At 49.0% G+C, this 121367-nt stretch overlaps 5 protein-coding genes and 1 long non-coding RNA gene across 12 annotated transcripts in view; 3 read left to right on the top strand and 3 right to left on the bottom strand.

The window, feature by feature from the left end:
* Nucleotides 1-13573: 13573 nt before the first annotated feature.
* Nucleotides 13574-32076, bottom strand: SNX33 (sorting nexin 33). 2 transcript variants are annotated; one of them, XR_015797475.1, is made up of 3 exons: nucleotides 29621-32076; nucleotides 17659-19716; nucleotides 13574-16932 (listed from the first exon to the last, which is right to left on the bottom strand). XR_015797475.1 is itself a non-coding variant. In XM_007433155.3 (2 exons), exons 1-2 carry the CDS (start codon nucleotides 31056-31058, stop codon nucleotides 19463-19465), a joined length of 1692 nt encoding a protein of 563 aa, XP_007433217.2. In that variant the 5' UTR covers nucleotides 31059-32076; the 3' UTR covers nucleotides 13574-19462. The 2 variants fall into 2 exon arrangements, 1 of the variants encoding a protein (XP_007433217.2); XM_007433155.3 differs by having other exon boundaries at nucleotides 13574-19716.
* Nucleotides 32077-32196: 120 nt separating this feature from the next.
* SNUPN (snurportin 1) lies at nucleotides 32197-46889 on the top strand. Of its 3 annotated transcripts, none has more exons than XM_088148369.1 (9): nucleotides 32197-32330; nucleotides 35359-35533; nucleotides 36652-36807; nucleotides 38786-38890; nucleotides 39809-39905; nucleotides 40548-40645; nucleotides 41996-42073; nucleotides 42870-42950; nucleotides 45824-46889. In XM_088148369.1, exons 1-9 carry the CDS (start codon nucleotides 32299-32301, stop codon nucleotides 46142-46144), a joined length of 1143 nt encoding a protein of 380 aa, XP_088004495.1. In that variant the 5' UTR covers nucleotides 32197-32298; the 3' UTR covers nucleotides 46145-46889. The 3 variants fall into 3 exon arrangements, with proteins under 3 accessions (XP_088004495.1, XP_088004497.1, XP_088004496.1); XM_088148371.1 differs by having other exon boundaries at nucleotides 32203-32330; nucleotides 36648-36807; XM_088148370.1 differs by lacking the exon at nucleotides 32197-32330 and adding an exon at nucleotides 34265-34398 and having other exon boundaries at nucleotides 36648-36807.
* A 3616-nt stretch (nucleotides 46890-50505) lies between these two features.
* Nucleotides 50506-75905, top strand: PTPN9 (protein tyrosine phosphatase non-receptor type 9). The gene is made up of 13 exons (XM_088148368.1): nucleotides 50506-51486; nucleotides 60799-60942; nucleotides 61992-62081; nucleotides 63285-63409; nucleotides 63955-64060; nucleotides 67372-67482; nucleotides 68778-69106; nucleotides 70424-70517; nucleotides 71134-71203; nucleotides 72591-72669; nucleotides 72889-73039; nucleotides 73588-73795; nucleotides 74226-75905. The coding sequence occupies exons 1-13, from the start codon at nucleotides 51454-51456 to the stop codon at nucleotides 74438-74440; spliced, it is 1755 nt and encodes a 584-aa protein (XP_088004494.1). The 5' UTR covers nucleotides 50506-51453; the 3' UTR covers nucleotides 74441-75905.
* On the bottom strand, nucleotides 66941-77922 carry LOC112542850 (uncharacterized). Its single transcript, XR_003086428.2, has 3 exons — nucleotides 77835-77922; nucleotides 75930-76091; nucleotides 66941-67181 (listed from the first exon to the last, which is right to left on the bottom strand). It is a non-coding gene; the product is annotated as an uncharacterized LOC112542850 (long non-coding RNA).
* Nucleotides 77923-78000: 78 nt separating this feature from the next.
* On the top strand, nucleotides 78001-115992 carry SIN3A (SIN3 transcription regulator family member A). 4 transcript variants are annotated; one of them, XM_088148366.1, is made up of 21 exons: nucleotides 78001-78021; nucleotides 92069-92290; nucleotides 92747-92923; nucleotides 95952-96058; nucleotides 97325-97607; nucleotides 97928-98176; nucleotides 98629-98781; nucleotides 99497-99655; nucleotides 100479-100562; nucleotides 101466-101584; nucleotides 101957-102167; nucleotides 103220-103336; nucleotides 103660-103898; nucleotides 104812-104995; nucleotides 106226-106787; nucleotides 107905-108074; nucleotides 108815-108988; nucleotides 109894-109986; nucleotides 111102-111196; nucleotides 111469-111694; nucleotides 112887-115992. In XM_088148366.1, exons 2-21 carry the CDS (start codon nucleotides 92102-92104, stop codon nucleotides 113115-113117), a joined length of 3822 nt encoding a protein of 1273 aa, XP_088004492.1. In that variant the 5' UTR covers nucleotides 78001-78021; nucleotides 92069-92101; the 3' UTR covers nucleotides 113118-115992. The 4 variants fall into 4 exon arrangements, with proteins under 4 accessions (XP_088004492.1, XP_088004491.1, XP_088004493.1 ...); XM_088148365.1 differs by lacking the exon at nucleotides 78001-78021 and adding an exon at nucleotides 84087-84378; XM_088148367.1 differs by lacking the exon at nucleotides 78001-78021 and adding an exon at nucleotides 84087-84378 and having other exon boundaries at nucleotides 111487-111694; nucleotides 112887-115991.
* Nucleotides 115993-119917: 3925 nt separating this feature from the next.
* CRABP1 (cellular retinoic acid binding protein 1) overlaps nucleotides 119918-121367 on the bottom strand; it is a 5497-nt gene continuing 4047 nt past the window's right edge. Inside the window, exon 4 of the mRNA XM_088148363.1 lies at nucleotides 119918-120304. Coding sequence (XP_088004489.1) covers nucleotides 120254-120304 — 51 coding nt within the window. The 3' untranslated portion in view covers nucleotides 119918-120253. The remainder of the gene's footprint in view (nucleotides 120305-121367) is intronic.

Raw genomic sequence — 121367 nt, 5'->3', positions numbered from 1 at the left:
CAATCAGACATAACTTCAGCACCGTAAGAGATCTCATAGAACTACTCACCAACTATGCTGAGTTTGCAGAACATGCTAAGACTGAAAAAAAAAGTTAAGTTAAACCTAACCAAGATGCCAGAGCAGCCACTAATCCTTCACTCAACCTGAAATAAGGGCGTTGGGCAAATACAGCCATCTTTCATCTAGAGCAGTGTTTCTCAACCTCAGCAACTTTATGATGTCTGGACTTCAACTCCCAGAATTCCCCAGCCAACCAGGCTGGCTGGGCAATTCTGGGAGTTGAAGTCCAGACATCATAAAGTTGCTGAGGTTGAGAAACACTGCTCTAGAGAAGCAAGTTGTCCAAGCAAGACAGCTTCTGCTAAGCAAAAGTTTATAAGTTGGTGCTCATTGGACAGTGGATATCCCCTGGTTATCTTTTGCTCATCCCAGAAATTACACAACCCTTCCTTTTGTCAACCCTTCGAAATAGTTCAGGTCAAGAAACACACTGCAGGGAATCCAGGAATGGTCTTCATTGCTGTAGGACAGTGTTTCTCAACTTTGTCAATGTGAAGATGGGTGGACTTCAACTCCCAGAATTCTGGGAGTTGAAGTCCACATGTCTTAAAGTTGCCAAGGTTGAGAAACACATTGTAGGATATATTAATGGACTTTTGAAAGCCTGTCCAAGTTTCTCTCCATCTCGTCTTATACCAAATAAAATCAAGGCAGGGTTATTTTGAATTTATTTCTCAGACTTCCTTCTATCTCTGGACGGTGTAATCTCTTCTCTGTGTCCCTTGGAGACTGGTCGGAGACTGGTCAAGGTCAGGCCTAAATTCCTTTACCCCTTGGAATCGATGGAGCTGCCTAATGAATGATGTCCTTAATCGTCCAATTGGCCAGCATTAATGCAGACCCTGACTCCTACCCACCCAAGCATCTGAGAGGCACACAACTTTGGCACAGGGGCGAGGGATAATTTTGGGCTTGGACAAGTGGACTGTAAAGGCATGGTCCAAAGACTGGGTGAGAGCCCCACAAAGATTGGGTGGGGAAACAGGAAAAAAACATTTGATATTGGAAATGAGTTGATGAAGCACAATTGCAGGTTCAGTGACTCCCCAGGGGTTTAATCATCTCCCCTATTGGTTGCACTGAAAAATTGACAGTTTGGTGGAACCTGCTGGGTGACATGGCAGCTGGGCCCAAGGCTGTGGCCTTGTGGTGTCTGTGCCGCCCTGGTTTTGATAAGACTTTCGGGAAAGGTGGAGTCTTCTAAAGGAGCTGGTTGCCTCACTGGAACAGATATCCCCAGGGGAGAAATGCCGCCTTTGTCCTCAAAGCTCTACACACCTCACCTGATCTCCACACAATGACAGGTAGGAGAAGAAGCAGGAGGAATAAAAGGTACCAGATGGTGAGTGACGTAACTTGAGTGGAAACAGCATCTTAAATAACTGGGAATCTTATTCTCTCGCTATGGGAAAGGTGAAGGTAAACCACCTGTTGGTACCTCAGGGAGGAAGAGGTATCAAGTTTTAAGGTGTGTTCCATTTTCAAGAACTCAAGAGTGGGGCAGGCAACCGCCTGTATTTACAATTCAATTCAACATTTCAAAGGTGGTTCATTTCCTGCTTTTGCAAACCGATGATAACGTAACCCTGGGCTAAGTTTAGCTGCTTATCTGCTGACCCTGTTGGCCCTAGATATATCACTTTTGGACTTTGGGATTCAAAAGATGTGCCATTAACAATGGCCAAAGAGTAATCTTGGGCCAATTAGCAGCCCTACAGGAATAAGCTCACCTGGGTAACCGAAGCATTGGAAATGGCCCAAGGCAGTGTTGTCCAAACTTGACCACTTTAAGATGAGTGGACTTCAACCCCCAGAATTCCCCAGCCAGCATCTTAAATGATCTCATTTTTAAGATGAGAAGTCCACTCATCTTAAAGTGGCCAAGTGTGGACAACACTGGCCTAAGGAATAGCTGGAATTTGTGAAACGATCCGTTCTTATAGTCCTTTGGCCCATGGTTTTAGTGGAGATCTTTCGAGAAGACTGCTATTGTCATCGACTGCTAAACATGCAAAGTCTTGGTCAGCTATTAAAATTAGAGCATGCAAAACACATCCACGTTCCTACAAAACCCTAGGTGGGGTTCTCCAGTGATTCGTGCATGTATATGTCATTGTTCACACCTATACACCAACTTGCAAAGGGATTAGAAACTGCATCTGTATTATTTTGCATCGGCTATGTCATGTTAGCCAGAACAACCTCTTCTTTTCCAACTGGTGTCCTCCAGAAATGTTAGATTCCCATGGAGCTCCCATAGTCCCCAGCCAACGCGGCTGAAGGATAATGGGCATTAAAGCCCAACACGATACCAAGCTGGAAAAAGCAGAGTTAGCGAGAACCTGCAAAACACAAACCTGGTTTTGTTGTGGTGCCTTTTTGTGTGAATTTAAGAGTTTCCATCTGTGTTTATCTACTGGGTAGAAGGTTAAGAACTAAGCAAGAGCATTCTTGAGTTTTCCACTATAGACGGAGAATTGGGGACTTTTGCTTCCAGGAGACAGATGACCTCTGTTCAGACATGTAGCTTAAAAAGATGTTTTCCACTGTTATCTGAAATGGGACTCCAGTAAAAAATATTGAAGGTGAGATGGGGGGGCGGTTGGAGGGAAACAAGACAAACTGCATAGTTCTGTAAATCCAGTGGGTTTTTCCCCCCCAACAGTTGAGAAATTCTGTGATTTCATCTTTCATGGATTCTTGTTTTTCTGTCTGGCTTCGTCTTCACTTCCACTGCTAAGCATGTGGGTTGTATTTTTGTACAAATTCAGCTGGGAGAGAGAGAGGTCACATTCCTCAGATTCCAGGGAAGGAGGGGAGGGAAAAAAGCTGACATTTGGTGTGTATGCCACTCTGTGCCAGAATCCAAATTGCTGAAGGGGAGGTAGGATTTATCCAAGCTGGAGGGGAAAGTGTTACTGCTTTTGTCATCTCGGGCATCATGGAAAAGCATGATGGGCCGTGGAGTTCTGTTCCTAAACTTATACCCCTCGGAAGAGTGACGTTATAAAGTGGTATCTCCATGAGATGGTGTCAACTTCTAGCAGATCCCATTGGCTGGGGGGTGTTGAGTCACTTTTCGAATGGAATACAAACAACCCACACCCACACACGTGTTGCTTTCTGCCCAGGAATCAGAAACATCTCACCACCTTCAGCCTTCGCCTAGTTCAGTTTCAAAGCAAACCTTGCAGCTGGTCAACCCTACCATTGGTGAGGAACATCAGTTACAGATCTGGAGGGACTGGTTCTCCTGCCCTGAAAAGTTTCCTGTTTTAGTATTATTAGATATGAAAAATAGGTGTGATAATCTGGGGTGTTTGTAGTATTCCATTCTTTCCAGATCTTCCATTCTCCATTTCTGTCTTCCATGCTCACTTTCTTGTGCTATTTTGGTGGGTGGGTGGGATTTCCCTCTCCATTTTGGAATTGGTGGGCCAAATAGCCTCTAATTGCCCCTACATTAATCTTAGACTTTCTGCTCATGCTGTGGGTGCCTTCCATTCCTATCTCAGCTTAAGAATTGTGGATCAGGGTAAACTAGGATATTTTTAATCCAAGCGATGGGCGGGTTCTTTCTGTGTCATGGGACTTTTCCTCCAATAAATCTCTTCCAACCTTTCGATTCTTTTTCTGTCTCCATCCCCAATTTTCTTTCCTTGCATCAGTCAACATTCAGGGCTACTCCATGACTACCTGGCTGGTTTGGAGGACAGTAGAAAAGATTGTTTTGTATTCCTGTGCCCTTGGGGGGCAAAATGGGTGCAAGTAGAGAATACTGAAGCATATTTGTTTTTAATGCTTTGGGCTGAATGCTACCATCACAAGCTAGAATGTGAATAGATGGAATTGATTGTGGCCATTGAGAATACAACATCTCCCATTCCAGGCAAATTTGCCACAAGGGAGTTGGGCTACTCTAGGTGGGTTATGAAAATCTGGATGAACACAAGGGGTCCATAAATATATGCAGACACTTCAAAATCATTCCTGCCACTTAGGGATAATCGCTATTTTTATCTCCTTCATATGGAAGCCCTACCAAAGAGGAATCCAGAATCAAATCTGAAAATTAATCAAAAGCTTTTGGAAGGCCTGCCACAAAGCATGGGTGTGTGTGTGTGTGTGTGTGTGTGTGTGTGTATTTAAGCTGTGAACATATAAACCTTTTCAACACGTTCAGAAGTATTATCTCCTTATTTCTCTTGGTCACTTTCAAGCAGCAGGATTCTTCTGTGCTGAAAAACTGTGCCAAATGTTTATGTCTATCATAATAAAATTTGCCTTCCAGGATCTGAGACAAAGTCAGAACAGCAACGAGGTCCGGAGCCAAACTTGCAAATTCTGGTCCCGTTCTGAAAATCTGGCACTCGTTCAAGCCCTGATACCCAGGAAAAGAAAACGAAAAGGCATGTCAGCAAGTGTTTTAGTGATTATGCATTTTCCACTTGCGGTTACTGGCGTGGCCTGTTTTCAGATTCCAGGATGCTTCGAGAATCGGAATCTTCTTGTATGTCTGCAACAGAACAGCCTTAAGCTTCCTTTAGCATGAAGGGGGATAACTGCCACTGCATTTTAAGAGCAGGAACGGCAATTTTAAAGCACGATCGGTGCAAAATACACAAAGGACTTTTCTGTGCATGTCCCCAAGTGATCCTGGAAACAACGGGCTTTTCTGTAATGCACACGGAACCAGTCCAAATCTGCAAAACAGATGTTTCCAAGAGCATCACCTTACACAAATTGTAAAAAACTTATTTTCTTGATGTTGAGGAATGGATCAAGATAGGAGTCTGTTATCGGTTTTGGAGAAGACGTTGTATTCTAAAACCGAGAAGATGAAGCAATGTGTTTCTAGATTTACTGACAACCTTAAGGACTGCTTTAATCCCATACCAAATGGATATTATGTGGACTTTTTCAATTAGTTTTTTTTTCTTCTGTTATATTTAGTTTAAAATTGCATTTATGGGTTAGTTTCTCCAAGCACTTATTGACTAGGGCCTGTCATATCCCCAATCTACTTGCTGTCCCGGTAAACACCGTGAGGATGAATTATCAGGAGCAGAGCCTGTTAGTGCAAACAGTGTGGTTTTCTAGTTTTCCAAAAATACAGAGCACAACAGAATGTGCATGTTATGCATTTTCCAAACTGGAAGACATTGCTTCATCCCCATTAACGATGCACTTGAACAAGGAAGGATCCATTCAGAGGACCTAAAGGGCTTCCAAACGCATGGGGCCCCCATCAGCTGTTTTAACCCACAAGCCAAAAACAGCAGAGACACGTCTGCCTTGACTGCAAAGGACAGCCAGGAACACACTGGGCCACTCTGTGGCTCCTCGTGTCATTTTGCTTCTACCAAACCACAGCAAAAGAAAAGGAAAGGAAAGAAAAGCCTTGGTTGAAACAGCATTTGAAACCACTCAAAATATTTTTTCTAAAAAAAAATGGCCTTGCTGCATTAAATTAGCTCAAAATGTTTTTTCAGTTACCGCCTGGCATGACAACGTGGACATTAGAAGAACGGTAAGAGAAGAAAAACGCTTCTGGTGAACAGCAGCTAGATGTTGATTCAGAAGAAAGGCAACACTAGACAGGAGTCCTTCTCGCCTGGAGACAGACAGTGGGTATTAGGAACTTAAACTATTTCTACACTAGGGATTTATAGCATCTTGTAAAGACAGACAGCCATTACTGTAGAGGATATTAAAGTGTTGATTTACGACCTATGGGGTGGAGGGTGCTTGAAGGTGCTGTAAATGCCTAGGGTGGAACTGGCTAGAGAATGAAGGGTTTGGTGGCATTTGGAAAAAAGGAAAGTCTATAAAAGGAAAGATGGGGATGAATGTAGACATTATGATATTCCTTCTGATCATCTTTGGTGGGTGGATGGATGGATGGATGAAGACCAAGCATTGGATTAGGACTGGGGAGATCCAGGCTCAAATCCATCTTCAACCATGAAGTTCATAGGGTGCCTTTGGGGCAGTCTTTTCCAGCCCAACCTACCTCACATGGAAATCCTCATGTAAGACACCTTGAGCTCCTGAAGGAAAAGCAGGATATAAATCTAAGCAACAGGCATATAAAATCTCTATCCTGCCATGAAGCTCCCTACATAATATAGGGCTATCCAATAACCTACTTGACATCACCCACCGCCATGGGTTCCTTACCTAAAGTTTTAATAAACCATGATTGGTTGGGCCACATAATATTGATTATGTGCCATCAAGTCATTTTGGACTCCTAGCAACCACATAGATAGTCTTTCTCCATGACGAGCTATCCCTAACCTGTTCTTTCAGGTCTCCCAACGATGCACCCATCACCACTGTAACTGAGTCCATCCACCTTGCTGCTGGTCGTCCTCTTCTTCTCTTTCCTTCCACCTTTCCCAGCATCAGAGCTTTCTCCAGAGAGCTGGGTCTTCACATCATGTGTCTGAACCACATAACTTGCTAAGCTTTAAATGATGATCTACAAGCCACAGTAGTGGTCTTTCCCCTACGCATTAAATTAAGCCAAGAAAACCACAGTACAGATTGGCATGTTATAGGAACCCAGCTCCTTACAATCTTTGGGTGTAGAGCTATGATTGCTTAATCATGGTTTGCTGAATAACCCACGATTGGCTGGGTTTGTGCATCAAACACTCCTCACTCCATTTACTCTCCAGATCTTTTGCTACCGGAGAGGAAGTTGCAAGTGGAACCCTGCATCAGAAACCTTTATGGGTCAGGGCCTCTTCCTCAACATGATAAATGCAATAATAATAAGCAAAATAGTCCTTCAATGCCTCCCTTCTTTAAAAAGTGTGGAAATGGGCCCACCTCAAGATCATTTTTTTTCTCAAGGGTCTCACTTCAGAAAATTTCAGAGTGTTGAAAGAAACCATCATCCCTATATTTCATTTTCTGTTGCAGTTAAACTGAAATGCTCCCTACCACCTGGTATCCATTAAAGTACCACAGAGGCATATCAAACACCAGCTGCAGCCCTTGCTGATAGTTTCCAGCATGGATCCCATTTAATGAACCAGACCTGCAACCTGGCCATCTGCCTGGAAGTCCAGGCCCACTTCTATTCTCCTTGGAGAACGTCCGCTGGGCTTCAACGTCCCCTCCAACATCTAGCTGAAGCCTGCAGCTGAGAGAGCAGTCAATAAACTCAACATTGATGTGGAAACCTGGTGTTTCCAAATGCAGAGTCTGGGGTGTTGGGCCTTGGAGGAGATCAACCAAATTCCAACAGCACGCTCTCTTCCAGGCTTCCAATGCATCACGATGGCTTCCCTTCACGTGTGGCAAGGAGGAGTTCCATCAAGGGAATCTCTTTTTTCCTTCTATTGTGTGTTTTAAATTGAGGGATAGTAGCATTTTATGTCCCTGAGCAGTTGATCTCCGTGTTTTGAACTTCTTGAAATCGAGAGAAGAGATTTCCCTTCTGTGGACCATGAGTCAGAGCTGATCATTTTTAGACATGTCCTATGTCAGGGAATAGGGCAGATGAGGTTCTCAGGATCTCATTAGATCCAGTTTCAACCAGCCATAAGCAGCATGGCCAGTGATGAAGGAGGAAAAATGCAGTCAACGTTGGAAGAGTCTTGGGAATTGGAGTCTCATCCAGTGGAAGGCATCAGGCCAGAGAAGACCACTTCAAGGCTCTAGGGGGGCATTAGAGTAAGCAGGCCAACTGGGAAAAGCCAACTGGGAAAAGCCATATGTCAATGGGATAGAAGACAATGTCAAACCAGAGAAGGCATCCATTGAACGTCATCATGATGTCAAAATGGCAGCATGTTGCCTGACATCATTTGCATCGTGACATCATGCCATGCGTGTCATCTCTATCTCACACACACACACCTATGGGTATGGCGTCAGTTTCTATAGACAAACTGGGGAGAATCTACACGGTCGGGTTTCCTTTTCCTTTCTATGGCTTGGGCAGAGCCTCTCCCTTTTTCGCTTTTGTCCTTGAGATCTAAGGCCTTGTAGCTTGAGGTGCCTCAAAGTGTGGACTCCCTTCATGTAAACTAATAAGGGAAGCTGTGGTGAAGCTACCTAGCCTGGCATGTTAGCAGGAGAGCATAACCTAGATGTGAACGACAGTACCTGCAGAGCAGGTCTGTTCATCCTGTCCTGACTACCCCAAAGGCATGTCAAACATTGGAGATCTGGCTTTTGCTAAGCCACAGAGTCCTTACGACACGGTTGGTTACTATGGAGATGAGGTGAGAAGCAAAAATGTTGGGAGTAGACTCCAGCCTGTATTCTGAGCTTCCTACCATGTCATCCAGCCCTGTTGGAGGTCAGAGTCCGCTTGGTGCCACGTCTTTTCTTGGCTGCTCTGCCTTGAATCCCATCATTTATTTATTTCTTTCGCTGTGTTTCGTTTTCCTACTCATTTCTTTACCCTACTTGAGTAGATGTGGTGCCTCTCCAACTAGACCAACTCGCCAGACATCGTCAGTGCCATAGTTATGTCCTGAGCTATCATAAAGGATGCTATGCTCTCTTGCAGTGTTGTCCAAACTTGGCCACTTTAAGATGAGTGGACTTCAACTCCCAGAATTCCCCAGCCAGCATGGCTGGCTGGGGAATTCTGGGAGTTGAAGTCCACTCATCTTAAAGTGGCCAAGTTTGGACAACACTGCTCTCTTGGCACCCATGGGGTGGCCTGAATTCAGGAAATGAAAGGGGGACAGTCATTCTACAGCTTGGTTAGTAGCAGGTGGGGCTGACCAGCCAAACAGCCTCTAGTTCAGTGTTTCTCAAACTTGGCAACTTGGGTGGACTTCCACTCCCAGAATTCTGGCTGGGGAATTCTGGGAGTGGAAGTCCACTCATCTTAAAGCACGCTGGCTGGGGAATTCTGGGCGTTGAAGTCCACCCATCTTAAAGTGGCCAAGTTTGAGAAACACTGCTCTAGTTTTGGGGATATCAGCTCCTGTCACCCTGGCAAGGAATGGCGAAAAATTTACTTGAAAGGTTGATCAAGGAGGGTCCGAGGTTATTGATCCCTATTGATGAGTTTTAGGCCACCCTAACTTCTCTACATAATGCATCCTTCAACCATCTCTTCTGCACATTTCCACGCAGCTATCTTTCCACCGCTCCCCACTTTCTGCCAACCGAGGGCCAAACTCTGGCTGCCTCCCCAGAGCCAGCAGCGCTGCTTGACATGGGGCGTTCTCCTCCTCCGAAGGCTGAACCCTCACCCCGCTTGATGCTGCCTCTTAAAACCCAGGGTACGTGCAGATCTGCCTCTGCGTCCCATCTGCGTGCAAAGAAAGACGTTGTTTGTTTGAAGTTTCTGCAGAGACGGTCTTTGTCAGAGGCAAAGCCCACGAGGACACATGTACTGGCCTGTGGCTGGATTCCCGCTGGGCCGCATACCTTGTCTCTGAGGTCACCCACTTCGCTGCAATCTGGGCACGGAACGGCGTGCAGGGGGCAGATTGATTTGTTTCCATTGTTAATCACAAACCAAAGGGTGCCCAGGCTAAAGTTCTGCAGCCTGGACTTTTGCTTTTTGAAAGCCCTAGGCATATTTACTACGATGGAAGGTCAGGTAAGCCTCTGATAAGTTTGCACAACAAGCTTGACTCATTTACCTGCTTCTCCATTTTCAACTTGGAACCATAAACTAAGCAAACTGGTTTGAGCTGGCAGAACACACTAAGGCAGCGTTCCTCAAACTTGACAACTCGAAGATGGGTGGACTTCAGCTCCTGGAATTGCTGGCTGGGGAATCCTGGGAGTTAAAGTCCACCCATCTTCAAGTGGTCAAGTTTGAGGAACCCTGCACTAAGCCACAAGGACCAAACCAAGTTTACTCACCCAACTTAGAATGTTGGGTAATGCAGTGACTAGTTTGGGGCCTGATCTGGGTAAGTATGTTGTGTGAACACAGGAATAGGGCAATTCATCTTTAAAAAAAAAAAAAAAGCAGAAGCAAAACAGAAAATTATAAGCACATTTTTTTTAAAAAAAGTTACATTTATTTGGTTTGGGACACTACACTCCATTGGAATCTATCCATTTGTAAACCATGATTCATAGCTTGGAATTAGGTTTAGAGTGCCGAAAAAAAGCTTTAAGGTTCTAGCATCTAGAACCGATGGAGTGATGTTCCTACTGTCAATATTGCCCACATTGTTCAGAATGTGGCTTCTTTTGTTGAAGGAGCCCTTAATTTTACAAGCCAGCTACTGGATGGCCACGGGAAGCAGACATAAAGCGGATTCTCTTGCTTTAAGTGCTTCAAAAATAATTCAGAAGAAGTGCTTTGGCCTTTGTACAAGTACAGCCTCTCTTTCTTCTGGCTTCTGCACCAACCTGAGAAAAAGACACAGCTGCTTGAAGAGCCACGTTCACTTTAATGAGTCAGCTCCTTAAAGCAGCTACATCATTTTCCAGACTCATGCAGAACCCAGAAAAAAAGTGGGGCTACTTTTATGGACAGCAGAGAGATGCTGTACTCTATAACCTCCAAATCACCTCTTCCCAATCCTTTTCAAAAGCACGCTGCCCTAATGCTGAATACTCCATATGATTCTTAACAAATGTTGTTGGTAGAGTGTTGGTGTATTTTTTCTGGATGTTTGCAATTATAATCTTTCTATTATTCTATTTTTCATTATTTCATGTTGTACACTGCCCAGGATCCGGATGGAGTGGGGCAGCCTATACATTCAATCACTAAATTCAATAAATTCAACCCAGAAATAACCTGCCCCATATAAGCTTCTGTAATGACCTGTGACTTCCCCCTTGATCAACCTGGATTGCTTTAGCATTATGTGTGAGCCAAGCCACAGTTACAACAAACCAGGCTTTTTAGCATCATGCAGCACGGGGGAATTCCCATATTGTTTTCTTGCCAATACTGATTTGCAAGGAAGGTGAAAAGCTACCTCTTTTGTACCTGTCAGAATAACAGATTTGCCCAGTTGGAGGTCTCTTTCCTTCATCTTGTAACTCCTGATTAACTCAAAATGTGCTGAACTGCTTTCGTAAGGCTCCTAGAGCTGGATGAAGTGGCCCAGACAGCTACAGCAAGCTTTATAACTTAGAGCTAGATCCCACCGTCCTAATTTTAGCATTTCCCTTCTGGTGTGTCAAGTCAAAGTCCTGCCCTGAAGCACCACCAGACTTGCAGGCCCTTGTTGGGAGGGTACACGCAACATGTTTTCAATAACTGGAGCCAGAAGTCTGCTTCGGCACACTCTTCCGGTCCAAAGTTCATTGAACTTGCGCAAAAATCCTCACCAAGGAATTCTCCGGCAGAACAACATGCTCTGGAATCATGCGCGAGGAGACCCTGGGGAGGGTGCGGGTTGACAAGAAACAGGGGCCTCTGATGAGTGATGACACCCTTCCCCCAGTTCGTCTCAGACGGGTGTGCATCTGGGGCAAAATGCCTGGTGAAGCAAGGCTTTTCCTGTGGGCTTTGCACGGAGTTGCTGGGAGTCATTGAAATGCAGGTGGCAGAGAAGTATCTCCAGGGTTTGGGTTGGCTCTGATTCCACATCAGCCCAGGCTCGGCGCGTTCATGCACGCTCTTCTTAACCTGAACCCCAGGAGAATCCGATCCAGCTGCTGGAATATGCCCACCACAGCAGAACTGCTTAATGTCTTGCTTTACTTTTTGCCTTTCTTGGTGAGAATGCTCCTTCCCCCTTGTATAAAAATCACTTTTTAAAAAAAGCCTGTAACTTTTCCTTCTGGAAACTTCTCTCTCTCTCTCTCTCTCCCCCTCCCTCCCTCTCTCGCCATCGCAGGAAGCCAGAAGCCAGTTTCCTGGTTTGGCTGTTGCATGGCTGTCTGCATGTCGTGGGCACACAGCTGTCCACTCTCCCAGCTGCTCTTACTTTGGTAGAGAGACAGCTAACAAGGCAGAGACGATCCGATCATCGCCTTGCAGAACCACCAAAAGAGTTGAGTGGAACTCCTCACTGTGGTTGCCCCCGTGCCCATTTTGCAAAGGTCCAGCCAGGCTCTGGAACAGGAGACCAACCAGATCATGGGGAGGTTGCTAGTGAAGGCGAACGCTGCAATGGCATTTGATTTTGGCTCACTAGAGCAGACGCTGGACTGCTCAGAAGAAAACGTTTGAGGTTTGGGGGGGGGAGATTCTTGGTCCTCTCTCTCCAACCCCCAAAGCACAGATGTGGGTTTATAAGCTCAGATGGCACAGCCAAAGAAATACCTTCCATGGACCTCAAGAAACTTTAGATTGGCGGATTTTCTTTAAAAAATGCTGTTCAGTCTGCAAAAATCATGAGAAGAGCGGTCACAGGCAGGCAGACAAGAGACTGGGTCAAAGAAAGGGGGGGAAATTGTTTGGCCTCTTTCCCAAAGCTGCTTTAGACCCACTTTAGAGAAACATCACCAGGCAGAGAAATGAGGAGGAGGAGGAGGAGGAGGAGGAGGAGGAGGAGGAGGAGGAGGAGGAGGAGGAGGAGGAGGAGGAGGAGGAACAACTCTTTTTCCAGATCCTGGCCTTGAGATCTGGGAAATCCTATTTTTAAACTGAATGGGAGTGCAAGATGGAGGTGCAGCTGTTAATTCTGAGGTTCCTCCTACATATTCTCCTCCTGTGTCCCTTCCCAAGGACAACTCTCTGAACAGCTGTGGTTGCTGGAGGGAACAACACAAGCCGAAATCACATATTCTTTCATTATGGGATGCTTGGTGGGAACGGATCTTCAGGGTCTGTAATGGAGCCACCTGGTATCTCCTCCAGGGTGTGCCTGGACATGGCTCTCTTTGCTGGCAAGTGGAGAAGAGCTGTGGCTTAGAGGCAGAGCCCTTGTTGGCAGGCAAGTCCCAGCTTAATGCTTGGCATCTCAGGTAGGAGTGAGAAAACTCTTGCCTGCAGTGATGAGAACTACCACTGGTCAAAGGATGAGCTTACTCAACACACTAGCTCAGTCTTTGCACCCTAAGGAACTTCTAGGTGTCCGGATTTCAATCCCGGAATTCTCCAGCCAGCCAGCACGGTTGTTATTAAGAATTCTGGGAGCTGATATCCATGTATTTGGAGACAATCCACATTGGAATGACTTCACCAATTGTTTTGTGGTTGACTCAGTTAACCCAACGCATCAGGCTGGCTGGAGGATCCTGGGAGTTGAAGTCCACACATCTTAAAAGTTGAGGTTGAGAAACACTGCACCGCTTTGCATCTGCACAGCACACCTAACACATGGTTACTGGATTTAAACTCCAATATATTAAAACATACACTAACCACATGGGCTGGGTTCACACAGCTCAGGAAGCCCCCTCCCAAAATAATCAAGTTCAAGTTAACCAAGTCTGGGCTAAGGGTACTGTGTAAACCAAGCCAACCGTGTTTTCATTCATTCATAGTGTGAAGACAAGCAAAAAGGTTGATTCAGCTGGGGTTCCTTAGCATCTCCTCTTGCTGTTGAGAACTTGAGAACAAAAGCTATTGGTTGATCCTTGTCCGTGAAAAACTGTGGACAACAAGAACTCAATATTATGATTTTAATTACACATTACAGGCTTATCTCTTCTATGCTTGAAATGACAAGAAAGATGGCATCTTCCCCTTTCAACTTTGGCAACAGGGCAGCATCCTCCCCCACCATGTCTGAGAGTAACAGTTTTCCTCCACTCTTGTTAGGTCCAAGGAATTGGGAAGCTCAACCAACCCCATGATCAAATTGAGCAGCACCACGAGAAAACCCCAGCAAACATGTAAGTTCCTTTGAACTCTGGCTGAAGCAAAGCAATGGCCAACGCAGAGACCTTGGCACCTGAATTTTGCTGATAAAGAGCAAAAGGGGAAACAGTCCCAGTCATAAATGGAGAGGAAGGTCAATGCAGGGAGAACTGTCAGGGAAGCCATAACTTATTTCTGAAGAGCGGCTGATAACGTGTGGTCCATTCTGAAGACCTTGCTAAGTTGGGAGACTCATTTCCTATCCCCCCCACCCCCAGAACATTTTAGGCCTCTGTAGAAAGCTGAGTTTCCTCCAAAAGTCTGATGGACTTCCTCTTTCCAGAAGATGGCCTTCTAATTGGAAGTTTTCTCAAAAGGCGCTTCCGTTCGGAGGCATCACTCTCTCTTTGGAAGGGTTGTCCCTCCCAATCCAGTCAAAAGAGCAAGAATCACAAGAAGCTGCAAAACTGTAGTCGTTGGTTCATCAGCATCTCACTTGGGCAGCCAAGCTGCAGAACATCTGCTCCGTTTTCCCCCACCTGGAAGTGACCATCTTTTCTTGCTTGACCTTTTTTTTTTTTTTTTTGGACAAGCCAGGCAGAGTTTTTCTCCTACCTGCCTCTTCATGGTGAGAAATTGTGCACGGGGGGCGGGGGGGGAGGAAAATGGGACGGGATGGTTGCCTTCAACAGATGCAAGTGACCCAGCCTGCTGAGTCTTGGTGGAGAATGTCACGAGCCTTGCCCTCCAGAGGAGAGTTTGGGGCCAAGGTCACAGGCCTTCCTGAGCATCGTGCCAGGTAAAAAAGCAAAGTGCCAACACTCCCCACTCTTAGCCAGATAACTCCTGGAAGACCCCCAGTTGGAATTAAGGGCAATGTTATCTGGCAGCTTCAACACAAAATATTTGAGCGGGTTCCTTTATTAACTCACTTTGAGGGTTTGGGTAATACTTTGAACCACGAATGGGCTGGATCTGGCCCAGATGTGAAGCCCCAATGAAACCAAACACCCTAGCCAAAAGTAAAACTTAACCAAATTTTGCAGACATCCAGCTGCTGGCATTGCCCTGTGTCTAAGTCCCTCGCTTCCAGCAGCAGACAAAAGACAATATTTTTCGGCAAGAGTTGTTCTGCTGTAGCAAACCGACCGGTCCAGTTTTAGAAGACAACCAGATTAGCCATTAGCGGAGAAGGCTGTGATGGTCCATGCGTCGGTTGGAGATACTCTGCGCTGCAAGGCTAGAAAAGAAGAGGCTGTCTTTTCTACGGCAGACAAACCCCAAATAAGTAACCCCCCCACTCTGGCTTGTAGGCCAAAATTTTCCATCCTTATTTGGAGATGCTGAGAGGGAACCTTTCTGCCTGCAAGCCAGCTGCTCTGCAGTTGAGTTGCAGCCTTTCTCCTAAAGCCAACATAAGATTCTAGCCTTCGTGAGTCTGACTAAAGATCTGATTTAAACAGGAACGTCCAAGAGGCCCTTAGAAGTCAAGTTCTTTGGTCCAACCAGCCAGATATTTTTAATGCCGACCAGCAGCAGCAGCAGCGCCCCCCATTTCAGGCAGTTTTCCCCCATTTGACCTGAAGATACTGAGATCCGAAGCAGAGCACTGCCAGGGGTTAAGCACAGGCTTTTCCGCAGCGGCAAGTCTTGTACAGCGTCTAGAAAAACAAGTAGCAAAGTGCAAACTTCAAGTATGAAAAGGCCCAAGGTTACTGGCGGCGGCTTGCCTGCAGCCCTCTTAAATTTCATACTGCACGAAATTTAGTTTTGGGTCTGGGCCTGCCCACTTCTCAAAATGCACCCCAGCCCCCCAGCACGTCACTGGGGAGCCAGGCTCGGCCTTGCCCCTCCTCCAAACAGCGGCACACCCCTGCAGGAAACGGAACCAGCACCTAAGCGGGTGCTCTATATGCTAAACTCACTGCTTTCCGATAGCTAAGCAGGGTCAGAGCTGATTAGGACTTGGATGGGAGACCACCAGGAGATCCCAAGGTCACAGGCTGGATTGGGAAATTCAAAACACAGCCCAGAAAACAGCAGCGGCAATCCGTTCCCATTGGGTTGCCCAGGAAACAACCCACACATCGCCAGATTGAGTTCAAGTCAAGGAAAATGCGACCTGATCTTAGGTTCGTGGCTTACTCGAAACGAGATTGTGACAGCCTGAAGGTGATTCACACAAATACGGGGGGTGGGATGGCACAATGAAGAGCCCCTTTTAAGGCAATGGTTGCAACCAGATTGCACGGTCTCCGAAGCGGTCCCTCTACTTGCACGAATCCAGGGATTCAACGCCAGGCAAGACACCATCCGGGCCAGGAGTAAATAGATGACTGTCTTGGTTGCAGAGCCCCGTCTTTTCAAAGCCTGCATCCTATTTTCCGTGTGCCAGGAAGCCAGGCTACGGCCTCCGTCTGCGACGGCGGTGCCAGCTTATGAAACAGGCTGCTGACGCATCAAGAAGCCAACCTGTGGCTCGTCCGCGGGGTCACTGCGTGTTTCCCGACAGGGCCGATCGCTCTCCCCTGGCTCTGAGTGACCCTTGGGGGGCCATCCAAGTCAAGGCTGGTTTCCTTTCCCTGCTTTGATTTATCTGCAACACTTCCCAGCAGAAACAAAGCCCGCACATCCAGCCAACTGATCGTCCAGCTCCAGTGACGTTTGCAGCTTCCCCTGCCGCCAACCTCTACCTCCTGAGCGGGATCTGCCCTCAAGGGCTGGCTGTCCGGTTCCCTTCCTAGACTTCCCGGTCCCTGCAAGGAACGCTCCAAATAAAGATGGCTTTAAAACAAACAGGGAAGACTTCCACACTTACATCTGCAACTCCTGACCCGTGCCAAGCTCATTTTTCCAACGCCTTCAGACTGCGGGTGGAGTCTCCCCAAGACCCAAATCCAATTATAAAAATACAGAAGCGTAAACGGCTTTGCTGACGTATTGTAAACGTGTTTCGTGCCAGTCTCGCCACCCGAGCCTTGTGGCAATCGAGGACATCCCCTTTGGTTGCAAGGAGACAAGATCTGCTAAAAGCAAATTCGCTTGAGACTTGGAGACAGGGCTTCATAGTTTTGGTCATCCACATTTGTTTCAACGACATTTATTCCAGGGGAATTGAAGGCCGGACCACAGAAATGGATCCTGCACCTTTCTTCTTGCTAAGAAACCTGTATTTCAATATTGGAAAGATAAGAGTTCCAGTTATTCAAGGGTTGAAAATCTGATGTAACTCATGACTTATATTCAGATACGACAAGCTCTCGTATATTTAATCTGCTTTGCTTTTTTTCTTTCCATATCGTTTCCTTTCTTCCCTTTTTAGTTAACGAAATAACGGCAAAATTCACAGGAAGAAACACATCCGTTAAGGTTCATCTCCAAGAAATGCAGGTTCAAATCAGGTTGTGTGTATTCATCCTGAAAATGTTGTTCACGGACTTCTGAGAAATAATAATTCAGTAATGACTCCGGCTGTTCAAGCTTTGTCCCCCATACAATGGATAGTAAAAGAAAAGGCTCAAGTCCGTTTGAACCATATTTTAGGCACAAAGAATGACTGGGAAATCTTGCTACACCAGTATTTCTCAGAGCTCAGATCTTGGGCTTGGATAAGGTTTTATCCAACTGGTAATAAAACAATGCAATTTAAGTGAGACGTTACTGAACGGCAGGTACTTACTAAGGAAATGTCATTTTTGGACCGTAATTTTGTTTTGTTCTGAGCTAGGCATTTAACCTGATGGGGAAAATGTACCGAACCCCCGTTTCTAGTTTCAGGAAATGCCAAACAATGAAGTTATATAGATTTATAACCTTTTAGCCGTGCAAGATTTTTCACCAGGGGTTATATCAATATAGAAGCATAGGAACTGGACATTGGCTAGTTAACTTGCCTCTTTGGACTTTGAGTGGCCTCCCCGATTGGTATGTTGGACTCCATCTCCCAACAGGCCTTGAAAGCCTGGGCATGGGCCAGAAACGTTGGAAGTTGTAGTTCAGCTGTAGTTCGGAAGAGCCACATTTTATACTCCTGGATCTATGGACCTTGTGGTGGATGGGGCCTCCAAGGATGCTGTTCAGGTACAACGTCCTCTCCAGGTGTCAACTTGATCATGAACAGCCTTGCGTGCATGTCCTACTCTCCCATCTTCTTCCACTGGTGTTACTGGGAATTCCGGATCCAGGAGGAACATCAGTTGATCTTACAAGGGGGGACGTTGGGCCAATTCAGGCAGATAGATTCAGGGGAAACGCCAAGTCACCCCGTCATGGTGTCATCACACAAAGGTTGCAAAACACATCATTCACACCCGTGCAATGATGGCATGACATGTGGGACGTCATTGTGGCTTTTAGGAAGGCAGAGCCAAAGAACTGGGCGCCGCAAAGATGGGAACGCTCGCTTTATCTCCCAGATCCCAAATTTTATTAGCCAAAGATTTCAAATCGCAAATTCTTTGAAGACAAAGAGAAGGGAGGAAGAAATGGATAGCAGGTTGGAGGGGGGCAACATTTAGTCTAGTGTTTCTCAACCTTGGCAACCTGAAGATGCGTGGACTTCAATTCCCAGAATCCCCCAGCCAGCAAGCTGGCTGGGGAATTCTGAGAATTGAACTCCACGCATCTTCAGGTTGCCAAGGTTGAGAAACACTGATTTAGTCAAAAAGAACCATTTCTACCCAGTTTCTGTGGATTCAGACCATGTAAGACATCTGCATCTTAGAAACTGTCCCTTCCTGTGGTTAGTCCCATTTCACCATTGACAAAAACCTTTTTTAAAAAAGCAGATATTGGCCAGCCCGGAGCCCCTGAACCTCCATCTTGCAGAAACAAATCAACACACAATTGCAGTTTCCAAGGATTGTTTTGATTTCAAACAGAAAAAAATAACTCTGCAATTTACTCGGGAGGGTGACGGTAAATGCATGCATTTGCATCTCTACGTGACAGAGCCAAGGGGTGAGATCGTGTCGTTTGTGCGCCTTCCCCAAAAAAGAGTCCCTTGGGTGGACCAACCTTTGCTTTCCTTCCACCTCCCCCAATTTTTGCTTTCGGTTCTCTCGCTTCGCCTAACCACAATGTCTACCAACCAGCCCTGGACTGGATTCAACCCGATCTTTGATTCTGATTTCATTCCTTTTCTTGAGGGGAACGGGAAGGGCGGGTGGCTGGAAAGTATCCTCTCGCGGGATAAATAAAAGTATTTTTTCCAGAAAATCAAGCCTGAGAGGAAAAGGGAAGCGGGGTCGGGCCGAAAGTTCTACTTCCATTTGTGCTTGGAAAGCAAATTCCTTTGACTTCCTCTGTAAACAGCGATGCTAGGAAGGCCAGGAGCTCTTCTCTTCAGGAGGAAAAGAGACCCGTTCACCAAAACGTCTTTTGTGCGACGATTCTTGGCTGGGTCCCTGCAAATTGACTGGGATGGAAGGGGAACACCGTCACAAGCGTTGGTCACGAATGGGGCTGCGTGCTTCCCTTTTTTATGCTCAGAGTTTAGCGTTATGAACGTGAAGAGCACAAGCCAACGCAGAGACCTCCGATCCCCAGAGCCTTGCAAGGGGACCCACCATGAGCGCAAGACCTCCCTTTTCCAGGGGCAGAGAACAAAACACAGTCACTGCTGCTAATCCCAGCGGAGGGCATGAAAGCATTGGGGACCATCCTGAGTTCCAACATCTGGCGGGCCCCAGGAGTGTACTAGAGGTTGTCATACTTCCTCAGGGTGTCTTCCAGCTGCTGGCTGACTCTCTGGTAGAACGCTATCTGCTCCCTGATGTAGGACTGCATCATCTTCTTGAAGTCCAATATGCGCCTCTGGTGAAAGTGGTTCATTTCTGCCTGCAGGGCAAAGCCCACCACGCGGCAACGCTTCCGGATCCCGTCCGCCTCCTCCTGATCCATCTTCCCTTCGTCACTCATTCGCTGGCTCTCCTTCACTTTAGCAAAGGCACCTGTCGGAGGGAAGCAAAGGGACAGCCCGCCAAGGTTATTAAGCCCTCCAAAGATCAATCCGGCCAACGTTAAGTTGGGCAAGCAAGAGGAAAGAATACTCAAGAATGAGAACTCAGGGTCCGGTTAACCTTATGCACTTCTCTAGAAGGTGAGTTGCTTGCCCTGCATCAAGAAACCCACGCCATATCTGTTCAGCTTTGGAAGCAAACCAGCTTTCTTGGTTTGCGATCAGCACCTCTGCGAACAGAGGGCACTGCTTGAGTTTGGAAAGGAAGTAGCATTAGATGGTTAGATCTAAGGCTGCGAACACCCCAGCTGTCCCCAGCTTGATGTCTTTCAGAAGGATGGGGCTACCATCTCCATGATCTCCAACCGACCACCCCCCAACAGAGGAACCTGAACTTCAGCTCTATTTTCCATGAGTCCCAAGGCTGATGACTGCTCACGCCAAATGAGCCCAGATCCTAACCCCGGTGTACAGATAGAATGGATTTGATTCCTGAGGCCTTCCCTGTCAGCCAGGGTGGGAAGAAAAGCAATGCTTTCCAAAACAAGGAGTAAGTGTCAAAAACAACTGTCCAGACCAGTGTTTCTCAACTTTAGCAATTTGAAGATGGGTGGATTTCAACTCCCAGAATTCCCCAGCCAGCATGGCTGGCTGGGGAATTCTGGGAGTTGAAGTCCACCCATCTTCAAGTTGCCAAGGTTGAGAAACACTGGCTTAAACAGACAAGATTGGGCAAGATTCTGCCCCTTCCTAGAGTCCCCTCTTTGGACTGAAAACAGGCCGTGCAACCCACCTTAGTAAGCGTGGTCCTCTAGTTGAAAGTATTGCCTGCTTCAGGGTGGGAAACTGCCATTATTGCTGAACTACAACTCCCAGCAATCCCAGCCAAGAGTGAAGGTTGCTGGGAGTTGTAGTTCAACAGCACCTGTCATTCAGGTTCCCCAGCCAGTCCAAAGCTGGCTTAAAATTAAGTATATTAAGAAAACCGAGCAGGCGCCATAAATATATCAAGGGCAGCCAGCATCCAACAGGATATTCAGTTGCTGCATCGCCATTCCCAGGTCTTTTAAAATTATAGTAATTATTTCTAAAACTGTATGCACGCTGACCAACTTTCTCTTACTTGGGAATCCAACTGGTTTCTATTTCCTTCTGGCAAATCTGTTGCTTCTCAAAATGTCTGCATTATTACCTTAAGGCACTGGGGTTGAGTTACTAAAAACACAATGGAAATATATGCTTCCCGCTTTAGGAACTTGCAGAAGAACTTACAAGAACCAGCCATCATGACGTTCAAGCTAGAATAGGTCCTTGAACACAGCATTATAATATTGCCATGCAACAGAGGCTTTGCAGAAACATTTCTCTCCTGGCACACCCTGGCCTGTGTAAGTATGGGCCAAGTTCAAATATCACACTAAGCAATGGGTTGCGTAAATTGTGGATTGTTGATTAAGCTACAAATGACTCCATTTGCACAATACACTAAGCTATCAGCCTCCATTTACAAACCACGGGGGCTGTGTTCATGCAACATGACAAGCCACCATCAAACAGAGCACATCGGGACCTGGAAAAATGGGAAGCAACCGTAAACGAAGCCAACAGAAAACAAGGCAGCTAGACATGATCTCTGATGACCCAACACAAGCATGAGTTTTCAAGAACTCACAGCAGCAGTTACTAATGGATGGTCCTGTTGAAAGGAGCCCCGTTCGTTTCAAAGAACTAGGAGCAACCCAACAACCCAACAGCAACAAGGGTGATTTGTACTCAAGAACCAAATGAATCCTCTTTCTTTATTTACCTTGTTTTAATCCAGACTTCCCCGCCTGTTCTCCTCCAGAGACCCACCAGCACAGGAGTTATAACCTAATGCATCGGAAGAGCAGCAGCTTGGAGAAGGCAGAGAAAGACCAATAAGTTTCAAGCCTTAGTTGGCCAAGGAGGATAGACCACCAGAGGATGGAAAAGAGAGTAGCAGAAAAGTATTCGCTTTCTTTCTGGGCCTGCCAAAGTATCCCACTTTAAACAACCCATAAAGAACCATTTTCCCACTGGGTTTCGTCCTCCACTTAGCACTGGGTGCCTCTCAATGGGATCTCCGCTTCTCCAAGAGATGATCCTCTCTTGCTGTCAACCTGAAGATATAAGCCATCATGGAAGCCAAGTGGGTGTTACAATGCTTATTGACTTGGCTACCTTCACAGAGAGAAAGGGACAGGCTGGTGAAAGACATGCTAAAACAGAAAGGAAAGGAGAAGCTTCTTGGGCTCCAGAAGTGGATGGACAGATGGACCAGAGGAAGACTTGGCCAATCAGAGATGTGTGTGGACTACTGTAGGAGGACAGCTGTGTTAGTCTACAGTAGCCAAAAGCTAGGAGAAGTCTGGTAGCAGCTCTTCTGACTTGCATATTTGATTCAAAGGCATCAGCTTCCGTGAGCTCACTTCAGAAGCATGGAGTGAGTTCTTGCGATGAAGTGAGTTGTAGCTCACAAATTTGCTTGTTAGGAAAGGTGCTACCAGACTCCTCCTGCTTTGTGGTCTCCAGGGAAGACCTGAGGTTTATTCAAGGGTTAGAAGAATATCTACTTATAATTTATCATCATTATCATCACCAACATCCACCTTATTTTATTCTACTCATGCCGAGGAACTCAGGGAGGCAGGAAAGTTCTCCTGGTCCCCCGTTCCATCCCCTCAATCTCTTCCCATCTAGCATTCATTATTGCCTTACTTTCTGTAAAAGCCAACCATGGGGGTCCATAAACCCTACTTTGCCATTTAATTTCCTGCCTGGTGGTATGTCAAACATGCCTGCTAACATCTTGGGTGGCCCCAGCAAACCCTGGTTTGTTCCCTCAACCATGGCTTAGCATGATCAGCAAAGCCTGTCTTGGTGACACTCCCGCAGTTAAAGAGTTGAGCAAGAGGACCTTGTTGCTGGCTCCCCTTTTACGCAGAAACAACGCAGAGCTGGCCTCAGGGCCCAGAAACATTTTCCCTCCCCAGTGATTCAGACCTTTCTGAGAAAGGAATACACCAGACAATAACAACCTCACCTTGAATCCACAGGTGCGGCTTCAGTGTTGCATATGAATCACCATAGACAGAAACCACAGTAGCCAAACAGCTGTGTCCCCAGATCCCCTTATGGAATTTGCTGCCGAGAGACGGGTAGCAAATGCCCTCCCACCTCCCCAAATTTCAAGGACTTCTGACGCCCTTCCTAGATTCACGCCTCGGGGGATCTACTGCACGAACAATCGTTTTTCTGCATTTTTTTTCCCTTCCCTGCAGATGGCATTAAAATAAGCTATTCGAGCATCCTTAATTCATCCTTGGTCTTGAGAGATTTCAGGATGAAACTGTAACTTGTACCTTTGCTTTGGAAATTTGCAACGATGCACCACCGACAAAGGCCGATATGCCCACGTGCACCATTCGATTTGCAGAAAAATAGCAACATCCTTGGGGGCCACTAAGCTGCAATAAAATCTTCAAGGCTTTCTGCATGTGGAGAAAAAAGGAGGGGGCTCCAAGCCCGTTTCTCAACTTTGGCAACTTTAAGATTTGTGGACTTCAACTCCCAGAATTCCCCAGAGCTGGCCTTGAGCAATTACACTGTGCAACTTTACCAAGATTGACTCGCGCGGCTCTACAAAAGTCTGCCGAGGAGTGCCCCCTATGCCAACCGCACGCTTGGCAGCCATGCAGCCATTGAACCAACTGGAAAAACAAAACGAAAACTGAACCATGGACTCGTTGCAACGTTAACGGTGCTAACTGAGGGTAACTGTCAGCACAGCAACCGCCTGGGAAAATTTCTCCCCAAACTGAAAGCACAACCCCCCCCCCAAAAAAAACCCAGTAGCCAAATTTGCAAACAAGAAAAAGAAAAAAGATGCTTGGCATGCTCTGAGAAGGTGATGATCATTCTCTCTAGCAGGATGCGGCCAGAAGAGATCTCAGCATCGGCTGTGTGGGCGCCGTTGGGGAACTGTGATATCCCCGTGAACTGTGCCTCTGGGTTAATATTAGCCTTTCCCTGGTGTCTGGGCCGTGAGCCAGCGAGATAAGACACTTGCACAGCATGGCACAGAAAGGAACCGCACAGCTCTGTGCCGTGATCCTTTGCGTGTTTTGAACTAGGCTGCCTTTTAAATATTAAACCTGGGTGTGCTTTTCTCGGCCACGCTGCCAATGGGAAGAGCGGACGGCGGCCCCCAGACATTGAATGATGCACCCGGGAAAGTGCGTTCCCCAAATGTGCAGGGCAAGGATCAAAACTATTTCCCATTTCATTTCCATTCAAGGTAACCGAAACGGATTAAACGCAGCCCCTCCAGACGAAGTCCGTTCGTTCAGGACGTATTACAGCTTGGAAGGTTTGAAGCTTAGCTTCTCAGTGCCTGGGGGATCCTCCGCTCAGTTCACAGGCCTGCAGAAGGCAAGTCACGAAATGAACTGGGGGAGGGATTTGAGATGCAGACCCGGACCCAGAATCCTTGCCTCCAGGAGACCGAGCTGTGTTCGTCAAACAAAGAAGCCAGGAAAAAAGTCAAGTCTCTAGTCCTTATGGGTGCAACGGTAGGCAAATCGTCCTGGAATATCACAAGCTAGAGGGGAGGCATTTGGGGGGTAGCTTTGCTGCGAAAAGAAGAAAGCGCTCGCCTCGGTTAGGGGTTAGGGCTTTGGCGTGTGCAGCTTAGTCCGTCTTGCAAAAGCCCAGGCAGCGAATTCAGTTGGTCAAGTCGGACACGTGAACAGAGCCGTCCTCTTCTGCCTGCTTATTCATTTAACCCAGCTTGCTCGATGCTCATTTAAAACACATGTGCAACGAACCGCAGTTGTTTGCAATTTTTCAGCTAAAAAGACATTTAGGGAGAACCCTGAACTTCCTTGTTTTCTGGTCCCAATTCCTGATAAGCCTTCCCTTCATCCCTCTTTCCGCCTTTCAGGAATCCATTTGGAAAAGACTCCGGAGTCAAGGCAAGTTAAGAAAAGGCCGACGGGTTTGAATCATCGATTCTGGGAGTCGCGAATTGCTCGCTTCAGTTTTGAAAGCTCTGGGCCCGAGCTATGAAGTTGTAGGTCCAAAACTAATTCCCAAATTTCCTTGGGAATTAAGTCCTAATGAATCTAAGAGGAGAGGAAAGGAGTTGCTTATGCCTTGCAGAAAAATAGGAAAGCCATTTCCGTCTAAAAAGGACAGCAATCTGCATAAACCTTACAGATGTCTAGGTACGGAAACAGACTGAATCTTCATCTTAATTTCTCTCATTGCAACGGAACTAGAATTCAGCTTTGCTACCGTCCTCTAAAAAGGAAGGATAAACTTCCTCCGCCTTTCTTACTCCTGAGTAGTTCTGCAGAGATTATGCTGGGATAGAGAAGAGATGACCCGTCTTGTTTCTCATACACCTGTGTTATCAATACACATAACTGAAATTAAATTTTGCTTGATGGACCCGTTGAATGGACATCAGAAATGGGGGAACAGATCTAGGGTCAGATTTCGCCCCCCAAAAGAATGGATAAGTCCATCATTTTCAAAACCCATCCACGCAACGGCCCTAATTTAGGATTTTGGCATCGCTTTACATCGTTTGCATGACATATCCACTTTTTATTTTTTATTTGTTTGTTTTCAAATTTATATATGCCGCCCAGCTCACTGTCCAAGTGACTCTAGGCACTGTTACAAGTAAAAAACTATGAAATCTTAGGAAAAAATATACACGTCAAAAACTACAAAGGGTTCAAAATAAAACTAAAAAGTTAAAACTACAAACTGAACAGGCGGAGAGAGCATCGCCAAGCTACCAATTTTGCTTAATGCTTTCCTTTGGATTTCTGCACTGAGCAGCTCTGCCTGTCTGGGTTGACTAGCTAGTTTAAGGGTACCTTCCAGCCGAATAATTCTGTGAGTTCCCTAAGAAAAGATCCTACGAATTGTCTCAATATTGCATACTCCTTCTGGCAGCAATGTTAAAGAGTTCTTGGCAGGGGATATATGTATATGAATTCAGTCATTCAAAAACCCTCTTGGTTTCCACTCATGCCCTGTAATGACGTAATGGTGTGTGGGAACGACCTTGGGAGACAGGAGGAACAGCTGCAGACTAGGCAACGGTCAGATAAGAGGCAGCTGAGCCCACAGAAGGAATGGAGGTGTGGAAAACATCTCAGAAGCTCCCTAGTTTCTTGGACTGTGACAGCGAGCAGGGAGAGAGGTGCTTTCAGACTTGCAAGATTCTGTTAATGCAGTGTTGTCCAAACCTGGCCACTTTAAGATGAGTGGACTTCAACTCCCAGAATTCCCCAGCCAGCATGGGGAAGTCCACTCATCTTAAAGTGGCCAAGTTTGGACAACACTGTGTTAATGTAACCTTACAATGAAGGTAGAAGGTAGCTCTGAGTGTGCTTCTGGTCTGGGTTACCTCATAAGGCTGACATTCCTTTCCTGTATTAGCTGGTTGAGTGGTTCCTGCACTCTTATACGCAAACGACGTTGTAATCAGTTCTGTTTCTTGGATGGGAACGAGAAGGGCTCAGAAAAGAAAACCTAGTAATAAACCACCAGAAAGCTTAAGCCTTAGCCTTGGCAAGAAACGATGATAAACCCAAAACTGGCCAATTGTTGAGAATGCTACTGAACAGGTGGAGATTTATGCCTTCCTTGAAGGCCTGTTCCAACCCTTCTCTCTCCCGGAGAGAAAAACTCTGCAAAAATCTGGCAAGGGACGCTCAGCATGGCTGTCCAGCTACCCAGCATTTTTCCACTGGAAAGGAGCTCCCTTCATCCCTGCAACTTGCAAGGTTTTTGTAGCCAAGATAATCTCTCCGCTTCCCTACAGGGTCCAAGTCTGAACGTTTAGGAAATTGGACATCCTTGAAGCCCCCCAATCAAAGTTGATTAGCGCTATCCTCGCAGTTCCAAGATGTATTAAGAACACAGCCCAGTCTTTAGAGACATGCTTAATCCCCATGGGTGCTGGAGTGCACAACTCTTTTTAACCTCTGGCTAAAGTTAATTTTTTTCCCCAGCCGGTTCAACCTGGCGAAGACAGGTTATCCCACTTCCTAGGATACACGTTGGAGAACATCTGTCCGTGAGGCTTTCAAAATGCCAGAAGTATTCTTAAGCAGTATATTGAGAATGCTAACCTTGAAACTCATCTAAGTCTGGTTTCCAGCCTCAAAGCTCATGGGTTTTTCCACAAGGGGACGTGCCAACTTCTTACTTCTGCATCGTCCTTCTGAAATTTCAGCTGGCCTTCAGTTTGGCCAGGCTGGGGCCCTGCCCTCTGCCATTCTGCAGGGGCACTAGAGAAGTACCCCACACACACACACACCCCTCAGCACATATATCCTGTGGGGACAGCTCAGGAGAGTATCAGGGTATGGTCAAAAAAGCCACTATGATGCCATCAAAGCCCAACCTGCACGCCCATAAAAAAGGGGCAAAGCTTCCACTGCACTTTCATGGCCACCACTGTTATTTTTTTCATCATATCCTACAGATACCCCTGTGTATGTGGGTGGGTGTTATCTGCATTTGACTGCTGGCCTGAAGACTGTAATAAAGGTTTGTTTGGACATCAGCAAGTTTGGCACTTGAGCTTTAGGAAGAAGCCAGGAGGACTCTCCCCAGCAAAGCCACCGGACTAAGGATTGCTAATGATGGCTTCCTGATCTCAGGGAAGGCCACTAACCTTATCTTGTGTTCACCTGAGCTCTGAGTGGAGGGACGGTGCTTCTTGACCTTGTCCCTGCAGCTTATAGTGTTTGGTGGGTGCGTGGGCGTGCAATCTAAAAGAATGTTCTGTGCGTCTCGAAAACAGAGCCAAGGAGATGTTATGGGGCTACGATGCGCTTTTAGCGCCCGTCCGATGTCGCAAGAGCCTTTCTCTCTCTCACAGAGGCTGGAAACGGGTGTAAGAAAAAGCCGGCACTCGGTCTCCCTTGCAACCAGCCTCCTTTGTCTTTGGAGGGCACCATCGCAACCCTCCCAGCCCGCTTCCGGGTCATCAGAATTCCGGAGAGGGAATGCTGGATCCCAAGGAGAAGACGACTTAGCTCCAGCATGCCTGGCTCCCCAAGAACCTGGCAACCAGCATTTCTAGAAGCAGCACCAAACCCGTATTTTGACCCGGAATGCCCTTCTCGCTCAGTCTGTCTAGTTTCAGTGGCTACCAAACCATGGGCAGACGAGTTCAAATCCACCTGCACGATGGATCGCTTGTTCTTCCTCTCCTCCCCGTGTTTTTGCTTTCTCTTTGCACCTCTTTCCTCTCCTTGTCCTCCTCTCTCATCCTGTTCAGCTGTTCCCCGCTTACTCACAGCCCGTCCACCGCTTGTCCCTACTTGTCTTCCACCTTAGCTTCCTGAACACCTGGGATCTCTTTCCAGTTCTCCTCCTCCTTTGGGAACCAATTGCTTCTCCCCCCCACACACCCCCACATACATGCATGGAAACCAACACCAGCCCGATCACTTGGAATGCCTGCAAACATTCCGCGCCCTCCCAACAGGTGAGACAAGGCAGACAAAGCACCCGATTGTCCAAAGGCAAGATCACTCCTTGCCATCGCATCCTTTACAGCCCCCGACGCAGTGCGTTCTCCTGGTTTACCTGGATCTGCTTACCTTTGCAGCAGGCCAACTTCCTATTAACTTAAAAAAAACAAAAATGAAGAAACCAGTCAGGTAGATCAGGGCTGGGAGGTACGCAGAGAAGTTATTTGATCTTGGGCAACTGGTTTGTGCAAGCAGCCTGTTCTTTTCCTGTTTGGACTATCACTCCTTCTCCTCTGTTCAAACCAGGAAAAGCCAGCATTTGTTTTCGACAGATATTTTAAAGAAGGAATGCTTCAAATAGACTAGTCCTGGCTGTGTAAACAGGTGGTCTTATCTCCTTCCTTAATCACCGATGGATTTAGGAAGCTGGCCTCCCGCAAAAGTCAATTAGATAAACCCAGTGGTCTGCCAACTCTATTTGGGGGCTGGGCTGTGTTAAATAAAATAAATCAGGGCTAGTTATCCATACAATTCTTGAATCTCTAGGCTCTGTAAACCACCATTGTTCTAAATCTAAAGCCCATCAAATGCCTTGCACTGATACTCTCGTCATCTCCAGCCTGCATGGCCAACAGTCTTTGGGTGCTGCAGAATTATTCATATCAACTCAGTGGTCTGCTAAATTTCCTGGGGATAAATCAGTGGGGGTAGGGAGGCCTGTGTTAAAGAAAATAAATCAGTGCAAATTATTCACATCACTCCTGGGTTCCTGGTCTCTAATAGACTTCCTGAACCTCAAGACCTCCAAATGCATGACATTGAAACTCTCCATCCAGCATGGCCAACAGTCTATGGCAGTGTTTCTCAACCTTGGCCACTTTAAGATGAGTGGACTTCAACTCCCAGAATTCCCCAGCCAGCCATGCCATTCCCCAGCCACCCTAACCCTAACCCAGCCATGCTGGCTGGGGAATTCTGGGAGTTGAAGTCCACTCATCTTAAAGTGGCCAAGGTTGAGAAACACTGGTCTTTGGGCACCGCAACCCAAGACTTCAAGAAGGCTGTTGTCCTAGCTGCAAGCATGTGAATTTGAAATGGCAAAATGCAACTTGCTTCCACCTCCCTCCTTGCCTTCTCCTGCTTCTCTATCCTCTGGTATTTTGGGAACCATCATCCTGTGTAATACATCCTAACACTTCACATGGGATGAAATGCTAAGAGGCTACAACGTGAGCAGACAATCTTTGCTCGACCCTGCCTTACAAAAAAGGTAAGAAGCCTTACATCTTCTCTGCTCCCCAGAGGCGCTCAAGGTAAGACAGGTTCTGCTGCATTGATACTTCAGTCCTTGGGGCTGAAAAGAGGACGTACCTTTCTGAAGATGAATTATGTCTGGGAAGTTGGAAAGGAGTCCTTGGTACAAGGAAAGAGTATCCAACATGAGAAACAGGTCATTCTTGGGTTGCTCAGCAAACATTTCCCCCACTGTCTCATAGGTCTTGCCCGTGTGGGAGATGGCATTGTTGAGGGCATCAAAACTATAGGGTGGGTCCATCTGGAAGGCTTGGCTGATGGCTTGGAAGGCATTGCCCAGCTTTTGGAACTCTTTGCGAAAACCTCCCACGTGCTTCCTGGCCAGCTCAGAAGCTACACTGGTCAACTGCAGTACGCTGTCGTCCATCTTCTTGCTGAAGGCCTTGAAGGTGTCCACTCGGTCTTCCACGTCCTGCAGGTCTTGGTGTTCTGTTGGGATCTGGAGGGTCAGTAGAAAACTAGCACCCACCATCTCATCCTTCTCTGCCCGACGTTTCCCCATCTTCCATTGCTTGTTGTCGCCACAAGTGAGGAAGTGTTGGAAGCCCTCATACTGGGAAAGCGCCGGGTGGCTGGTCATGTGGTCCATCCACAAGATCAGCCTCCGCTTGCGCTTCTCTATGAAATCCTCCCCAAAGCGCCCCGTGGCTTGCTTCTCTGGCAGGTGGGGTACCGAGATGATGGTGAACTTGTGCAACAGGCGGTTGTACAGCCAGTCAAAGTGTTTGTACCGCCGGTAAACAGGTGAATTTCCATTGCTGGGTGTCAACCGGTAGGAGATGTAGCTCTTGATGCCTTTGAACTTGGTTTGTTTGGTGGGCTCTTCCACAGAACAGACCAAAGGGTGTGGGTTGGACCTCCACTGGGGACCTTTAGAGCCCATGTCTATGTAATAGGCCTCTGCAATCTTGGCCATCATGGGGACATCTCCCAAAATGAAGGCCTCAACCCCAGACCGGACAAAGCTGGAGAAGCGGTTGAGATTCCGTCCCACCACGCTTCCTCTCTTGGAGGACCCAATGCTGTCCTGCCTCTCCAAAGACGGCTTTGCTCGATAGCCAACGTTGTTGGGATGAGCACAGGGCCTGGGGCACGACAGGCTCGGTGACGGATGCCCATTAGTCCCTGCCCCACTCCGGGGTTCCTCCACCACCGTACACTCATCGTCCCAGTCATCCCAGTCATCCTCTTCATCTTCAAAGCTGCCCTGGTGGGAGATGCTTGTGCTGGAAGAGGGCACATAGAAGGAGGAGCCATTTCCAGGAGACCCAGCGGGGCTGTTAGAATAGTTTGTAAATGTTGAGGAGGATCTGGAGCGAAGGATCTGCACGTAGGAGGCAGGGAACAGTCCCGTCTCCCCTCGGGAGTTGGTTCCCTGCAGCCAGCCGTCCAACGACTTTTCGCTGAACAGGACCAGCTCCTCGTTCTCTCGAATACTGATCTCTTCCTTGTTTTCGCTCTGGAAATCGTAAAGTGCTCTAGCGGGGATTGCCATGGGGGTGTCTGGTCAGGCAGCCCGGTCTCTGCCACCAACCCCTGGGTTCTGTTCAAAAGGGACCTTCCCGGGAAAGCTGCAAAAGCTTGTGGCAGAATCTGCGACTGCTCGATGCAAAGGGAACAGGAGGGCTTTCTCCAGCCTTCCCTGAAAAGGGCAAAACCACCTAGTGGTTTTGTAGATGGAGGTTTCAGGCTGGCCGCTGCTTTCACAGTCAGCAGAGGGAGGTTACGAATGATTGGCTCGGGGCGAAGCAAAGAACATCGTCCTCCGGGTCGCAGACCTCAGCCAGGGATGAGGAAGACCGGAAAACCGTCACCACCCCTGTATCCATATCACGCGGCACATGGGTTATCCCTAAATCCCGGGTCTCGTTTTTTAATACCGAAATTATAGGTCAGAATGCGCCATCTTGATCTGATGAGAGGCAGCTAAGGCATTTGGTCTATAGGCTCTAAGCTTGTTGGGCCTAGATAAGGAAACTCGGGGCTCTTCCTGCACTGTGAAGAGAAATCCAGGGCAATTCAGAATTTCTAATGCTTCCCACCGAGGTCTCTCTGGAAGGAAAGAAAGGTTTTAACCAGGAAGAAAAGTCTCTGTCGTTACGAACCAGAAATGTTTTGCAAGTCTGAATAATACTCCCTTTTGGATTGGATTCTAAATCCACCAAGCTCCCAAGGGGTGGAGGAAAAATTTAAAAAGCTGCAAATCAATCCTCAATTGAATGGGTCACGCCTTAGTCCACACAACAAAGTCCACGTGAATTCTGTTTCTTTCTCTCCACCCCCCTTTTTTTTTTGTCCACACCAGAAAAAAAGGGGGGGGGAGAGAAACAGCCCTCGCCCCCCAAAAAAGTTTTACCTCTTTCCAGGATCTGAAACCTTTGGGGCAGGAAGAAGACCCCAAAAGCAACAAGAGAGTTCCCTCTCCCAACCCCCAAAACAGCTCTCTGCAAACTCAAATTCAGATCCACCAGCAGAGTGTAAAATCCCTCCGGGAGCCCAGAACTCTCTTCTGTTGTTCAGTCTCTCCCTAGTCGACTTCCAGCTGCTCAGAAACCAGGACAACGTAAAGCAGATCACCAGCAGGGTAGATTAAAAAAAGAAGAATATCGCTCCCCGGGAAACTGGCTTTCCGTGCGCCCGCTTCGGTTTACGGCAAAGCCACTGGCAATCCGATTGCGCGATGAGGAGGAGGAGGAGGAGGAGGATGAAGATGATGCAAGATCAGGATTGGCAGAATGGCTATTCACTCCAGAGCTTGGAGAAGTCGGTAAGAACGAAGTTTCCCCGGAGTTGCAGGGAGCCAAAAGGGGCGGCGGAGCCCCCGTTTGGGCAGCCGCGCAGGGCCGAGCCGTGGCCGGGCGAGGAATCCAACCGGTTCCACCGGAGGCGCTTCCGGGAGGGCGAGGGACAGCGCCAGGGACGAAGGACGGGGCGCGGGCAGCAGTCCCCGCCACTCGAGGCGCTGGGGGACGAGCCAACGCCGCCTCGGCCGCTCGCGACCCGGGCCACCTTGCGCGCAGCCGAAGGCGCCTCCTGGCCGCGCCTCGCCGCGGGAGGACGGGCTGCGCTGTTCCGGGACGAGCGCCGGCGCGGCGGGCGGGCAGGCGTCGCGAACTCGCTCCGGCTGATCCCCGTCCGCGTTTCCGCGCGGCTGGCCCGGTTCCTCCTCCGCGCGCCCGCGGGCGGCCGCCGGCTCTCTAGCCCTGCCGGCGGCGGCGGGGCGCAGCTGGCCTCGACGGGCGGGCGACCGCGGGGTCGCAGGGCCACCAGGCTCGGCGGGCTCCGCGCGCTCCTCGGAGTGGCTCACCCGCCGGGCCGCTCCGCGACGCGCGGGCGCAGCTGCTGCAGCGGCGAAGTTTTGCCAAAAGCTCCGGGCGCAAAGCGACCCGCGGACGCGGCGGGCGGGCGGGCCGGCCAGAGCGCCGGCCGCCCTCTATTGGCAGCCGCGGAGGGCGGGCGCCGCCTTGCCTCCGCGGCTCGCCCCTGGCACGGGAGCCAGCCCCCGCCTCTGCCCTCCGCGGGACCCGGGGCGGGACCCTGGAGCCGCGCGGCCAGGACGGGGAAGGGACCCTCCGCTGGCTCCCGCGCCCCGCCAGCGGAAGCTCCTTCTTTCCCCCAGATCAGACTTCACCGATCCTTTCGACGGGGGTTCAGCAGGACGCCCCCTCCCCGCGCTCTGCTGCAAGCCGAGGATGGCTCCGCATTTCGGAACGGCGTGGATGGGGGACGAGGACTCGGTCAGCGAGGAGTCCTGCGGCTCTCTCTGAGCCGGTCGGGAGGGGTGGCTGGAGACGTCTCCTGACCCCACGAGGTAGCAGCATCAGGGCTGGTGAGGACATCACCAGGGAGGCTACCTGGTGGGGGCATGAGACGTCTAGCAGCCAAACCCCAGCTCAAGAGCATCAAGGACTCCATGGAGACCTTCTCTTCTGTTAGCAAGCCAGCGGCACCAACATGGCCCCATCGAGGTGGCGGGTTCCAACGGCCTCCAGGGCTGCGAGAGGACACCCGCCCTCACCCTGGGCTGACCCAGGATGTCCAGCCTAGCAGGGGCCAGGTGCGGAAGGCCGCTTCTCGACGCCTCCTTTCCATTGGGGGTCCCCTGGCATCTTCCCTCCGCCAAGCTTAGCCTGCCATCACAACCCTTCCTTGGGGTCCACGCTTCCCATCACAACCCGCCCGGTTCCCCACGAAATCTGAGTGGCGAGCAAAAGGTCCATCTCTGAAAAACGGTGCCGGGTTTTGGTGCTCCATTATATATCACAAGCCGTCGAAGCACCTATATCAGTGTTTCTCAACCTTGGGCCCTTGCAGGGGGTGGACTTCAACTCCCAGAATTCCCCAGCCAGCCTGGCTGGCTGGGGAATTCTGGGAGTTGAAGTCCACCCCCTGCAAGGGCCCAAGGTTGAGAAACACTGAAAACATGGATTGCAAGCCACGCTTCGAGGTCGCCAGGCGCCCCCCACCCACCGAAGAGGGCGAGTACAGTGCTTTCGGAGCGGAGGGCCAGCTCCTCTTTTTAAGCTCCGCCTCCAAATAAGCCCGCCTCCGCGTCCACGCACGCCTCCCCACGTTGCTTCTAGCGAAGGCAGCTGGACCTTCCACCTTGAAGCAGCGCGCATGCGCCGCTTCCAGGTCGGCCCAGTGGGCGGGTGGCGGGGGAGGGAGAAGGCGAAGCGGAGGGGGAGGGGCTTCCGGAGGCCCCGCCTCTCACGCTCCGAGTGACGCGCGGAGAAGAGGAAGGGGCGGGGCGCGCTTCCGTTGGCCGCGGGCGCCGGAAGGCGAGTGCGCGGGTTCGAATCCCGCGTGGCGGCGAGCAGGCCGGGCCGGGCCGGGTAAGCGGCGCGGGGCGACCTGGGAGCGGGGCCTTTCCCCAGCCGGCACCCTCTTTCCTCCCTCGTTCTCGGGCTGTGGGAATGCAGCCGATGAGCCAAACAAAACAAAAACACCCAGCTCTCTGGGCATGTGCAAAGTGCATTCAAGCCGGTCTCTGGAATGGGAGTGGGTGGCGGTCTCCCTTCCCCTCTTCCCCCCCCCCCGCAGTTAGGATCCTGCCTGTTCTCCCTGCCCCTGCAAGGAGAGGCCGCGCTACGGGGCCTACCCCGGCTGGGGATGATGGGGGCTGCAGCACCAGCCCTCTCGCGGGGGGCGGGGGGGCGTCCGGCCGCTGCAGGGCCCGGAGCGCCTTAGCCGGGATAGCCTGGCGTGGCCCACAGCCGCAGGCCCCGAAGCCTGGCCGGGGTGGGGCGGGGCGGGCCGCGCGGGGAACCCCGGTTAACGCGGGCGGGGGCGGCCTCGGTGCCCGCTTGGAAGGGGCTCTCCTTGCACGGGGGCTGCTCGGGCAACCCAGCGGACCTCAGTTTATGCTGGGGGGGCTGCATTTAGCGCATGCAGCTGGTGGGGGAGCGGGTGGCTGCCTCAGTGTGCCAGCCCAGAAAACGGGCCGATTCAGCCCCCCTCCTTGCATTTGGGGGGGCTGCTCAGGCAACACAACACACCTCGGTTAACGTGGGGGGGGGTTAAGTGCATGGCGTGCCTGCAGCTGTTGGGGGAGCGGGTGCAGGCGTCAGTGTGCCACCCTAGAAAATTGGCTACTTCCCTTGGCATGCTCACCGGCCCGCCTGCCCAGAGCAGGGCTCCTCAACCTTAGCCGCTTGAAGATGGGTGGGCTTCAACTCCCAGCAAGGCTGGCTGGGGCATTCTGGGGGTTGAAGTCCACCCACCTCCGAGTGGCCGAGGTTGCGAAGCAGTGGCCCGGAGGAAATGTGCCACTCTCCTTCCCTCTTGCCCCGCAGGCCGCCCCGGGGGAAGGATGGAGGAGCTGAGCCGGGCTCTGGCCTGCAACTTTGCCGTCTCGCAGGACCTGAACAGCCCCGCGGCGCCCCACCCGCGCCTGGCCCAGTACAAGTCCAAGTACAGCTCCCTGGAGCAGGGCGAGCGGAGGCGGCGGCTGCTGGAGCTGCAGAGGACGTAAGTGCGCGGCGGGCGCCTCCCCCGGGGCGTCTCGAGATCCGTCCTGCGCGGTCTGGAACAGAGAACGGGCCGTCCCGGCTTGCTTTTTCCTCCTCCGAGCAGCCTGTATTCCTCTTCCTTTCTTTCCTTTTACTGTTGACTTCCTTTTCTAAAGCATCCTTATTTTTATCGCATTTATTACAGCTGCCCATAATGAGACTCGGGACAGCTAACAGTGTCCAGATATGAAATCATAAACAGCTTTTTAAGCACAAACTTAAACAGATGTGCTCGCCCATGGCCGACGCTTGCTGCGGGGGGGGCATATTTTCAGTCGATCTGTTTTTCGAGGGTTGACACCGATGAAAACTCCTGGGTTTAAAAAACGATAATCTCCTGGCAACAACATGATTGGAAAGTAGGGACCAGGGTTCCTTCTGCAGAGAAACCAGGGTGAATTGCCGTTCCCGACCAATAAGGTGTTGCCGAGCTATCTGTTGCCAAACGTTGAGGAGCTGAGGTTGCTGAGTGTGAGAAACGGCCTGATGGCCTGATTCATCCTACTCGGCCCCTTCTCCACCTCTGAGAAAACCCATTGCTGCGTTCAGAGATTATTTCCTACCATTCTCTGCAGCTGATAAAATGCAAAGCCTCACTGCATTCTTCAAAGACCGAGAATTCGTCAGCTGCCCGTTTGAAAAGGGCTCCTTCCCCAGCTAATAAGGCGGCCTTGGATACTAAATACAGAACATGATAGTTTGTTCATTCATTCAGGCTTTCCAAGGTCGGGGTTCAAAATCGCTAATCTACTTTTTATTCCGTTTTCTTTTTTTCCCCTATTTACAGCCGTGCTTCAAGACAGGAGGGAGGGCGGGTGGGAGCTTGGCTTGATCTAGTAGGACCCTCCATTTTTAAAGCCTTGAGACAGAACGGTTTCCAAAACGCCCATCTATTGCTCATCCGAGAGCAGTAATTATTCAAGCAAGGTAGAGAATTAAGGCAATTAAAGTTGCCTTTGCAGGTAACTTCTAAATCGCAAGCTCGTCTTCCTATTGTCCCTTTGAGGTGTGTCTTCCTACGTAGGGTTAAATTTTATTATTTTGTGTGTGTGTGTGTGTGTGTGTGTGTCAAGGAAGCGACTGGATTATATAAACCATGCTAGAAGGCTGGCAGAGGATGACTGGAAGTACACGGAGGAGGAGGAGGTGGGAGAGAAAGCCGATGCTGATGGAAATCAGGAAGACATGGAGGTGGAGATGGTGAAGAAGCTGCCCAGACAATATGCCAACCAGGTGAGCAACAGACATAATCCAGAGCAAAAAATAGGGGTTGGTTCTCCTACTTTTCTATCATTTTATTCATTAATGGTTTGGGCCTCCAAATGAGGCCTCAAATTACAGGTTTTAATTAACAGGCTGATGCAATAGATAGGTATGTTAAATATTTCTCTTGTGGATGGATGCTCGTCAAACCCACGGATGAGTTTGTGTGCGTGATGTATCCAAAAGCTCAGCTTCCCTGGAAAACTTAGGAAATGCAAGCTGCGTTTCACAGCATCACCCCAGTCGCTAAAGCCCGAACCCATCAAAAGGACTCGAGTCTCAAAAGGCGAAGTATGAAACCGTGGGCAGGATGTCCCATACAAAAGTTTCCGAAAAGTTCAAAAGGAGCTTTTTTTTTTAATTTAGAGGCTAAATAGCATCATTTAGCAATTAAATGGCACGAATGCAACTTTAGCCAGTTCATGAAAAAAATCATTAATCTTGTTTTTGACAAAGGTATAAGGAAATTGTCTTAAGTTCATTTGGTTTTTTTCTATTTATTCAATTTATATAGCCGCCCATTTCGCGTACATAACTCTGGGCAGTTCACACACTTAAAAACAGAAAACACTAATTAGTTACAAATAAACAACTGAAGTGAAAGCCGTTAAAAACCAATTAAAACAGCTAAAACTTAACTGTTATTGTTTTTAGTTGTTATACTTTTCCAGGCTGTTTTTCTTCTCCTTTCACTCGTGCATCCAATCTTTTTTTAAAAAAACAACTAAAAAGCAAAATCAAAGAAAAGGGAAAGGATTACATCTACATACATAAAATAAACTTTACACTAGAGCAAAGGTTGAAGGTCTCGGTTTTTTTATATAACCATATTTTCGCATCCCATTTCTTACATTTGTTGGCTACAATAAAATTGTTATTTTTTAAAAAAAGTCCTTCAGTATCCTCCAACTCTCTTCTTCCTATAATCTATCCTGTCTAATCACCAAAACCGTAAATCACTAGTTCATTTTTTTTTCTTTTTTAAGCACAAAGTCTGTTGGGGGTTTCCATTCACCGATAAATGTAGATATTGTCTTTTCGCTAGTCAAACAAGTCAATTTAGGCATTTCAGCAAATCCTGTCATCTTCACTGTTGAGAATTATTTTTACGGCTGAGTCACTCGGCAAGGCCGGCCTTATCGTTTCCCTGAAAAATTATCATCCGAGGCCACCAGCTCCCTTCATTAGGGCCAAGGCCTCTCGGGTTGCACCTGCAGCTTCACTGTTCTTACCGAGACTGCGCAGGGCTGAGTTTTTCTGCTGCTTGTTCCTTTCTTCTCACTCACTCACTCACTAGGCTTTATAAACTGCTCCGGGGGGGACACTGCGTGGTGTCCCTTCCACTCTTTCAGCCAAGTGAAAAACACAAAGCCAGGTCAGAAAAAGGCATCTAGCAATCACTAATAGAATTACCAAGAAAAGGATGGTCGCCAAGAAATGGTGAACATCCCACGGGGTTCTAACTTACCTTAGGATCCGTTGAAAAGCTAAGCTTTGGCGGCTTTTGGAAAACTCAGGGAGTAGGAGCTAGTTTGATCTTGGGAAGAAGAGAGGGGTAGGTGGGCAGGTTCACCTCCTTGGGCCCTGTTGGATAGCAGTCCAAGAAGGCACCTGGAGCAAGTCTGCCCTGCTGAGACCCCCTCCGATATCCAGCTTCTGAGTCATCCTAGGTTCTCTGGATTGGCTGGATCCTGTGATTTGGTGACCTGGGAAATGAGAACCTAAGGAGCCATGCTCAGGTGCCCTGTTGGTTCATCTGGACAGGGGATTTCAGAGTTTCCTCTTGGAGACATCAGGGATCGAACCTCAGATCTTGGACATTCTCAGCAGGCGCTCAGAAGCTGACCTACAAACTTTCCGTTTCTTCAGTGAGGTCAGATAGTTTTCCTTCTCGTTCTGGAACTTTCAGGACAATCAATGGGTCCATTTTCTTTCCCCTTCTCTGCAGCTGATGCTCTCGGAGTGGCTGATCGATGTCCCCCCGGATTTAGATCAGGAATGGCTCTTCGTGGTGTGCCCTACAGGGAAGAGAGCTCTAGTGGTGGCGTCCAAGGTACGAAACCAGGCGGAGAGCCAACGTGTTGAGGGTTGGAGTGGCAACAGGAAACTCGGGTTCAAGTTCACTCTTGGCCATGGAAACTTCGTGGGTGACTTTGGGCCAGTCCCTCTCACTCAGCCTAACCTACTTCTCCAGACTGTTGTGGGGAAGAAGGTGAGAGCCGTGTGTATATCGCCTCGTGCTCCTGGATGAAGAGGCAGGAGGTACATAAATACGTGGCTGTTGGTTTTCCTGCTAGCCAGGCGAGAAAACAGCTAACAGACCCTCTTCCTGCCACGTTTTCAGAACGGGGCACGCTGAAGGAGAGCAGTGCTGCTTCTCAAGAAACAGGCGCCGTTTTGGCCCCAGCATCCCAGTCTTAAGGCCTCAGCCTTGCCTGGCCTGACGAAAATGGCACAGCCCGTGCTGCAAAGTCTTTCCCTTTGCTTCCCTGTGGTGAAGCTGTGTTTTCATAACCAGGCAGGCCTGAAGCGTCTACCTTCAGCCTTCTTTTAAACCTTTCAGGCCTTCTCTGTGGGTGTTGTGTTTTTCTGAATACTCCCGTGTCCCTCCTCTGGTGGTTAAAATGCTCTCTTCGTTCTTTGCTTTTGTTTCATATGTTGGTAAACACTCCAGGAATCTTTGAACAGTGAGATAGTCACAGAAGAGGAGCAGAAAGGGGTGGGCTGCCTCTTTCCTCCTCCTCCACCACCTCCTTCTCCACCTTCTTCTTCTCTTTCTCCATCTCCTCCTCCTTCTCCACCACCTTCTTCTCTTTCTCCATCTCCTCCTCCTTCACCTTCTTCTCCTCCTCCTCCTCCTCCTCTTCTTCTTCTTCCTTCCCAAGTCCAAGCCGAGGTGCCCAGGTCAAGTGGACCCTTTGCCCTGAAAACCACACTCTCATTTCTTTTTTCTTGCTTTGCACCCCTTTAGGGCACCACAGCAGCATACACCAAAAGCGGTTACTGCGTCAATCGGTTCCCTTCTCTTTTGCCCGGTGGGAACCGACATAACTCAGCAACAGGGAAAGGTGAATTTCCAACTTTTTATCCTCATAATCCTCATTACTGTTGTTGTTACTCTTATTGGCAAGGACAAAATCAAGTCAGCTTCTCCAGGCCTTCCTTTTGCAGCACTACGTGATCAAAGTCTTTCTAACTCCCCTGGTTTTTTGGAGGGGCTGTCTTCCTTCTCACCTTAGCAGAATAATAAGAAGTGCTAACAGTCCCCACTGGGGATAAATCAGCAATTTGCACATGGAGCACTGCAGCCTAGAACCCCTAGTGCTTCCCTCCATCTTGATATATCCTAATATCTAGGAGAACTTCTTTTCTATCTCCCATTATCTGATCCTCGTAAATGGAAATGCTGCAGATTCATTTTCTCATGTTACAGAATGATGGCTCTTCTCCTGATAATAATCCTTCGTGAATATGTGTAAGTGCAACACATTTCTGGAATGCATCGTTCCAGGGAACTCCAAAATGTTTCATTTCATCTCTGGATTTTGCTGATCTAGCCATTCCTGAAGGTGGCCACTTTTCTAGAATCTTCCTTCCAGAGGAGAAAAGAATATTCTGGAGTTCTCCGAAACAGAAACCTTTGCACATCCTGGTTAATGCTGCAGTCGGAACTTAACGTAAAGACTAATCTCTGTTGGTGATGCTTTCAGAGTACACCATCTTGGATTGCATCTACAATGAGATTCAGCAGACGTACTACATCCTTGACGTGATGTGTTGGCGGGGACACCCTGTCTATGATTGTCAGGTAATGATGGCTGAGCTCACACAACTAGGTCAAATAGGAAGTGCCTCCTAAGCTTGGTTAGTGTTAACCTCAATTTGGCATTTTGTGGCTTCGGATGTTGGGTGAGCCTAGGATTCAAGGGCTTGGGTGAACCCAGAAACTAGGTTAAATCAGCTGTACTGCATGAACCTGGCCTGCCCATCCTTGTGGATGTTTTCTCCTCTGTTTTCCTTCAAACCCACTCACGCTGCCCTCAAAGTTGCTTACTTAAAGGTAAATACCCTCCCCCCAGAGGTGAGGCAGGCCCCTACTCTCTCGACCTCCAGAAAGGGGTGAAGACCTGGTGTGGGGCGAGAAGAGGGACAACCAGCCCTGGGGGTGGCTAGCACCTTGAAGATGCTCCTGTAGGTCAATACCCTTAGCCAGATTGGGAAATAGCTTTGTCCCCCAGGCTATTAGATGTCTGAATGTTTAATATCAAATGTATAGAATGTATATTTTATAGTAACTCAGGTATCTCAATTGTATTTAAGTGTATGATTTTAAGCCAATTGCAACGGAATTTCATTTTATTATGTACTTGGTGTATAGTGTATACTGGAATGACAGTAAAGTTGTTATTCTATTATTCCATTCTATTCTATTATCTACCAGCAGTACCTTGGAAGATAGTATTATTTACGTATGAATATGGTTTTTATTGTAGTCTAATTCATATTTATTCTTGTTTTTACTGTAAACCGCCCAGAGTCGCTTCCTAGCGAGATGGGCGGTGACCAGATTTGAAATATAAATCAATAAATAAATCCCACAAGAGGGGCTGGGTTAGAGAACTGCAGAGATGACCTTGGGGAAGAGATGTGGTCATTAGCCAAACAGGATTGAAGCCGGGGACCGGAAGAGAACCTTAGCAAGACCCTGAAAACTGACTCTGCCTTAACTCTTTGAGATAAGAGGGAGGGGAAACCCAGCCGGGCTTTCGAGATCCTGAGGCTATCCTCTATATCCATAAATTCCAGTATTTCTCGCGGAGTTCATTTCCTGATCTGCTAAGTCGCAGGAAACAAACTCTGCAGTTTGCTGCCTTTGGGTGTGTAAAGCCCCGAGGACCTCGTGCTCCGTCGATGAGGCTTCCTGGACGCTCGAGCAACCGTCGTTCCAAAATCCAGAACCTCAGCCCCCCGCTGGGCTTCGGAAAGAGACGGGCACCGTCCCGCGAAGGCTGTTCCGTGCGACCTCCGCAACGCGGCGGTTGAGGCGGTCCTGGGAAACGTTTTGGGCTCTGCTTGCGCTTGCAGACGCGGCGTGGAGCTCTCAGTCGTTGGGGGCAGCCAGCCTTTCACACGTCTTGCCCCCTTTTCCCTTCTCCAGACAGATTTCAGATTCTACTGGCTGCATTCCAAAATGCAAGAGGAGAGCGGCTTGGCGGAGAAGAGCCGGCTTAACCCAGTGAGTCACTTCTTCCTTTTGACCAGATCATGCAAGCGGGTTAGATTTTAATTCACGGGAATCTCGAAGCTGGTCAATTTAGGGTCGCGGGCATGTGAGTCGGGCATTACGCAATGAAGCATTCGTCTTGTATTGATTCTGCCACACGGACTGCGGTGAAGTTAATTTCCAATCCGCGGCGGAGTTAATTTCAGCGTAAATTTGCTTCACGCCGCCCCCTCCCAGCCGTTCTCAGTCGTGGATGTGTTCTCTCGAGGAAAATGCCACCTCCCGGATGTCACCTTCTGGAAAATTAAATTGGGCCTTGCTTTTTCTTTCCCAGCAGGCTGTGTTGGAAAGAGATGGCCCTGTTGCTTTGAACAAATGCAGATAGAAATTTGCCAGCTTCTTCTCCAGATAAAAGTTTATTCCTGATGCATATTCTCTTCTCCTAAGGGGGCAGGGGAAGCTGGGAGAATCTAACTGTTTTTAAATAATGGAGAGGCTTTCACAAAGCTATACTTTCATTTGATTTGATTTGATTTCATTTTACTTTATTTTTTACTCACATTAGAGAAGGAGAGCCACGTTATTGATTTGGCGTGGCTTGATTGATTGATTGATTGATTGATTGATTGATTAGCACATTTATATGGCCGCCCAACTTGCACACGGTGACTCCCACCCCATATCCCTGAGCTGTTTGGTGGTAGACTGCCTCTAAACCTGGAGGCTTCGCTTCACCTTCACCCAGCAAATAAAGCACCAGGCCTGTTTATGCTTGTTGTGACTCCGACTTCTTTGTCCTCTTTACCAGTTTAGGTTCGTGGGCCTGAAGAGCTATTCCTGCAACCCGGCCAGCCTGTGTGAGGTCCTGGCGATGACGTTCTCCTTCGAGGTAAGCCATCCCCTGCCGGCCTCCAAGTTTGGGGTTCACTGGTAGAAACGGCCACTCTTCCTGGGGTGGAATCGAACAGTGTTCCAGCTGGCAGCGCTGCTTCTCTCTCCCGGCCTGGCAGAGCATCCCCAAATGTTGAGAACGGATGCCAGAAGCTCCTTGCCCCGGTCTTTCTTTTTACGGCCCTTTCCCAGATTTTTTCTTCTCTCTCTCCATTCTCTGCCCTCCTCTTGGGCCTTTCCCCACGACCCAAGAAAGGGTCCTTGCTTCATCCCTTTCTTTGTAGCCTGCCTCCTCCTCCCCACAAGCTGTTTGCACAGGCTTAGAAGGTGGGGGGGTCTCTCCAAGCCATCCTTGCCCCCCTCCCCCCCATTTCAGACTTACTTTGTTAGCATGCAGGCATCTCCATTACATCTTCCTTTCGTTGCTTGCATGTGAGACTGGGTCTGCAGGGGTTCTCCAACGAAAAGGGCCCCGAGGGAGCACCCTCCAGATGCCAGCACCCAGCCCAGCTCAGCTCTCTGGGTGCTGAAGCAAACTCACCCTCCCACCTTGATGGGTTCCCAAAGCAGGGAGCTCCCCCTGCTGGGCTTTCAGTGGAAGCACAGCGTCCGTGGCCAGAAAGTCTGGCCCCCCACAAGATTGCTGGAGGTCCCCCGTTCGAGGCATGCGCCCCCTAAGGGAAACCCTCCTTCGACTTTGGTGAGCTCCTGGACATACCCAGGCAGTTTTCGTGGCAACAGTAAGGAAGTGGCTTCCACGGTGCTTTCTTGACATCGCAGTCTACCCACGATCTTTGGATTCCTGGTGGTCTCCCGTCCAGCCGGTAGCTTCCGACTTTAGACAAAACCAGGGGCTGAGACTCAGCTGCCTCCACCCAGCAATTTATGTGGTTGGGTTCTGAGCTCTTGGAATAACTCTCCCGCTTTCTCCAACCTGGTGCCCCACTAGGAGTGTTGGACTACAACTCCCAGAATTGCCCTGTCTAGCTGGCACCTTTCAGGGAGCCTGGCACTAAAGTGATCCATCCCTTATTGGTATTGATCAACGTTTTTGCAAAAAGGTTTCCTGCTTGCCTGCTGAGAGTTTTGCAAAAGGGGGGGATTTGGAGTGGCTGGAAGCAGGCCACCCCCTTAGCTACGAGACCGTGATATTCCCAGGTTCCCGATGGCTCCGACCAGCCCTTCCGCGCCTCGGCCATCCCTCTCTCATCGGCGTCCCAGTTTCCACTCCTCCCCTCGGGGTCCTCATTCTTTGCAGCCCAGTGGTTGAACTGGAAGCTGCTGGAACCCTGGGAAACCTCGCAGCGGGCCTTTCGGTCAGCCTCTGCGTCTTGCTGTTTCCCAAAGAAATAGAAAACTCTGTTTTTCTGGCAGGGGGCAGGGGGAGAGGCAACGGGGAAGCGAAGAACTGGCGGGGGGGATGGAGAGAGCGCGACCCACTGCACCAAGAGGTGGGCCCTGGGACAGATTTCAGGGTGGTGTGTTTTTCCTCCCCTGGCTCGTGCAAGGAAGATCTTAAAACAGCCCAGAACACGTCACTTTCTCTTCCACTCCCCCTTGGGAATGTAGGGGGAGGCCTCCATAGCTCTTGCGTTGGTCACCAGTTTGCACGTCAGCAAAAGCTAAAAGCATTTCTGGGAAAGGTCCCGTTTTCCTAACATGACTGGGATCGGAGGGGTTTTTCATTAGCTGAAAAAGTACTTGATTTAGAAGCGGTGGGGTGGGAGAAAACCAGCATCCTGTGTGGATGGCTTTAAACGTCGCTTTCAGCCCAATACCTAGTTAGACTTGGATTTTATTTTTTTTAAATTGGAATGCTTGTAAGCATTTGAAAATAGAACATACCTGACAAGCGCTTTCTGTATATTGCTAAACTTTCATGCAGCAAGGGGGTTTGGTTGAGGACCGTGAAAATCGGCCCCCTGGCAAATTGAACGCGTTCCGAATGACGTGTTTAGGATGTCTAGGTATTTCTTAGGTATAGGCACCAGGCTGTAACAATTGCAGTCTTGAAACTGCTAAGTTTCCAACATTATGAAATTGGCCAATATCGTACCCATTTGTTACGGGATTGTTAATTGTGGCTTAAAACAAAACATTTTCACCGATGGGATTTGTTTTTCCTCTGTGGGTTTGTTTGTTTTTTTAGATTTTTAATTTTATTTCATTTCAAGCAATATCAGGTAACTCCGTTAACGTGCATCCGAGACAGATGTATAGAAAAAATAGAGAGAGAAAATACAAAAAAGATCTACGACAATGTGGATCAAGAGACGGGTATGATGCATGTGAGAATTTGCCATATATAAAGAGTATGCCAAATCATCATCTATTACTGTTAAGGTAAACCATAACATCCTGCCAAATTTGATAAAAATTTGGTTCCTGCTTCTGAAGTCTCATTACGCCAGTGTTGTCCAAACTTGGCCACTTTAAGATGAGTGGACTTCAACTCCCAGAATTCCCCAGCCAGCATGGCTGGCTGGGGAATTCTGTGAGTTGAAGTCCACTCATCTTAAAGTGGCCAGGTTTGGACAACACTGCTCTCTTGGCACCCGTGGGGTGGCCTGAATTCAGGAAATGAAAGGGGGACAGTCATTCTACAGCTTGGTTAGTAGCAGGTGGGGCTGACCAGCCAAACAGCCTCTAGTTCAGTGTTTCTCAAACTTGGCAACTTGGGTGGACTTCCACTCCCAGAATTTGGACAATACTGCATTATGCTAACTTGATCTGTGATTTTTTCTTCATATAAAAGATTTTTTCTAAAAGAAAAAAAAAATCACACAGTTGCTGTCGCCATCTTGACTTTTCTGCCCGCCCGCGCCCTATCCTACCCCGGACCCACCTTTTTTCCACCTGTGTCTGTTGCAGGTAGACGGCCTCCTTTTCTATCACAAAGAAGCTCATTACAACCCTGGCAGCACGCCGTTGGTGGGCTGGCTGCGCCCGTACATGGTGTCCGACATCTTGGGCATTGTCGTGCCCGCCTGCCCGCTCACCTCCAAACCTGGCTACGCGGGAGAGCAGCTGCAGCAAATAATTGCGCACAAGAGGAGTAAAAGCAAGCAGGAGGGCCCCGCGGACGATCCCGCCTTGCAAGACGGCTGTTACGAACTGGAGCATTTGTCCACCCCTCGAGCGGAGGCGTCGCGCCCCGTCCTGGAGGATGGCACGTGCCAGATGGACAACTGACTAAAGACCAGCAGGTGACCAGGATCTGTCGATAGGAGCCTCCCTCCACCCAGATAGGAACCCCATATATATATATATATATTTTGGGGGGACGGAGGGAACAAGCATTTAGCGGGGATGAGAAGCCTTTTCAAAGTATTTCCCTTCGGAGGGTCTCGGCTTCTGTCCCACTGAAACGATGCCGCGGTTTCTTCGGCTCATCCTTTGAGAGTAGAGTCTGTCCATGCCAACGGTTGAGCTTCTGAACGGATTGGGGAGGAGTCGGGGCCAGCCTGGGGTTCCCGTTCTCATGGGTCAGTCGACCCCCTTGGGTGGCTCGCTGCGCTGCAAAGGCGCTTTGCCATGTGCTTCGAGGCGGGTTCGTTTCACCGGTGTCGGATTCCAGGTTTTGAGAGAGGGGTGAAGTTTCAAAAAAGGCACAAATTCAACAACACCTACGGGGCATGGTTGAAAAAGTCAGGAGGGCGGCCAGGGGGTGCCACCGAGTGGGCGGAGCTTCGGTGGCACCCCCTGGCCACCCTCCTGACTTTTTCGACCATGCCCTGGGGTCATCCCTGCACAGATTTGACATTAGGAGCCACACTGTGCGCTCTTCACATAAAAGAAAACAGAATAGATAAAAACAGGGTGCACGTGTGTAAACTTTCTGGCTTCCATCTAGTTCTGCCACGTTTCTGGGGTCTGGAATTTTGGTGTCACACGCTTTAGACTCACCAAATAAAGAACTTTTGCAAGTCGGAAACAACTTTGGAATATTGTTAATTGTCTTTCTCCCCCCCCACACACACCCTTCGTGTCACCCTTGACTTCAGATGACTGCGTGGGAATGAGAGAGAATGGCTGATTCCAAGTCACTAAGAGCCACTGACTATTTCGAATATTTTCTGATTCTTTCTTCCTCTTTTTTGGGGGGTTCCCCCTAATCTCAGAATTACAACCTTCCTGGGTTGTTCCTCCTTGTTTTTTTTTCCCTAGCTACGGGTTGGAAAAGCCATGGAAAATCCATTGATTCCTTTTTGTTTTTGCAGAAATGAGGTTTTCACCTTGCATTAGCACAGTTTCACCCTGCTTGATGGGCCAGGCCGCAGGCAGTTGCCGTGTGAACACCAGCTAAGCCGTAAACCATGGTTTATAAGCTTCGGTGGGTTCAAGACAACACACTTAGCCTAAACCAAGTAAGCCATGTTAGAGCTGGGCTTCGCACTGTGGGCTAACCTTGATTTTTTTTTAAAAAAAGGCGGCTCTTTGGGAAGGTAAAGATTTAGGTGCTGATTTCCTCACAGCTTCAGGTTGCTCGGAATTCAGGATCCCGGGTGCCTGAGTCAGAAAGCTAACCGTGTTTCGAGCCTGGGAAATTGACTTCGCTCTCGGCATCCAGACAGGAAACGCTCTTCATTCTGGAGCACATCGTTCTAGACGAGAAAGGAACCCCCACTTGGATTCTCGCCATTTTAATCCAAATCATCTCCCAAGTGTCACCTTTGGGGGGGCGGAGTTGCCAAGTAGGAAAACTCCCACCCTCTATCATTCATGCCCTGGCCTTGTTCCTGCACAACACACAGCAGTGGATCACGGCTTGCTGTTTTTGCGGCGTTCTTTGCAGGCAGAAACATTTTGAGAGGGCTGTTAGAAATCGAGATTTGCGCTGGGTTCCTTCGGATTCTGGAAAAAGAGGGGCCACGTTCTGTAGTTGGGTCATTCTGCAGGTTGGTGCTTCTGTGTCCTGTCAGTCATCTGGGTTTCAGTAGGTACCCCTTTTAACTTCCCCTAGACATTTCCCTTTTTCAGGTGAATGAAATGTACACAAACTCTTGGTAGTTTCTTTATTTTTTTAATACCAGCGCGCCAGCAGGCCTAAACCCCCAGTGGCTCGACAAAAGAAATGCAAAATCGAATTTGCGCCCCGATAGGTTTGAAGCTGGTTCCATCGCGCTCTCGAGAAGCCCGTGGCTCTCAAAGTCCTGGGTTTGAGCGAGAGAGGCCAGGAAGCCAACGGAGAGTTAAAAAGGAGCCGAGATGCAAGCTTTTTTTTTGCTATAAATACTGCTGCATCCTGCCTGCAATTCTCTGAATAGCCCCGGGGTGGTTTTGAAGAGAAATGACATCATGTCCATGGGGCGATGGGTTTCTCTACAAACTCGGAGTGGCTCTCCAGCAGCAGACAGTGGGCCTTTTTAAATCCACCCTGCCCCCCGCCCCGCTGTTCTCAGAAAGCCACGTTTTGCTTGCCAAGAATGTAGGCGGCTTGCAAACCATTCGATGGCTGATACAGCGAGAAAGCGACCTGGCGGGGGGGTGGGGAGGGAGAGAGAATTCAGCACCACTTTGCGAGCTAGAGAAAGCTGCAAAGTTTTTAAAAAGAAGGGTGAGAATGCAGTCCGTGGACCCCTTTCGCGTAGCAAGGGCTTCTTCGAGTTGGCCCTCCGCCTGGGCTTTGCAGCAGGCAGCCCCACCCCTCTTGGACCAGGGGTCTGGATTCTAGAAGCGCGGACTCCGCACGCACGGTTCCACCTGGGTTCAAGGTGAGGTTCTGCAGACCTCCAAATGTTACCGAGCAGGTAACTCCCAGCTGCACCGTCCTGAGAACCAAGCTTTTGGTTCCCCCCACCTCCCCCCCGCTTTGGGGACTGAAGCAGGTGGGGAATTGGGGGGAGCGAGCCAGGAAAAGGCAGCATGTGGTTTGCGGGGTCAAGCGGTCAGCCCGGCAAGGTAGACCAGACCAGGGACTCAACCACACAAGATGGCGAAGATGAACTTTATCGAGAGGGGCTCAAATCTTGCAAGCCTAGTTATGCCGGGCCTCCTCCCCGCTTCTTATGCCCCAGTGAGGTAGGGAGGTGTCCGATTCAGCCGCTTCCAAATGTTATCTGGTGGTTCTGGGCCTAAAAAACATTTCAGCCCCTTTCACGGTTCTTGTGTGTTGCCATCAAGGTCATCTTCCTCACTCTACGCTAGCTGCCTGACCATCTTGATACTCACCCATGCATTTTTTTACCCCCGATGCTAGCCCTTTAACGCATTCTGGTAACCACACGGGCGATGCGTTCGCCCCGAAGGCTGTTAAATTTGCTTGAGGCGCATAACATGGCAATTTGTGGAACTTCCATACTGGGTGACTCCATGCCATCACATTGGTGTCGACCCTTAGCAACCTTATACATCAGGGTTTCTCCACCGTGGCGACTTGAAGATGGGGGGACTCCAACTCCCAGAATGCCCCAGCCAGGGCTGGCTGGGGCATTCTGGGAGTTGGAGTCCCCCCATCTTCAAGTCGCCACGGTGGAGAAACACTCTCACAGATAGATTTTTGTACTTTTACTCCTCCGAATGAATGTCCACTGTTAGCCCCCTTCCTGAATTTACCCCCTCTGTACGGCTGCCCATTGCCACATCCAGTGGTGGTAAATTCCACCCAGCGTTTTCAAGAAAAAAAAGGGAGAGGGTCTTTCTTTCATTGGCATTTGCCTCGCCTTGGATGGCAAGCTCGGCCTCCCCTCTCGAAAACGGCTGTGCTTTAAAACAGAAAGGGCACTGCGGAGGAACCTCGTGCCTATTCCAAACCTGGGAGAAGTCCAGTTTTGGAAGCCCAGAGAGATGCCCCTTCCGTGCCTCAGGCTGGGGGAAGAAGCCCTGGGGCCGAGGGCAACCCCTGGCCAGGGTGGGAAAGTCTCGCCGAGCGCATCCAGAGGGCAGGGCCGGATGAAGGCCCACGGATGCCCTGAGCGCAGCCCAGCAGTGGTGCCCCACCTCGCCCTTGCATGGCTTGGCATGAAAACTGAAGCCAAGTGGCAGGGAAAGAGTGGAGGGCAGGATGGTTGGGGGGAAAGCTCCGTGGGGTTCTCTTTCCCTCGGGGCCCTAAGCTCGAGTTTATGGTGTTTAATGGTTAATCCAGAGCTGCTGCTGAATGCTGGGCCTGGCGTCTGCTTCTCCGTGGTGGAGTTTTTATTTTCTTTTAGCCCCTGGATGGTTTGCTCCCCTGCCTTTCTGTCCATCCTCCCATCGCCCTCTCGGCTTTCTTCCTCCTCCTCCTCCTCTTCCTTTTTCCTTCTCCTTCCTCCTTCCTCTTCTTATCCGCCCATACTCCTCCTCCCCCCTCTTCCCCTTCCTCCCTTTTCCCCCTCCCCTGTCCTCCCCCCGCCAGCCTTCCTCTTCCTCCTTCCTCCTCGCTGCCCTTCCTCCGCATTCTTCTCTCCTCCTCCCGCCTGCCTTCGCAGAGCATCCCCGCCCCGCGGGCCCGCGAATGGGATTCCGATTCCGAGCGGAGCCCAGGAGGGGGAGCAGCCTCGGCGCCGGGGAGGGCTGGCCTGAGCTCGGGCGCCCCTCCCCCCCCCCCCCCCCCGCTCTGCTTTTGAGGAATCCGGGCGGCGAGCGAGGCCGGGCCGCAGATCCGCGGGCGCGCTCCGCCTGGGCTGGAGGAGGGGGCGGAAAAGCCGACGGGAGCGGATCCATCCATTTCCTAAGCCTTCCCCCCCAACACACACACACACACTCACACACTCACACTCACACACAGACACCCTCCTCCTCCCAGAAAGCAACAGTTCGAAGGAGAGCCCCCCCCCTCCACTTCCTCCCGCTCCGGGAAACGAGACTATCCGAATCTGGGGAGATTTTCGCTGTTGGAAAGCCGAGAAACTTCCTCCCCCGCCCCACTTTTTCCCCCCGCAAGCGGGAAGGCTTCTCCCCTCCGCGTTTCTCGCGCCCCCTCCCCCTCGCCTGGCGTGCTCGGCGGCTTGAGGAGCAGGAGAGCCTCCCCGCAGCGATTTTTGCTTTTAGATCGGAACGGTCAGAGAGAGAGGGGGGTCCCCCCGCCCCGCAATGCCCCGCTGGTCCGGGCTGGCGCCGGCGAGCGGCCCAGCGAGGTCTCCGCGTCTCTTCGCCGCCGCTCGTCGCCTTTCGCAGCCGCCGCCAGACTCGGCTTCGCCTCGGACAGCGGCGCTCCGACCATCTTAATTCGGATCCTCGGATCCTCGCTCCTTCCCCCCCGCCCTTTTTTTGGCAAGCACGATCCTTCGCCCCCCCCCCGCCCTTCTTTTTCCCTTCTTCTTCCCTTCTTCTTCTTCTTTTTCATCGCTGTTTTTCACGCGCTCCTCCGAAAAGCGGGCGACTTGGAGAGATGCCCGGCCCGAGGCTGGCGCGGAGGCCGGCTCTCTGCCGCTGACGACCCGCTTCCTCGGCCCCCGCGGGAGAAGAAGGCGGGGGGCAGAGCGAGGCCGGGAGAAGATTAACGTGGGGAGGGGGCGAGGCTGGCGACTTCGGAGAACTTGCGCGTCCTCTCCGGCCGCCGCCGCCGCGGGCTTCCAGGAGCATGGCTGCGCAGCTCACTCCCGAGGAGGAGCAGGTAAGAGGCGGGGGCGCCCCCAAATCTTGGGGGGTGGAAGGGGAAGGCTGGGGCCGCCCGGTCCCTCTCCCGGCTCCGCTGGGTCCTTTCTCTGCATGGCAGTTCCTCGCTGCAGTTGGCAATGACGTTGCTTTATGTCGGATTGTTTTGCTTGCCGAACGGGGGGGGGGGGCGGGGACGGCGTCTTGCTCGAGATGCAGAGGCCGAGCCCGCCCGGGCCTGCGTTTTCTCCCCCCCCCCCCGCTGCGTGCCGGCCGATGCCTCGGTTCTTGCCCCCTGAACGAAGGTGATGGACGGAAGCGCGAAGCGCGAGCGATGCCCGGCGCTGGGCAGGGCTCGGGGTTCCAGAAGGGAACGGCTGCGGAGCTTGGGGGGGCGCCTGCCTTCCTGTCCTCCTCGGAAGCCCCGGAAGCCCCCCTTTCTCCCCCCCCAATGCACCGTCTCCTTACAGTGTAGCCCCGCATGTCCTCGCCTTGGGAGGGACGAAGTCCAGAATCCGGGGTCTCCTCCTCTTTGCTGGGGGGGGGCGGGGGCAGTCTTGGCCCTGAGGAGTACAGTTGCCCTCCCAGCCTCTGATGGACCCCCCTTCCACCAGATCAGCGACCGCCTTTGGAGGGGGGGTACAGAGGTATCCCCTGGTGATGTTTCCATGGTGATCAGAGAGTGGGGGGGGGGAGCTGAGATGCAGACGAGTCAGGGCCAGAGAGGGGGCCTCTTCCACTTGCAAAGGGGGCAGCCCCCACCCCCGTGCTAGCATCTCATTTTGCACACCCAACTTATGACCCACCCCCCAAAAAACAAGGATAGAAACTCCCCCCCCCCGCCCCTGCTCCCTCCTCTCATTCCAAAAACAAGGAAATTTGTGGGTGGGGGGATCATAAAAGGGAACACCCCCCTTTCTGCATAAAGAAAGCTTCTGGGGGGGAGAAGTCTCACTCTCCCGTTTAGAGTTGGGGGACAAGAGATCACACTTCCCCCCCCTTCCCCTTTCCTCAAGAGAGCCCCTGAAATCTTGGACTCTCTTGAATGAATTCCTTTTTTCTCTCTTCCCCTCTTCATGGGTTGGTATGTTGGGGGGGGGGGGCGGGTACTTGACTCCATTTTTTTCCCATGTTAAAAAAAAAGGAATAGGGAGAGGATGTGAAACACAAACATGTAGTAACCCGCTGGCTTCCCGTCTTCTAATATTTGAGGAAGTGAGGCGGGAGGGTGGAGAAGTTGAAAGATACACAGCCAACCTAGATGCCCCTTAACTACAGTTCAGCTCGATCCTCTTTTAATTTCTCCACAACCCCTTTTTTTCCCCTTCCTTTTTCCAGTCATGAAACTGGAGACAGAAGAAAGGAAGGGTATATTTGTCATGGAAAGGAACTGGTTTTTCCAGACAATCTTCTACTTGGTGTCATAAGAAAAACATCTGGCAGAGCCTTCAGCATCCTCGCTTTCATTTCGGAGTCTGCTCATGGGGTGGGGATGGGGGTGGGGGCCACCCTTCCTTAATTTAAACAAAAATGCAATGATCGAGTAGCTTTCTTGGCAAAGGGTGGTGTGGCTGTGAGGCAAAATGTAAATGGGGACATTTTCTCCCATTTTTTGTCTCCTCCGTGAAGAGTTCCCAGCCTTGCTGCTTCCACCCGCCAGATACATTTCAGTGAGTGGTGGGATGGAGAATAAGGCCTCCAAAGGCGGCCAGCAGAAATGGTCCTTTACGGAGGATGGCCCCGAGGAGTTTTTAAAAGCTGGCCCAGGAAAGAGAACAAAAGGGAAGTTGAGCATATTCCGGTTTTCCGGCTGCTCTTCCATCCAGATTCTAACACGGAGCTTCTGGAGGTCTTCAGTCTCTCAGTGGTTTGGACAGAGGGGCACACCAGAAGCCAAAATCAAATATCTTCCCTATCATTCTTTAATATACACGCGGCATTCATTCCAGCCCTCTTCTCAATCACTCTTGACCAACCCTATCTAGAAGTACTCAGCTACGCGATCGGTGTTTTCCTCTTAAAAAAACGTTGCCACGGCTTGCAAAAGAGAAATGTCTGAATTTAGGCCGTTTGGGAGAAGGGATCCGCCTGAGCAGCTGCGCCTGTGACATTCCTGTCTTTCCTAGTGCGTGCCTGTTTTTCCCTGCCCGCTTCCCAGTTGACTGTAAACAGCAAACTCGTGCGTTGCAAAGTTTGCGGCTTTTGTAATTTTCCACTTCTGCGTCTCCAAGGCGCTGACAGTGGTTAAGGAACCAGGAAGGTGTCGAAAACTGAGCTCTCTTTGTGGGGGATGGGGAAAAGAAGGTTTCGGCTTTTCCAGGAAGGATTTAATTCAGACTTTCCCTGAGATCTGGTTGTATAGGTTGGTCATAACTTCGAGTTTTCTCGGCATGATGATGACACTCCCCGAGCTGTTCGCCAATGTTATCATTTTATCATCCCTTGGGATTTATTTATTCATTATTTAAGATGGTTTTATATTGTATTTTAATTGATGTTCTCTCTTCCGTAAACTGCCCGGGGTCGCTCTTTAACGAGATGGGCGGTGACAAATTCGATAGATAAATAAAATAAAATAAAATAAATAAATGAGTGCCCTTGCATCTGCATGAGGTCAGGGAAGGAAGATCTGCATGAGACCCGCACAAAGATCCGTGGTGGTAACTGAGAAGAGGCAGCAAAGCTGTTGCAGAAGCTGAAAAGAGCCTAAACGGGTTGAGAACAGCAGGCTATAGAAATTGCAGAAATCAGTAAATGAAAATTCTAGAGCTGATCCTGGAAGATGAAGTGTGATGCTGAGTCAGTGGGCCCAGCAAAGTTGGTAGGTGTCCTACAGCGAAGGTCTCTCCAGTGAAGGACTCCATCCTGCATAAGGGAGGCTCTGAGCTGCTCCTCAGAAGAGGCCTTTATAGGTAAATACAGAGATCCCAAACATTTGGGACTTCATGCCAGGTCAGCATAGTATCAACCCTGGGCAGTAGTAACTATAAAAACCAACGTTGAGTAAATCATAGTTCTCTTGTGTGGTGTAACTAGCCCTTATGAACGTTCCAAGAACTCTCTAGTCTCTAAGACAGTGCTTCTCCACCTTGGCCACTTTAAGGCAGGTGGACTTCAACTCCAAGAATTCCCCATGCTGGCTGGGGAATTCTGGGAGTTGTCCACTTGTCTTAAAGTGGCCAAGGTGGAGAAACACTGCTCTAAGTCTTTATTGGACTTCCTGATTTAAGCTCAAAGGGAAGGTGTGGTGCTATTCCCTACTTATAGAATCCCACTTCCTGGAAGCTGCGATACAACAGACAAGTGGAAAAGGCCAGGATATTCTCTCTGAGATCATATTAGAGCTGAGTAACCCTCCAAATCAAATTGGGTCCTGGTATCCCCTAGATGGCTTGAGCAGACCACCCCAAGCTCATAAGCCTATGTAGCTCCACGTAGGCTCCACTTTGCCCCGGGGTCTCTGAATTCTGGAGATCAGTGTTCTTCAACCTTGACCACTTGAAGATGTGTGGACTTCAATTTCCATAATTCCCCAGCCAGCCATGCTGGCTGGGGAATTATGGGAGTTGAAGTCCACACATCTTCAAGTGGCCAAGGTTGAGGAACCCTGCTGGAGATGATGCTGTGGACCCATCTGTGTTCCAAAGACTCTGTACGTATTAAAGCCACGTTGCAAAACGAGTGTTTTGAAAGTGCCCAAACTCTTCCAGATACAGAAACTCTGCAAATATTCCCCAACAGTAACTTAGAGCAATGTTGCTGAAACGTTTGTCTCTCAGGACCCCTTCCCCCTTTTAAAAATTATAGAGGGTCGCAAAAGAGCTTTTGTTGGTATAGGTGATATTTATCGATACTGACCCTGTGAAAAATTAAAAAGGGCACATTGGTAGAATATTTATTTAACCGAATCAGGTAAAAATAACAGACTCAGACCCCTGAGATATGAATAAAATATTTTCTCATGAAAAGAACTATATTTCTTAACAAATAAGAAACAATCATGAGAAGAGGGACATTGTTTTAACGTTTTGCAAATATCTTCAACATCTGGCAAATAAGCTTGATTTCGCGGACCCCTGAGAGGGTCTTGGGGGACCCCCGGGGATCTTCGGACCACACCTTAAGAAACAGTGACTGTTTCAGCACTGATAGGCTGGTGAGCTTTCTTGCAGCAGATGACCTGGGATACTCCATGGTCTCAAGGGGGCCCTTCTCAACCCTTCAAGATAGTCCAGACCAGAAGCACACCCAGAGCTACTAGCTCTAACTTTATTGTAAGGTTACATTAACAGAATCTTGCAAGTCTGAAAGTACCTCTTTCCCCACTCGCCTTTACAGTCCAAGAAACTAGGGAGCTTCTGAGATGTTTTCCACACTCCCATTCCTTCTGTAGGCTCAGCTGCCTCTGATCTGACCATTGTCCAGTCTGTGGCTCTTCCTCTTGTCTCCCAAGGTCATTCCCACATAATATTACCCTTCCTTCCTTCCTTCCTTCCTTCCTTCCTTCCTTCCTTCCTTCCTTCCTTCCTTCCTTCCTTCCTTCCTTCTCCTCCTCCTCTCTCTCTCTCTCTCTCACATACACACACACTCCTTCCTTCCTTCCTTCCTTCCTTCCTTCCATCCATCCTTCCATCCTTCTCCTCCTCCTCTCTCTCTCTCTCACATACACACACACTCCTTCCTTCCTTCCTTCCTTCCTTCCTTCCTTCCTTCCTTCCTTCCTTCCTTCCTTCCTTCTCCTCCTCCTCTCTCTCTCTCTCTCTCTCACATACACACACACTCCTTCCTTCCTTCCTTCCTTGTAGGAGCACAGCTGGATCACCCAACCCACAGACCTCCTACTTTAAATCAGTTGTGTCCCTTAGCATTAGAATGTGACTCTTGATCCCACTTCCAGAATTTAAATCTAGGAGCAGAAAAGGGGGCTGGGAAAAAGAAAGGGATGGGGACATGGGGAGAGATCCAGGAAGGCGTGTTTCTGCCAGGTGAATGGTTGCCACAATTTGGCGACTCTTCTGTTATTTTGTCCTTTCTGCCACCAACCCCTTTTCTCCAAAGAGGTGAGAGCAGCCATGGCTGGCTGGGGAATTCTGGGAGCTGAAGTCCACGCGTCTTCGAGTGGCCAAGGTTGAGAAACACTGGTATAGATTCCCACAGAGAATGGGTTTCAGCTCCTCCTCATGTTAAATATTATTTGAACGTCCTAATCTTAGGAATGCCCTCCCCAAGCAACTGTACAGTATCCCTTTCATTCATCAAGCTACAAATGTCTCATCTGATTTCCTTGAAACTTGCTCAAGGACATCTTCATTTTGATTTGTGATGGAAGAGCACCACTTGAAATAGAAAGATTATATTCGGACCCATGGGGTTGGCCACACTGTACTGCCCCCCCCTCCTCCTCCTCCTCTTCTTCTTCTATACATTTTTCAAAAAGATTCACAATTGCACCGTTTTCTCCCTTTTTATTCTCTTTCTGGTTGTACTGAACTCCACGGCATGGATAGAAGCATCTAAACTGAAATAGAAAGTGCTCAAATTCAATGGCTGGTCTTTGCTGCCTTGGAAAAATCCTTATATTTTTGAAGCCATTTCCTGTTGTCTGCCCCAGAGGAGTGACATCATTCCCTTCTTTTTTTCTCTTCCGCTGGGGACTGGGAAGGAAGTCTGAGTAAGGATGCAAGGAATGTAGCAGCTTGTTACCCTGAAAAGGGAGATTGCAAGCCAGCCAGGTAGCATGCAGGCCGTGTTTAAAATCAAAAATAAAAAGCTCAGGAGGGCTCAAGAAATAGCGCTTTCCTGTGTCCCTCTCAACAATTAAAGGGAGAGTCTATTGTATTTCCTTGCTGGCTGGGGAATTCTGGGAGTTGAAGTCCATGCGTCTTCAAGTGGCCAAGGTTGAGAAACACTGCTATAGATTCACACCGAGAATGGGTTTCAGCTCCTCCTTGTGTTAAATATTATTTGAACGTGGAAGGCAGGGGGGCAAATCATCTTCCAATGAAACCTCTCGATAAAGATAAACGTAAATGACTAGTTAATCATTGCTCGAAACACAAAGGCACCCTTTCTTCTGAATATTCCCTTTTTTTTTTTTTTCCGGCTGCTTCCTTCCCTTCTCAGGAGATAGGAATAATATAAGTGCCAAAGGTACATTATCAAAATTACTTGCTTGACTTTCGGGTTGGCTGTGTGAAATGGTAAGTGTCAGGGTGTGTTAAATAATGCATCACACACGCATGCACACCCCCCACGGCTTTGTGACTAGGCACTAGCAAATTTTGGAGGCGGCCAACAGTGCCAAAAAGCCGGTGTTTGGAGCACCTTCCCCAAGGGTGGCCCTTGATGCTTGTGGCAAATGCGATGGTTTTCTCTTAAGTAAAAGCATTTTAAAATCCTTGCCTAAACCCTCTTTAAAGTAGGAGGAGAGGACGAAGCAGGATCGACAGTCGATACGGAGCGTTTCCGCGTCGTGCTTTCTCTTCGCCTCTATCTGGGCACGTTTGGCTCGCTTCCCGCTGACCTTGTCCTTGCTCGTCCTGGCGGCTGCTTCCTCGTAAGGTTTAATATTTGTATAGCACGTGAAGTGGCTTGTCAGTGGCACAGATAGGTCCCCGTTGGCGCTGATAAGGCTCCCACAAAACGGTCACATTCTTCGAATCCGCACCGTTTCTATGGAATTTCTATGGTGTTTCCATATTCTTTATTTCTCCATTCGTCAAATTCACACTATTTCTATGGAATTTCTATGGTGTTTCTATATTCTGTATTTCTACCTTCTTCGAATTTGCACTATTTCTATGGTACTTCTGTGGAAAACAGGGTAACTGGTTCCCGCTCGACAGAAATCAGCAATGAAAATGTTTAAACGTAAATTTTGTATATGCTGGTTAATGAAGCATAACAGTAAAAGATTAAAAGAATACGCTTACAACTTAGATTTATTTTTAACAAAGTCACAGAGTAGTTACACTGTAGAAAGCAAAATAAAAACCAAGAAAAGTCTACATATCATTCCTGTCTATCTTCTCGATAAATAGATCGCATAAACATTTGAAATAAACAGATCAAGTGTACAAAGGACAAGATCCCTGCTCTCTGTCATCTTCTGCTGTCATTTTTCAACACGGGTGCCTTCTTTTTTGAGCTTTCCTCGAACGGATCTTTTCCTTTCTCCATTTTGCACCAATGACAATTAGTGTCTAAAACCGCCACCACAACGGTGCATGCACTAGCCTCAACTGTGTGCACGCTAGCCTCGCCTTAACTGAATTTTGGCTCACGTTACACGTGGCCTGGTATCAATTTACAATTCGCACTCCATATCTGAATATCGCCCCATTCGGATTTGCGCTAATCGCTGGGGAATTCTGGGAGTTGAAGTCCACCCATCATAAAGTCGCCACGGTTGAGAATCGCTGCTGTCAAGGCTTCGCTTGAGCCTGGAAAGGCTGGACAGAAAAAGTGTTAACCGTGGCAGAACAGGAGCCTCCTGTTTTCCATGAGTCACTTCTTCAAGACGTTTCTCCTGCAAATGAGGGAGCGCAGAAGCTGTTTAAAAATGAATGGAAATACAGTTCTCCCCAAGGCCTGGAGCAAGGAACTGACTCGAGGTTTCCACTCCTGAAATGGGCCCGTTGGGAGCGCTGAGTGGCTCTCTAGGAGTCGCGGAAAAGCTTCGGATCGAATCCACTTCAGGATGGAGTCGCTCGGCCAGCTCTGTGCCTAATGACTTCCAGCTCGCAAAAGGCTGTGATCAATTTTATCTCTGCTTGGGCCAGACTGGGAAGAGAGTCATCCCGAGACTTAGCCGAGGAGCGGATGGTCTTCCTCGGATACCAAGAGGGATGCTGAATTGGGGGTGCTGCCGCCTGGGGAACTGAAAACCTCTTCCTTGTCTCGCCCTCCCCTGTCAAGGTTGGGAAGAATAAGAGGGCAGGCCTACCTTACTGGGTTGTTGCTGAACCTTTGGGATAAGCTGCTAAAACCTGCTAGAAATAATCTTCTCCACCCTTTCACTGGATCCTGTGCTGTTCTCTGGTGGGGTTTCTTTATTGAGAAACTTGCCACAGCAGGTGAGACCAGAAGCAGCAGAAAAATGCCCCCATAGGAACCCTTCTGGGGCTCTGTTGCAGGCAGGTTTAATCTGGCAATTGGCCGCCCTGACTTGGAAACTGAACAGAGCTGGAGGACCCCCCCTTTTCCCTCCCCACTTGGTGCTTCAGAGGCACAGAAGGTTTTATGTCACCACTGTGCCTTGCATTAGGACTGGCAGTGCTTCAGATCTTACAGGTAGTCCTTGCTTAACAACCATTAGTGACCGTTCAAAGTTACAACTGTGCTAAAAAAGTGACTTACGACTGGTCCTCACACTTATGACCATCACAGCATCCCTGTGGTCACATGATCAAAATTCGGGCACTTGGGAACCAGCTCGCACTTACAATGGTTGCAGGGTCCTGGGGCCACCTATCGCCATTTGCAACCTTCCCAGGGGGTTTCCAACAAGCAAAGTCAATGGGGGAAGCTGGATTTGCTCAGTGACCATGTGCTTTGCTTAATGGCCATGGTGATTCGCTTAATGACCACCCCAAAAAAGGTCATAAAATCTGGTCCGATTTGCTTAACAACCAATTTTCCGGTCCCTATTGTCATTAAGCGAGGACTACCTGTATTTGGAAATGTTTCTTCAGAGTGCCCCCTAAAGCCATTCTTTGGAAGTGAATCGGAAGCAGTGCCCAGCCCTAATGTTGAGGCTTCGTCCACCGCTGATCACGCAACCACAGAACTGTAGAGTTAGAAGAGACCGCAAAGATCAATTAATCCACCTCTTACGGTTTTAGGCAGATCTCTGCTTTTTTTCTCCCCTTCGCAGCATCCTTCTCCGCTTTCCTGCCTCCACATCTCACAAACAACTCCCTCCCCGTGACTCATCTCATCTGACGTTTCATCTGCCCCTCGCTTGCAGCCTCTTTCAGTAAAGGGCGTGACGGCTCGAAAATTGGGCATTTGGAACGACTGAACTTTTTCCTAGGAACTTCTAAGCCTGGATTGCATCTCAGAGGGGGGAGGACAAGGTGGCTGGAAGCGGTTCGGGGTCTTTAACCCCATAACCATTCATGGCCCCCCAACTAGTCCCCAAGAGGTTGAACTGCTCCTGAAACGGAGGAACCCTGCTGCTTCCTTCCCATCGCATGTAGCCTCCAGACTCAGGCAGAGTTTGGAAACATTGCAACCACAGCTCTTTACACAACATCTTGGGGTCTAGAAAAAAAAAATAACCTTTTTTTTCTTTACTTCCTCTCTCCTGCTTTGCTACATTGGGATGAAGGCCACCAAGCAGTTCCTTGAGGAGATCAACAAGTGGACGGTCCAGTACAATGTCTCGCCTCTCTCCTGGAACGTCGCCGTCAAATTCCTCATGGCCAGGAAATTCGATGTCCTCCGGGCAATTGAACTCTTCCATTCGTACAGGGTTAGTGCTTGTGTAATGCCAGGGTTGGAGCGGAGTGGGGCCTGGGGACTTCCGTGCACGGATTCCCACAGGCTGAAGCTGGACCAATGAACTGACTCTTTCCAAGACGGCTTAAAATAGTTCGCTGACCTGTAACCGTTTCCCACGCTCGCCTCTGGAGCTGAGAAAACGGCCGTGGATTTGGGGGGGCAGGCTCCTCCCTTTCCCAAATATCCATGAGGGTTAGAACCTTGATCCCGTCCCAAACATTGCCCCCAGCAGATTTCAAGATCCTGGCCAGCTCTTGGCTTCTCGGTTAAAGATTTCTCCTCCGAAAGGCGTTGCTGATGCGTAGATGCCTGAATGGGGTTCTATCTGCATCTACTTCCTTTCCACCCACCATCCCGTCCAGTTTGGGATGCAGAACTCCCTTGGGGTGGGTTTGGGTTTGTTAAAAACAGTGAAAAAAGTAAGACGTCTATTTTACCCATAAGCGAGGCGGATCTCAGACCATCTCGCCCGAATGCGGTCAACTTCGTAAGGGACTTTTCAGAGGTTCGGGCTCAGCACCACCCCAAACCTCCTGGGGGTGCAGGAACTGAACAGGAAGCACCTGGTGGTCTCTCTCTAGGGAGGGGAGAGCCACTCTTGGGGGCCCTTTCTGTCCAAACCCATCCGACGAAGTTGGCTGAGGGGCTCGTCCCGGGGAGGTTTGGGTGTGGCAGTCAAGCGCGGATCACTCCTTGCTCATTCTAGGCTGAACCTGGCAGACACGGAAAGGCAACGTTGGGACTTCCTTTTTTAAAAAATCCTTATTTCAAAGCAAACCTGGTTTCAAACAGTCTAAGAACCCAGCAAGGTTCCAACACTTTTGGGGTCTGTCGGGGTAAACCGAAGAATCTGGCCTCTTGCGTTTTGCAGAAAGGGTTCCTTTCCCCCCGGTTGAACCAAGGGAAGCCTTTCCGACGTATAAGAGGGGAGGGGTTGGGATATACCAGGAAAGCTGTGGAATTTCCTTCACTTTGTTTGGGTGGGTGCCTGATGCCGCTGTCTTCTCCCCCCCTCTTTAGGAAACGAGATTGAAGGAAGGAATCGTGAAGCTGAAACCCCACGAGGAACCGTTGCGGTCAGAACTCCTGAGTGGAAAATTCACCATCCTGGTAAGCCTTTGCTCCCGGTCTGTCCTCAAGGTGTGCAGCCAGAAAATGTGAGAAGGGGGGGAATTCCCCAAGGCCTCGAGGCGGGGGGGGGGCTCCACATAAGGATGGAGATCGTCTGAACAAGCTACTCCTCACCCAGATGGGTTTCCTTTCAGATCGCCCCATATTACAGAAACTTTGCATTTGGGGAAGATGCAAAAATGAGCCTCAGGCCGTGACGATGCTACCTTTGGGTAGACGGTTAAAAACCATCTCCTCTTCATTGCTGCTGTTGTTATATTATATAGATGTTATTAGGGAGGGAGGGGCCCACAAAAGACTTAATGCAGCCCTGCCTACAGTTACTTCATGAGAAATGTCTGGAAAGTCAACAGGTCTAGGGGTTATGGAAGGAAATAACTCACCTGTCAATGCATTCTTGGCGACTGGTGTTCAGGGGTACACTGCTCCTGCAGCTAGAGGCTCCATAACAGCAGAGTCAATAGCAAATAATAAATCTCTCCTCCTCCTCATCCAGGAATTGTTATTCTCTTCTAAGGCCACTTAAACCAGCTCCCTTCAGCGTATCTTGCCACCCCGTGATGTACAACTCATTTACTCTGTCTCCTCCATCTATTGTTAATTTATCACAGTTGGAGACCCCGGGTTCTAGGCGTCCATCTTCCAAATCAGAACCAACTCAACTAATTCCATTTCGAGCCTGGTTAATGTGATGCACCCGATCCTCTACCTTCCCCTAGCCCTTTCACAACAACCCTGTAAGGTAGCCCATCAACAGAGATGGGCCCAAAGCCCATAACTGCCCGTCGAGAGCTATGGGTAACAGGGATTTGAACCTGAATTTTCCCTGATCCTTGAGTTGAATCTAGGATACAGGGGGATCAAAGCCTAGGGCTGTTAAGAGCTTTGATTCCAAATTATCTGTGCTGCTGAATAACCCAGTCTCTATGCCACTGTGTCTCATCCTCCGGAAGTTTAAGATGCGTGGACTCCAACTCCCAGAATTCCCCAGCCAGCATGGCTGGCGTCCACGCATCTTAAACTTCTGGAGGTTGAGACACACCGCGAACAGGATCACCCTTAGCCACGGACAACCCGTTTCTAGACGGCTTGCAAATCGTGAGGATCTCCCCAGGTTCTGCCAGGGCCCATCCGCCCCGCTTTTACTACCTCGCTAATATTCCTCTTCTGCTTCCTTCGCAGAGTGTGCGAGACCCCTCGGGAGCGTCCATCGCCCTCTTCACTGCTAAGCTGCACCACCCCAACAAAAGCGTCCAGCACGTGGTGCTTCAGGCGCTCTTCTACTTGCTGGACAGGGCGGTGGAAAGGTGAGAAGGGCTGTTCGCCGTCCAGCAGCGCGCCTGCTTTTTGCTTTTCCTCAACAGCCTGGAGAGAACTATCATAGTTCCGTGTTTCTCCCCGTGCAAAAAATCTCAAGATTCGGCTCGCCCGTTTTCCATTAACTAAAAGCATTGCAAGCGATGCTGATTTCCAGAGCTGCTGGCTCTGTTAAGAAACATACACTCTGGACTTGTCCATGCCACTGTTTGAAAGTTCAGAAGTTTGGGCTTATCCAATACAAAGGCGTACCCGAGTTAAACGTCGCCTCTTACCTATCTCCAAACTCGCGTTTCGTCCAAATCCCTCCGTATCTTTAAACCCAAGGATTCTGGCTTGTAAGGTCGTGGAGCAGATTTGGGGGAAAAGTAGATCGTGATTTGCCAAGCCTTGGGTGAACCTTCAGATTGGGCTGGGCTGGGTTTTTGTGGGCATGCGTCAGCTCCCTGCCTGAATCCTCGTAGAAGTGCTGTGTGACCACAGCAACGTGGCGTGGTACTTCCACTGTAATAATTATTTTCCTTCCAACAACCAGCTTTGAAACTCAGCGGAATGGCCTGGTATTTATATACGACATGGCGGACTCCCATTACTCCAACTTTGAGCTGGACCTCAGCAAGAAGATCTTAAACCTGCTGAAGGTAATGAGAAAGTATCATCGTAACTCAAACGGACATTGCCCAGACACCTTGGGACTACAATCCCAAATTGAGGCCCTGCAGAGAAAACTTCAGATTTTTGGCTAATTTCGTCAAGGTCACAAGCTCAATTGCTTTGATCTTTTTTTTTTTTTTTTTTTGAACCAGTCTTGTGCTCTGGGGCATTGAGGATAGCCGCCTGTAAGCTGAGCCATCTGCTTTTTATAAAGGGCAAACAATCCCTGTCCAAAATGATGTTTCCCAAAAAGTTCCCAGATGGAAATGTTTGATCTCTTGCTGTTCATGGAAACTGTGTTTGGTCATACTTAGGAATTTGATGAGAAGTATGGTGTGGTAGCCAGAACATACATAATGGGTGCTGGATCCTTTGTAGCTAGCTTTGCTGCTGTTTATGTACTTATGGAGAGCAGTCCTGAAGGCCATCTAGGTCTAGAAGGAAACCACAAATGGTTGCCCATCTTCTCCTTGAAGGCCTTCCAACAAGGAGAAGCCACACTCCTTTAGAACTCCTTGGTTCTGATTTTCTCTCTCTCAAGAAGCTAGATGGTTTAATCTCAACATTTGACCCATATCCACCCTCCGGTAATTTCAACCTGTTCAGACTACTCAACAGATGATCTTTAGGCTTCAGTGCAACCACTTTTGAAGGTATCTGAAAGGTTCTGCTGTCACCTTGGAAGTGAATGCCCTGCTTCTCATATTCCTAAAGCAGGGACAGGTACCTGGAAAACACCAGGTTGTGTGCTTCCAAAGTTCACTGACTTTGCTCCACTTATTTGCAGTAATTGTTTAGGTCACACTGCTTTGAAGATGGTAATAATCTGGCAGAGCTTTCCACCCATACAGGAATCGCAAGATGTTATCCCAGCGCTATTGTCTCTGACCCCAGGGCTTCCATGGAAGTGAGAATTTATCTTTAGCAAGTTTATCCAGTGTAGCCAAAAGCCCTAATTGCCCAGTGCAAGGCAGTTTAATTAATGAATCACAGATATAAAATGTTGGCTTTTAATCCAACCGGCTATGACCTCTGACGTGTTGACCGCTGGTGACAATTTTCTTGTAAACAGCCTGTTGTCTCCTGATGCTGCAGATGAAGAACTCAGGGCCATTTCTCAGAAAAGCCAAAAACAACTATTTCCTGTATTAACGTGCCCTTTTCAAAAAAGCCAGCCAAACACAAATATTTGGGATCCTCAAATATATTCATCGGATTAAAGTCCTAAATCAGCAGATTGACCCAAAGCAGTTGAGGGCTTCTGTGAAGTAGCAACGCAGGTAAATTAACTCTCCTAGTAACTGAACCAAGGTTAGAAGAGTAGATCTGCCCTTATTCTGTCCCCAGCTAATCTCAACCGTGGTTATCTGTTGGGTTAGTATACAGGCCACCCATTGTCCAGAATTATTTTTGACCTCCAGTTCTTTTTTTTTCTTTTTAATTTTATTTAAAACAATGGTGTATTTCCAAAAAAGATAATATCCAGAAATGGGCAGATAATTACTGAAGTTATACAATTAAAGCTCAGGATAACAGAATAGATAGAGCTGTTCTCATGATCTAAAAAGTATACATTTTGAACTTGATGCCAAAATCTACTTGTGGCCATGAAAAGTAACTATTGCATGTTCATCCCACTGTATTCCAAGTAGAATTTTTTCAGCTTAATGCCTAATTTCCACTATGTTGTTATTGGCGGCCATGAAAAGTAACCTATTCTATTCCACTGTTAGCCAGAATTTACTCAGGTCTGCATTTTGAAACCAGATAGACCGTTACAGATAAATGCTTTGCTTCTCATAGCGCTGTGGTTCTCAGTTCTTCTTCTTTCTTGATCCCTATCGGGATATGCTGGAGTTGGAAAAGGATTCGGTTTCCATGGGAGCAAAATGCCCAGATTTTCCAAAGTATATTCCATGAAAGCCTATGGGAGTAGCAATGAATGGAGTCCATCGACATTCCAAAATTGCACACAAGAAGTGTCTAAGTTGGGGAGGGGGGTAGAAAAAACTTAGGGAAGATGGATGGATGGATGGATGGATGGATGGATGGATGGATGGATGGATGGATGGATAGATAGATATAAAAATCTGGCAGAAAATAATGCAGTGCAATTGAGTGGTTGTTTTCGAACACAGACATGACATCTCCTGTGCTCATCGGTAGGATCTGCAGTCGTTAGCGGCCCATAATCCAGACTTCCTCTGAAATCTCTGATCATACCCACGGATACGTTCCACGGGCACGACCAGCTGCCAAGGCTGAGCTGGTCTCTTGGGTGGTGCAGGCTTCATCAACAAACGTCAGCTCCTAGGAGAAGTTAGGGATTTGCTGCTGTTCCAGCTTGTTGGGGTTCACTGGCTGAGAGGGGCTGCAAGCTGTCTTAACCATCCTGGTTTACTTGCCTGGCAACAAAAGCCTGCAAGCCCCTGCTCTAAATGTTATTTATTTATTTTATGTATATGTCAAATTTGTCACCGACCATCTCGTTAAAAAGCGACTCTTTTTGCTTTTCCAACTTTTTAGTTTCTCAATTTCTGCTCTCTTTGCAACATGCGTGGGTCTCCCCCTATTGGCCGCAGGGAGGAAATGCAGGAAGGTCCAGGTAAAATCCCCTCTGAGTTAAGATCAGCTCCCGGGATCCTAGGATCCCCTGGTGGCCTCTCATCCATGTACTAACCAGGTCCAACCCTGCTTAGCCAGGTGCTGCTACCTGCCCAGGTAAAGAATGGGGTACTTGGCTGCGTTGACGGGGATGTAGTCCTGTAATTCAGTGCAGACCACAGTCCACCTGTTAACTCTTCAGTGATGCGCACAGGATACAAGAACAGCAAAAGTGGGGGGAGAAAGGGGGGAAAAGGCAAGGAATATGAAAAGAAAGTCCCTTCCCCCATTGACCTCTGACCCACTGATCAATAGATAACAAATCTCTCTTGTTCCACATTCAAAATCTGGGTTTCGCACACATTTTTAATATTCTCACCTTCAATGATCTGTTTGATGAGGATTGATCTTCTCCCACTCAGACAGAAATCCCTGCAATTCCTCCTACCATTTACATTGTGCTGATTGCCGCTGTTGCCATCTAGGCTGAACGTTAACCACGATCTGTAGTTTTTAAAACAATACAGTATTTATAAGTAACGATGGAAGGAAAACGTTAACCTAATTCTAGGAGGCCTGAAAATTCCCTGTGCTTTGTTTTGCTCGCCCTTTTTCCTCGTCTGCTGCTGCTTCCTTTTTTCAAAAACGCTTAGTAAAAAAATAAGAATAATTTTTAAATCTCCTCGGTTTGCAGGGGGCCTTTCCGGCGCGCCTGAAAAAGGTGTTCATTGTGGGAGCCCCCATGTGGTTCCGGGTTCCTTACTCCATCATCAGCTTGTTGCTCAAAGAGAAACTGCGAGAAAGGGTGAGTTGGGGCGGGTGGGATCTGGGGAGGCTTCAGCGTGCTAAGAGGGAGACCCTGCCCCGCTCACCTGCCGTGTCGAGTAATTAAGGCCGAGCGCGGTGAAAACAGACAACGTGCCACAAGTTGGGGAAACTGGGGTTAAAATGGCAATCAGGAATTCAGTGCAAGCCGACATAAACGGATGCACTTTGAGGACAGGAGAATCTTCACAACTGGAAGGATTTAAGGGAACAGCAAGTAGGGAAAGTCTGAGGGTGTGTTGCCTAGCACTATAATCATCTCAGCCCAGCATGCGCTCCTTTTGGGGGTCATTAGGAAAGAGACCATCGACTTCTTATGGCTTTTCTACAATTCTGGTGGTGTGGGGGGCAACATTTTCTGGGGGGAGTCATTTTTCCACCTCCTTCTCCCCCCAAAAAAGCAAACTGAAATTTTTCCAGTGTAATTAACCTATGTAAATTACTTGAATTAATTAAAGTTTGCATAGGAATTTTTTTTCCCCAGAAAAGCCACATCACCGAAACTCACATCATGGTGTAGTCAAATTTGCAAAACTCTTAAGTGTTTTATTATCGCCATGTTGTCTGTCTGTCTAACCATCCATCCATCTATAGTATCTATCCATTCTGTCTCTATCCGTCCATCTGTCCATCCATCCACCCACCCATTCATCGTATCTATCCATCCTATCTTTCTGTCTGTCTGTCTATCCGTTCATCCACCCATCCAATGGATCTGGAAATGTTGCAGAAACAGGTCGCCCAAATGAACATGGGAACTGAGCCATGCCCTACCAAGTCAAGTTTTTTTTGGGGGGGGGAATAAAGAGAGTGTGTATTAATATGTGCATGGTGTAAGGAAGGTGAATAGCCCCCGCCCCACAAAATACAAACAGGGTCAAGCATGAATGGTTACCAGACGATTAAAAAGCCTTCTGAACTGTGCTGAGATACAAAGGGGTTTCTCTCCCTGTCAGTTGCAGAAGCCCATTTGGTCGTGCAAGGGTGTTCCTGCAAGCAACATGGCCGTGGTGGGGTGCGGGGTGGGTGGGTGGAGAAGCAAAGGTGGGGAGAGGGCCAGCCATTTCCCTAAGGCAAGATTCCCCCCTCCGTCAAAAAAGGGCCAAAATCACACTGGGGAAATTTACAGGGTGAGTTCAGGGGGGCTGAGAGACTGCCAAGGGGACTCTGGGAGCGCATGCAGGCTGCCATTCACCCACCCCAGCCTGCCTGTTCTCCCCCACGCATGTACACCAATTCCTGCACGTTCCAATACGCGCTCCTTCCTCCTTTTAGGTCCAGATGGTGAAGATGTCGGAGCTGAGGCAACACCTGCCCCACGAATGCCTCCCCGAGTACCTGGGGGGGTCTCTCAAACTGGACCCCCTCAGCTGGAATTGCAGGTTCCTCCCGCAGCAGAACGGTCACCCGGACCCCCTGGATGAGCTGATCCTGGTGCCTCTGGCTCCCCCCCGGGACAACGGCTCCGTGCATGTCCCGGGCCCCAAGGCTCTGACTCTCCAGGAGCTGCTGGAGCACGTGAGCCAGAAGCAGAAGCGAGGAATCTACGAAGAGTACGAAGGCATCCGGCACCGCAGCCCTTCGGGGACTTTTGGCTGTTCTTTGTAAGCAGTCCACAGGGCAGGCCACCGGGCAGGAGGGTCTGGGGTTGGAGGGCAGGAGGAACCTCGGCTGGAGCCCCTCCTAAGGAGAACCAGTCTTGGGAGAAGGCGACTGTCTCACCCCATGGAGTCTTCATTGTTCTCCATTTCTTCTGAGTCATTTGTAAGGTCTAGAGCAGTGTTTCTCAACCTGGGCAACTTTAAGATGGGTGGACTTCAACTCCCAGAATTCCCCAGCCAGCATGGCTAGCTGGGGAATTCTGGGAGTTGAAGTCCACCCATCTTAAAGCTGCCCAGGTTGAGAAACACTGACCTAATTCTTAATCCACCAACAGTATCTGTTTTCTAGGACGAGATGACAACTTGGTGGCTTCCAAATTCTAGCCTACAACTCCTGTTATCCCTTGCCATTGGTGACGTTCACTATATCCACATGTGCTGGCTGGGGAATTCTGGGAGCTGTAGTCCACCCATCTTAAAGTTGCCCAGGTTGAGAAACACTGACCTACCTGATCCTTAATCCACAAATAGTATCGGCTTTCTGGGACAGAATAAATCGGGGTAACAGCTTGAAGATGATGATTTAGGGGCAGGGCCCTAAATTTACTGGAGACAGTTCAATGACACCAAGGCAGGATTTGTCATTTTGGAAGAGGAGGAGGAGGCTGGCTGGGGACCCCCGTTTTTAAACAATATTTATTAGAATTTTTCAATACAACAAAAGTATACAAATCAAAAGAAAAGAAAGTAAAGAAAGAAAAACAGAATTATGACTTCCGCCCTTCTTTCTATCATGTAACTGACCTCTTACTTTTCCCCTTCCCTCTTTTAACCCTTTCTAATCCCCAAATCCATAAATATTCAAGTTTTTTTTCTTTCGGCATTAAGGCTCTTTTCTTTTAAAAAAGGCTTTATCATTTCTTTCCTGACCCGACTGGTCAGCTTCACCATTTTCCGCCAGCTCCATCAATTTTATAATCCAATCTTCTACAATCTTCTTCTTCTACAATCTTCTACAATCTTCTACAATCTTATTATCCTTCCATTTTTGTGCAATAATCTCGCCGCAGTTGTCATGCACCATGTTTAGTTTCCCATATTTCTTTTCTAGTTCAGCATCCACAAGACCCAACAGAAATAATTCTGGTTTCATCACCATTTTAATCTGTGGTATCTTTTGCATCCGTGCTAGTGACCCCCATTTTTTACTGTTCTTTCTTACAGAAAATTTTGCTTCTGTGCTACCCGGCCCCCAATTGCAGGGTGCCATCCTGGCCCCCCTTATTCACTGTGCCTGCCTTTCTCTGCCCTTCTTTCCAGAGCACCTTTGAACCAGGAGAAGAACCGATACGGGGACGTGCCCTGCCTTGATCAAACCAGGGTGAAGTTAACCAAACAGTTCAACTGCCAGGAGGTAAGTGAGCCAGGCAGCACTGGGGGGCATCAAACCCCCAAATCATAATGAATAATTCAGCTTCTGGCTGCAGAATTGAGGCAGGTTTTGAACAGAACCTTCACGGTGATCACACTACCTCCCAGGGGTGTTGTGGGGAAAAATTGGAGGAGGGGGCATTATATACACCCTCCAGAGGAAAGGTGAGCTATAGTTCAGCTGAATAAATACATAAAAGAACAATTTGGTTGCAGAGCGTGGGTTGTGCAGATAAAACGTTTAAAGTTCTGTTTCAAAGTTTTCCTGGCTTTCTACCTCTTTGGGCCTTGTCCTACTTTGCAGAATAGAAAGTGGAAAGCAACAGGTGGTAGGAATAGTTAAGTTCTCTATTTGCCTAAGAATTGAGGAAAGGTGCTCTCAGTTGCAAGAGAGAATATCCGATTAATGCAGAAAGTTAGACCTAAACTAAGATTTCGTGGGCCTTTTGTTTAAGAGTAGGGAGTAAAATCAGATCTTCTTTAGTTCGGGAAAGCGACACAGAAGAATAGTCTCCTTCCATACCTAACTTTGCCCGCTCCTCAAATGTAGCTTCGGTAGCTGGTTTGTAGGGTTGACAAACGCAATTGTGTCTCCATAGCTTACCGACTACATCAACGCCAGCTTCATGGACGGTTACAAGCAAAGGAACGCTTACATCGGCACTCAAGGTACGTACGATCCCAGCTCTTGAAGGCATCATCTGGCTCCTTAGAAGCCGTTGAAAGAGGCAACATCTGCATTTAGGGTCTGGAGTCTGTCAACCCACAGCTCCTCCTTCTTGCCTTGCTCAACAAATGCGCCTTGCACGTCTGGTGCTCCAGAAGAACCCAAACTTCTTTCTACCAGGTTAGTCTCAGACTCCATCATCCTGTCTTCCAGCTATAAGCAACCAGATTTGCTAAATTTTTGTTCTGCCCAGGAATGAACATCTGCTGCTGCTCTCAGATGTAGTCTGTAATTCTCAGAACCTACCGGGCTGGAGGGAGGTTCCCTTGGAAAGTTAAAACATCTGTTCCAAAGTTTTCTTGGCTGAAGAAGACAAGTCCATCTATCTCTTTGGGTCTTGCCCTACTTTGCAAAGGCTGCAGTTGCCATGTTGTCACCCCCACAATTTACCAAGGAAGGGTTGAGGAAACCCTGGAGCTCTGGTGTCAGCAAAAGACACATAATACTGAGTCTAATAATCTTTCTCAATATAAGGTAGCGTCTTATGTCAGTCAGCTCTTTCTTTAGAACCATGAAGATGGGATGTTAGCTTATTGGTTAGTCCAAGTGATCACTTAATAGCAAAACAACTCTTGTTGGGTACTCCTGGTGTCCCTCCCAATCTCTGTACATCAGGAATGAGGTATGCTGTGTCCCACTAATTGCTGCTGAAATACAATTCCCAGCTTCTCTCATTCTTGGCCATGCTGATTGAGACTCCTAGTTAAGAAACATGGGCAGAGCTCAAAGTTCCCAACCTCTGGCACACACAGAACTAGCTGCACAGGTAGTCCTCGCTTAGCAACCACAATTGGGACCAGCAACTCCATCGCTAAGTGAAGTGGTCACTAAATGGGAAATCACGCAACTAGGCTTTTCTATTCTCCACTCTCTGTTTGGAATGCTCACCCTGCAGCTGGGATAATTAGCAAGAAGGGAATTCATGTTTGTATTTACATTCATCGGAGAGGAAGGGATTACAAGAGAGTAAGCAGGCGTACATAATGGGGAATACACATTGAAAGCAATGCACCAGGAGCCCTGAGTACTACGCAAGCGGTCTGATGTATTCCCCATTGTGTGGCTGCTTGCTCTCTTGTAATCCTTTCCTCTCCAATCTCTCTGCTCTGCAAGGGAGAGGGGAAATGGGTCAGGCATAGGACAACGCATAATGGCGCTCACGTGACTGAGGGACACTGTGAAGGTCATAAACACGGGCATTGGTGGTAAAGTTATTTTTTCAGCATCGTCTTAACTTTGAACGGTCGCTGAAGGAAGCGGTCGGTAAGCAAGGACTACCTGTAGTATGTAGCTTCCAGCATTGTCTTAACATTCCGTGTTTCATTCTAGGACCATTAGAAAACACATACAATGACTTCTGGCGCATGGTGTGGGAACAGAACGTGCTGGTGATCGTGATGACCACACGGTAACGTATCTCTGTGCATCGCAGGACCAGCGAGCATGGCCTTGATGTGTTTCAGCAGAGGGGGTGGTTTGCCCATGTGCCATGATCTTCTTATGAAGATGGTTTTGGCTCAAAGTGGTTCACTCGAAAGCTGTCCTTTCACGCTTTCATTGGGCTCCAAGCGGACACCTTCCAGGTATGCACACCTTCCATATTCCCCCATTCTTCTTTCCATTGCAGGATTGAAGAAGGAGGCAAAAGGAAGTGTGGTCAATACTGGCCACTGGAGAAGGACTTTCAGATCTCCTACGGAGCCCTAACGGTCACCAACCTTGGGACGGAGAACCTCAGCCATTACAAAAAAACACTCCTGGAGATGTACAACTGTGAGGTAAGTGCACAAACTCTTTCATCAGTGTGCCAAGGGGTGTCACACTTGTCTTCCCTTTCACAGCAGTTCCACTCCACTAGAGCTCACAACCTAAAGTCCTCCTCCTTTCAGCTCTTCAACCTTCTTTAGCTGGTACTTCCTAAATGGAGAATTGGGCTATGCAAGGTGATCGTGGCCTGCTTCTACAACAGAGCCTTCCCCAACCCAGATGTCTGGTCTTCAACTCAGTTTGAACTCAGTTCAACTTAGTTTGGTTACTGTTGAGAATCCTAGGGGTTGAAGGCTTTCCATCCAGAGCAGTGTTTTTCAACCTTGGTGGCTTTAAGGGGGGGTGGACTTCAACTCCCAGAATTCCCCAGCCAGCATGCTGGCTAGGGAATTCTGGGAGTTGAAGTCCACCCATCTTAAAGTTGCCAAGGTTGAAAAACACCGATCTAAACAGTGCCATATGAGCTCTGAGCAGAAGAGGACCCATCCTTGCAAAGGAGGCATAAAAGTGGTGAGCTGAAATGTGGAATCCAGTCTCTGCCCTTTTCACCTCCCTGCAGACCCGAGAGAGACGCCTCGTGACCCATTTCCAGTACGTGAGCTGGCCTGACTACGGTGTCCCTTCCTCCGCGGCAACGCTCATTGACTTCCTGGGAGCCGTCAAGCAGCAGCAGAGGGTGGCCGTCAGTGCCTTGGGACCACGCTACAAAGGCCACCCGGGCGGGCCGCCCATTGTGGTACATTGCAGTGCTGGTATCGGGAGGACAGGTAACTGGATTGTACGGGGATCCTGCGTGGCGGGTTAGATTTCCAAGAACTACAGAAGCTTTCTCCCATGGGCCCACCCTCTGACTCCCAGCATGCCCCAAGCAGCAAAGCCAGGACTCAGAAATCTGGGAGTTGAAGTTCACACATCTGCTGGAGGCCCAAGTGGGAGAAGACTCCCCACCTGTAAAGCAGGAGTCGTCGAGGTCATTTTCTCTTTCTGTTAATTCTCTGGAATGCCGAAAAGCAACCTTCCCTAACCTGTCACCCTGCAAAGGTGTTGAACTTCAACTCCCCTAAGGCCCTGCTGTCTGGGGATTATGGGACCCAGAAGCCTAATAATTTTACCAAGAAGCCCATGCAGAACATGGAACGGGCTGTTTCAGCGGGTGGCTGATGGTTGATCCTTCCCTTCCCTCTACCCTTTCCCCAGGTACTTTCTGCGCACTGGATATCTGCCTGTCACAGATACAAGACGTGGGTACCCTCAACGTTTATCAGACGGTGGTGCGGATGAGGACACAGCGCGCCTTTAGCATCCAGACCCCCGAGCAGTATTATTTCTGCTACTTGGCCATCATCGAGCACGCACAGAGAGAAAACTTGCTCCCCCACTCCCATCCCAGGATGGGTCTGGAGAAGAGCTAATAACGTCAGAAGGTCTGGAAGCTCACCAAGGTCCAAGCCACAGCAGGAACTATTACGCTGTCAGATCCCTCCCTCCCTCCCTCCCTCCCTCCCTCCCTCCCTCCCTCCCCTTCTTCTGCCCCTCACCCTGCTCAACCCCTGGGCTTTGCTGGAGCTTCCAGGTGGACCCAGCCCATTCTCTGCCAGCAAGGTTGGAGGGCATTTTTCTCGGACTAGCTGGCTACGATGAGCCATGATCAGTAGCCACAGACCAGGGAGCCCTTGCAACCACTGCCTTGACTGACCTGTGCCTTATCGAAACAAAGCAAGCCGAGAACGACACAAACCTATGGGCCTGCCTTGCCCTCGAGGTCAGTGGGCTGAAGACCTGACTCTTCCCCGTGGGGGTCTGCCCTACAAGAGGCTGGGATGGAAGAACCACGCAACGCTTCAGTCTTAGCGGCCGCTAAGCCAGCCCGTGTGTTGTCTGTACGTCCGTGCAACGTCCTTCCCTTGCCTGGGGTGTAACCGGGATTCCCATTTATATAGTTGTAGCTGCTTCTAGCCAAGATTCAGTAGCGCCTCGTTCTGAGGGGCCACGTCCAGTGTGACTGCCAAAGTTAGTGGCTCTGTCTGTCTCCCCCCACCCCTTTGCCCAGATCTGCCCCCTCCGTGGTTGGCTGCCGAATTCAAACACGCACACTCACAAGGAGCTTTCACCCAAATGCCTTGAAGGGGGGGCACTCCCTAACAGGATGGCGTTGCCGCAGAAGGGGGCGGCCAAACGGGGGTGGAGAGGGACGGTTAGGGTTAATCAACCTCCTTTGATGGCCCTTTGAGAGGCGACGGAAAAGGGGGTTCGCCCAAGGGCGTCCCTGGACCCCGCAGCGCCGGGGAGGGAGGCGGGAACGGCCAGTGTGTTTGTCCCTAGCCAGGAATGTTAAGCGGCTGGTACGAATATGGCGCCAGAAAAAGGGTCCAAATGAGAGGGGCAGAAGCCCCGCAGGATTGGCGTGCGAGAGGCAGGGGGTTAAGCTGGAACAATTCTCTTCCATGGAGCCTCTTCTTCCAGATGAAGCTGGGGAAGGGAGGAACACTTTGAGGCACCGAGAGACAGAGAAGGCTGTGTGAACGCGGGGCCCCCAACCACCTCCTTTCCTGTTTGTAGCATGTGGGGCCCCCGAGCAGCCGGACGGCAAGGGCCTCCCATCCAGGGGGGCTTGTGGTCTCCTCTCTCTCTCTCTGCTTGCAGAGACGTGACCATGTTTGAGCCAACCTCAGTAACTTTATACTGGAATCAGATCTTTGGAACATGTACATTTCTTATTTTATTTTTTACAACCCCTTCTCTTCTTCTCCCTTTTTGTTTTGTATTTAATCTTAACTTGCTCAAGCCCAAGTTGGAAATAATGGTAAAGGTCCCTGATCGCTGTTCCACAGTGAATTATGGTCTCTTTTCTTTTCTTTCCTTTTTTTTTTTTTTTTTGTATTCACAAATAAATATACCTACAACCCACGAGCTCAGTGCTGTTCCTTTTGTGGCGTCTGCAAATGAGCACTCCAGGGCAGAGGTCAGCAACTTGTAGCTTTTCTCCTCTAGGCAGCCCTTGGCCCAGTTTCAAAACCTTTCTGCAAACAAATGATTCAGATCTGTGGCAAAGCTCCAGTCTAGCTGCATACAAAGAGAGAGGGAAAACACGCGAAACGTGATGAAACATTCATCACACACATTAAAGGTAAAGCCATCCTCAGGGTTCACACAAGATACTGAGTCATAAACTAACCACACAAGCTCAGTTCATACAACTGGGTCACTGTTTTTCAATCTTAGCAGCTCGAAGATGGGTGGACTTCAACTCCCAGAATTCCCCAGCCAGCGTGTGTGGACTTCAACCCCCAGAATTCGTGCATGCTGGCTGGGGAATTCTGGGAGTTGAAGTCCACCCATCTTCAAGTTGCCAGAGTTGAAAAACACTCTTTTAGGATGTTGCTTTTCAGGCACGTAGCAAAACAGAATCGATGGATGTTAAAAGAATAGAAACAAACTTGCAGGATACTTCAAGTACGGCCGCCGTCTAGGCTGGCCTCCTTTGGAGAAAAACGACTCCACAGCCGAGCATCCTGGGGGACTGATGAGGAACGTGGGGTTCAAGGACCACGGGGCTGATCCGGCAGGACGTGCGGATTTAGGCTAAAAGCCTTGAAATGCCCCAGTGAATTAACGCAGCCGGGTCTGACTTCTGCATAAACGTGCACGCACTTCACCCAGTCTCTCACCCGGCCCAGAGGCTCTCAACTGGGCCCCCCAGGTTTACAGTTAATCCAATTTGTACAGATGCCCACCTCATCTACGCAACTCTGGGAGGCTCGCAGCTGCTAAAAACCATCCAATAAAAACAAGGGAAAAACCAACAGACCAATGTATAAAAACTATCCACAAGCAGCTTTAAAAAAGCAGAGAATCGTGATCAGCAGCAGAATTCGTCCTGCATCAGCTGCACACGGCTACGGTAAGAGCTGCCCACTCTCGCCACCTCCCCGGGCATGGCGGCAGAGCCACGTGTTCAGGGCCTTCCTAAAGCCGGGAGGGTCGGGGCCATCTAAGGTCCCCCCATAGGGCAGGCACCATGGCAGAAAAGGCCCTCTTCCTGGGTCCCCCCAGATGACACGCTTTCGTAGATGGGACCCATAACATGCCTCTCCTGCCAGTCCTGAAGGGATGGGTGGATGCAACCGGGGGTGGGGGGTGTAGGATGTTTCAAGGGGGCTATTGGTGAAAAACATAAGGGAGGCCACAGTACACGCTGAGGGGGCCACAGGAAAGCAGAGCGTATTGTTTTATATATTTTATGTATTTATATTTATATATCAAATTTGTCACCACCCATCTCGTTAAAGAAACGACTCTGGGTGGTGTGCAGAGAAGCCAGAATCAATTAAAAATATAATTATACTGCAAATGCTGCCCGGCTGACGCCAGAGAACGCCCCAGTTCCTCTCTCACGCCCCTATCTTGTCATGGCACCCGGACGGGGGGCCGGGGCCAGGAGGAAAACCAGATCGGCAGGGGGCCACGGGCGAAACGACGTTGAGAAACCCTGCTCTAGCCCACCTCGCAGGGTTATCGTGCAAATAACAGGGAAGGGGGGCAGATCCCGGATAACGGCGAACCCGGAGTATGCCCATCAGAGGGAGCCGCATCTCAAGATCTCTTGGAGCGGCAACTTTTTCCAAACCGAGCGTGGGTGCCCGGAGGGTTTGGACACCCCCTCGGCGGTGCCAGCCCAGGGTTTGAATTCTCGCAACACGGCTCTCTCCCAAGCGGAAAACACGGGCCGGGAACGACATCCCCACGTTCTCCAGTCTCCCTTCCCGGAGCCCCCACCGCGCGCATCGCCAGGCTGCGAATACTTACAGGCGCGGACCGTCCAGCCAAGCCCTTTCATACGCAGCCCGGCCGGGGGGCACTTCCGGGGGGGAGAAGGTGTGGCCTAAATTGTAGCCTTAATCCCCGCCCCGACCACAACGGTCCCTCCGCCTCGGCCAATCGGCGCCGGGGGGCGTGCCCCTCCATTCAGGATTCCTCGCTTGGGGCTTTAAGGGTATGTAACAGCTGCTTTCAATTGACTCCCCCAAATGCCGTATCTTCTCCTTTTTTCCGGGGGGAGGCGCGGGACTTCGGAGGCTTTTTGCCCGGGGCCCCTCGGCCCCCGCGAAAGCAGAGGAGCCCCTCAACCGGGAAAGTCGGGACCCCGGCGGGAGACGGAGAGGCAGGGTCCGGTTTCACCAGGGCGGGAAAGGAGCCGGGGAGTTGGAGTCCGGAGGGGGAGTTGGAGGAGGGGGCGGGGGAGGGGGCGAGGGCGCGGGCGCCCCCCCTTCCGAGGGGAGGGGGCCGGGAGCCTGTTCCGCAGGGCGCCGGGTTGGTGGCGCGGCGCGGCGCGGCGCGGCGCGGGTTGTTTTTTTCGCTCCGGATTCCGAAAGGAGCCGCGGGGGGGGAGGGGAGGGAGGAGCGGGCGGAGGAGGGGCGGGAAGGCTGCAGCCCCCGCCTCCCCCGGCGAAACAAAGCTCTCCGGGGAGGGGAGCTGGAGGCGGCGGTCCCCGCGCTGCGCTCGGCGAAGGCGGCGGGCAGGAGTTGAGACGCCCCGCCAAGCAGTCGGCCCCCTCCCCGCCGTGAAACTTAGCTGCGCGTCGCCTCTCCCGATGCGCGAGCGCCGTGGGATTTCGCGGGGCGGGCGCGGGGAGCCCCGGGCTGCGTGTGTCGCCGAGCGCGGGGGAGGAGCGAGGCGCTCCCCCGCCCCGCGCGCACCTGGAAGCCCGGATTTCCGCCGGGGTCGGCGCTCTCGCCGAAAGCGGGGCGGCGGCGGCTGCCGAGCTGGCCGGCGCTGCGCGGCTCCGGCGCGTTCTCTTGCGGACCGCCCGGGCGGCCCTTCGCGGCCAGCCCGGGGCTCCCCGCGGGGGCTGCGGCGCCGGAGTCTCTCGCCCTGGTTGCCACTTGGCCGCCTCTGGAACGGGCGGGGGTCCGCGCGGCCGCCGGGGCTTTGCAAGCGCCGGGCCGAGCGGATGCGCGCGCGGCGGGCCTCGGGCCGGGGAAGGGGCCGCTGCCGTCCTACAACGAAGCCTTTGCTGCGAAGCCGGGCCGCACGTGTGAACGGAGATGGGGGAAGAAGGGCCGCGCGGGCGGCGGCGGCTTTCCTGCGGGTCAAAAGCCGGGCGCGGGAGGGAACGACGCGGTGCCGGGGCCCGGCGAGTCGAGGGAAGGGTGGGTTGCCAGCCTTTAACCCGCCATTGTTCGGGCGTCCAAAACAGCACATGCGGTTCTCCCCCGCCCCAAGGTTTTTGTTTCACTCTCCCCCTGCGAGGTAGGCTCGGCTGGGCGAGCGTCACGCTGAAGGGAGGCTCCAAAAGCTAGAAGCGGCGTTCGCACGTTAAGCTTAGTTTCAAAATCGGGCTTGGGGAAGCGGGCGACTCCGGGGCGCTGCGTGCAGCGGGGTCCCGTGCATCAGCCTGGCGCTCAGCGCCGCCCCCGGGAAGCGCTTCCAGCGGCTCTCCCGGCGCGGAGGCTTAGCTCAGGGCCAGCGGCTGACGCGGCCCGACCCGACCCGACCCGACCCCGCGGCTTGGCGACGGGCGGGAGTCCCGGGCCGGCGCGCGCAGTGGGAAGGGGCCGGCTTCGTTGGCCGGGGGGGCTGGTCCGTCACGGGGGCAGTTCGCCGCCTGCGCCCAGCCTCGCTCCGGTCGAGCCCCTCCCTCTCCAGCCCGCGGCCGGGGGGCTGGCGCCGCTGGCCCCTCCCAGCGAGGCGGTCTCGAAGCAACGCCATCCTGGAAGTCGAGCCCTGTAAACCCGGGTGGGGGGCGCCCCCCATCTGGCGGGGCCGTCTACCAGTAGAGGGGGGCGTTTCCGGTCTGGAAGGGAGGCGCGAAGACCCTTTGCGTGTCGCGGCGGGCGAAGAAATGGAGCTGCTCTGTGTAGGGGAAGTGTACCCATAAATGGTCATCGGATTATCGCTCGCTTGGTTCCTTGCACTCGCTGCCCATTCATTCTAGTAAACGTTGCTGTTTCTGCTCAAAAGAATTTTCCAACTATATGTCAGAGAGAGAGTGTGTGTGTGTGTGTGTGTGTAAATTATATATAGTTCTTTGAATAGTAGTGTATAAATATTAGGCAGTGTTTCTCAACTTCAGCAACTTTAAGATGGGTGGACTTCAACTCCCAGCATGCTGGCTGGGGAATTCTGGGAGTTGAAGTCCACCCATCTTAAAACAGCTAATGAAGTTCCAGAAGTCAGTTTTGTTCTTAGCTCTTTTACTGGCATCTCCTGCTTTTTTAGAACTGCCCAAGTCGTCTGGGGTGGTGTGCAGAAGCAGTGTACGTGCAGGGTAGCAAACGCTGGTGTGCTTTGGACAAAGGCAGGTGGGTCCCCCTCTTGCTTGGTGAGGGATCTTGGCTTAGATGGAGTTTTGGGCTTAACGAAGAGGTGTAATCCTTCCATCTTCCCCCGAAGGTCAGCACATGGGCCAGCACAGGGATGACAGGAATTGGAATTCACCAATCACACTTGGCCTGCGTGCCTGATGCAACTGTGCCCCACTGTACCTCCCCCTCTTCTCCTGCTTGAGAAATGACCTTACCGGCCTTAGTGCAACAGAAATGCAGGTTGCTCCCTCTGCACAATCCTCTCCCATACGTCTTTGCAACATGAAAGGCATGGAATCGAATCATACCATCCAAGGTGGTAGAAGAGAAAAACGTGGCTCGTGTTACGTTAAAGCCATGGGTTTATTTAATCCTGATTTATAGAATAAATCAGATGGCTTGACTCGTAACTTGCCGAGCTATAAACTGGGCTTGGCAGACCGCAGGGGGATCGGTTCCCACAATTTGCTAAGCAAAAACAAAACACAACAAAACCGCATGATGGTGCGGCGTGGTGCACATATGCATCCATTTTGCATAGTATCTTAGTTGGAAGAAATAATACAGTAGGGAGGGCACAAGAAAGATTTCTAAAGCTTCCTGTAGGGAAGACATAAGGAGAACCTTAATTAAATGGAAACAAATTTTGCAAAATGGACTTGGGGGAATTCCCTGCCGCAAGATGTTGGGTGACTTTAAAAGGAGATTTGACCAACTCATCCTTGGTTCTTGTTCATCGCAGCTAGAGGCTTCCTTCAGAATTAGAGGTAAAGGTTAGGCCCGCGCATTATGCAAGGCTGAGGTTTCTTTAACCATGCTTACCTGAGTCGAGCGCCCTGGTGGGATGTATATTGCACAACACGACAGGCCCTAAGTCAAGGATGGCAGACCACAGCTTGCCAATGTCGGGTCCAGCAGAACTGCTCAGTTTTCAACGGTGGCTTTGAAATGCAGCCCTTGCTGTTCAGCCAGAAAATCAGAGTATCGTTCCAGGAAGGGTGAAATCCAGACAGCCTTGAGTTTGGCATGTCTGTAGATAAAGATCTGTTTATCTATGGCCCTGGATTCCTATATACAAGATAGGAAAGGATTTCCATTGAGGGTAGTCTTGCCCCAGGCAGTGATAACGCTCTTCTGTGCCTGGCCAAGCCGAAGGTGGGGTGGGGGGTGGTTGGGGAATCTGAGTATCTTTCTTCAAAGATTTGGGGTGAGGTCAAGTACAGAAAACACTGGGGGGAGAAAGGGGTTAACTGCTCAAGTGACTAAGATCAAACCTAACTGACCATCTTTCCCCCCCTTTTGAAGGCAAAGACAGGCATGTCTCCATCAGTCCGGCCTTGTGAGGTAGATCGGGCTGAAAGATGGCCTCGGATTAAGATCGCCCAGGGAATTCTGGGGACTCCTCAGTGCTACTCTGAATAATCTGATTTTCTGGGCCACCCTTAGGTTGCGATTGTAGGACAGCTCATCCTTCCTAAACCAGCCCTCCAGCTATGTTCGCAAGATCACGGCCAGCACTGGCCACAATGGAGAATGGAGATGGGGCCTTGTCGCCCCACGCAACGGAAAAGGCTGGTTTACCGGTGCTCCTGAATGTCTGCGCTTCTCACGTTACTGACTTGGCCGCGCCTTTCCTGATGCGGCCGGGGGCCTGACTGTGGGCGTGCCTGGCAAGGGACACAACTTAACTGCGGTGCGCCAGCAGCTTTAGCCACGTGGAAAGACGGAGACGCGTAAGAACGAGGAGGGCCTTGGCGTGTGAAGTTGTGAGGGAGGAGGACCGCGGCTGCTGATTCGGCTTCCTGCGGGATGCGGGGCAATTTCGGAGTGAATTGGCCGGGTGCTGCCCGTTTCCAGAGCAGCAGCCGAGAGTTGCCTGCTCCTGACGTCCGAGGCACATCCTGCTTTCTCACTCTGTCCTGTAATTAACTTGGTTATACAGGAAGTTGGTGTCCCTTGATTTCTGAGACATCCAGGATATGGGGCTGGAGGGGACAGATGTTTAATGCGTGATTGGGCTGAGAGGGGATAGCAAACAGCTGTGTAGCTCAGGCTGCGTTCGCACGGACACGCTGCCCCGAGGTTTCCCCCGCCAGCACAGGACACGCTGGATTAAAATATACCTGGCTGACTTGGGGCTCTGTAGATCACGCGAACACGGACCAAGCGTGGCCTTGTAAAATGCAGCTCTTCAGTGGGCCGCAGGCAGCTTTCGGACAGGCTACTCCACTTCTTACTCTGTCTCCCTCCACTTTTCTGTCCTGCCCACTCGACCGCTCTCCGGGAACTCTTAAGCCTGTTCCGCCTTCCTCAGGAGCGGCTCTTCCTCTCCCTTAACTTAAAGGCACTTGTGAGTTGATGGTTGAGTAAATACCACACGGGAAGATGAGTTTACTGCAAATATGGCATAGGCGCCGCTTGCCTGCTGCGCCATTTGTGCCCGGCGCAAGCGACGGAATCTGCCGCCTGCCCGCTGCGTGCAGGCCTCCGGCTTAAGTCCCCGCGGTAAAGACGGGCGCGTAGAAGTAAACGGTCACCCGGACCCACGAGCTCATCCAAGTTGTTGTGGGCCGCGTGGAAAGGAAGGGCCCCTTTGGCGAGGCTGCTTCCCTCACACCGTCCTCCCTTGTGTTTTGAAAGGAAGTTCTCGCGTGCATTTGCATAATGCCGACTTCGGGCTAGGAACACCCCGTTCTCGGGCGTCCGAGCAAACCGTCTGTGCAGGAGCGCGGGGGGCGGATCGGGCTCTCCGCGGCCCAATCCAAGTGCCACGTTTCGGGCTCCGCCGCAGCGCGAGCGGCTCCTCGAAGGGCAGAGCCACTTTCAAACCGGCGCCCCGCTCACTCGGCAGCGCGAACGCCTTTTGCGGGGGCTGGCCGGGGCCGGGCTTGTGACTGGGGAGGGGGCTCGGGGCGGGCGCCCGGCAGCTGCAAGGCGCGCACGGAGACCTGTTGCCTCAGCCCCGAAGAGCGGGCGGGCGGCCCGGATTCCCTTTGATCGGACTTCCGGGAAGGGGAGAGGTCGGGCTGCGTGGGCTTCCCGAGTCGGGCTTAAGCTGGCGGCGGCGGCGGCGGCGAGCGGGGGGGGGGGGGCTGCAGTTGCAGCAGCGACAGCGAAGGTGTGTTTTTTGCTTTGCAACCGCCGTGAAAGAGCGGCCGGGGGCGCCTGGCATTGCAAGCCTGGCTGGGAGCTGTGGTCCCGGTGCTTGGTTCCTCCCCCCGCCCCATAGCGTGGTTGCGCGGGCGGGCGGGCTGGCTGCCTGGGTTCCTGCGCTTGCACGCGAGCCACGCCGCCCGGGCGCTGCGCGGGTTTGCAAGGGCAGCGCCGATGTAAACATTCCACAATGGGGCTCCCCGGAGAAGGGGCGGGGCCTCCCGCCAGCCAGGGGGGCGGGGACAGGCCAAGAGCGTAGATGGGCGGAGCCGGCTCTTTCCTCGCCCGCTCTCTGTAAATCCCACCCTTCGCCTGACTGGCAGCCGCTCTCGTCCAAGAGGGAGCGGCGCCTGCGGCGCTCCGGCCAATGGGCGCGGGGCAGGGCGGGTCCTCCGCGTCCCATACGGACATTTTCTAGGCTTCTCTCCTCCCCTTTTTTTACACTCCCCCTCCCTCTCCCAACCCGCCTTTGGCATCCCCTTCCTGGGAGCTGACAGCCAATCGGGGCCGCGGAAGGGAGGCTGCGCTGCGCGGCCATTGGCGGAGGCGCCGGAGCGGCAGCCGGGCCGCCCTGTAGCCGCGCGGGAGGCCTCCCCGGAGCAGGGGAGGGGCGGGATTTCTCAGGGAACAGAGAAGCGGGCAGCGCTCGGCGGCGGCCGTCCTGAGACGGTTGGTCTGTGGCCGCGGTCCCTCTTCCCTCGCCCCCGATCCCCTCACGGGAGCCCGAGGCCTGCCTCGCCCCCGACGCGCCCGCGGAGGCCGAGCCCGGCCTTCTGCTCCTTCCTCAGCGCAGGGATCCGGCGCCCGGAGGAGAAAGACGGGAGCCGGGGACGAGGCTTCGCCGCGCCGGCTCTGAGGCGAGGCGCGCACCGGCGGCCGCGGCGGCACGCAGGTGAGGCGAGGCGAGCGAAGGCGGGCGGGCGGGCGGGCGCGCGCGCGGGGCGAGTAGGGAGGGGGCAGCGCGCGCGGCGTGACGAGAGCCGAGTCTGCGGGGGGGCGCGCGGGGCGAGGGCGGGGCCTGGAGGCGTGTGGCGCGCGCGCTCGAGCGTGCAGGGGGCGGGGCGGCCGCCGCGCCGCCAATCGCGGCTCCGCAGGTTCCTCGGCTCCGCCCCTTCGCTCCCGACCGGCCGCCGCGGGCAGCCGTGCCGCCCCCGCTCTCCCCGCACGCTCCTCCCCCTTCCCTCTGGCCGCCGCGGGGGCGGGGCGCCGCGGGGCTCCTCCCCCTCCCGTCATGCCTCCCCCCTCCGGTGGCTTCCGCCTCGGCCAGGAGGAGACTCCTCCCCCGCGTCGTCGCGGAGGGGCGGGGAGGGGCCGAGCCGGTCTCCGGGCTGCGGTGGGCCCCATAATCCCCAGCCCAGCGCGGGTCTCGGCTGCTTCTCCCTACGGGGTCGGCCAGCCGCGCTGGAGTGCTGCAGCCCCCCCTCCGTGGCCTCTGGGGCGGGGGCTGCAGCTCCAGATGTGGAGCATCCGTTCTTCGCTGGGGGTGTCCTCTGCCCCCCCCCCGCCAACATCGCCCTTCCTCTTTTTCTCCTGTTTTCCCCATCCGAGAAGCCAAGGGGCGGGGGGCAGCCGGAGTCCTCAACATCTGGAGAGCAACAGCTGGGAGAAGGCGGCGGGGGGCCTGCGGCCTGGGGTCCACCCCGTCGCCCTTTGGGGAGGGCGAGCGCCGCTTGCAGCTCCGGGGGCTGCCCGTGGAGGAGGGGAGCGCCCCGCAAGCCCCACGAGGGCTTCCCTCCATCCCCCCCCCCCGTACTTCGGAGCCAGGCAACGCACACCTGGCGGAGAACCGAGTCCTGCTGAAGGGAAGGGGCTTCTCAGGAAATGGGGGGCTTCCTTAACGGTGGTAGCAGCAAAGGGGAAAGGCCGTGGGGGGCTTGGGCAGTTGGCCGACGGGGTTCTCTTGGCACTCTTGAGGCTCGCTTCGAATTCACAAGGGGAAGGGATCTCAGAGATGCTCTAATCCAGCGTTTCTCCAACTTGGCCGCTTTAAGACAGGTGGCTGGCTGGGGAATTCTGGGTGTTGAAGTCCACCTGTCTTAAAGCAGCCAAGTCAGAAACGCTGCAGTCTAATCCCACCTTCACCAGTAGAGGAATCCCCACCTCCTGCACGCCTGATAGACGGCCGTCCAACCTCTGGATAGGCTCCGTGGTCTCCTAACGTTCTTCCTTCGCTTATTTCTTTAAATATGTGCTTCGGAAGCTCCATTTTATATGCTGCCCTCCAGTTCAGGTCTCCCGTGCAGGGTGGGGTGGGGGGCACATCACTGGGGGAGGAAGGGAGGGAGGATGAATGTCCCATTTTCTAACACATCTGCAGGTGGGAAACGTAGCGTCCCTGTGCCTGCTGGAGAAATCTATTGAGGATCTGGTGGCAACCCAGACGCTCCGGGTTAGTTGAGGGTATCGGGGACACCCTTGTGAGACCTTAGCGGACCTTTGCATATCCGCTCCTTGCTGTTCAGCCAGTTGCTTTGAATCTTTTTTCAGTCACTTGCCTCTTTGCTGAGTTTTCTGTCCTCAGATGCTCCATATCTCAGCACCAACAGGCAGTCCTCGGCCAGACACCGGGGTGTGCTAAAATGGGATTTACTCCTATTAAGTCTCCTCTTGAGTGTGCTTTGAATGGAATGATTCAGTGTGCAGTCTTTGAGAGAGGCTGTTTAAATATAATAGCGTTAGTGGTATGAAATCTTGTGGGCAGGCTGCTGGCAGACCTTTTCCTCTTGTTTATTTCCTATTTTAGGAATGTAAAGCTTAATTAATCCCATGGTCAGAAATAGATAGGTAGCTTAGCATGGATGAGTGAGCACCTAATATTTCTCTCGGTTACGAGAGTGTTTCTTAACTGAGCTAATTTTTTATCTGAAAAATCTGAGATTTCTTCAACTTTTATTCTGTATTACTAGATAAATGTGCAGGAACTATTTCCAGAGTCCTTCATAATGTTGTGATTTCTTTATACATGGTTTGCTGTCACGATGCAAACTCTATCAAAAATGCGGTAGTATAAATCGTTCATTTGGGCTAAAGTTTCATCTTATTTTTTTGCTGCTTGGATACCAAGCTAAAATGGCTTTGAGCATGTGACATATGTCAGGTTCACGTAAGTATGATGCTAAGCAGTGATTTGTTAAGTAATCTACATCTTCACATCTTGAACTAAAACATGAACTAGGTTTTATAAACCACGTAGTTGTGTTTGCATAACACACTTAAGCTGAACATAAGCCATGTTTTGGTTTAGCGCAAAATGCTTAGATGCAAGTCTGCATCGATTCAGAGGCATACAGATAGAATAAATAAATAAAATGTGGCTAGCATCTTAAGGGCTATTCAGCTTTGAACTCAAAACTCATGGAGCCAGACTTAAATGTAACTCACTTTCCAATCAGTGGGACACACTTCCTGGCAAGCCTATTTAAGATTACAGATGATGAGATGTTGGATGGAAGCTTCTTATATCTTGAAGGAAAAGTTATACACATCTGAATTTCCAATATTTATTGGACTTTCTTTTTTTTGCCCATTCCGATGCATTATAGAATGTAAAAGTCCGGTATCAGATCCACTATTGCTTCAGTGAGCTTTCCAACAAGTCTAATGCAGCAGCAATAAAATTAGTCCATGTGCTGATTAATAATATACATTTTAGGGATTGATGTCATAAGCCATCCTGTTACATCCCAGATGTGTTGGATGAATTGATATATTGAACTAATGTTCAATATGTCTAGGTCAGTGTTTTTCAAACTTGGCAACTTTAAGATGTGTGGACTTCAACTCCCATGCTGGCTGGGAATTCTGGGAGTTGAAGTAGACACATCTTAAAGGTGCCAAGTTTGAAAAACACTGACCTAGTTGATGTCAAAGTGAGGAAAACTCTCATAGTCACATAAGGTTGTGGAATGTATGAAAACTACTAAAGGCCCTGATACAATCACATTTTTAAAATTTGTAATAGATATGTCTTAATTAATTGCTTTATATATGCTGTATGGTATTATAGGAAAAATAAATATTCTTCTTGTACGGGGATGTTCTGAACTGACAGACCACAGCCTCTTGATATTTGTTGATGAAATCTAGATTAGCTTGTTATTGTGAGCAGAATCAGCGGTTGAAATAATATCTGTACAAAAAATAGCTGTAGAAAGTGAAGAAGCATACAGAGATATTTGCTATAGGTTCTGTATCTATTGCTGGTTCTGTAACTATAGGTGTGAATACGTACAGTTGCTGTTGTTATGTAGAAAGTTTACACCCTCTGTGCTTAGTAAGTCCGACTTGTCTTAAAACAAAAAATTCTTACCGAAACGCTGTATTCCCTGACGGCAGTGGTTGGAGGGTCTTCCGTAAAATGTTGGGACTCTCTTTACGTGGCCATATTCAGATTAAATGCAACAGGTAAAGTAACCTATGATGAATAAGCAGTTTTCAGCTCTGCTCCTGAACTGAGAGTAAATATTGATTGAGAACGTTCAGTTTACAGACAGGTATTCTCTATGTGTTAATTTTATCTAAGCGCTCCCTCAGTATTTAATTAAGAACATCTCTCCAGAATGCCAAGCCCCTGTACTCACTCAGTGTTATCTGTGTTTACTCAGCAGTAGATCAAATGCTGCACGTGAGGACTACTGTTCCTAGGTCAACGTGGGTTAGTTGGCATCTTTTCTTGAAACGCTACTGTAGCCTTTGGGAGGAAAATTGCATTCACGATTCCACGATGGGAAGGTCACAAAGAATTTTCCAGTGCTTGCACGCCTTGCTCTTTTCCAGGGATTTTCAGGTGACAATATGATCCTTTTTCATCGGTTTCGTGAGGTAGTTTGGGAAGAGAAGGTGCTGAACGTGTAAATCTTGCATTCAAGATTCAGTGTTGATGGTAGGGCCCCGCTCAGCAACCCACAGATATTTTCTGCTCTCTCCTGCCCCCCAGGTCTTGCCTGTCTCTATCATGGGGTTCCCATGTTCCAAAAGCCTCTCTCTTCCCACATCCTGCGGAGTAATATCGTCACAATGTTATTCTGAATATTGTAGAGAAAGTGATTCTTTTTTTAAAAAAAAAAAAATGGCGTTCGGTGCCAGCCATTCATGATACATAAAAAGGATACAGAGTAGTTGTCTTTGCGTGGGGCTTCAAGGATGGTCAAAGGCCAGAAATCAATTTTGCTGTTCTTGCCTGTCTACAAAACCCATTGCAAAGCGAGGGAGCAACCTGCTGTTTCCACCTCTGTGGCTCCTGGCGAAGTAGGCTCGCTGCCACTCCTTGGGAAGAGAAAATAATTTGGAGACCGTCGCAGCCAGGAAAAAGGCTCATTTCCCTCCTGCTGCTGAATCTGCTACGTGCACCAGAGCATTTGAGAGAGAGGAGTTGTTTGCTAGCGGAGACCCTTCCTCCAAGGAGCACGGATCACCTACCACCAGTTTAGAGTTGTAGCAGAATAGGCTGGGGGACAAGGGTTTCCCCAAGATGATCTGGTGAATTTCATGATCACGGAGTTTGAATCCGGATTGCCTGTCCCGGCAGTCTTCGTTATGCAAGCTTTGCATCAAGAGTCTTTCTCCTGCACGTTTTCTGGTGGAGGGGAGTGCTCTCTTGCATCAAGCTCCTCCACAGCAGTGTTTTCCAACCTTGGCAGCTTTAAGACGTGTGGATTTGAGCTTCCAGAATTCCCCAGCCAGCATGGATCTGCCAGTCCAGAGTTCTTGCTGTCAGCGGCGACTTGGAATTCACATTTGTGGAATCCTGGTTATAATGTATATCTCCTGCAAGTAAGAAGCTCTTACCTTTGACTCTTTCAGGTCCTAAAATCTGGACCAGCCTCAGAGGTCGATCCAGATCAGGCTTCATCCAGGACTGTCCCTTAAGGATGTCCCAGAACGTGCAAACCTTTGGAATGTAAGACATGTTAAAACTGGCATGGGCAGCCAGCTTTTCTGAATAGTCTTCCTGTCTTGATTGTTGTTCTGATTTACTCCAGCAATGGAAAGCTTTAACCGTTGTGAAGCCAGAACCAAAAATACACCTTACTTTTTTTTTTCCTGACAGATTAGAGAAGGTTCTTAGCTTTTCTTTTTCTGTTCAGTTCTTGCACTATTTTCTTCCTGCGTAATAATTTCAAATCTAATTAATAAAATCCCTTCTTTCGTTCCTCCAGTCATGGCACAAAAGACTAAAAGATCTTCTGTGGGAATACTAACTGCAAGTACTAACTGCTGGTTATATATTCCTTCTCTATGCCAAGTTCAACCTGAGTTGTATTGAAAACAGAGTAGGTGATTTTTTTTTTTTTTTTTTGTCCCATGCTTTCATTTATCCTTAATGTTTAGACCAGTGTTTCTCAACCTTGGCACCTTTAAGCTGGGTGGACTTCAACTCCCAGAATTCCCCAGCCAGCATGGCTGGCTGGGGAATTCTGGGAGTTGAAGTCCACCCAGCTTAAAGGTGCCAAGGTTGAGAAACACTGGTTTAGACCTACCAAGTGGTGGAAAGTTAGTGTATCCTTTCAAGTACCATTCTGGATTTGTGTGTGTGTGTGTGTGTGTGTGTGTGTGTGTGTATGTATTTGCAGTTCCAATAAATACACATTACAAGTTTGGAACGTAGGCCCGGTAGGGACCCTTCTGGTCCCAGCATTGTCTGTTTCCCCCTTAGCAGTGAATCTCCCAGGATCATCATTTGGCGTGAAATGCTTTCTTCAGGTATATTTTCACTGATTAATTTTCACGTGCTCAGTGGCTCATTGAGCATGTTCAATTACTGCAATGAAATGCTTGTACATTTGTATAATTCATCTGCACTGCAGGCAGAAAGAAAAAGCCACAGTCCGGATAGGAGGAATAACGTGTTGCTCCTTAAATGCCTTCATTTTAGGTACTGAAGAGTGGAAATAGGGTAATGTCAGTAAACCTTAAACTGGATCGTATTTCATTTAACACAGATCTGTGGACTTCAGGTTTAAGCAAGAGTAGAAGTGTATTAATTAGGCTGAAGTATCCTTTCTGTTCTACAAACAGAAACTGATCCTAATCAAAGGCAGATGTTGGCTTAAGCATGCACAGATTTGATTTGAGAGTGTGAAGGATGAAGGAAAAAAGCTTGCCTTTAATACATTTGTGTTCTGGCAAGCAAGTTTATGGAGGCCAGGGGGATGGTGCTAGGAACTATTTTAAAATGCTGATTTCAAAAGGATTTTGCTCATCATTCTGAAAGGGAAAAGAGTTTATGATTCTTTAGCGTAGTATCTGTTCCAGCAGCTCTCTGCTGAATCCTGTGGGCAGTTCAGTAGCATCTGCTTCAAAGCATGTGGAAGGTGTGTATATTTGCGTGTGTCTTTGGGAGCAACGCATGGGAGGATGTTTACTATGCTTCTATGCTGCTGAATCTAAGTGACTCATTCATGTAGCTGTGATGCCAGTGAAGCTTACAATAAATGCTTTAAATGCAATTAGTGCTCTCTTCTGACATGTTTCAGAATTAATACGCCAAGTGAAAATTATGCATTACTTAAATCACTTCTATTTAGCCTCCTAAACCACATGGGAGCCTAGATCCTGCAGATTATGATCAAGGTATTTATTTTTTTAAAAAAATTGGAATCCAGAGTATAGAGCAGAAATACACTGGATACACCAACTATCTTTTCATAAGTGTTGGGCTTTTGGTTTAAAGAACACGGCATTGTACTCTTCTTGACATTATTCTTCTATTAAACAATGTTTGGATTAAATCTCCATCTATTAAAAAGGCTCAAATTCAAATCCTTACTGTCCTGTGTTGAAATTATAGAGGATGTAAATTTGCTGGCGCTGTTGAAAGGCTGAAGTAGGTTTTAAAGAAAGAAGAGATGAATTGGGTAAATCAGGGGAGTTACAGACACTAGTAGCAAAACACTAGACCTGCCATGAAAAAGCAAAAACATGGTATCCCTCTATGTCATGGACACGGCCATGTGGTTTTCTAGGCCATAGTGCAGAAGGGGTTTGCCACAGTCTTCTTCCAGGATGCTGACTGCCCAGGATAACCTACTGTCCTATCATTTCCTGGTGGTCTCTCAACCAAGTACTAACCAATCCAACCTCTTCCTTTTTTTTTTTTTTTTTAAGAGCAACTATGGCCAGCTTCATGCTGTCACCTGCTACAGCACCATGAGAACATATGATGGATAGGGCTTTTCTCTTTCCCTTTGCCATCCATAAGGCAGGTTACCAAACAAATCCCTGATAAGATGCGCAGGCTGTGAAGGGCAAGCCACTTCCACTTCAGCAGAGCGTTTTCAGCGAGCCCTCTTTGCCATTGTTGCGTTTGGGCCGTGATAAAATCTCCCCGTCTTAGGAGGCCGGGCTACTTGGTGTGGTAAGGCATACGTAGTTCTCCTACTGAGCTGTATTATTGCCTGTAATCCTCCAGTTCTGGGGGTCTAAACTGTCTCTTCAACCAGGAAGTCGTAGTCCAAATGAATAACCAGAGGTGTTCCTTCGCTGCCCTGCCTTCTTGACGTTAGACGATCGCTCAGATCGTTAAGGTCGGGAGGGGATGGCCAATCGTCTCTATTCGCTCCTTTCTCTCTCTCTCTCAACAGGTTTTGTAGCACTTTCCTGAGCATGAATTCAGAATGAAGCGGCGAGTGGAGGAACAGGAGTCACCTGTATATGCGTCACAGCAGAGACGTATCGCCAGCAGTGCCGAACCCTTCCAGCACCAACATCGCGTGCTTGCTCCAGCCCCTCCTGTATATGAGTCTGTTTCGGAGACCATGCAGTCTGCTACTGGGATCCAGTACTCCGTCACTCCCAGCTACCAGGTAGAGCTGCTTCATGTCCCCTTCTAAAGAACTGAAGTGACCCACATGCTCCTGGGAGAAGGAGCTGCACAACAGCAACAGTTGTGTTCTCTCTTCTGCCTTTGAGAAATGGTATTCTTGTAGTCCTTGTTGGGAGCGGACACTGTTTTGATACACAATGCTTATTGGTGCAGTCCCCTGAATTAGTGCCCGGTGGCCGTAGCAAGGACGCATGCAGCCACGTCAAAGGGTTTTGAGCTTCTAACCCACAGAAGTTTGGAGAAGACTTCCTAACATCCTCAAGATAATACCCGATAGCAAAGTTGTAGGTTGGACTGTTAGCTGGTTCGGCTAATGCCCTCACCCAAAAGTCTTTTTCGCCGTAGCTGTGAAAGAAGGCTTTCATGCACCTGCTTGAACGTGGGCAGGATCCTGCTGATCCTAACCTCTGTGGCTTGTCTTGCCTTGCCTCACCAGGTGTCAACCGTTCCACAGAGCTCCAACAGCCACGGGCCCACTTTAGCCACCGTCCATAGCGGGCACCACCACCCCACCCCTGTTCAGCCCCACGGGAGCCAAGTGGTGCAAAGCCACGCTCACCCGACCCCACCAGCAGCACCAGTCCAGGGGCAGCAGCAGTTCCAGAGGCTGAAGGTAAGTCTCATAGGAGGGGTGCAGCTCCTTTTAATAGTAAACTATTTCTTGTGGGCTCAAGGGGACTGGTTCTCCCAGCTGACTTGATGTGCTTCCTGGAGCAATCTTTTGCCATATTACTTCCAACAGGGTTTCTGGAATTCTTATCTTTTAAATGTTCTGGTCTCATCTTAGGCCTGAAAGCCAGCTGAGTGACTTTAGGCCAGTCCCCCCCCCCCCCCAACTCTCTCTTTCAGCCCAACTCACCTCACAGGATTGTGGTGGTGGGGAAAGGAGGAGGAGGAAAGAGTATTAGGTACTTTCACCACCTTGAGTTATTTATAAAAATAAAAAAGGCGTGATAAAAAAAATCTTAAAAAAAAAAAGAATGGCTTGCTGGCAAGTTTGTAATAAGGTCAGAAGTTTTACCCCTGTCTTCTGTGGCAGGATTGCTCTTGATGGTGGACGGTTAGCTGAAGTAAATGATGGAATAAGGAGCAAGGATGCACGCTGTGGGTTGCAACAGATTTTACAAAGCCGATTTTGTAAACTCTTTGATAAAACCTAAGAGCTTTGGTTCATTCAGGATTTGCTCTTTGGTTTAAGCCAGCGTTTCTCAACCTTGGCGACTTTAAGATGGGTGGACTTCAACTCCCAGAATCCCCCAGCCAGCATGGCTGGCTGGGGGATTCTGGGAGTTGAAGTCCACCCATCTTAAAGTCGCCAAGGTTGAGAAACGCCACTTTATCAGAACTGGGCATCTGGGCCAAGTCGGCAGTAATAAAGGCATTTCACCACTGAGCTGATCAAAACCTTGCCTTTCTTTCACACACGTACACTCTGTAACTACAGCAGGGAATATTTTACACTTTTCATAACCCCCTCCATTTGTATGGAGAACCCTTTGCAAGTTTCAACTTCACTCTCGTTGGCAGCCACAGCGGGAAGAGACTCATACTGTAAAGCATCTCCAAACTAGGCCATAAATGAAAATCAGTGGTTTTGCGCACGTTGGTTGAGGTGTCTTTTGATATCCGGTGATCATCCCTTTTGTCCACATTTGTACCGTTTGTGCTTTTATTGATTGATTTGATGTATACAGCCGCCCTTCTTGCGAAGCAGCCCTTTTATACATTCTTAGGTCTTTGGATTTATTTGTCGGTTTATTTGCGGTCCACTTTTGGACACAATCCTCTTCATACGTCTGTGTTGGAAAACGAGCGAGGGCTCCGTGCTCGTTCACTCCTCTCCCTCTTCCGTCCTCAATTGTGTAGAAAATGAAACTGCTGCTTTGTGGCTACTAACAGCTTTGGAAGAGCTTGTGTGGAGTTGTATTTAAGGCAACTTAGCATTTAATCATTTTCCTGAATGCGTTGTGCTGAGGGGTGCAAAAGCATAAAGCTTTGGAAGCGAAGTCAGTTCTGTTCGCTGTTTTCTGGAGAATATGTTGGGAGCATGTTCTCCAGAAAACGATAGGATACCTCTGGTCCTTTTCTTTTTATCACGATCATTATTACTGATAGCCTTAAGTTGAGATTAACCCTCTCTGTTTAGGCTTATTACAGCTCATTTCTTTTTATTAACCAAACCCATCTTACTGATCCTATGGAAGTTCAATTATTTTTCTTAAAACGTGCTGCACAGTTATGGGTTCATAAATGTTCTTAGGCCCTTAGTTAGTGAACATTTAAATAAGGTTAACCTTTATCAGTATTTTATCCCTGATATCTTAGTTAAGTTTACTCTTATTTTAATATTTTTATTATCTTAAGGACTACACCTATCCCTCTTATTGCACTTACGCATCTATTGAATCTTTTTGCATTGGTTTTTCATTTCTGGGTGTGTTTTATAATTTCTGTTATGAAGGTGTGTTAATCACTGGTCAATGGCCATAATGCATGGGTTGATTGATAACAGAATCCCTCAACTGATCATTGCGACTAGCAATAGGATGTGTGTGTGTGTTGTAGATGCGGACCGATTTACACTCCTTTTACTTTAATTGCACAAAAGTGGTTAACAGAACAAAGGCTTGCAAAGTAATAGTAACGTCACTATGTTTTTAAAGCACAGTTACCAAGGATCCATAAATAGTTGCACAAGTGTTCTGTATTAGAGAGCTGTGAAAATCTAAGGCATATTATTGGTAGAAACCTGACTGTGTGTGTATGTCTGCTCTTCACCTTTGATGTTTTCTTTTCTGTTTTTGTGTTTACTGGATAGGAGTTGGGAATGTTTTAAGTGTTGTTGCCATTTATTTAACTATTTCTAAACCGCTCCACTTTTTTCAAAATAAAGGGTTTTCCCAGGGTAGCCCACGGAGGACAGTTCAGCTGAAAATTTGATTTCCACTTCAGCATCCAAGCTGAAATATCTGATTCGAAAGTGATGCTTAAGCTTGCTGTTCCTTGGCATAGAACAATCTTACAGTTCAGCTTTAGTTCTTTGTTCAGCCTCAAGTGTTGAACAAAACTTTCCAGATATGAACCCAGAGGAAATATTGTGAAACACCCATATACCAAGACAGAAATTCAAAAGTAGTTTTGTAGCTTGTCTAAAATGCAGCCTAGTAGAGCAGTTTGGAATGGACAGGCTGTGATCCAGTTGATCATTCTCAAGTTCAGCAGCCTGTCTGCTAAGACGCATCGGAGCCAGGGCAAGTGGTCCATCAGAGTTGAACTTCCCTCATGGAAGTCATCTCTTCCAGTGCTTCATGCCAAGGGAGGCTCCCTTACGTTCCTACAATGTGCAGCTTTTCCTAGCAAAAACAACAAGAAGACCCACTGCAGGAAATGGGGACTAAAAGGGCAGCCTGCCTGTCCCGCTTCTGTGGTAGGGGCCATAGGGCACCCATCACGTCCACTGGGCCCGGGAAAGGATAGTGCAGGAGCGCTCTTGAGAAGAACAAACTGACCAGGTTCAAAATGACTTGCTTGCTGATTGTATCCTTTGTAGTAGCTCAGGGCATCTGTGGGGCTAACCTGAAAGATGGAGACGAAACGTTGTTGGAAAGGGATGTTTTTAATTCAGCTTATTTTGGCTGCAGGTAGAAGATGCCCTTTCCTACCTTGACCAGGTGAAGCTGCAGTTCGGTAGCCAGCCTCAAGTCTACAATGATTTCTTGGACATCATGAAGGAGTTTAAATCTCAAAGGTATAATGAATGGCTGCTTTTTTATTTTTATTTTCCTTCCCTTGAAGGCAACTCTTCCCTCCCTTTTTCTTCTTCTTTCTTTTTCCCTTTGCATCCAAAATTCTCCCAGTAGCACAGCTTTCTGTTTCAAAACCTGAAAAGGCCCAAGAAAACTCTGCTTGCCAAAGTCAAAATCTGCTCAAAAATGTGTTAACTCAAGTTCTAAAGCACAGTCTGAAAGACAGCTAAGTGATTAGTGCCTTGCTAAAAAAGGAGAAATTAGAATTGTAGATATAGACAGCGAAGCGTATATATGTAGCTCCCGGAGAGCTGTGATAAGTCGAAATGTTCTTGTTTTCTGCTGTTTTCTTATATTTCTACTTCTTTCTTCTTCTTCTTTTTGACTATTTGAAACCAATTAGCTCATCTGGTTAGATAGGCGTGGCAGGATAAGTTGTAGCAGTTTTATTAAAAAGCATTACTACTGTATCAACGTTATTTAGGTAAAGTAATTTCTTTGAACTGTGCGGGAGCCATTTCCGAACAGCAGATATTTAAAATTCCAAGAAGCAGTTTGGGGGCACACACTGTATACCAGTGTTTCTCAACCTTGGCCGCTTGAAGATGTGTGGACTTCAACTCCCAGAATTCCCCAGCCAGCATGGCTGGCTGGGGGATTCTGGGAGTTGAAGTCCACCCATCTTAAAGTCGCCAAGGTTGAGAAACACCACTTTATCAGAACTGGGCATCTGGGCCAAGTCGGCAGTAATAAAGGCTCATGCTGGCTGGGGAATTCTGGGAGTTGAAGTCCACACATCTTCAAGCGGCCAAGGTTGAGGAACCCTGTTGTATATTACTTTGGAGTAGTCAAGAGTTTTATACTGGTACATCGATTGGTTGTTGGGAGTCACAGTGAAGGTTTAGAGATGTGCCAGGTGAATTTGGGCATCCAGCTTAGCTGTAATGCATGGATTTGGCTAAGGAGTTTGAATCTGATGTGAATGCAAACTCAACAAACAGTACTGAAAATAGACTATGATGTAGCCTAAGACATAAAACTCAACCAATCCTGCTGTAGTCTACACTTTCTCACAAAATACTAATGACCGTGTAGGTTTCCATACGTTTATTTTCCTCAACAGCTACTGTAGCATCTAGCGGGCTTTGTTTTGTGTTCGTAGCCATAAGGGACGCATCTTCATACAACATGCCTTTATGCATATTGAAATCTGCGGCAGGCCTCTGATGTCTTCCTTTTCCTTTCCCTTTCGCCGGATTCCCGTGCAGCATTGACACTCCAGGAGTGATCAGCCGTGTCTCTCAGCTGTTCAAAGGTCACCCAGATTTGATCATGGGTTTCAACACCTTCCTGCCTCCCGGGTACAAAATTGAAGTCCAGACCAACGACATGGTGAATGTAACAACCCCAGGGCAGGTTCACCAAATCCCAGCCCACGGCCTCCAGCCGCAGCCCCAGCCTCAGCCCCAGCACCCGTCTCAGCCTTCAGCACAGTCTGCTCCCACCCCAGCACAGCCAGCGCCACAGCCGCCACCTGCCAAGATCAGCAAGGTAAGGGCAAGTGAAATAGGCAGGCTTTGCTTGGAAACAGGAAAGCGTGGGGCTTGAGCGCGATGGATTCCCAGCACTGGAGGTGATAGGAGGTGTCGTTAAAGATGGAGTTTCCCAAATAGCTGGAACATTTACTAGGGATCAAAACCCATTCAATGTAGCTGGACTGATTTTTGAGTAAACATCTCAGGACAGGACCTCTTCTGTTGGATGGAGAAGATCAGTCCTGCTTTGGGGCAGGTAGCGTCTTTCCTCATCATTTATAATGGCCTGTTCCTCTGGGCTAAAGCCGTCATAATCCGTTTGCTCTGCCTTTTCAGCCGTCTCAGCTGCAGACACACACGCCCACCAGCCAGCAAACTCCTCCAATCCCCTACGCGTCCCCTCGCTCTCCACCAGTGCAGCCCCACACGCCTGTGACAATCTCTCTTGGAACCACACCGTCCCTCCAGAACAATCAGCCAGTTGAGTTTAATCATGCCATCAACTATGTCAACAAGATCAAGAATCGTTTCCAAGGACAGCCGGACATTTATAAGGCTTTTTTGGAGATCCTCCACACGTATCAGGTGAGTAAGCCAGCTATTCATTTTAAGGCTGCTCTGAATTTGGCAGCTGAACAGAAGAAGGGTGTTTGGCAAAGCAGAAGGAATCTTGTTAAATAGGCAGTGGGACAGATGGCTATCCCTGCTAGCGTAGTTAGTTGGAATTGATGGGTTTGCTGAAAGAATAAGACTTTTTCAGTAAGTTTGAAAAACTGAAATAGATGCAGGTGGACCTAGAGAGAGATGATTTGCCACTCCAGTATCTGGTGCTTGGTGACAACTTTGGGGCAAAGCGCAAACCACCTCCAGTGTCTTTTTCAGCTCATCACTTGCTACTCTTATTTTGAGATCTCCAGCAGGGTGCCCTCCTTCCTCCCTGCCCCCAGGCTCAAAAAGCAGAAACAGGTGAGGGGCAGCTGCTAAAAGTTTTAGTTTCTTCTTCTTCTTCTTGAACCTTCTCCTCTCTCTCATAACAGAAAGAGCAGCGAAATGCCAAGGAAGCTGGTGGGAACTATACCCCAGCGTTGACTGAACAGGAAGTCTATGCCCAGGTGGCACGCCTCTTTAAGAACCAGGAGGACTTGCTCTCCGAATTCGGGCAGTTCTTGCCAGATGCAAACAGCTCAGTTGTGAGTGACTTCTAATTTGACTGCTTGCTTACAGGGGATCTCTGTCAAGGCACTGCTATGTGCCCTGTTCTTTTTGTTCCAGTATGACTTGCACAATATTGAAATGGGCTAAGGAACCTTGGGGTATCAATAAATACATCAGAGCGGGTTGGGCAGGTGGCTTCCTTTCAGGCTTTGTAACAGAATGTGAGAATGACTGGGGTGGAGGGGCGAGGGCAAGGGTTAGGGAATGATCTGATAAAAGGGGGAGGAGTCCCCAACTGAGTAACGGACAGAGAAACTTGGAAAGGAGCCACCCTAACTGACCAGGTGGTAAATAGGGATGGCAGGAGATTTGTACTTGCAGACTTGCAAGATTCTGTTAATGTAGCCTTATAATAAAGTAGAATTAGCTCATCTGGTCATGTTTCTTGTCTGGTCCACCTGGTAAGGCTGACAAGTTTTTAAGACTCCTTTAAGAGTCTTTTCTGCCCATGTTTGTTCTTCCTAAGCCGATTTATGTACCTCTTTTGGCTATGGAACAACTGACAACCAGAGAATTATTATTAGCGCGCATATATACTGTATGAGGGCTGAGCGGGACGTGATCAAAAGTCATTTTTATCTTCGATGCATGTATTCATAGCCTCTTACCTGGCTAACTGTTGTGAAGCGTTTTTGCATGTTCTTGACTGTGGGAACCATGATGGACTTGTCTGTGGTTCTTTCCAATCAGCTCTTAAGCAAGACCACTGCAGAGAAAGTGGAGTCAGTGAGAAATGATCACGGGGGCACCGTTAAGAAGCCCCAGCTTAACAGCAAGCAGCAAAGACCCAATCAGAATGGCTGTCAAATCCGGAGGCACGCCACCACAGGGGTAACCCCTCCAGTGAAGGTGAGAACCTGTTGCTGCTTCCTTCACAAGGCTAATAGTGGTGGTAATTCTGTGGATCGTGTACAGTCCTTAGATATAAGCACATACCAAATAAAAACACCGCTTCAACCTAATGTTCAATCCTGTCTTCCCCCAGTAATAATAATAAATGCTTTAATTTTAGAAACTAATAACACCTAAGGCAGTGTTGTCCAAACTTGGCCACTTTAAGATGAGTGGACTTCAACTCCCAGAATTGCTGGCTGGGGAATTGTGGGAGTTGAAGTCCACTCATCTTAAAGTGGCCAAGTTTGGACAACACTGACCTAAGGGATCTTTAATGCTATAAAAACAAGTATTTTCTATAGTGCCTTCACGTTTTGTTGACATTATTGTGAAGAGCTTCAGTGGACTAGACTACACTTTGTGAGGCACATCAGAAGCTTAATTTTCAGCAGCCTTTCTAATGCTCCAGGTCTGCGCTGGCCACTGAAAGAGGGAATGGGAGGGCAGAAAGTCGTAACCCTGAGTCAAATAGCAATGGGATTTCCCTTAAGGCTACCTGGACAAATAGTCTAATTTTGGATTGATTACTTAATTATTCCATATTTCCTAAGGAAAAGGCGCAGAGCACTACAAACCCCTGTGGTTCAAATGTTGCATCTGCTTCTGCATCACTTGATTAACAAATGTTTGTCCTACCAAAGGGGTATCGATACTGTGCAATTATTCCTCTTCTGTTTTTTAACTATATGGTAACTCAGCAAATTTAAAATGTGTTGTGGTAGATATCAGTTATCTATTCTGTTGTGTGTGTGTGCGTACATGTGCTTTCTTTCTGCAGAAGAAACCAAAGCTCCTTAATTTGAAGGACCCATCCTTTGTAGAAGCTGGTAAACACGGGACAGAGTCTCTGTTCTTTGACAAGGTAAGAGAGCCTGATGAATCGTGGCTTCCGACCGTTTATTTCATATCTCTAATCAGCTTGGTTGAGATTAATGTTGCAATTCTGTGCATATTTACTCAAGAATTATCCCTCCTCCCGCCTAAGCATCCTAGAGTTGCATTTAAACAGGTTGTAGCTTCCGAAATGTGTCTCTCTGGGCATGTATCTGTCCTGAGGCCCAGATACTGGACTCCTCATTCACTGCCAGCGTGGTACGAACTGTACTCCTTCATCGGTTCCTGTTTTCCTTTCACCTTTGTAGCAAATGGTTGCCGAGCTTCTTCCCCAATTCGGGCCAGCTCAGGGAAGGGTTTCACACTCCCTTTTACAGGGTAGCGTTTTGGGAAAGAGCAGGCTTGGTGAGGTCGCATCCATTCTGTCCAAATGCAATTGGGACAGGCCTCGGAGTCCACGGACCCAAGGATCCCATGTAGAGAAAGTTCCAGAGTTTTGGGGAGAGGGTTGGCTTTGTCCACAATGGTTCATCGTAAGTTTTGTGAGACGAGCAAATGAATTATGAAATGGGTGAGGAAATTGATTTACCCCCAGCATTATTCTGCATAATAGGGAATAACAACTGCATATTCATGAGACAAAAGTCAAGCTTACTTATGACATTCTTCAGCTGTTCAACAGCTACTGCATGTGGGGGATTATCTGGGGACTGCAAGGAGTTACATTGTGGGTCATGATGCATTTCTCATCATCCTTCAGCTCTCTCTGGAATAAATGTACCCATTTCCCAGCTCCACCTATGTAATGGCTGTTGGTTGATGTGCTTGGAATCGTGCTAATGGGAGAGGATTAAATTGTCCCTTTGCCAGGGCAATCCTTCCTTTCCCAACTTTCTTGTGCTTCTTTTTCTCTTCCCGTTCCGCGATCCAGGTCCGCAAGGCATTGCGCAGCACAGAAGCCTATGAGAATTTCCTCCGTTGCCTAGTCATTTTCAATCAGGAGGTGATATCCAGAGCTGAGCTGGTGCAGCTTGTTTCTCCATTCCTGGGGTAAGCAGGCTAAGTAACTGATCCTTTAGTGTGCTCACTTGTGTGACAGACAACATAGATTGAAGAATTGAGAATTTACAAGCAGCGAGCATCTTGCTTGTTCCATCTGCCAACTTGCTTTGAGTCCAAGGAGGAGAGATGCTTCTGCTCCAATTAGCGGCAAACTCTAGTCGCCATGTTGTACCGGCATAGCGAATTTCACCACAGAAGATGCAAGAAGAATGTTTAAATAAGCAGCGGTTGCATCTTTCCCTGAATAAGATGATTAAGAGTGTATTGAAAGTTTAAACCTTACTAAGAAGTGTAAAAATCTCTCTGCCACAGCAACTCTGATGTAATGTATTCTGCTCGCATTGGATTTCTTTTTTTCAGAAAATTCCCAGAGTTGTTCACTTGGTTTAAAAACTTCCTGGGCTACAAAGAATCTGCACATCTGGAGACCTTTCCGAAGGAGCGAGCCACAGAGGGGATAGCGATGGAGATAGACTATGCTTCGTGTAAACGACTGGGCTCCAGCTACCGAGCCTTGCCCAAAAGTTACCAGCAGCCCAAATGTACAGGTCGGACGCCGTTGTGCAAGGAGGTACGCTGGCATTCTTCCCCCTTTGAGGATGTGGATGTTGGTGAAACCTAGCAAGAGTGGTATGACCTCCAAGGATCACCCTCCCCTCAATTGCCTGGTATTTATTTTAATTACCTATAGTCCTCGGCTTATGATAGCAGTTGGGAGTGGAATTGCCATCTCTAAGTGACACCGCCATAAAGAGCGACGTCATTTGACCATGCCGCTTAGCAATGGCAGTTCTGGCAGTCCCAGTTGCTGTCATTAAGCAAGGGCCTCACGTGACTGCAATTTCTCATTTCTTGCCGGCCTCCCCATTGACTTTGCTTGTGGGAAGCCGGCAGGGAACGTCAGAAATCGTGATCACGTGACCGCAGGACACTGCAATGGCCAGAACTCTGAGGATTGGCTATAGCTACCACTCATTCAGCGCCGTTGTAAGTTTGAACAGTCACCAAATGGTCGTAAGCCAAGGACTACCTGTATAGATACCAAGAACTGGTCTTTTTCATGTCCCATGGTCTCCATTACTAAGCTATTGCCTTTGAGTGAAGCCGAAGAAAACTCTCTAACTTTGATAGCCAGGAAGACATGAAGAAGAGCAGAACGATACGTGAGAGAATAAAAATGACCGGTGAAAAGGATTACGTCTATCTATGAATGTGAAGTTCCCCAGTGGGGAATACCCCTCACGTGAGGTCTTTATTGGGTACGTTATCAGATCGGGCTTAGCCTACAGACTCGCTTTTTAAAGACCAGCCCATTATGGGATGCACGTCATGAAATTGTTCTCAGCAGCAATCTTTTTTTCTCCCACAAGGGGGTGCCCTTGTACAGCAAACTGTTCTCTGGTGACAAATAGGGTTTTCTGATGGGGAAATCAGACATAACCAGTGACTGGACAAGCAGCATCCTGTTAGCAGTCTGATAGGCCTTTTCCCTAGCTCAGTGTTTCTCAACCTTGGCAGCTTGAAGATGTGTGGACTTCAACTCCCAGAATCCCCAGCCAGCAGAATTCCCCAGCAGATTATCTTATTAGCAGTAAGACCCTTCTTTCTCTCTCCACTGCTCAGGTTCTGAATGACACCTGGGTCTCCTTTCCATCGTGGTCCGAAGATTCTACGTTTGTGAGCTCGAAGAAGACTCAGTATGAAGAACATATCTACCGATGTGAAGATGAACGGTTCGAGGTAGGTAAAACAGGGCTTAATCTCCTGGTGTGATATCAGGAACTTAGCTCAGGGGTGGCAAAACGGCAGATAAAGTACTACAGCTGGAAGAATCAGCGTCATGCAGCGTTTCCCAATCTGACAGCTTCTGGCTAGATTTGAAATCAGATCCCACTTGGGAAGTTGAAATTCAGCCTTTCCGGGGGGCTGCGTGTCAGGGAGTGCTTCTGTATAGGGATGACTGGGCCGTGAGAGGAAAAGTTCCCGCTTCAGGTGCTACCTGGGTCATAAACTCCTTTCGTTAGCAACAGTTAAACGTAGCTGATGAGCATTTTCTTTTTCAGCTGGATGTGGTCTTGGAGACCAACCTAGCAACCATCAGAGTCCTGGAGACAATACAGAAGAAACTGTCCCGCTTATCAGCTGAAGAGCAAGCCAAATTCCGCCTTGACAATACCTTGGGGGGCTCCTCAGAGGTTATCCACCGCAAAGCTCTGCAGAGGATATATGCTGACAAAGCTGCCGACATCATTGATGGTCTTCGGAAAAACCCAGCCATTGCGGTTCCCATTGTGTTGAAAAGGTATCTCGTCATCCGGGGCGGGGGGGGGCATCTCAGTGGAGATGAATATTCAGGTGAAAGTTACACTGAAAAGTCACAATGTCAAGGAACATGCTAGGCAAGCTTTGAAGTATTCCAAGGTCTGGGATCATCTGTGACCACCTGTCGCGTCTCATGTGGACAAGAACTTCGAAAAATGGTCTTGGGGTCTGAGTAGGTAGATGTGGAGATGGGTGATCCTGAGGACATCCAAATTCAAAGCTGTAAGTCCCTTTAAAAGTTGGGAAAGACTAGGAGCCATTATAGCTGGCCAAGCCCTGACATAATGTATTTTATCATCTAGCCATGACTAGCAGTCTGATTCCAGAGGAACTGAAATTTCCTGATTATTCCAAAAGCAAATGTACATCTAAACCATTGCTTGGTGGCTGAGAAGACCAGCATTGGCAGTCTGCTGACTGGCAGGCTTCTTCAACCTGGAATCCTCAGATACATCAGCCTTGCTGGCTGGGAATAATGACAAGTTGCAAAGCTTACGCATCTGGTTGGTGCCAAGTTCATAAAGCCTGGACTTTATGCATATCTCTTGGACCCTGCCCCTTTTCTGTGGATCTCAGGAGCCCCAACTCACTGGTGAATTTCACAGCTGACATGGGAGAGTTATGTTAAAGTCCTTCAACCCTTCTGGATTCACCCCTATACTAGAAACAGCAATTCTGCTACAGAGAAGAAGGAATGGAGGGGTGGGAAAAGGGCTAGATAGAAATGCACTTATCCAGCTCCCTATTGCAGTAAGAAAAGAGACCACAGGAACATGGTGAGCACATTCTTTTATATTACCAGATTTTTCATTCACGTCTGTTGAGTGGAATGTGATAAAACCACTAGGTGTCACAGCCCTTTCTCAGACCCTGTCGCTCGTCTTCCTGCCTAGGTTGAAAATGAAAGAAGAGGAGTGGCGAGAAGCTCAGAGGGGATTCAACAAAGTGTGGCGGGAACAAAATGAGAAATACTATCTGAAATCCTTGGACCATCAGGGCATCAACTTTAAACAGAACGACACCAAGGTCTTAAGATCAAAAAGTCTCCTCAGTGAGATTGAGACCATTTATGATGAGGTACGTTGACATTTCTTCCTCGCCTTTGCTCACGCAATATATATAGTTGAGCCCAATTATATTTTACCCTGACTGCTTGCTGGGAAAAAGGAGGAGGTGAGTTTTCATAGGACTTCAGAATTTGTTGGAGGACTCTGAGCATCTGCTTTTGAGGCCATTGTGGCTCAAGGTAAATTAAATAGAGCTTTCCTTCTAAGAATGAATGGTAGCTTCTCTTTTCTTCTTTTTTAAATTACCATTTCTTCATGCTTCAAAAAGGAACCTGCATAAAGTTTTTGGCCCTAGGCTGATAAATCTATCACTGAGAAGCAGGCGTCCAACCTCAGTTCTTCACCAGAAAGAGCCCTCTTTCTGCCATATTCCCGTTTGCTGCAGTCAGATGAAGGTATCCATGATTCAAGTGTTGAAAAAAGGGGGCACAGAGATAATTTATATAGGGAGCTGGCCTCTTGTTTTCTCTAAGGCACAGTTGCAGATTTGGGAATGGCATACATGTAAGCAGATCTACTGTTCCATAGCATTCCTCTCTGACCCTCTGGAATTGATAAAGGCATGTTTCTATTTAGGGATCTAGTTTCTTGGGAAATTGGTCCATCACTGTTGGGGGCAGGACTGATTTACCTGCTCCACCCCATAAGCCTGGTGCATGAGCTTCCAACATACACTGAATGACTAGCTCAGGAAACACAGCAGCCTAAATGGCCTTTTCTTTTTCCTTCCCTGCTCCACAGAGGGCACAAGTCATTCAGTGATCTACCAATGATCCGCTGGTGCCCATCCCTGCTGTAGGGACTGGTTTTTGTGGAAGGATTTCATAATTTGTTGCAGTTCCTTTTGCCAAGGGATTTGGTGTTGAATTTGCCAAGTTTTCCTTCATCTGCAACTTGAAAATAATCATGAGAATCAATAGAAGCGAATATGTGTAGGTCAGGGTTGAACTGTGGAGTCCTTGGGGTTCTCTGAGCTTGGTTGTGCACTGAAGATGCTACCTAGCTGGATAATGACACGTTTGCAAGAAAACAACCAAGCTCAGAGAACCCCAAGGACTCCACAATCATGAGAATGTTGAAGAACATCAAAGAGCTCTTGGAGGAAGGTGTTCAGATTGTCCTTTTGCTTGGAGGCAGTTGAGGAAGCAGTGGGACCTTTTCCTTGTAGAGAACGTGTCTTTCCTCTTCATCAGCAGCAATTTGTAGAACGACCTTGTGCTCTCTGCTTCTTGATTTTCAGAGGCAAGAACAAACATCTGAAGACAACGCTGGCCCTCATCTGTCTCTGGCCTACGAGGACAAGCAGATTCTGGATGACGCTGCCTCTCTCATTATTCATCACGTGAAGCGGCAGACGGGCATCCAGAAGGAAGACAAATACAAAATCAAGCAGATCATGTACCATTTCATCCCGGACCTCCTCTTTGCGCAGCGAGGGGAACTCTCCGACCTGGAGGAGGAAGAAGAGGAAGAGATGGACGTGGACGAAAGCTCTGGGGCGGTGAAGAAGCACAACGGGGTGGGGGGCAGCCCCCCCAAAGCCAAGCTGCTGTTCAGCAGCACCACAGCTCAGAAGCTGCGCAGCATGGACGAAGTCTACAACCTGTTCTACGTGAACAACAACTGGTACATCTTCCTGCGCCTTCACCAGATCCTGTGCCTGCGGCTGCTGCGAATATACACCCAGGCAGAGCGGCAGATCGAAGAGGACAGCCGGGAAAGAGAATGGGAGCGAGAAGTGCTGGGCGTGAAGCGAGAGAAGGGCGACAGCCCTGCCATCCAGCTGCGGTTGAAAGAACCCAGTAAGTGCCTCTTTCCGGCTGGGGAGACGGGCATGGAGAGGGGTGCAAGGGGGGGAGCAGTGCTGGCTGCCTAAGGGGACATTCGGGTTGATGGACATGAACCGAAAGAGACCGGTGGTTACATCAGCTCACGTGTTCTGCATGTGAGGTCAAGGGCTCAGAGCTACCGGCTCTTCCTTGGATCTCTCCAGCATTAAAAGGCGTGCCGCATTCTTGGGTTAAACCCCTTAAATCAGTGAAGAATTCAGTGAAGAAAAGGGATGAGGCAGTGAACTTTTGAGGTTTTTAACATTACTAGCTTCTGGGAAGTAGAAATGTAGGTGCTGGTTGAGATAGCAGCGGTCTCTCCTTTCAGCTAATGACACTGAAATAAGCAACCCAATGATCTGAAATAATACATTAAAGCAATTTAACAACGATTGATTTCTGAATTATTTTGTGTGTTTTTTAAAATCAGTTTCTCTTACTATTATAGTATAGCCCCAAACAGATTAGATTTTGCTTGGATTTTCAGGCAGTAACCCCTAATATTAATATTAACTCCATGATGTTTTTAAAAACTTGGCAGCCCAATTCTGCACGTGTCTATTAAAATAAATCCCACCAAATTTCATTAGGGTTCACTACAGTGGAGTTTGCACCCTTTAATGCTCGCGTCCACAGTGTCTCTCCTTGGTCTGCGTTTATATGGAGCGCATGACTGTAGGAGCTCTTTAAACATGCGCGTGTCTTTGAGATCACTATTGTTCATCCTAGTTTCAGCAGTCAACCAAAAGGAGAAACAAGATTCTTAAAAGGCGTCCCTCCCTGTGAAAAAATCTAGATCTAGCTGTGGAAAGGGAGAAGAGAGCAGTGAAATGTTACGGAAGGAGAAATAGCAGCTCAGCCCTGAGAAAGAAGGAAGTGTGAGAACAGAACTCAAAATAACCTCATCTTGATGGGGCAGAGAGAGGGTCTGACGGTCTGCTGTCTACAATAACCAAGAGCATTTCTGAGATCTCTGCTGCTTCTGTTCCTAGACCTTGCCTACCTTGGAGGGCTGACACTTCCTCTTGTATTTTAAACCTGCAAGTCAATATGAGTTTGTTCTCCCTCTTCCCCCCCCCATCAATTTCAGTGGACATTGAAGTGGAAGACTATTACCCTGCTTTTCTGGACATGGTGAGGAACCTCCTGGATGGCAACATGGATTCTTCCCAATACGAGGATTCTCTTCGCGAGATGTTTACCATTCACGCCTACATTGCGTTCACCATGGACAAACTCATTCAGAGTATTGTTAGACAGGTGATTCTACAAGAGAGAGAGAGTCTGTGTGGGTGGGGTGGGGTGGGGTGGGGTGGGGTGGTTTAAAGAGAGAGAGGGGAAGAAATGCCAGAGATGGCTGTTTATTGCCCTTACAAGGAAATCCCAAAACATCTGAGTTGGATATGGCTGGAATAGTTGGGACAGTAATTGCTGTCTGACATGAATGAAAAGGGATTGCCACTGAGACATTTACACATACTATAAAGTGTCCTTTGCTGCATCATTTAGGAAATTCATCTGATTGAAATAGTGTGGTTGTGTGGTATGCTGCAAACATGCTTTTCCTTTATGGCATGGGCGAGAATCTTTGCCAGTACTTCTCCCCACCCCCCACCCCCCCATTATAGTTTTGGGAATAAATTTGCAAAGCAAGAGTAGAACAGTAAATATTTTAATCCTCTTTCAGGAGAGGCTGCTTCATTTAAAAATCACTTCTTCCAAACACCATCTTCATGAAATGATCTAGTTTGATACAGGAGCTGTTCTGTCCATGTTTTCATGTCTGAGAAAGGCAGTTGGGGCACTTTAAATGAGGTTTGCCGTTAACAGTTCCCTAGTTCTCTCATAAATATTGCTGTTTTGGGCCCCTGGAAGAAGAGTATCATTTTAAAAAATGACACCTTCTAGGCTGGAGATGTTAGACTAGCTCAGTGGTTCTCACACTTGGCAACTTGAAGAGGTGTGGACTTCAACTTTTTTTTTCTTTTTTTCATCCTCAGCTCCAGCACATAGTGAGTGATGAAATCTGTGTGCAGGTGACAGAACTCTACCTGTCTGAGAGCCACAACAGCGCAACGGGAGGCCTGCTGACCTCACAGTCATCTCGGTCCCTGGTGGAGACGGCTTATCAGCGCAAAGCTGAGCAGCTCATGCAGGATGAGAACTGCTTCAAGGTAACGAGGAGAGCTGGGCAGGAAGGAGGATCCTGATGGTCTTTGAGGAGGAAGAAATGGATAAGATTAGGTTTTGGAAGGGAGACGGGGTGATCTTTTTCCTCCAAAGGTGCCAAGATGCATTTTCATTTCCAAGTCCATTCAACTTTCCTGAACCATTCTTCTAGTGTCTTTTATGGTCTACAGAAGCCTTGAATGAAAGCTAGCAAAGATGCCACCCGCGACTTCAAGGCTACCTAAATAAGGAGATCAGAGGCTTTCTGGGCAATGTAACTGCAACTGGAGTTGCCTTGGAGCAACTAAAGTGTTCCAACACTTTGTTGGAATTGGCATGCTTAACCAAAGGCAGGGGCTGCGTGGAATGAGCAGTTATTTTGATTTTTGATTTTTCTTTTAACTGGTCGAAATGTGGCTAAAGGTTTCTCAGATGATTTATGACTCCCCAGGCAGAAGCTGGGAGAAACATGCTGTTCTTCCTGCTTTTGATGCAGCACTGAAAGGAGGAGGCTACAACTTTCCCTGGAATCTTCTCCCCAACTTCCCCTTCCCTAAAAATAATCCCACTCCTGCCCCCCACCCCATGCCAATCTGAGCTTCTCACAGAAACGCTCATCCTACAACTCTCTCTTGCTTTAACCAGACAGTCTGCTCTTTGCTTTTATCGTGGGGCATGACTTATGCCAGAATCCTTAAGGGCAAGATATTGCAACTGCCTCTTGATGGAAGAGATAAATTCACAGCCGCTGGGGTAATCTTTACTTGTGGCTGCCCTTTCAAACCAAGCATTTTGCTAATCTGAAGCTTTGCCTATTTTAATAACGCCATGTCTAAATCCAGGCTATGGGCCTAGTTAAAAAAAAAAAACAGGAGATGGTTTGACCAGCATCTTGTGTTCTGTCATGCAGATGATGTTCGTTCAGAGTAGAGGCCATGTTCAGTTAACCATCGAACTGCTTGATACAGAAGAGGAAAACTCTGACGATCCTGTTGAGGCAGAGGTACGGGTGGGCCGTGCTCGGTTAGCAGTTTTACAGCGTTTTCATTACCAGTCACACAAGCGCTTTTAAGAGGAACGGCCTAGCACAGCTGTAATGGCCTGTGGGAATGACTGGGGAGGCAGGAGGAAGAGCTGCAGCGTAGACATCCATCATGCAAAAGGTGTCTCAGCCCACAGAAGGAGGGAGGGTGGGGGAAGCGTCTCAGAAGGGACCCTCCCTAGTTTTCTGGAAAGCAAAAGGAAAGGAGGGGAGAAATGCTTTCAGACTTGCAAGATTCTGTTCATGTCACCTTACAATAAAGGTAGCATTAGTGCTCCTGGTTTGTGCTTCCTGTCTGGAGTACCTCGAAGGGCTGACAGCAGCAGAAAAAGGCCTGGATTGTGCCAAAGGAAATGAAATGCTTCAGGTTTGAATAGATTGCGTGGTCCTATGCTAGCATCTTTCCTTCCATATTTTAACACGTGTATTCACAACTCCTGAATTCACACGGATGTCTCCGTTTGATTTAGGTTTCAGTTCGATGGCCTGTTTTTTGGGTCTGCTAGAAAACCAACGTTTCAGTATTGAAGCTGAAACCTTTAGCCATACAGAACACCAAATTCCAGATAACAGGTTATAGAAATTTCCATGAAGATGTTCAGTACAAGCTCACCCCTCCTAGACTCCTCTCAAGAAAGGAGGTGGAGATTCCATCCCAGTAGAATTGCATGCTGCTGTTCGGGCTCTGTAAAGTGTGGCTTAAGTATTTAGGGCTTAGCAGCGTGCTCTTTGTGTGAAAGAGAATATTATATTTCTAGAGTTGAGAGAAACACTTCCGATTCTTAGGTCTGAGCACCAACGTTTTGAAGTGCCTGGATGCTGGGAATTGTGAGACGTTTTCTACCTCTGCTTTAACGTTCATAAGTATGCTCCTTGCTGCTGCTTGTTAAACATTCACAAAGAGACTGCGTTCTTCTTACTCCCCTTTTACAAATACAGGCTGTACTACTACTGGTAGCACCATGGAAAGAAAGTTTGCAGTGATTGCGTGCGTGCATTGATTCTCACTGCTCAAGCAGAAAAGCTTTTTTCCCCCTTAAAAGGAGTTGACTGATCCTCTCTCGGTTCCCTTTCAGCGTTGGACTGACTACGTGGACCGGTACGTCAACTCGGACTCCACGTCTCCTGAATTGCGGGAACAGCTGGCCCAGAAACCAGTGTTTCTGCCCAGGTGAGAGAACAGAACCGCTACTTCGCCTGCATTGAAAGCCCCAGTGGGCAGTTTTGAGCCAGGTGTTGCCTCTAGAGATGGTTCCTGTTCTGTTCGGCTCGGTGGGAGGGGGGGGATTGCTAGCCCAGGGGCTCAGCGTGGCAGCCACGTGCTCCCAGTAATGGCCTTCAGGTTTCCCAAAGCCACTGTCTTCTGTGAATCAAGCTTCCGCTCTCGACATGGCCCACCAGAAGCAGCGGGATGGGTTTTCGGGCAGACACTAATTCCAGCAGGGCCTCTCTGCTTCTCAGGAACCTGCGGCGGATCCGCAAGTGTCAGCGGGGTCGGGAGCAGCAGGAGAAGGATGGCAAGGAGGTGCTTGGCAAGAAGACCTTGGAGAATGTGGAGAGCTTGGACAAGCTGGAGTGCAAATTCAAGCTGAATTCCTACAAGATGGTCTATGTGATCAAGTCGGAGGATTACATGTACCGGAGGACCGCACTGCTGCGCGCCCATCAGGTTGGCCCGGGGGGGGGAGCCGATGAGCCCTTGTCCCCTGAAGGGAAACTGTACATCCAGGGAAGGCAGGTGTTGGGGGACTGGAGATGGGGAAGGACCACAGTGGATGGCATCACCATGCGCAGTGATCAAGCCAAGTGACACACAAGAGCAGGGCAGGGACATTCTCCCCAATCCCCTTGCTCATCGCCCACCCTCCAGTTCTTTTTGGAATATCTTTCTGGGTTTTTTTCTTGGATTTTAAAATCACACTGTGCCCGTTTTAGACCTCATGCTACCACTACCCCATGTTTCCTGTCTTAAAATGCAAGATTAGTTGATTGATTGAAAACATAATATGGCCACCCATCATAAACCAAACTCTGGGCGGTTCCCAATCCAAAACGTTGTGTGGCCCATGTCAAATGAATGAGCAAAGTTGGGTGCAGAAAAATGGGGTTTGGGGGTATGCACGGCCCTAGAACCTCAGGTTCTCCATCTCTGCTGCCTGCAGATAATACCCTAGTGAATGGCGGCCGTCTGGAAGTGTATCTCCAGGCACCCAAATGTTCTGTATCTTCCCAGAGCCCCGGACAGAGAATTACAGGTTTCGGTTCTAGAAAGGCAGCATCTGTCAGGAGAAACGTCCTACCCATAGAAGCAAAGTGACAGTAGAATCAGTAGCCCAGAGGAACAGCAGACTCCATTTCTGCTGGGGATGCTATAATAGTTGGATTCCTGCCCTAATTAAGGGGATGGACTGGCATCCTAGATCCCATATCTTGGGCCCATTTTTAGGAACTGTCAGCTCCTCCTCTGATTTTGCAAGCTGTTTTACTGAACCTTACCTTACCTGCTCTGAGCTGCTCTCACCAAACTGGATCTTTGCCATTATTAACGGACCATCACGAATGTAATTCCACAAAGAAAACACCAATGTTGCTTCCAAATGCCACATTTTTCCACGATTTGCAGCCCTCGCAGATTAGCATGCCAGTCCTCTAGGATTATCGCCATGAGAGAAAGTTTGTTCCGCCCCGGGGGTCGTGGGGTGGGGCCGTCACAGCTTAGGATCTGGTCCACACTTGACCGCAGGGATGTCCATGGGGTATTTTCCGAAAAGCTGCAGGCAGGCGATCAGCCTGCGTTTGAGGTGCGTCGGTCGTAGCCTGACCCTTCTCTCTCCCTCCTTGCCTCCCCCCCTCGCCCGCAGTCCCACGAAAGAGTGAGCAAGAGACTGCACCAGCGTTTCCAAGCCTGGGTGGATCGATGGACCAAGGAGCACGTAACCCGTGAAATGGCAGCTGAAACTAGCCAGTGGCTCATGGGGGAAGCTTTGGAGGGCCTCCTGCCCTGCACCACCACTTGCGAGACGGAGGACTTGCATTTTGTGAGCATCAACAAATACCGCGTGAAATACGGCACAATATGTAAGACGCCCTAAACTCCGGTGGGGGAAGAGGGAAACAGGAGCGTGTTTGGTTCTGGGGGAGGGGAGGAGCGCACGTGTGGGCGCGCATCACAAAAAGTAAGGAAGATGCCTTCTTCTCCCCGCTCCCCCTTCCTTGCGCGTCTCCGTAACCGCCACTTCCCGACTCACTCAGATCTGAGGCCTCCTGCCGCCCCAGTGCGGTTGTTTTCACATCAGTCTTGTGGAACTGAAGCCAGTCCAGCTGCCAAGGAGCTGAGATCGCTGCGCATGCGCCAAGGCGTGTGAGGTATGTGAGTAGCCCCAGGGAGACCCACTTGGCCTCTACCCACCAGCAGCAGCGAGGATCCTCTGGGGTACTCAACGAGAATTGGTGCGTGGAATTCCCCCCTCCCCCCCCGACATCGCCCTTCCTCCCGAAAGAGACAAGTTTTAAGGCTAGAATATTTTAAGGAATGCCAGAAGTGCTGTGTCACTAGTCTCCACGGGACTTGGCGGCAGACGTTTTGCAAACTTTGGTCAGCTTCCTGGGTTCCGCAGGCCAGTGGTCCGACCCGTCGGCTTCTGGACCTGCCATTTCAACTTTCCTCTACTCATCAGTTGTGTTCCTGTGACCAGGACTCCTGACTTACCTAAACCAATTAAGATCAGTCTGTTCTTTCTAGTGCCAGTGGAACTATCGTTTTATTTGGGTTTTATTATTATTATTACTATTATTATTATGTTTTGTACCTGCTTGTTTACTAGCCTCTTGATGCCATGCACCAGCTTTCCACACAAACACACTCTTCTGTCTCTCTCTCTCACACACACGCACACACACACGCACACAGAGTATCTTCTCAGACACACATGCACGCTTTTACAATAGCAGCCACAACCAATTTTAAACTGGTTCTCCCCCCTCCCCTCCTTTTTTTGTAAATAAATGTACATATTTGTCAATTTTGGTTTTTTTTTTTTTAATTAAAGAATAAGTGTGCTTAATGTGCTAGTACAACTCTTACTAGCCTTTTGAGTACCAGATGGTTTCAGGGTTTAGTACTTACAGGCAAGGGCGGCAAAGTCATTTTATTACACTTTCTACCAAAGGGAGTTGTCATTGTAATGCTTTGTGTGAAAGTTGTTTCTCCTTTTTGTAAAAACAAACCAAAAAAACCCACAAAAAAAAAAACAACAGAAATGAACAATAAGAAGAAGAATCTATTTTGGTTCTTCCTGGGAAAGAGGTGGGACTTGCCTGGACCCTTCGCTCTGTTCTGAGAGGTTGCTACCAGCTTTTGCCAGGAGATCTACTTGATCTACTTGCCGAGGGATCTACCCGATCTGTTGGGTGCTTCACCATGAAAAGATGGAAAGGCAGCTTGTGCATGTGTGAGAGGGTGAGAATGAGAGGTGTGAGAACACACGTGTATTGTAGCTTAACACTGACTGTATTTCAAGCAGCCTGTTTGATATATGAATATACATATATACTTTTTAAATATCTCTCTCATTCTCACTATGGTTTTTTGGTGGGTGGCTTTGTATCCACCTGGTCTTCCAGCTCAGCCGATCGGCACTTTTGGAAAGTGTGGCTGGGCTCCTAGTTGAGGATGACGGCGCTTTTTGTGCGAATTTCTCTGCCGTATTGGGGAAAAAAAATACTGTAAATACCAAACCAGTATTTAACAGAGCTGCGTTACTCTACACATCTGGGTGGAGACAGGTCCATAAATATTTAAGAGGATGGAATGAAGGGTGTGTTTCAGCTTTGGGATAATTTCCAAGTCAATGTTTTTGGAAAAAGAAAACATCGGGAAGGCAGACAGAGAAACCGGAAGGTGGTTCTACCGAAACTGCCGTAGAACTTGTGAGCAGCCATAAAGTTGTGGCTCTGCGCTCTCCAAGAAGACATGTACTTCCCTGCACAAATCGACAAAGCCAAGCCAGCTGGGGTGGGGGCAACCCACGGGTGCTGGGTTTTGCTTTCCCCCCAGCCTGCTCAGTTTCGGCGTGTTCAGTCCAGCAGTCTCTCAGAACAGTCTTGTGGTGGTCCAAGGCAACGGGACGGAAAGGAGAAAAAACACCGGCAGGGATTCTCTCCTGCCACTCGAAAGAGGGGGTGGGCGCCAGCAGGGCAGGGAGGGGAAATGCCCGAGGGAGGCAGGGCAGCAGCAACTCCTCCGAGCCAGAATCCAATAAGCAAAGTCTTTAGTATGCCAGCAATAAGCTAACTTACCCCGACGCTCCTCCCCTCGCCCTGTGAATGAGGGGTTGGGAAGGGGGGGCTCAGCAGGGCCACTGCGTTCTGTTCCACTCGGCTTGGGTGCTTCCCTGCACTCCACTCACAATCCTCTCGAGCGGTTCTGTCCCTCCACTCCCAGGCGGGCTTTCAAAAAAAGGACGCGTTGGGAAACAGTCTTCTCAAGCAGGTTTTGCCCGAGACCCTTCCTGAGCAGGGCAGAATCCTTGCAGCCCCCATGTCTGTGGGGACAGAATCACCTTCAACAGTACCATAACCCCAGACCTCCCTGTTAGCGGGGCTTCCCAGTGTTGCTTTTCTCTCTTTTCCTCCCTCTTTCCCATAATCCTGATGTCTGACATCTAAGATCCAAGGTCCAATCCTAGCCTGTGCCAAGAGCAAAAGGTGTTCCTTCCAATTTTAAAATGGCTTTCATATTCTGTAATGTGACTCCTCTTCTTCTTCCTCTTCTTCTCCCTCCTCCTCCTCCTCTTCTTCCTCTTCCTCTTCTTCTTCCTCTCCTCCTCCTCCTCCTCCTTTTTGCCACCTATTCATGTGATGATTTCTATACAGATGTTGTAAACTTGACTGTAGTGCAGTATGTCCATTAAACTATCAGGGCTACTCGTGTACCAATGTGGTTGTCTTCTGAAGAATTAAACTCATTTCATCATGAAATTTTAAACCCCTTTCAATAGAAGAGAATTTTTAACACCTTTCATCATGAAATAGAAATTTCTCTTCAGTAGAAGAGAAATCTTAAATTCCTTTCATCGTGAAATTCTGAAGAATTAAACTCTTGACGAATTAAACTCCTTTCATCATGAAGACACAATGGAAACTCCTTTATCAGAAGACACTCCTTAATCTGAAGACACGATGAAAACTCCTTAATCTCACAGCACATGGACAGATTCAACCATAGTTTCAACTGGGAAACTCTGAGCATCCTAGGCCAAGCTAAATCCAAAAATGCTAGGGGATTCCTGGAAGTTTGGCATTCAGACAAATCGGCCATCGATAGACACATAGAGATAAACCATATTTATACACCATCCAAAGGAGACAATAAAAAGCTAAGAAGGAAACAAAAAGACCATCAGCCAACACTCAAATAAACAGGGATTAACACCAGACAAACAAGCAGAAAACATACCCTAATCAAGGAACTACCAAGGAGAAAACCACACTCCCATCAACACTGGCAGGGCAAGCTACTGTATATAAACAAGGAGCCAACCCCACACTCTCCAGCACTGATGATGTGGCCTAGTTGGGTCATGAAACGTCTGCAAGCCAACAGCCAAGCTCAGAGAGTGCCGCAGACTCCATGGTTCAACCCTGAGCTATAGATGTTCTCTTCTATTGGAATGTCTTCATATTTTATTATTTTTATTTTATTATTTTGCTGTAGGTGTTCCTGTTGTGGGTGTTCTTTCTCTCACAAGATGATTTATCTTTGTGCTTCCAGCACAGGGGTCCTTCAGCTACATATTTTAAGTAGTATTTGTGGAACATAGGATAGTCTGACCCAGAAGAGGGGCTTGGGGCTTTTTTCCGTTTTATTGGTTCCGTTTAGTCTCTCATTCTGTCTGCAGCACTGTCAGCTAGAGGCTTCAGAGAAGGGGCTCGATGGAGCAGCAGTTGGAAGTTTAGGTAGATTCCATTTTCAGCTAGCTTCACTAATAAGCATTCATTTTCCCTCTACTTATATTTTCATAACAGTAACCCATCATTATCACTTCTTGCCTTGCACAAGAACAGTGCTTTCCAGCAAAAAAATTGGGTGGTTTTCCTGACTCTCAGTTAAGGAGCCCCCAAAGTTTGGAAAAGAAAGCTTATTTTAGAAGCGCTTATCCCATTGATTTCCCCATGGCGGAACTCCAAGAGGGCAATAGCAGTGTTTAAAACTACTGAGTTTTAGTAGCTAGGGCTCACTCTGTATTTGGCCTTTTACTCTCAACATGGTATGAGCACTGACATTGCACTAGGGTGTAATTTTGCCCACAGTCAGGGTTCTTAGATGAAGTAGGGTGCCATAAATCAGAGAGAGAACGGTGGAAGTGCTGGCCCTGGCCTCTTCTGCTGAGATAGAGGCTCGCTTATTTGGTTGGTTGGTTGGTTGGTTGGTTGGTTGGTTGGTTGGTTGGTTGGTTGGTTGAAATTGCTATGGCCACCCGCTCCAGCAGACTCTGTTGTTTGCCCTCCCCTCCAAAGCAGGGGACCCAGGTGGGCGATCTGTAGATGGAGCACTAGGCTCCAGGTCAGAAGTCTAACCCAGCCAAGACTCTCTTCTTCTTTCATAAAGGAAACGGAACCATAGAAAGGTAGCAGGGTCCAAGAAGCCGGTCTCAGATGGGTTTCATTTGGTCCCCAAAGTCTCCTTGGAGCTATCCAAGGTCCTGCAGCTTCTACCTGATGCTCTGCTGTCCCGGCTGAGCGATTCTCCAGCGTTCCTTCCTTAGTTGTTCCAAACTTAAACAGGCAGCATTTCGTTATGAGCATATTTCTAGCACGTGGCCGTTTCCATAACACTGGTGCAGCTTTATCTACACAATGGTCTGTGGCAATGCTTGTGACATGGCGATCCATTTGCAGAACACCTTTGGATCTATGGCTTCCCTTTGTTTTATAGTGACAACAGTGGAACAACCGACCAATTCAGGCATGACCCAGGAAGGTTATTCTGATGAAGTGTGGATAAGATATGTAAACTGGCTTGGGACATTAATGTTTTTAAAGGGCATTTGAGAGTGCCTGTCAAAGGACTTCAGATTCCAAGGCATTGAAAAGCCAGTGGAGATGACAAATTCTCACCATTTTCTCCCCACTTAGCTCATCAGTTGAAAGGATTTTAATAAGGACAGAGTGGACTGCCAGCGGGGGGTGCACTGAATGTCTAGAGTTCATCCAATGTGAAAGCAACTCCCATAAACTTCAGTGTGCTAACCCATGTGTGCACTATGCTGATGAGAATTCAAGAGAAACGTCTTAATTGCCCTTTGATCAGAATGGTGTTTTTTCTCTCAGTTGACGTTTAATCTATTTGGAGGTATTTCCAAATCCTTCTACACCTTTTTCTTAAATACTGGCTTGTATACTTTGAAAGTCATAAGCCTGATATTCTTCTGAGCATGCAAAATGGACATGCAAAATCTGGCCGAGTGCCCTAACCTCCAATTAGGTCAGCTTCTGTATGGCAAGCTTGGGACAAATACGCACACGCACACACACCAAAACATAATTGCTTAGTTCAAAGTATCCATAAAATTAACATAGCCTGAATGAATTCCAACTTAATTTAACAGGCCACTGCTTCGGTTGTGAACATGTGGTACACAGTGTTTCAAATTAGCCAAGAAGGGCTTTCCTTTTCATTAAGGTCTGGGGTCAAAGGAAGACGCGGCAATGGATTGCCCTAATGAGAAAATGCCCCCCCATTAAGGGACCTGCACCAACCTTTCTGTAGGAACGCCAGCTTTAAAAAAAGCATTCAAGGAAAGCATTCACCAAGCTTCCATCCTGTGGCCAAGATCTGAGATGGCTTTTTTATAAGGGAGAGATCTTTGGGACATCATCTGACTCAAAAGGGTTTGGTGGTGACCGGATCATTTCCACAGAAGTTAAATTGTTGATCAAATGCTTTTTTTTCAAGCAAAGGTCTCTAAGGCAGAGGTGGAGGGTCTGAGGTCCCCCGTGCCCTCAAAATCCTTGGCCCAGCCCCACCGAGTCCCCAAAATTGTTACTGAATTGCAAATGTTAATGCGATAGAAGCAGAGAGTGGGGAAATAATTGCATTAATTGGAGTGAACTTAAGTTTTGTCCTGAATGTGGACAAATTTTCTGGAATGTGATTTTCTGGAATGCAACCCTCATCCATTGCTCAAGGCTAAATGCATTCCTCGGCCTGGAAAGAAGAATCCCTCACTTTAATGAAAAGCACATTTGCACCTTAAGGAAATGGCACGAGAGAGCGATGAGAGTAGTGACAAATGTTTACCTTGCTGGTTTTCTACATTCAGGAATATTTCTTTTTTGGATTTCTGTGCCATTCTGCACCGATGAAGCTGATGATTCTTTCCAGATTAGGATCTACTTCCCCATTTGCTGTTCTCAGAAATTAAATCTTGGGGAGGAAAAAGAGGTATAGCCCTCTGGAAAACACTTGGATGTGTTTGGATCTGAAATGGGAAAGGTATAACAAAAACGCGAAGCTGCGTTTTGTGGCTGCCTGACTCACACGGCTTGACCTGAAATACTCTCCAGCTTTAGAGGCTGAGCTATAATTAGGCAACTGTGATGTGGGGAGAGGACAACAACTCAACTCTACAGGGACTGATTTCCACTAACCCTTCACAGCAACAAATTCCTTAGGTTAAACAGAAAGTGTTGCTTTGTGCGAAACACAGCACAGAGTAATTGCCACTTGATGGGGAAGCTGCTTTTTTAAGAGGGAGCTAAAACAGCCAGGTGAGAGAGCTATCTTAGTAAAGATGTGAGTTTGGGGTTTCTACGCCTACCGTTGTGTTGCGTTATTTGTCCGGGTGTCCTTTTATATATAAAAGAAAAATCCGTTTGCGAACCATTGCGAACGATAGCCAAGGAATTTAATCACTGCTCAAATCATACAAACGCGAAGCTACAAATACCGGCGAGCAGCGGGGAATGAAAGGGGTTTGTACCCGTAAACTCACATGCACACGTACACACGTAAATTCTAGTGGGACCTGGAGTCGTAAAGCAAAACAAAAAACCTCGAGATACGGGCTGGTGAGCTGGGATTTGAGACGACATGTACGATCACGCAGGAACCTGCCCTTAAAACAACATGCAGGGATGTTTACTCTGCAGGACCTTTCACAACATCTGCTTGTGGATCCACCTCTTCAGCCCCTTCCCTGCAGAGAGAGGGATAGGTTGGCATTGTTCACTCCCGTGTGTAAATTCTTGTGCATACAACGTCGTCAGCACCAAAAGTCTGGAAAGAGAAGAAAGCGAGAAGGTGAACTAACAGAAGTTTTCCCCCCTTTCACAGAGAAGACGGCGGTGGGTGGGGGTGCTATGCTGGTTGAGTATAATGAGAATTGAAACCCAGCATCAGCAGAGGGCACCAGCTTGGGGAGGAGCCAGGGAACCGTGGTCTCCCTTCGAGACCTTTTAAATCCGCCCTCACAAGATTCAGGGGTTTCCTTAAGGAAATGCCTCGTCTAGACACTGATTTTTGGAAAGATGAGAGTTCTTGCATTGCTGAGTTCCGGGGCCTGGGGAGTGTGCCTAGACTGGGAGGTCTCCGAAGCACGTTGATCCCACCGCAAGATTTTGCTGGGCCCAGATACCCTAAATTTCATATCCTGATCAGAATCGGTCTCCTGGCGCTTCTCCAACCCCCACCCCACCCCCACCCCCAGAAAACATGCAGACACAGGATTCGAGTTAGGCTGGGCCAAAATGGTGCCTCAAAGGGAATGCTGGCACCGCTCTAGATCAAAGACGTGCCTCTACTTTCAGATTTCATGTCTGAACGTTTCACCTGCTGCGGTCGGTTTGGAAGAACGTTCATTGGTCTGCGTCCCACCGTTCCCTGGCTTAATCTGCTGTGACGTGTGGGCATCCGTGTGCGCGTTCTGGAGAAGACTCGCTTTCATGCCGATCTTTTGAACTCTGGTGATAATTGGTTTGGAGACTCCCGTCTCCCCCCCCCCGCCCCACCCCATCCTGTGCAAAATTTGGTTGGAGGTTGTTCCCTTGTGGGAACCTTTAAAGCAGTCAGATGGAGGTCAAAGCCTTGCTGTGATTTCCTCCCTGCGGAATGGGCTTAGCGGGGGAGTAGAGGCTGACTTCTTTCGCTTCAAAATGAACGAAAGCGCCTTTCCCACTTTTTGGAAGACGGGCGGACTAAGGAGGACTATTGAAAAGCGTCAAAAACGTGAGCGTCTTTAACTCCCATCCTGAGCTGACGGTAGGCTGAAGGAGGCGTTTGCAAACCGTGTCACCAAATTCCAGCGTTTAATACCATTTCAATGAATGGAATCATTAAAATC

Source organism: Python bivittatus, unplaced genomic scaffold, assembly GCF_059951505.1.
Source record: "Python bivittatus isolate LINGU-HERP-01145 unplaced genomic scaffold, Pbiv_v1 ctg000530_np1212, whole genome shotgun sequence".
NCBI classification, from domain to species: Eukaryota; Metazoa; Chordata; class Lepidosauria; order Squamata; family Pythonidae; genus Python; species Python bivittatus.
The sequence above is the reverse complement of the archived record's forward strand: the minus strand, read 5'-3'. Positions and strand labels throughout refer to the sequence as shown.

Coding starts and splice junctions, on each gene's coding strand:
- PTPN9 (XM_088148368.1), top strand. CDS start 51,454: ATGGCTGCGCAGCTCACTCCCGAGGAGGAGCAG. Junction 69,107..70,423: donor GGGACTTTTGGCTGTTCTTT/GTAAGCAGTCCA, acceptor CCTTCTTTCCAG/AGCACCTTTGAACCAGGAGA. Junction 71,204..72,590: donor CGCTTACATCGGCACTCAAG/GTACGTACGATC, acceptor GTTTCATTCTAG/GACCATTAGAAAACACATAC.
- SNUPN (XM_088148369.1), top strand. CDS start 32,299: ATGGCTATTCACTCCAGAGCTTGGAGAAGTCG. Junction 39,906..40,547: donor TAACTCAGCAACAGGGAAAG/GTGAATTTCCAA, acceptor TGATGCTTTCAG/AGTACACCATCTTGGATTGC. Junction 40,646..41,995: donor ACCCTGTCTATGATTGTCAG/GTAATGATGGCT, acceptor TCCCTTCTCCAG/ACAGATTTCAGATTCTACTG.
- SNX33 (XM_007433155.3), bottom strand. CDS start 31,058: ATGGCAATCCCCGCTAGAGCACTTTACGATTTCCAGAGCGAAAACAAG. Junction 19,717..29,620: donor CATAATTCATCTTCAGAAAG/GTACGTCCTCTT, acceptor TCCCTCCGACAG/GTGCCTTTGCTAAAGTGAAG.
- SIN3A (XM_088148366.1), top strand. CDS start 92,102: ATGAAGCGGCGAGTGGAGGAACAGGAGTCACCTGTATATGCGTCACAG. Junction 98,782..99,496: donor CAGATGCAAACAGCTCAGTT/GTGAGTGACTTC, acceptor CTTTCCAATCAG/CTCTTAAGCAAGACCACTGC. Junction 111,695..112,886: donor CACTGCTGCGCGCCCATCAG/GTTGGCCCGGGG, acceptor CCTCGCCCGCAG/TCCCACGAAAGAGTGAGCAA.